Source organism: Corythoichthys intestinalis, chromosome 16 (assembly GCF_030265065.1).
Source record: "Corythoichthys intestinalis isolate RoL2023-P3 chromosome 16, ASM3026506v1, whole genome shotgun sequence".
Taxonomy (NCBI): domain Eukaryota; kingdom Metazoa; phylum Chordata; class Actinopteri; order Syngnathiformes; family Syngnathidae; genus Corythoichthys; species Corythoichthys intestinalis.
This window is the reverse complement of record NC_080410.1, coordinates 27,116,941-27,245,446: the sequence shown is the minus strand read 5'-3', so window position 1 is coordinate 27,245,446 and position 128,506 is coordinate 27,116,941. Positions and strand designations below refer to the sequence as shown.

At 39.8% G+C, this 128,506-nt stretch overlaps 1 protein-coding gene and 2 long non-coding RNA genes across 3 annotated transcripts; 1 reads left to right on the top strand and 2 right to left on the bottom strand.

Moving 5' to 3' along the window:
* The first annotated feature begins 38,193 nt into the window (after window positions 1-38,193).
* On the top strand, window positions 38,194-88,654 carry mybpc2a (myosin binding protein Ca). The gene is made up of 26 exons (XM_057817471.1): window positions 38,194-38,427; window positions 42,702-42,850; window positions 42,912-43,029; window positions 43,171-43,219; window positions 59,494-59,550; window positions 59,611-59,783; window positions 59,848-59,980; window positions 63,983-64,107; window positions 70,129-70,234; window positions 70,303-70,472; window positions 72,949-73,114; window positions 74,781-74,887; window positions 74,958-74,987; window positions 75,964-76,103; window positions 76,178-76,337; window positions 76,470-76,574; window positions 76,660-76,848; window positions 76,921-77,055; window positions 79,857-80,024; window positions 80,099-80,187; window positions 80,580-80,775; window positions 81,075-81,214; window positions 85,369-85,528; window positions 85,591-85,727; window positions 85,789-85,975; window positions 88,526-88,654. Exons 2-26 carry the CDS (start codon window positions 42,746-42,748, stop codon window positions 88,558-88,560), a joined length of 3,180 nt encoding a protein of 1,059 aa, XP_057673454.1. The 5' UTR covers window positions 38,194-38,427; window positions 42,702-42,745; the 3' UTR covers window positions 88,561-88,654.
* Window positions 43,529-53,678, bottom strand: LOC130904609 (uncharacterized). Its single transcript, XR_009060874.1, has 3 exons — window positions 53,062-53,678; window positions 50,808-50,916; window positions 43,529-50,486 (listed from the first exon to the last, which is right to left on the bottom strand). It is a non-coding gene; the product is annotated as an uncharacterized LOC130904609 (long non-coding RNA).
* Window positions 88,655-95,585: 6,931 nt separating the features above from the next.
* Window positions 95,586-100,120, bottom strand: LOC130904611 (uncharacterized). The gene is made up of 2 exons (XR_009060876.1): window positions 96,300-100,120; window positions 95,586-96,221 (listed from the first exon to the last, which is right to left on the bottom strand). It is a non-coding gene; the product is annotated as an uncharacterized LOC130904611 (long non-coding RNA).
* Window positions 100,121-128,506: the final 28,386 nt, after the last annotated feature.

Sequence of the window (128,506 nt, the reverse complement as noted above, 5' to 3'; positions counted from 1 at the left end):
TATATATATATATATATATATATATATATATATATATATATATATATATATATATATATATATATATATATATATATATATATATATATATATATATATAATATATTTTTTTTTAACAAAAGTTCGAAACATGTAACTATTCCACCGTGTCGCCTTCATAATATGAATTATTGTTAAACAAGAATAACGTAAAAAAAAAAAAAAAAACTGCGTCTTTATTAAATGCTTCATTGAGTGAGTCCACTCAAATCCACTCACTCTTTGGCTAGGTTGAAACCGCAGGTATTAATGCAAGAATCCGATTTTTTCGTGTTTTTTGACTCGAGTGAGGCATTAACTTGATGGTCTGAACGTGGCAAGTTGCAGAGAAAATCCGATCTCTGTTACTTTTCGGGCCACATTTTTCCAGAATGTGGCGGCGGTCTGAACTGTCAAGTGTCCCGAATCGGAATTCATGCAGTAATTACATCGGCAAAGAGCGACAGCAACAGGCAGGACGGCAGCGATGTACTGCAGCTGTGCATTAGTGTTATTTAGCACCGACCTTGAACTCTGCTTTTACGCAGTAGTCGGGCTTGATCACAGTAATAAAAAAATAAATAAAATGAAGAAAAGGATAAGCCTGATAATGCTCGGATATCTTTCTGTGAGCCAAATGAGCAATATTTCACTATTGCTTACATGGCCGAGTCGGGGCAAACTGACGCACACAGGCTTTTTTCTGTGTGCGTCATGCACGCCCAGTGCAAGCATGTGTTCTATCAATCCATATAAACATTGAATATAAGACTAAACGGGGATTATTAATGTCTGTTATTTGTGTCCTCTTTATGGAAATCAAAACATGATCACCTTAGAATGACATGGAGTCAGCATGTATAGTTTGTTTTGATGCTCCTGCGCATGCTTGTCAGTTTGCTCGGCGCATCTCGGACTGCGAATTAGTGCGCATGCGTAATACTTGAACGGGCTCAATGGACAAAGGCAGTCTGGACGGGCATGCCAAAAAACAGATATGACCAAATAATCGGAATTGCGCATTAAGACCTGTGGTATGAACCTGGCCTTTCACACTCACGCTGCTGAGAACAACTTCTGACTTACACAGTGAGTTGCTACAGCACACTTATGCAAGTTTAACGGTGATTGACACATTTGTGCCTTTGATTGTAGCGCTACCAAGCTTCTTTTACAATATCAAAGCTAGAAACCTGTCAATCATCGTTAACTTTAAGTACCAAACGCAAGCTGGACAGTTTGGCTGCAATGCTTGGCAGGAGGAAGCGTGAGAGGCTGTAGCGCTGTACGAGCATGAAGAAGAAAAACATATTTTTTTAAATTAAAAATCTGATCCTTTTCACCCTATTCTAATCCTTTGAAAAATGGTGCAATCGGCCCGGTTTCTCATCTCGTGATCGGATCGGCACATCACTTCTTGGTAACCATACGCGGAGAGCAAGAGGAGGCCGTGGGGTGGGCGAAAATGTCATTGTATGTAATTGATTTTCCTATATATGCATTTAAAATTAAGACTTTGCCGGTAAAATGTTGTCTATAAAAGTTGTAAAGCAGTAAAACATACATAATGCGTCAAAATTATTTTTCGAACAGATCATGTGACTAGCACCTTAGAGACGGTCATTTGCTTTGCTTAGCCAAAACCACCTGAAGACAGAAGATGCAAGATGGATATACGTAATGCAGTGGTCTCCAACCCGGTCCTCAAATGCCTGCTGTGGGTGCAGGATTTCATTCCAACCAGACAAATGACAACACTTTTTCACCAATCTGGTGTTTTACAAGTGCAATCAGTTGATTGCAGTCAGGTGCTGCTTGTTTTAGCAGAAACTTCATTTTTTCAACTACGTATCTGTGCTGGATCAGCAGGAACAAAAACCACGAACCACAACGGGCCTTTGAGAACCGGGTTGGAGACCGCTGACGTAATATTTTCGAACCTAAGCTTTCAGAAGCGACAACGACTACTGAGCGAGAACCAAGGATTGAAGATGTGGACCATGAAATGCCGGAGAGCATCGCCAAAATGGTGAGCGGAGTTTCAGTTTGCCCCACTAAAGATGTTAATTGTACAACAGAGCCACCACCGGGCGTACCATATTCAATGGGCGATGATCTTGGCCAAAAGGATACACTGCTGTCCAAAAGTATTGGCACCCCTGCAATTCTGTCTGATAATGCTCAATTTCTCCCACAAAATGATTGCGATTACAAATGCTTTGGTAGTGGTAATCTTCATTTACTTTGCTTGCAATGAAAAAACACAAAACAGAATGAAAAAAACATTAAATCATTATAATTTTACACAGAAAAAAGTGTTGGCACCCTCAGCCTGATACTTGGTAGCACAACCTTTAGACAAAATAACTGCGAAGAACAGCTTCCGGTATCCATCATTGAGTTTCTTGCAATGCTCTGCTGGAATTTTAGACCATTCTTCTTTAGCCACCTGCTCCAGGTCTCTGAGATTTGAAGAATGCCTTCTCGAAACTGCCATTTTCAGATCTCTCCACAGGTGTTCTATGGGATTCAAGTCTGTACTCATTGCTGGCCACTTTAGAAGTCTCCAGTGCTTCCTCTCAAACCATTTTCTAGTGCTTCTTGAAGTGTGTTTTGGGTCATTGTCCTGCTGGAAGACCCTTGACCTCTGAGGGAGACACAGCTTTCTCACACTGGACCCTCCATTATGCTGCAAAATTTGTTGGTAGTCTTCAGACTTCATAATGCCATGCACACGGTCAAGCAGTCCAGTGCCAGAGGCAGCAAAGCAACCCCAAAACATTCGGGAACCGCCGTCATGTTTGACTGTGGGGACCGTTTTCTTTTCTTTGAAGGCCTCGTTTTTATCCCTGTAAACTCTATGTTGATGCCTTTTCCCAAAAAGCTCTACTTTTGTGTCATCTGACCAGAGAACATTCTTCAAAAACGTTTTTGGCTTTCTCAGGAAAGTTTTGGCAAACTCCAGCCTGGCTTTTTTATGTCTCTGTGTCAAAAGTGGGGTCTTCCTGGTTTTCCTACCATAGAGTCCCTTTTCATTCAGACACTGGTAGTACGGGTTGACACTGTTGTATCCTCGGACTGCAGGACAGCTTGAACTTGTTTGATTGTTAGTCGAGGTTCTTTACCCACCATCCGCACAATCTTTTGTTGAAATCTCTCGTCAATTTTTCTTTTCCGTTTACATCTAGGGAAGTTAGCCACAGTGCCATGGGCTTTACAATTATTGATGACACTGCGCACTGTAGACACAGGAACATTCAGGTCTTTAGAGATGGACTTGTAGCCTTGAGATTGCCCATGCTTCCTCACAATTTTGCTTCTCAAGTCCTCAGACAGTTCTTTTGTCTTTTCGCCATGCCCAATGTGGTACACACAAGGACACAGGACAGAGGTTGAGTTAACATTAATCCATTTTAACTGGCTGCAAGTGTTGATTTTGTTACTGTCGCCACCTGTTTTGTGTCACTGGTAAGTAACAGGTGCCGGTAATTACACAAATTAGAGAAGCATCACATGACTTTTCAAAGGATGCCAATACTTTTGCCCAGCCCATTTTTGGAGTTCAGTGTAAAATGATAATGATTAATTTTTTTCCATTCCCTTTTGTATTTTTTCATTGCAAGCAAAATAAATGAACATATTACAACCAAAGCCTTTGTATTTACCATCATTTTCTGGGAGAAATTGAGCAGTTTCTGACAGAATTGCAGGGGTGTCAATACTTTTGGCCAGCAGTGTAGCTGTCCTAAGCAGCCTGATTCGGAATTCCCCTAAAAAATGATGGGAAACAAAAAAAGAAACTCATTTTCAACATATGATTATAAATATTCCTGTCTGGAATATTCAGTCAAAAAGGATGCGGCGTCTACTTCTCCTCAAGGTAAGACAGAAAAACTTGTGCGCTCACACACACCTCCACACAGCTGGGATGCCTGTATGTACAAGCATGGGCTAAACTACTATCCGAGCATATATCTTGTAAATTAATGTTATTGCTGACACTGGGTTTCGGGGTCATCAACATGTTTTACTCCCCCTACCACAAAAGTCAAACCTATGTTGGCAAATCCAATTCTGGAGGACATTTTTTTATTATGGCAACACCCACCAAAAAGTCTCAAAAAGCCATGCCTGAAAACCTACAGGAAGTCCGCCATCAGTTGGTCAATTCTGCCTTCAGGCCTTGGTGTAGTTATTTTTTTGTTCGTGGAGCTTCTATTTACATCAGCTTTAAAAATATACTCAGTCGCATCTGCATGGGGGTTACGGGGAGTGTACGGCGCACCTCCTAAAGAACCGTTAAGGTCCTTGACCTTTGCGTAACCCTCCTTGCTGACAGCTCGGATAAATGCCATTGTCTGTGGAAGGCCGCATTCTCCTTTTCCACATATTCCTCTTTATTTTGGAGCACAGCTTAGAAGGCACGCGAGCGGTCGGGGCCTCCGTCACCCAGTTGATTGATTAGCGCGGTGGTGGTTAACAGCTCCTCGGGGGCGGGCGGCGTCTCCCGGCGGCCCTGATCTCCTGCTCTCAAAGCCGCTGCCAAGGTTTCAGGTGACGAGCGCTCTGTCACTCCCAGAAGATGAGATGACTGGCAGTCTTTGCGGGAGGAGGAGGAAGTGATAAAAAGGGATGGAGCGGGAAGCGCGGGCAGATCCCCGACACGACGAAGACGCTTTGGAAGTGACTGTGACAGACATGCCTGAGCTCCAGGAGCCTGGTAAGATGTTGCACCAAAGCTGCCGGCATGTCGACACAAAGGAGCAGCAGCTAACAGCTAACGTAGCCCGTCAATCACACGCCGGCACTCCACTCACTATTGGCCCGCCAGGGGTCCGCGCGGTAAAGAGGATTCAAGTGTTAGATTCTATTCTATGCTTTAATACACCTTCAGAGCTTAGTGGAAGTGACTTAGGCGGCTTTGAAAAGTCAACGTTTTATGCATTTACATGATGATCAGTCTCGCTTGTGCTTGAGTTGGAGTCCAAAGCGCAAATGTGTGAATGGATTCATTAATTTGTTTGAAAAATCTTGTATGTTAATTTACAACTGATATTTGATGCTTTGTGTTCCGTTTGATTGTCCAACAGTTTTATTTTGTGTGAGTTGTTAAATTATGTTTTTTTGTAATGAGACTAGTTTTTCATCTTTTCAAAAATTTTTTTTGATAAACAAGGTTTATTCACAGGATATGCAGTATGGAAAACGAATGCATGAAGTTGTATTCACATAGACTTAATGACAACAAAGATACATGCTGTAGAGCAGGCGTCTCCATCTTTTTTGCACCACGTACTGGTGTGATTTGTGTCTTTTTTTCACGGACTGTTGTTCTGTCAAATTTTGCACCCATATAAAATTTTGCTCCCAAAGCTTTTGTTTTGTACATGTCCGTTCATGATCAAACTTATGTTAATATTCCTTTCTTGAAAGAAAGTTTGTAGTGTTTACTTTGCAATCGCTGCATTCGCAGCCATTTTTAACATTACGCGCATGCAAAATTTGTCAGAACACCGGCAATGTGCGGCAGAAAAATACAGCAAATATAAAATAGCATTTGTTTTCAGCCCCATCGTGTTAAGTGCAGGGAAAATATAACTCACCCGCTGAATCAGTGGGAAGCCTGAGCTTGTTTTGTTGAGACGAAATGGTCAAATCTAGGTGTGATGGGAGAGTGAGAGAAGCCAGCTTCACAAAGATACGATGTTGGAAATTGTAGCACGGTTTTCAGTGCTCTCCTAGCGATGTCAGGATATTCCAGTATGACTTAAATTCAGAATCTCTGTAGAGTTGTTGTCTCAAATGTATACGTTTAAGGTCTCCGTCATTTGCGATCTCTACAAGCAGATCCTCCTGTTGCACAGACATGCTCGAATCACTCAGTTTATTCACAAACGGGTCATGAATCCACTCCTTCGCAGTTTGTGGGTCTTTAGTGATTGGGAAGTAGCGTAGATTTTGTTTTCTTCGAGGTTGTAGGCTCATCTTCTGGCTCGTCAGGTGCCCCTTTCCCGTAAAAAAAATCTGTCCAAAGACGTCTTTTTCTACTGTTGGGGCTAATTATTTCCGGGAACAGATGTGATGCGCCGCCCTACGTCATATGTTATTATCGAGGACAATCGCACATAGATATACAAAACAAGATGTACTGCTAGTAGTCCAATCAATGGATTTCTATGACGACATTCCATCCTGTAGTATTATATGTAGAATAGACAGGGATATTGCTGTATTAATGGGCACAGGCCAAAGTTAATTCGGCCAGAATGCAGTCGTTAATAAGTTATTATTTCTGTGCGGCGACTGGTACCGGTCCGCGGCCCGGCGGTTGGGGACCCCTGCTGTAGAGAATGGATAATACTGTTGTGATTTTGTTAACTTGTTCCATTGAATTTTTATTTAACATTTTCTGATTTGAATATTTCTATCAGATTAAAAAATCTGTTTTGCATTATTGTTTTATAATCTAAATTTGTATGTTCTAATTTTTATATTCTTTCCCTAGATTTTTGTTTATCATTTTAGTATACGTATATATTTTTTAAAATCAAATTGGTTCCATTTCCCACTATTGCCTTTTCTATTTGTTTATCTTTTACGTAATATTGCTTAAATTTTTTTTTACTTCCAATTATTATTAGAATTTCAGTTTGTCCACTGTTTTGGATTATTTGCTATTTCTTTCATCACTATTTTTTACTTCCATTATAGTGCTATTGTATTTTTTTCCGGTAAATCTTTTTCTCTACTATTTTAGTGCTTTTCCTCCCTCTAATAATATACATTTGGTTCCAATATAACCTTGTGCTTTTACAAATTCTTTACAATTTCTACTAATCTCTGGTTTGGTCCCGCTAGTGTAGCAAATCTTTTGCCTTATCCCGATTCCCAAAGGCAAATCCCCTGCGTGTTGTCTTGTCGTAAATGAAATCTTTTGCGTTTGTGCCTCATTGCGGTCATAAACCGTGAGGTGTCACTTTCAAGAATAACCTCCCTTGTCGTGACATCACGCCGCGGGTTCTGTAACGTATGTTTGTGCTGTCATGGTGACTAAAATATGCGCTGTCGCCGCCTTTTGTCAACGGCGGCATAAATCAGAGCTGGAAACCCGATAGCGCAAGGAAAGAGGATGGATGGATGGGGAGGCCTCTGCCAAGGCAGGTGCAACCAAGTGTTCTTTCTCCCCTATCAAAGTTCCTCACACTGTCTGAGCTTTGAATCCATCCCCGGCTTTAGACGGACCATGTGACTCCCTCAGTGGTCCGGTGGCGGGTGCCGGAGCGGAGGGGAGATCTGGAAGGGGGCACACAGTCTAATAAACAGCCACCAGAATAGTTGAGGGAGGTGTGATTGAGACGCCTGGTGGCTGCGCTCATTGAATGGTGTCACCTCTCCGATCTGGCACGGATCGTCATCCTGCCTGGCGACAGGTGAGAGGTGCGAAAGGCCTCTCGGATGGAGTCACTGGCCCAGATCGGGGGTTCGTTGGTGCCTGGGGGGGTTCGGGGCGAAGGCTTATCAGTGCTGTGATCCTCCTGGGGCAAATATGTCAGTTTACAGTTTGAGCAACCGCCCCCCAAAATTCTAGGCAACATGAATTTTATTAGACATGTACGTCCTGGGTACACCTGCAAGAAAGTCTCAAGCGCACAAGACATCCAAACTCTGCTATTTTTGTTTGAATTGCCCATTTCTGCTTAGCAGCGCTGTCAAGTATTTCATTAAAATTCAGCTCTCAGAAACAGTTTTGTTTAGGAGCAACGAGATTTGGTAAGCATGTCCATCAGTCGTAGAAGAAAAAAGTCTTGTTAAGCCATTCCTAAAAAAGACGCAGGAAGTTGCTTTTGTTTTATATTAATTCTGCTTGATAGTACTTCCAAAGGTACAGCCCAGGAAGCCAGTTTTACTTATTTGGTAGACATGTCCAATGTTCCCCCTAATTTTCCATGTTTCTGAGCAGACACAAAAGCTGCCTGAGCACACTGTGGACAACAGTGAGAAACATCAGATGTGTACTCTGTGGCCACACACCGGTATTACGCCTGTTCAAAACCTTGGATCATAGCAAGTTACATGACTTATTAAAGAATGAAATTACAGCAGCAATTCTCATTAGTTTACTTTTAATATAATTGATTTGACCCACTTAAAGTGCCTGTGACACGAAAAAGCATGTTTATCTCATAATACACGCGGTATTTTATGCACCTGAATGAAATGGACCGCTTGGATCAGGGGTCGCGTTAACCGGATATTTTCCGTCGTTGACCGTTTTTTTAAAACGGTGACGGAAAAAACTGAAGTCCGCCCGTCATTTTGACAGGTTGCAATTCACACCCCAGACCACAGGGTGGCGAGTTAGCATATTAATTAGCTATTGTCTCTCTTAATGCATGACGTCGTTGGCTATTCTGTCAGAATATTGTAGCGTCACCGGGGTCTGGCGGCGGCACCGTGATTGACACATCAACGCGAGGTTCTTATTGGTGCACCCGGTGTGCCAGCGCGTGATCCAATTGGTGGACTAGATTGCCGCCTGTGTATAGACAAGTTTTCGAGGTACCGGTTTACTTCCTTATGTCTTCCTTCCCCTTCCGTTTCCGCCTGTTTACCATTGAAGTCAATGGCGGTGGAATCGAAGTTGGAAGGTCTTTATACAAGATCCCGGGAATGTTATTTTGATGTAGGCGGGTGGAGAACCAAGCCAAGGCCTCCATGCTTCGTACCATGTCGATTTCCAAACCATGGGTGCTCGTACTCGTCATACAGGAGGGACGGAAAGAGATGTACAAAACTGATAGCTCCTGCAATCATGCCCCCGCTGTTATGGAAGGTAATTATGAAGTTTAATTGTTTTTACAACAACTAGCTTCTGCTACTGCTGCTATCCGCCTGTTGCTAATCGTGTTTGAATGCACCGCATAAATCAAGTGTTACAAGTTTTTATTCGTTTGTTTACAGCTGGGAAACGCTGTTATAAAAGGGAAGACAACTTGACTTGTACGTTGATGGACATATATCGAACATATATCGTTTGCGTTCCACAATGATGATGACAGCTCGACTCCCGGGAGAGGCCGAGAGAGGCAGGAATTGTGACAGACTGTGGTTCGCCGAGATCGCCGTGATCCAACTACGAACTTGTGAACGGCAGCGTCTTTAAATATATGCTATTGGAGCTGGAATTACCGAGGACGGGAAAAAAGCACATCTAAATGCCGCCGAGGGCCTCCGTGATGTCGCTATTTGTTCACGAGGCTCCGGAGCTCTGCGGTCTGATATCACATTCTCGTATGCTATTTTTGCAATACTTTTATAAATGTGATTTATTGACCTGTTTTGGAGTGCACCAATCGTTTTAAAAAAAACACGAAATGGAATCATGTCTAAATGTTTTATTGCGATCAATGCCTGCAATAAAAAAAAAAAGAATGACATACTATCTGTGTTAACATCATATGTACATAACCTTGTAGCATTTCCTTGTAACAAAACAATCCATGTCAGCCCTTCTGCAGTCGGCAAATGTAATATAACTTGTAATTTCACCACATTTTGGTCACTAATGGCCGTAGTATCAATCCATTCCTCACGTTAACACAGGCTGACCGTTGTTAATAATTTTGTCCACGAATGATCAACGAAGTGACACGAACTGCTATCCAATCTCATCTACGTGTCATCTCGGTCGTGCTGAATCAATTTTTGAAGATTCCATGGGTTGCTCTGGCTTGATTTCGTAGTTTTATCGTCGTCAATACACTGCTAATACACTGCTACTCAACCGGACCGGAAGTGCGAAGCAGACATTTTCCTAGATGGCGGCGCCCATATTTCGCTCAGGAAACTTGGCACCAAACGATCACCACAGACTATGTAGTAGTCATTTTATATCTGGTAAGATGCATTTAATATATATTTAGAAGATTTTGGGCTGACAACCACAATTAAGATCATTGTGTGACGTTGGTGATTGGGGTCTATATGGTTGCCTCTTTTTCTTTGGGAGTGGAGTTGTTTTGTTGGTGTTGTTGGCGGTAAGCAGAGTAAAAAGAGGGAGAAAAATACAACTTCAGTGTCTAATTTTTCGCCGCCAAGCAAGCGTTACAAAATTAAAAATGAATGAAAACTAAATACTATTGAATATGTCATCATTATCATTTTAAAAATTTCAGTGACTGGTAAAAATAGATTATGACCGGATTTTTATGACCCTGTCAGTCAAAATGACAGACAACGAAAATGTCTAGCGCAACCTCTGGCTTGGATGTGTGTGGAAGCGATTGCTATATTTATTTAGTTTTTTTAATCCCGCGCCATAAAAAAATGAGTGACTTCCGGCAATAGTCTTGAGTTGAGAAAGAGGGTGCTGTGACGTGTATGGAGGAAGGAGGCCTCTTTACTATACAGCCGTACTGTTGTATGAGAAGGACTAAGGATTCAGCTGATTTTGCGGAATAATACGTTTATTTTTTGCATTACGCCAGCCAAACGGCTGCAGAAAAATTTTGCTGTAGAGGGAGAGGTGTGTGCGCCTTTTCGAGGTTTCAAAAGGTTCCCATTCACCGGTGGATATTGGCCAAAACAAGCCCTACTACTGTGGGACCATTGGACTTACCAGGAAGTAAGTAAACATCGTGATTTGTATTATGTCAAATACTGGGATCATTTTAATTTGTAGGTGGCTTGCATTTTGTGGTTGACACGCCCCTTGCCCCCTTGGCCGACGACCGGCGGCTTGTCGCACATCCCCCCGCCGGCCTATACTCGGCTTTTTCCCCTCTTCACGTGCCCGGCGTTCTGTCAAATTTTCCGACCGATCAGAAATTGCAACTTTGAGTTAAAAATAGCCGCAAATACAGCGATTACAAAGTAAACACTACAAACTTTCTGTAAATAAAGGACTACTTACGTTTGATCATGGATGGGCACGTAAAAAGTTCTCCTCATACACATTAGCTGCACATGTTAGCTGCACAACAACTGTAGCCGCTCGCCTATGACTCGCTCTAGGTGTTTACGACTTCGCCGTGTAGGTGAGGTGGGGAACACACCACTAATTGTGCTACTTAAAGTCTGCCCTGCATCAGAGTTAGCATAACATTAATTTGTGTGAATTTATCGAACTCAAGGAGGTAGCTGCATTGAGAGAAATATCCTCCTGTATGTTTTTTACTGTTAACGTTTATCAACCTGGAAGAAATGTAGTGAACCAAGGATTACCCCTTTATAGATGGATTATAGAATTGATGATTAAAAAGTTTGTATTTCTTATGTATATTAATATAATTTGTGTTCAGATATTGCAATTTAAATTTGCTAATAAAATCCAGACATTTATCCTGGAAGTTTTCAAAATGTTTCTTTAGTAGTTTTTTAAAACAAAGGTTTGACTCGAACGGTGCATCACCTGAACCAATACACAGGAAAGTTAGTAGCAGTCAATACAGATTTATTTTGCCTTGATCATTTATTCATTTTCATTCATTTTCCATGCCACTTTCCCTCACAAGGGTCGCAGAGGTGCTGGAGCCAATAGCCTATCAATTAATTAGGTTCATATTGGTGAGAAATGTAGCCATGACCCTCGTTCACCCAGTCTGTTTGGTCTTATAAATGTCCCGTCCCCAGCAAAAAAAAAGTGTATATGCAAGTTATGCCGTTATATCGTCCCTACCAATGTTGAGACCAAACAACCGCCTTGGCGCTGACAGTGACACTATAATACATTACTTGTGCGCTGAGTATGAGCAAGCAGTGTGCGATTGCGCACGCACGCTGCTTAGAGGGAACATCGGACATGTTCATTATGAGGAGACGCAGAAAAATGTCTCAAAAAGTCATGTCTGAAATGTTAAAGAAATTCTGTCACGTTCGCTTGAAGCGCCTGTTCTTTACGACATTTTCGTCTGAATTTTTGCCAAATTTGAATGATGTAAACAAGACCGTTAGTGCTAAATTGGAAAAAGAGCAATTGTTTTTATGTGGACCAAGTCTCGTAGCAATGAATTTTGTTTTTAGTCGGTGTCTGAAATAATATATTCGCTTTGCAGTTTGTGTCGAAATGAAGCTGTTACAGTTTAACATGGTTTTGAATTACTACGACAATAATAAGCTTGTTTTCAAATGAGGGATGTTAGCACAGTAGGCTAATTAACGTCTATTTTTAGCCGCTGCTCGCGGAGCTGTGAATCCGGTGAGATTTAAGGCGGCCTCTGCTTTTAAGTGGCTAAAATTCCAAACAGATCGCACTTTGGAAGCGTCTCCTGAAGCGTGCCCCAAGAGGCTGAGCATTGTCGCACCATGGCGTGACCCAGATGCTGGTTTATACCTAGTCCGATAGGCAAATGGGAAGATTCGCATTGAAAAAAAAAATCTATTTTTAAATACGTGGATGGACGGTATCACTGGCAGTCATGGCACTTGGGCAGTGGCCATATTGGACCAGGGTAGTCGGGGGGAGTGCCATTATTACCAGGACGCTTGACACATGAGTTAGCTTGACATTCTCGCCGTCCGTGTGAATGGTCGCCCAAAAGATCATCGCCTTCTATAAGAGGGACTCCCAGTTACGAAAGGGGACACCTGTCCCATCAGCAGTAATTGTTGATACGCTTGGGACTAACGCGAGACTTTTAAGACTCCGGAACATGATGAGGTTTTTGTGACCTACTTAACAGATTTTGTCTGCCGAGGCCGAGCAGTGAATTTATTTTTCTTATATGGTTTTTTAATCATCTCATTAATTTCGAGCAACTTTATAAGAGGAGAAAAGAAAAAAGGAAGTCATCCTAATCAATGTAGACATGTTTTATCTGTGAACTCTGAAATATGACAATTGGAAGGGAATTTGAAAGTTGAATTCATTAATCATCAAACTTGAGGCCAAACCCACAGTGGCTGCTTCAAAGCAAAGTAGCAGACTTTGTGCGTCCTTTTGGGCATGGCCTTTTCAGACTTTTTTTTCTAGTAATTGACATGGCTACCGTATTTCATGTTTCATGTAAAACTGGCCGCAGGGGGCTGAATTTTTAAAAATCTGGTGTTTTACTGCAATATTTTTCTGGAAATTAAAAATGACAGAGTTCTATCCGGGCATGACTTATAAACTAATGTCTTACGACTAGTTCGTCAATTACATGTCCAAGTTGTTTGTCTTGGCCCAAATGTGCTTCCTGTCACGCTAACAGGCGCTAACGGTCTTGGGCTTACTCTCATGCTGACATTCCGTGCAGGTCAGGCATCCAGAACATTTCAAACACCAAGGACGAGATGCTCTGCCACAACCACAGAAGTTACGACTTGTTTAGAAATGACTTGGACCGTCTTTCGGAAGAATTTACAGAAGACTGATTGGGAATGTGGTTAGAAGGCTTTCGGGATAAAAAGATTGACGTAGATTACGTTTTATGGCTTGCCTATAAAATGAAAATTGGAATTCCGCAATAAATGATTGTTGGGGATACAACATACGGCTTGGGATTTTCTCCGTTCCCTGAGGTGAAGTTTTGGGAATGATCCCTACTCTCCAGCCATCAGTTGACTTGTTGGGTCTTGTCATTTTTTAAATCCGCATTTATCCTGTCATCCATCAAGTGCCTGGTTGTATACCATGACATAGATGACAGCCCAGGAATTAGGTAACGCTACACCGGAATGACAGGAAACGGACCTCGGCCAATAGGGAAGTGTCCGTCTGCCGGGCCAAACAATGACCTCGCACATATAGAAGCGCATAAGATGTTTAGTGGAGATATGATATGTCCCTTTTCCACACCATGGTAAAGGGAGTACTATTTGTAGTACCAGCTTCAGGGCTTGTTAGAACATATGGAGCCAAATTCTTACCATTTTTAGTCATCAAAGTTTGCCGCCGAGCTCTCCCCATACACATTGATGGAAGCTTCTTGTCCATCTGCCTGGGATATATTCTTCAAGTGGGTTGAAATTAGTATCCGTGTTGTCTGTATCCCGATACCTGTGTGGCGATCCGACACGTATAGAGATACTTCAGCAATGGCAACATATTACCTTTTAAAATTTATAAAAACACAGAGGCATGTACAGTGATATGAAAAAGTATTTGAACCTTTTGGAATTTCTCATATTTCTGCATAAAATCACCAAATTTGATCTGATCTTTGTCAAAATCACACAGATGTGTCTGCTTTAACTAAAACCGCCCAAACATTTATAGGTTTTCATATTTTAATGAGGCTGGCATGTAAACAATGACAGAAGGGGGAAAATTAAGTAAGTGAACCCTCTGCCTAAGGAGATTTAAAGAGCAATTGAAACCAATTTTTACCCAAAAATTTAAGTCACATGTTCGCCCAATCACTGATGAGTGGTTTAAAGCTGCCCTGCCCACTATAAAACACACATGGTAAGAATTGTCTTGATGAGAAGCATTGTCTGATGTGCATCATGGCTCGGTTCAAAACAGCTGCCTGAAAACCTGTGATCAAGGATTGTCGATTTGTATAGAGCAGGGTTCACCAAATCCGGATGTCTCTCTCTCTCATCTCATCTCTCTCCCCTAACACACCTGAATCAAATGATTATGTCATCAGCAACCTCCCCAGAAGCCTGATAATGATCCTGTTTAGTTTGATTCAGTTGTGTTGGAGGAGGGTGACATGGAAAACACGACAGGAAAAGTGGCACCGAGGTCCGGATTTAGTGAACTCTGGTATAAAGTTTAGAAAAGATACAAAACCATCCCTTAATGTCTGGATGTTCATCAGTCCACAGTCAGAGAAGTTGTCTACAAAAGGAGAGAGTTTGGCACTGTTGCTTCCCTCTCGAGTGGCCGTCCACCAAAGATGACGCCAAGAGTTCAGCGCAGAATACTCAGAGCGGTAGAAAAATAACCATAGAGTGTCTGCTAAAGACTTACAGAAATCACTGGCACAGTTCAATATCTCTGTGCACACATCAACAATGGCCAACAATGGTGTTCGTGGGAGGACTCCACAGAGGAAGCCACTGCTGTCTGAAAAAACATTGTTGCTCGTTTATTGTTCGCAAAAAGGCATTTGGACACTCCACAAAAGTTTTGGCAAAATATTTTGTCGACTGATGAAACCAAAGTTGAATTGTTTGGGAGTAACACACAACGTCATGTGTAAAGGAAAAAAGGAACAGCTCACCAACATGAACGCCACATCCCCATTGTGAAGCATGGTGGAGGGAGCATCGTGATTTGGGGCTGTTTGTTTCCTCAGGGCCTGGACAAATTGCAATCATTAATGGAAGAATGAATTCAAAAGTTTATCAGGATGTTTTGCAGGAAAACCTGAGGCTGAGGTCTGTCATACAGTTGACGCTAAGAAGAGGATGGATGCTGCAACAAGACAATGATCCAAAACACAGAAGTACATCAACTTCAGAATGGTTTCAGAAGAACAAAAAACACGTTCTGGAATGGCCAAGTCAAAGTCCAGACTTGAACCCCATCGAGATGCTGTGGCATGACCTAAAGAGCGATTCATGCCAGACATCCCAGGAATCTGACTGTTGAGAAGGATGGGCCAAGATTAGTCCGGATCGATGTGCCAGACTGATCTCCAGCTACAGGAAGCGTCTGGTTGAAGTTATTGCTGCCAAAGGGAGGTGGGCCCGTCTCATCAGACCATAGGACATGGTTCCAGTAATCCATGTGCTTTGTTGACATGTCTTCAGCAAACTGTTTGTGGCCTTTCAAATTTTGCAGCATAATGTAGGGCCCAGTGTGAGAAAGCTGGGTCTCCCTCAGAGGTCATGGGTCTTCCAGCAGGACAATGACCCAAAATACACTTCAAAAAGCACTAGAAAATGGTTTGAGAGAAGGCACTGGAGACTTCTAAAGTGGCCATCAATGAGTCCAGAAACTGAATCCCATAGAACACCTGGCAGTTTGGAGAAAATTAATGAAGATATTACTACCAAAGCATTTGTTACCGTAATCATTTTCTGGGAGACATTTAGCATTATCTGACAGAATTGCAGGGGTGCCAGCACTTTTGGCCAGCAGCGTAGGACAGCAAGCTTGAGTCTGATTGGCATAATGGAGTCGTGATCATTGTTGCGACGTCTCATTGGTGAAACTGATCGAGCCACGGTTGGCGTCTCTGGCAAGAAAAAAGTAAAAATCTAATGTAACCCTAAAGTAGTGGAGTAAGAGTAGCGTTAGTAAAAAGTATGGCTTTGTAAAACTACTAAGTAAATGTAACGCAGTACATGTAACGCGCTACTACACACCCCTGCTCATGATAGACATGCCATTCCAAATTTTAGAATTCCAAGTTTCTGGGTGAAACTGACTTTGCGGGCTTAATTTTTCACACACTCTGGGGTCTGCTGGGACATCACAATATTAACTTCAAAGCAATGCTTCTTGTGTCTTTTTGGGCATGATTTCTTGAGACTTTAGTGGGTCTACCCTGGGTAGACATACCTACCAAATTTCATGTTGCTGAGTCAAATTGCCTTTGGGGGGGTGCATTTTTTCCAAATATCCTGGTGCCTGCTGGAACCCCATAACAGCTGCTTCAATGCAAAAGATAGCAAACTTCCTATGTCTTTTTGGGCATGTCTTAATGAGTCTTTTTGGTGGAGCTTCGCATGATTGATGTGCCTACCAAATTTCATGTTGCTTAGTCAAACTCTCTTTCGGGGCCAATTTTTTCAACTGACCCCTAAACTTCCAGTGCAGAGCTTGTGACTTAATCCCTTTGTCAGCACAGTGTAGTTCTGCTAGGAGTGAGTAAACCTCACCGGAGCTACATGTTAGATGATCTCTCATACGTCTGCACTGTAAACACACAACAGTACTCGCAAAAGGCCAACACGCTGCATTAAGAGTGCTGGCGGCGTGTACTCGATACCGTCAAATGGCCTGGCTCTTGTCCACGCCGCAGACGGCTTCTGGTTAGCGCAGACTTGACGGCTCAGGTGACATCATATACACATACAAACTGGAAACAGGTGGCTACAGTTACATGACATACTGTACATGCATGATGGATGTTGGATTTGGACCCGAAGTGAAATGTCAGGAGAGATTGGGGGAAGATTCTGGTGAGGTGGCTTCTCCAGATGCTTACTGTCCAACTTGTTGTTCAATACAAGGTATACCTACACAATGAGCGCTAAAAGTGTCGTATGAGTCAATGTTGCGCATCAGTCATTTAGTGGACACTTATTCAAAAGGCGTGAAATTGTCAGCGTGGTTTGTGTGTTGAACCCAACGCGTCCTAATCCTATTAATCTTCCGTCTCATTGGACGCCCTTAGCGACCGGATTACTTTTTGATGTTTTTATCCCAGCAAATGTCTTTGATTCCATTTTGTTTTTGAAGGCCGATTATTACAGAAGAAGCCGCTTCACGGTTTGAGTGTCTTGTTGTAGTTAAGGCAAAAGTTGAAAGACGTGGTTTTAATTCATGTCTGTTTTAAAATTGCAGCCAGTGATGGCAATCAAGCGACAACAGCGGCACCTGCTGGTGAGTGATATTACGAAATATAGAATCATTATTTCAATCCATGTATACAAAAGTGGTCAAAAGTTCTGAGACACTCTCATGCTACTCCATGTTGAAGTGTCTTAGTAGTTTTGACCCGTATATATGTTGTACCCACAGAATATGTGCTGTGGTAGTTAGTAAATTTATATTAAACACACCTATTTATCATAAGCGGAGTTTAAGGGGGGGGCTTAAAGTAACATTGCATGTAATTGACTTTCCCATATATATAAAAGTTGTAAAGCAATAAAACAACAAAAATGAATGAAATGAACAAAAACAAAACAAACAACAAACAAACAAAAAAACGATATTTTTATAATGGGTCAAAATGATTTTTCGAACAGATCATGTGACGAGCACCTCAGACGGTCATTTGCTTTGCATATTATTTTAAAAAAAAAAAAAAAAATAGGGGAGGGCAATTTTATTTTCCTAATGATTTTTTTTTTGTTTGAATTTTTTTTTTTTTTGATTGAAGCAACTTTTTGGGGGATTGAATGATTTAGACAGATGTCACACAAAAAGGATTGCTGAAATCAAACAAATGAAAAATTAAGTGTTCAAATGCAAATATTTGAGTCTCAAATATTTTTTCGCGTTCAAAAACTTTTTTTTCTATGATCGAAATTTTTCTTTTTTTGATTGAAGTGATTTTTCTTTTGAAAATATATATTTTTTGTTTGAAGCAACTTATTTTTTGATTGAATAATAAAAACACAAATGTCCTAGCCAAAATGTGGCCCAAACGCAAAACATTACTTCAATCAAAAAAGTTGCTTCAACCAAAAAAAATTGACCTCAATAAAAAAAAAAAAAAAAGAAGAAGAAAGAAGAAAAATAGCTTTCAAATGCATTTTTTCGCGTTTCAAATTAATTTTGCATTCAAGCACTTTTTTTTTTTATTGAAGTGACTTTTTTTTAAATTGAAAATATATATTTTGATTGAACAAACGTTTTTTTTTTTTTGATTGAAGCAACTTTTCTTTTTGGATCGAATAATGGAGACATAAATCTACTTCCGTATGGCTCCGCCCAGGGGATACAATTTTTGACTGGGGTAACTACATTGGCACGACACCAGTGGGCGTACCATATTCAATGGATGACGATCTTGGCGAAAAGTATAGCTGTCTTAAGCAGCCTGATTTCCCCGAATTCCCTTCAAGAATGATGGGAAACAAAAAAACACTAATTAAGTTAATTTTATTGCGGACACTGTGTGTTGTGGTCATCAACATGTTGTGCCCCCCCACCCCCACCCCCGCCCCAAAAGTCAAACTCCGCCTATGCTATTAATAGCATCACTTCTACCCCTCAAGTCAAAATGGATTGGATCTATCCAGGGGTGAAAGTGGGCCGGATTGGTCTGGAACGCCGTTCCGGTATAAGATTCGGGGCCGGAACGGGGCGGAACAGTGCTTTGATCCCAAAAATATGACAGCAACTGTCAAAACCCTATGTTAAAAAAAACTGCCAAGCTGCCACACACGCATCTCCAAGAAGAAAACAATCTACTAAAGTCATTTCCTCACATCTAAACGCAAAACCTCAATTTTAACTACTTAAGAACATTGGATGTACATAAAAATTGAAGCTAATGTAAAGATTTACTTTTTATTTATTAAATAATAATGATATAAGTAACAAACATTCACAAAAATAAGTACAAATGACATATTATGCTGAGTGAAATTGAATATATTTTGAAGATCACGCAAACAAGGACTTTTTTTAGTGATAAGGAAATAAATAAGTAGCCTAACATACAATGCTATGAAAAAGTATCTGTACCTTTTGGAATTTCCCACATTTCTGCATAAAATCCCCATCAAATGTGATCTGATCTTTGTCAAAATCACACCGATTTAAAAGCAGTGTCTGCCTTAGTTAAAACCACCGAAACAGTTATAGGTTTTCATATTTTAATGAGGATAGCATGCAAACAATGACAGAAGGGGGAAAAATAAGTAAGTGTACTCTCTGCCTAAGGAGACTTAAAGGGCAATTGAAACCACTTTTTACCAAACAATTTAAGTCAGGTGTGGGCCCAATCACTGATGAGTAGTTTAAAGCTTCCCTGCCCACTATAAAAAACACTCCGGGTAAGAATTGTCTTGATGAGAAGCATTGTCTGATGTGCATCATGGCTTGGTCAAAAGTTCTGTCTGACGACCTGCGATCAAGGATTGTTGGTTTGTATAAACCTGGAAAGGATACAAAAGAAAAGTCTGGATGTTCATCAACAGTCAGAGAAGTTGTCAACAAATGGAGAGAGTTTGGGACTGTTGCTTCTCTCCCAAGGAGTGCCCGTCCACCAAAGATGACGCAAGGAGTTCAGCGCAGAATACTCAGAGAGGTAAAAAAAAAAAAAACTTAAAGTGTAAGCTAAAGACTTACAGAAATCACTGACACAGTCTAATATCTCCGTGCACACATATGTGTAAAACTGTGGCCAAGAATGGTGTTCATGGGAGGACTCCACGGAGGAAGCCACTGCTGTCTAAAAAAAACATTGTTGCTCTTTTAAGCATTTGGACACACCACAAAAGTTTTGGCAAAATATTTTGTGGACTGATGAAACCAAAGTTGAATTGTTTGGGAGTAACACACAATGTCATGTGTGGAGGAAAAATGGAACAGCTCACCAACATCAACACCTCATCCCCACCGTGAAGCATGGAGGAGAGACCATCATGATTTGGTGGTGTTTTGCTGCCTCAGTGCCTGGACAACTTGCAATCATTAATGGAAGAATGAATTCATAGGTTTATCACGATGTTTTGCAGGAAAACCTGAAGCTGTCTGTCAGACAGTTGAAGCTAAAAAGAGGATGGATGCTGCAACAAGACAATGATCCAAAACTAAGAAGTAAATCAACTTCAGAATGGTTTCAGAAGAACAAAATACACGTTCTGGAGAGGCCAAGTCAAAATCGGGACTTGAACGCCATTGAGATGCTGTGGCATCACCTAAAGACAGTCATTCATGCCAGACAGCTCAGGAATCTGACTGAACTACAGCAGTTTAATAGAGAAGAATGGGCCAAGAGTAGTCCTGATCGATGTATCAGATGATCTGCAGCTACAGGAAGCGTCTGGTTGAAGTTATTGCTGCCAAAGGGGGGGGGGCACAAAATATTAAATGTGATGGTTCACTTACTTATTTTTTCCCCTTCTGTCCTTTTTTGCATACTATCCTCATTAAAATATGAAAACCTCTAAATGTTAGGGTGGTCTTAGTTAAAGCAGACAAGTTTTTTTTATCTGTGTGATTTTGACAAAGATCAGATCACATTTGATGGTGATTTTATGTAGAAATGTTAGAAATTCCAAAAGGTGCAGATACTTTTTCATACCACTGTATGTTAGGCTACTTATTTATTTCCTTATAATTAAAAAAAGTAAATGTTTGATTTCACTGTTCATAATATAGGTCATTTGTAGTTATTTTTGTGAATGTATGTTACATATATCTTTATTATTATAAAAAATGAAAAGTAAATCTTTTAGGGCTGTCAAAATTATCGCGTTAACGCGCGGTAATTAATTTTTAAAATTAATCACGTTAAAATATTTGACGCAGTTAACGCACATGTCCCGCTCAGACAGTATTCTGCCTTTTGGTTTTACAGCAAGGCTTTTTGTGCTGTCTAACAGCGAACTCATGTGGTCGGTTTGCGACATGGTTTATTGTTTTCTTGCCAGTTCAATATGGCTGTACGACGTCTCGGGCTGACGCCTACGTTGTAATGTTGTGCTTATATGATCCTTGGACAAGATTTGTCCGTAAGTATGGTTGTTGTAAAGAATGTACATATTGTGTTAGTAAGTGAAATGTTATATTTTTTGTATGAGACGCGTTTTGTTTATGTTTAGTGAACCTGTATAGCGTGCTAAGCTAACGTTGTTGCTAATGCAATGCTTGTGTACTTTTTTTTTGTAGTTTTACGACGGTCTAAAGAGGACAATGGTTTGAGGCCATTTTATTAATAAATCAGATGAAAAAGGAAGAAGTCTGATTATTAAGGCGTCGTTCACTAGCTGTCTAGCTTTGGAAAAAGTAGACGCTTCGGAGTGAGGACAGCATAGACAGATTTAAATGACAGTAGAGTGAAATGCCCACTACAGTCCTTATGTACCGTATGTTGAATGTATATATCATCACTCTTGTGTCTTATCTTTCCCTTCCAGCAATTTATTTTACAGAATATATATATAATTTACAGAAAAATATGGCATATTTTATAGATGGTTTGAATTGCGATTAATTGCGATTAATTACGATTAATTAATTTTTAAGCTGTAATTAACTCGATTAAAATTTTTAATCGTTTGACAGCCCTAAAATCTTTACAATAGCTTCAATTTTAATGGACCTCAATTTTCTTAAGTAACAAAATTGAGGTTTTTCATTTACATAGGAGGAAATGAGGGAAAATAAAAATTAGGAGATGGAGGTTGGGGTTACTGCTGTTTTTGTTAATTTTTATTTTGCAAATCATTGAAAAAATACAATTTGTAAGGTTTTTTGTTTGTATGAGTTATAGGAATAACTGTACCAAAATAAGTTTTATCTGCATTTCATTGGTTTTATGAGGTTTGACACCCCCCACCCCCCAAAAAAAAGAAGAAAAGAATGAATAAAAATATCTGGCTCCGTGGCATCCTTCATGTCAGGGAGTTCCAGCAAGAAATTCTAGCCAGTGGATCTATTGCCGCCAACGCTATGACAAAAAATATGTTTATTCATTCAAATCTGAATTGTGCTTTTCTGTGTTTTCTATTTCAGACGCCAAAGGTGGGAAAAAAATTGAACCTGATGTACATGCATGTGCTTGTGTGATTATCGAATGCTGAGGGTGAGATGCAAACACACGCGTCGACACTATCATATAAATATGAATCAACACATATCCACTTAAACATGGACAAGCAGGAATAGGCACAAAAACACATTCAGATATACACATTATCACACACCCACGCACAAAAACCCGACAAAATTACGCAGGAGCAATCATACCCTTCCAGTATCGTTTCTTCCAGCCCTTTTAGTAGTCTTTTGGACAAAATTACTTATTAGTCTTAGTCATATTTTAGTCATTTTAAAGCGTGTTATCGTTTCTCCATTACGTCAACAACTATTCAAAAGTTTGAGTCAGTAAAAATTCAAAGATTTTAGTTTAGTTTTAGTAAAAAAACGTGTACAGTGAGGAAAATAAGTATTTGAACACCCTACGATTTTGCAAGTACTCCCTCTTAGAAATGATGAGCGGGTTTGAAATTTTCATGGTACAGTAGGTGCTTGTACACTGTGAGAGGCAATCTAAAGATAAAAAAAATCCAGAAATCACAGTGTATGATTTTTGTTTTAACAATTTATTTGTATTATACTGCTGCAAATAAGTATTTGAACACCTTTCTATTTGCTAGAATTGTGAGCCTCAAAGACCTGTTAGTCGCCTTTAAAAAGTCCAACGAATAAGTGGAGTAGAGGTGGACTTTTTGAGTCTGAATTTTTGACCTGTTAGTGGCGGTTAGCTGCATATAAGCACCTGTCCACTCCATACAATCAGGAAGACTCCAATTCCTAACATGATCAAGACCAAAGAGCTGTCCAAAGACACCAGAGACAGAATTGTAGACCTCTACAGGATGGCACAGGGTTACGGGGCAATTGATCCACCGTTATAAGAACACCGTTACTCGTTACAGGAGTGCTGTCAGCATTGCTGCAGAGATTAAAGAGGCGGGGGGTCAGCCTGTTAGTGCTCTGACCATACGCCGCACTCTACATCAAATTGGTGTTCATGGCTGTCACCCCAGGAGGAAGCCTCTTCTGAAGACGGTACACAAGAAAGCCCGCAAACAGTTTGCTGAAGACATGTCAACAAAGCACATGGATTACTGGAACCATGTCCTATGGTCTGATGAGACGGGCGGGCTTTCTTGTGTGCCCTCTTCAGAAGAGGCTTCCTCCTGGGGTGACAGCCATGCACACCAATTTGATGTACAGTATGGCGTATGGTCTGAGCACTAACAGGCTGACCCCCCACCTCCTCAATCTCTGCAGCAATGCTGACAGCTCTCCTGTAACGAGTCACATGACATTTTGGAGGGAAAATGACAAGCAGTACTCAATTTGGACATTTAGGGATGTACGTAGTTTCTAAGGGGTGTACTCACTTTTGTTGCCAGGCGTATAGACATTAATGGCTATAATTTGAGTTATTTTGAGGGGAATTTAAATTACCTCTATTATATAAGCTGCACACAGACTACTTTTCATTGTGTCAAAGTTTCATTTTGTCCTTGTACCATGACAAGATATACATACACACATATATATGTATATACTGTGTGTGTACATATATATATATATATATTAGGGCTGTCAAAATTATCGCGTTAACGGGCGGTAATTAATTTTTAAAAATTAATCATGTTAAAATATTTGACGCAATTAACGCACATGCCCCACTCAAACAGATTAAAATGACAGCACAGTGTTATGTCCACTTGTTACTTGTGTTTTTTGTTGTTTTTTGGTGGCGCTTGGGTGCGACTGATTTCATGGGTTTCAGCACCATGAGCATTGTGTAATTATTGACATCAACAATGGCGAGCTACTAGTTTATTTTATGATTGAAAATTTTATAAATTTTATTGAAACGAAAACATTAAGAGGGGTTTTAATGTAAAATTTCTAAAACTTGTACTAACATTTATCTTTTAAGAACTACAAGTCTTTCTATCCATCGATCGCTTTAACGGAATGTTAATGTTAATGCCATCTTGTTGATTTATTGTTATAATAAACAAATACAGTACTTAGTAACAGTATGTTGAATGTATATATCCGGCTTGTGTCTTATCTTTCCATTCCAACAATAATTTATAGAAAAATATGGCATATTTTATAGATGGTTTGAATTGCGATTAATTACAATTAATTACATTTTAAGCTGTGATTAACTCGATTAAAAACTTTAATCGTTTGACAGCTATATACAGTATATGTGTATTAGGGCTGTCAACTTTATCGCATTAACGGGCAGTAATTAATTTTTCTGATTAATCACGTTAAAATATTTAACGCATTTAACGCATGCGCGGAACGACCCACTCATGCATTGCCGCAAACAGCCTACAATGGTGCCGTTTTATGTATATTGAGAGCTAAGAGGCAGAGACAAGCGAGTGGAGTGGACAAAGGCATTCATTGGGGCCCCGCTATTTATTGGCAAAAACTTTGGCATCTCTTCCACAACAATTATATCTATTGTGGCGAGCGACGTGGGGAAGATGACAGGAGATGATCTTTTTCTTAACAACCTGTATTGGAAAACAACACAGAGAAAATATACCATTTGCAGCCACCACTGACAGTCATGATTGCCCAACATCCCATCATGCATTTGGGCGGAACAGTTAAGTCACTACAGTATCAATTACTGAAAGCACAACAAAAGTAATATTCGTATCTCTCAAAAAAAATAATGTTCACAAAAAGAAAAGCGCTCAATGCAAAGAGAACTGGCATTCCCAATCAAAAAAAAGCTATGCAAAATAATACTCAGACTTTGGTCAAACTCTATTCAAACATTTCGTTTAGCTCAACAAATACACCAGATGGCAATATTTTGTCACAATATACAAACTCACATTTATCTTTTAAGAATTACAAGTCTCATCTTTTAAGACAAGTCTTTCTATCCGTGGATCCCTTTCACAGAAAGAATGTTAATAATGGTAATGCCATCTTGTGGATTTATTGTTATAATAAACAAATACAGTACTTATGTACAGGAATGTATATATTCGTCTTGTCTTATCTTTCCATTCCAACAATAATTTACAGAAAAATATGGCATATTTTAGAGATGGTTTGAATTGTGATGAATTGTGATTAATTACTTTTTAAGCTGTGATTAACACGGTTAAAAATTAATCGTTTGACAGCCCTAATATATATATATATATATATATATATATATATATATATATATGTATATATATATATATATATGTATATATATATATACAGTATATATAATTAGGGCTGTCAAAATTATCGCGTTAACGGGCGTTAATTAATCTTTTAAATTAATCACGTTAAAATATTTGACGCAATTAACCCACAAATACCCTGTTCAAAGAGATTACAATGACAGCACAGTGAAACGTGTACTTGTGTTTTTTGGAGTTTTGGTTCCCTCTGCTGGCGCTTGGGTGCGACTGATTTTATAGGTTTCAGCAACCATGATGAGCATTGTGTAAGTAATTATTGACATCAACAATGGCATACCATACATGGCGGGCTACTAGTTTATTTTTTGATTGAAAATTTTACAAATTTTATTAAAACGAAAACATGAAGAGGGGTTTTAATATAAAATTTCTATAACTTGTACTAAGTTATCTTTTAAGAACTACAAGTCTTTCTATCCATGGATCGCTTGAACAGAATGTTAATAATGGTAATGCCATCTTGTTGATTTATTGTAATAATAAAGAAATACAGTACTTATGTACCGTATGTTGAATGGATATATCCATCTTTTGTCTTATCTTTCCATTCCAACAATAATTTACAGAAAAATATGGCATATTTTATAGATGGTTTGAATTGCGATTAATTGCGATTAATTACGATTAGTTAATTTTTAAGCTGTAATTAACTCGATTAAAATTTTTTAATCGTTTGGCACCCCTAATATATATATATATATATATATATATATATATATATATATATATATATATATATATATATATTATCGTATATACATCGTACATACATACGCATATACACAGCAAATCAAATGATACGCACACATTGTGAGTGTTTGAAGAAGCAAATGTGGATGTGCGTGTTGATCTAAGTCCCCATTCTTCCTTGTCATTTCACCTGATTATGCACTAATTCATGTGGATTGACAGCACACACACGCACATGCACGCTCTCATCCTCTATTAGATTTTGCCTGCCGAACACCAGCGCGTCTTAATCCGACAAGGTGAGCACACAAAAGGTGTTTGTGACTCTCGGGGGCCTCGTTAGCGATTAGCTGCTTCCTGATTCGCAAGGGAGGCAAACATCTTTTAGGATCCTTCCTTCCTTCTTCCTTCAGCATCACACCAAGACACACACATATACGCACGCGACTACCGTCAGATGCCAGGAATAAATCATCTTGGTGGTGAAGAGGTGACAAGGGGAATTAAAAAAAAAAAAAAATCCAGAAATAAGTACAAAATTCCCCTCCAGATCTTTTTAAGTTTAGTACAAAAGTGATCAAAGGCCTGAACTGCAAACTTGCACAAAGGTAGCTGAAGGACACATGAAACATTCATCTGCATGGCCCGCGCCATTAGAAAAACACACACACGCCATTCAGTAAATGCATCCACACCTTAAATGTGCTTATTTTGTGTTGTGCGCAGCTCATTTAGTATGATTTTTTTCCCGCTGAATATGTGCTCCAAATGACAATTGTTTGAGGTTTTTCTGTGTTTAAAGTCAAACTTGAAAGTCACCTGGGATAAAATGGAGTGCCACTGTGTGTTTGTGTGCGTATTATGTGTGTGTTTTTGCTATATACTGCACTAAAAGCTTCTGAGTTTATGTTAACTCACTCATTCACCGTCAGTGACGGCGCTAGACGTCCAAGTCACATGGACTGGGAATGATCGCTGCCAAACTTTCCCGTTCAAATGAATTGGACATCTATCACCGTCAGTGGCTTGGAAACATGATCAGTCCTTATGTTAAAAAAATTCTAGGACTTTATTGTACTTTGTCGATTTTACTGTTAAATTCCTATTCAATTTTGAAGAAAATTCAACAAAAATTTAAGACCGTTTCCTTAAACTTGTTTTCTAGTTTGAGAATGTTGTCGTTTTTTGTTTTTTTATTGTCAAAAAAAAAGTAAAATAAAATAAAATAATACAAAAAAAAATATGAATCGCTGTATAATCGTGTTTTTCTTATTAAATTATGAGAGTTAAACATTTAAAAAAAATACACCCACCCCAAAAAATCGCTTTCCATAAAGTCTTTTTTTTTTAACAATAATAGAATTAATGTGAAAATGAAAAATTCTCGTAAGATTACAACATAATTTTATGAATGCAAAATCGGAGTTTGTCACAACCTTTCTAAAAATCCATGTTTTTATTGTTACCCCTATATTATCTCATTCACCATTGATGACAACAGATGTCCAGTCCATCCCCCACGGATTGGACGCCTGTCGTCGTCAATGGCAATCAAACGCACTCACTCACTTCCACTACCGTGCTTTATTTTTGCATCCCTCCATCAGCAGATGCCCAGCCGACCTCAGGTAAGCTTGCTCACTAACACCTCGTCTCCCTCTGGTGTTGCGCGCTGTTGCTTTTTTGTGTTTTGTCCCCAAATGTGTTCCTCCCGCTGCCGCTTTCCTGCCTCCACGCTTCACTGGCATCCGTCTTTCCTCTCACTCAGCAAACTCTGAGCCAAGCGACGGTAAGATGGCGTGCGCCAATGAAAGAACCTCCATCCTTAAACGCTCCACGCTTGCTGTTTGCCTGCTTGTTTGTTGCATAGTTTGCGTCAGTAAACAAGAGCGTCTGTCGCTGTATATGTGTGAGTTTAAATTTTGGAAGGATTCAATAGACTCTGCAAATGGTTTTAGAGTGTACATTTAACTGGGTTTTAGTTTTAGTAGGCCTGAGCGATAAATCAAGTTTATGACTAATTTGAGTTATTCCTCGCGGATGATTTAGAAAAAAATAATTTGTAGTTTTCCCTTTCTTGTACCGTTAATGTTTTTGTACTTAAAAAGTAGTGGGGAGAAAAATGGATAAATTTTTGGATAAAAAGTTATTTTAATTTCATCTCAGCTAACCCTAAATATGAATTTAAATTCTGGGGAAATAAATCTGCTGTTTGAAGTTTTGAGGATTAGTTTTGTACTGAGTACACGAATATTTGTTTTGATTTTTTTGTTTTGTTTTTTTGACAGACTTAGATGATCAGCACAGTTTTTTTTTTTGTTTCTGTTCATTTTAGGGCATTTACAGGTCACTTCCTGTTTGAGTTTGAGTCACTGCCTCTTAATATGGGGAGATTCCTCGATCACTTCCTGTTCTGTAACTCAAAATCAACAGGAGGTTACCCAGAAATGCCCCAAAATCAACAGGATGCGACTGAAAATTAACAGCAAATGTCCTGGGAAGTGGGAGTTCACTTCCACAGTTCAAACAAATTAGAAAGTTGACGGGTGACAAACTCAATTCACCGCAGAAGGACGAAAAGAGCTTTTTCTGTTTATTACTTGTTTTGTAAAATATTGTGGAATTACTTCCTGACCCATATATCGATAATTGTTATCTTGTGAGGTCATAGTTATTGTGACCCTTGCATTGCATATCGTATCATGAGGTACCCAGAGGTTCCCACCCCTAACCAACATGGGAGGGGAACACGCAGGTAACTGAGCTAAACATCTGGGGTTACGTATCAGTTGCTAGCGAGCTCTTTTGAATGTTTCAGTTTCTAGTTCAATTTAATCAGACCTAGAATTATGGCCCAACCATAGACTTCTCAATGTTTTGACGGGGCGCGGGGCCGATAAATAGGGGGCCTGCATTGTTGGTGAGGCCGTAAAAAATGATCGAGTGGAATCACAGACAAAGAAAATTCTTGTGAATAAATGCTTAAATCCTCCAATTCTTTATAGATATAGACATAAAAGTCTCGATTCTTGGTTAAAAGCACAAAAAAAACCGTGCAGTTAGCATTTATTTTACGTAAATATGTTGAAATACAATGCTAGTCTGTTAGTAAATGTAGCTAGCAGCCGCCTTATGTAAACAGAGGTTTTTCCGGTGAAAATTTACGTGAATAAATGCTTAAGTTCCCGAATTCTTTATTATATGGACGTAAAACAGTCTGGATTCTTGGTTAAAAGCAAAAAAAAAAAAAAAGTGCAGTTAGCATTTATTTTACGTAAATATGTCGAAGTACAATGCTAGTCTGTTCATGAATGTAGCTAGCGGCCGCCTTATGTAAACAGAGGTTTTCTAGTGAAAATTCTTTTGAATAAATGCTTAAATCCCCGAATTTCTTATAGATATGGACGTAAAACAGTCTCGATTCTTGGTTAAAAGCAAAAAAAAAAAAAGTGCAGTTAGCATTCAATGTATTGACGGGGCGCGGGGCTGATAAATAGGGGGCCTGCATTGTTGGCGAGGCCGTAAAAAATGACCGAGTGGAATCACAGACAAAGAGCTTTTTTCGTTGAAAATTCTTGTGAATAAATGCTTAAATCCTCGAATTCTTTATAGATATGGACATAAAACAGTCTCGATTCTTGGTCAAAAGCAGAAAGAAAAAAAAACGTCCCGTTAGCATTTATTTTAGGCAAGGCAAGGCAAGGCAAATTTATTTATATAGCACAATTCAACACAAGGCAATTCAAAGTGCTTTACATCACATGAAGACCATAAAAATCACATTTAAATCAACACAACGTAAAAACCAAGACAAATGATCGCATTTAATCACAGAATAAAAATAAATAAATAAAAATAAAACAAAAATAAAAATAAAGCAAAAACTACTACTACTAATAATCATTGAAACCAGCAATGGAGATAAGCACAAGAGGAATAGAAGGCAGGTAGGTTGAAATATATAGACAGTTATGGATATGCAGTGCCAAACAAAAGCGTTTTTAGCCCTGATTTAAAGGAGCTAACAGTTTGAGCATACTTCAGACGTTCGGGTAACTTGTTCCAGAGGTGAGGAGCATAATAACTAAATGCTGCCTCACCCTGCTTGGTTCTTGTTCTTGGAACATGCAGAAGACCCGTTCCAGATGACCTTAGGGGTCTAGATGTCTCATAGGAATCTAACAAGTCAAGCATGTATTTTGGTCCAAGGCCATTAAGTGTTTTGTAGACGAGCAGTAGTATTTTATAGTCTATCCTTTGACTCACTGGAAGCCAGTGTAGCGATTTCAAAAGCGGTGTAATGTGGTCCAGCTTCCTTGTATTTGTGAGGACTCTGGCTGCAGCATTCTGTACTAGCTGCAGCTTCCTGACTGATTTTTTATCAAGACCTGTAAATATACCGTTGCAGTAGTCCAATCTGCTGAAAATGAATGCATGCATAAGTTTTTCCATGTCTTGTTGAGTCAGAAGCCCCTTAATTCTGGTTATATTTTTTAGGTGGTAATAAGCGGATTTAGTGACGGACTTTAGATGGCTATCAAATTTTAGGTCTGAGTCAATAATTACGCCAAGGTTTCTGACTTGATTTGTAGCTGTAAGTGACATTGTGCTAAGTTGGCTGCTTATCTTTGACCTTTCCTTTTTTGGCCCAAAAATGATCACCTCTGTCTTCTCCACATTTAACTGGAGAAAATTCTGGCACATCCATTCATTGATTTGACGAATGCATTTACTCAGGGAGACTAAGGGACTATAATCATGTGGGGACACAGAAATGTATAGTTGTGTGTCATCTGCATAGGCGTGATAGGAGATGTCATACTGTTCCATTATCTGAGCTAACGGAAGCATATAGATGTTAAATAAGAGTGGTCCAAGAATTGACCCTTGAGGGACTCCACACGTGAATTTGGTTCGTTCTGACTGATAGTTTCCAATTGACACAAAGAAATCTCTATCATGTAAATAGGTGAACCACTGAAGAATAGTGTCAGTAAGCCCTACCCACTGTTCCAATCTGCTGAGTAGTATGTTGTGATTAACCGTGTCAAATGCGGCGCTGAGATCCAATAGTAGCAGAACAGATGATTTGCCTGCATCGGTATTCCGACGAATATCATTTAGGACTTTGATAAGCACGGTCTCGGTGCTGTGTTGTGATCGAAATCCAGACTGAAATGAGTTAAAAAGATTGTTTTGCATCATAAAAGTCTGGATCTGTTCAAACACAACCCTTTCGATAATTTTCCCCAGGAATGTCAGATTTGATATTGGCCTGTAATTACTAATGGTTGAGGCATCCAGATTAGGTTTTTTTAGGAGAGGTTTTATTACTGCAGTTTTTAAAGTCTGAGGAAACTCTCCTGTTTGGAGGGAAGTATTTATAATCTGAAGTATGTCTGGGGCTATGCAATGAAAAACAGTTTTGAAAAAGTTTGAAGGAAGGATGTCAAGGCAGCATGTTGTGGGCTTTAATTTCGACACAATTTCTGTTAAAGTGGCATTGTCCAGGAGGCTAAACTGTCTAAGATTGACGTGGGGGACATTTTGGGAGGCGTTTAGTGTAACATTTGTTAATCCGGAGTTGCACACAGTCTGTCTAATCTTTAGTACTTTGTTTGTAAAGAATGCTGCGAAATTATTACAGGACACCTCAGATGCCAATTCCTGAGGTATTGATGCTTGTGGGTTTGTCAGTTTGTCAACAACAGAAAATAGTGTGCGAGTATTGTTGGTGTTTCTACTAATGATCTCTGAAAAATATGATTGTCTAGCATTTTTCAGTTCCTGGTTGTATTTGCGAAGACTCTCTTTGTAGATATCATAAAAAACTAGGAGTTTGTTTTTTCGCCATCTGCGTTCTGCTCGTCTACAAACTTGCTTTTGTTTTATAGCTAGTATGGCATTTCTCCAGGGTGACCTCTTCTTTCTTGACAAAGTTTTCAAAGTTATTTTACGTAAATATGTTGAAATACAATGCTAGTCTGTTAGTAAATGTAGCTAGCAGCCGCCTTATGTAAACAGAGGTTTTCCGGTGAAAATTTATGTGAATAAATGCTTAAATCCCGGAATTCTTTATAGATATGGACGAAAAACAGTCAGGATTCTTGGTTAAAAGCAACAACAAAAAAACGTGCAGTTAGCATTTATTTTACATAAATATGTCCAAGTACAATGCTAGTCTGTTAGTAAATGTAGCTAGCGGCCGCCTTATGTAAACAGAGGTTTTTCAGTGAAAATTCTTGTGAATAAATGCTTAAATCCCCGAATTCTTTATCGATATGGATGTAAAACAGTCTCGATTCTTGGTTAAAAACAAACAAACAAAAAAAATAACCAGGCAGTTTGCATTTACTTTACGTAAACGTGTCGAAGAATGATGCTAGTGTAACTGGTGTGTCAGCGCCACCCCGCTTTCCGCTCCCATCTCGGACCAGGCCGAGACATGAACCCGCACGCCTCAACACTTCCACATGGCAGGTAGTGCCTACCTGCTAACCACTGCACCAATAAAGCTCGAGCTAATGGCACAGCCGTCAGCGTCTCTACATGCTACATGAAGGAATCGGCAGGGAGGTTTCCACGCTCCACAACGGACCTGTGTGTACCCGTTACACTAGTCCGTAGTGGTTAATTTCTCCAATTTTTTTCCCCAGCATTTCAAAATACATGCATGGTACGAAAAATATAATAATTACCTTAAATCCTCCAACAAATCACTCCTGAGACAATTTTTCCTGTTTGTATGCGTTACAGCTTTCGTACTTTTTCAACAGAAATCCGGCGTTAGATCGCTGTGTGCGTGCGTTTGAGAAAAGCTCCTCTTGATGTGGGCAGCCTCCTACTTGAATGCGAGGCGCAGTCCATAACCGATCTGACCCGTCAATACCATTATGAAGTCTATGGCCCAACATACTTTATCATCCGATTTAAATCAATACAGTTGATCAAGTTGACAATATTAATGGAAATAGTCGTAACTCAAGAATAAGAAGTTACTTAAGAAAAATGAAGAATTTTCTCTAAGAATCCAGGAATTTCTGCTTAAAATTTTTCATTAGTATGACTAATAGGAAGTTTTATTATTATTATTATTTTTTTTTTAATGTAGCTTTAGATCCAGATCCTATGTTTCTACACAGGATGATTTGGGAAATAATTTAAAGTGTGTATTATTGAAACAATAACTCAATAATCCCGAATTTGTGTTGTTCAACTTCTGACCAACGAGCACACGTGTATACCGTAAATTCAAAATAACTGACATATTTTTTCTTTCCCACCAACACACTTTACAATCCAGAGTTGCCCCCAGATGGTAAGATTCGTCTTTTTGCTGAAGGAACGAAATGGACGTGGTTGCGTTCATTTATTATTGGAGTGTTCCCTCACCCTGGTCCCTTGGTATTTGTGCTCAAAGGACCCTTGGAGTTCAACCAAATGCATGTGGCACAATCTAGAGGTAGAAGTTATTTTCATAGGACTAATTGTTGGGAGTCAAGGTACAAAGCAAATTAAAACCTTTGAGGGGTATCACTGACAAAACATTGTACCCGTGAATGTACAATGATGATATATGCTCAAAGTGTGTTGTACACAAATGTAAAATGTGGGGTGCTTTCACACTTGTCAATTTCAGTGGAGTTTATTTAAAGGGATAGATAACACCTAGTATAAATGACCTTCACTTGATGGTTGCAGTATGCAAATCGGGAATTTCCTAGAACTCTGATCGTGGAGAAAATAATGTTTAAACACAAAAAATGACAGCGCTTAGAAGCGCAGCCATTTTCTGACGTCAGTTGGAGCCATGTACAAAAAAACACTGCTGAACTTCAACACAGGTGCATATGATAACTGGTATTGATGACGTCACGCAGGGCAGGCAATCTGATACTTGAATTTGATTGGCTCAAATACTACCGGTATTGAGAAAATTTCTGCCTACACTAAAGGGACTGTTATGCTTCTGCGTCTGGGCTACACCGTCAACGGCGCACCCTGTTTTGACCCAACGCCGTAGCCTGACGTGCACCTCCCAATCCTGACTACGCGTTGCTGTACGTGAACGTCAAGGACTGTGATTGGTTCACACCGGGGCCGGATGTATGGGGGGGCCGGGGTGGGCACGGCCCACCCAGACGTGAGTCATGCCCACCCAATCAAAATGTCGGGAATATCTATTGTACCGTCGCACTGGATATAGCGAACGCACTGAGAGTTGGTCTCACCTACTTTTTTATTGCAGGATTATCGGTTACTGTTGGCCGCAGCCACACCGAACAAGCAATCACCAAAACAAGCTGTTTTTCCAACCTCGTTTGTTATCCGCGCGCTTCCTCTCTCTCCTCCAGACACATTCTGGCAGTCGGACATCTGGGCATTAGTGACGTCACCAGCCACAACAAATCGTCGCCATATTGAAATGGGGGCAAAACACGAATCACAAGCAGTTGCTCTGTCGTGCATTGTAGTACAAACGCGTTGAACTTTTGTCTTATTTGCGGTCTTTTTTTTCCATGACGAATGACTAAAAGTTGCCGTGTAGCGGATTGTAACACAAAGAAGAGTTAAGGAGCCGCATTTGAAGTTCTTCGTTCTTCCTCGTGAGAAGAAAAGGACAAGCAAATGGCTGAAAGCAATCAATCGAGGAACAGTAAAAGAAGACTGTTCCGTGGACCATTCTCGCCAGTGGGAACCTAAATCCAGGCACAGTTATGTTTGCAGCCGATATTTTATTACTGGTGAGTAAACTTTAATCGTTTTTTTGCCCCTATTAGCTGCTAGGATAGGTTATTACCGTAACCGACAACTCGCAAAGCTTTATTTTTTCTATTGCCGTGAACTGCTCTGATCGGTCAATCGGTATATTATTGGCCTGGCTGGAATTGGTTATTTTGCTGTGACGTGTTCACGGCTAAATAACGCTTGGAGGCGAATTACCGGTTACGGCAAAAATAATCACTCCGTATATACTACCAGTTTTCTTAGTTCCACACATTACATATTCCACGTAATTGATAAAGGTCAACTTACTGGGTGACTTTATGAGATAGTTGTAGATGTTTCCGAACTCCACTGCAGGCAATTCCTTTGGATTGTTTATCCAGCTATCAGCTGCGACTTTGTATGGGCAGATTTGCAGGCCAATACACCCTAATTTTAAGTTGTATCGCCTCCTCGCGTCTGTTGGCAGTGACTCGTGATAATAATAAGTCATGTTTAAGACATTTTTATGAAAAAAAGACGCAAAAACGCAGCTGAAATATATGAATTTCAGACAACGTTTGGCTACGGATGTTTACCTGTGCGTGCCCCAATCTCAAAATGGCGACACGTTGCTATGCGAGATTATGTCATCGTGACATCACGTCGACTGCGAGAATAAGTGCATAGATAATTGAAAATAAATAAATAAATAAATAAATAAAAATTACAATTAAAAAAATAAACCCCCCCAAAATTAATGCAGCCACAACGGGACACAAGCCAGTGTCCTACTTGCGCCGCCCCCTAGCCCGGAGAAATGCAGAGGGTAAAAAAAAGCCTGCATTGGGGGTGCCCCCTCAAGATTTCTTAGTGCCCACTCTGGTGGGTAAACCTAGATCCGGGCCTGGTTCACACAAAACATCATTTCCGTGATTGCTATGCTGTGTGTTTGCTGGTGTGATATTAAAGGTTGAAGTCGGCGAAGATCATCAAATCTGCCGGGTGACATCTGAAAATATGCAAAGTGCATCTTCGTCCATGCCGCTCAGTAGGTCATGGGTGGCATGGGTATCCGCTGAAAGGTAGCCAGACTCAATAGCTGGAACAGCGGTGAGTCTGGTGTACCAGGCAAGAATGACACAAGCGCAGCATGTGAGCTAAAAGCTAAATTATCATATTAAGCAATGCATTGAACTAAGCATTAGAAGCCGATTCTTGTGCTCGCGATAGCCGAATTCTATCTCTACTATCGGTTCATTGAATATTTAATGGCTGATTACTGTCGAATGGTAATTTTACTATCGATACAGCTGTATCTCTCACCTGTAAAACAGGATATCCGGTCGTATCGGTTTATCATTCTCAAGCTTAGTTACTACCCACCTCTGGTGGTCAGACAGCCCAACTCCGCAAAAGTTTTCTGCGTCCCCTGCATTTCAACATTTGGAGTACAGTGGTACCACTACATACGAATTTAATTCGTTCCAGGATCTGGTTTGTAAGTCGAAATGGTCTTATGTCAAGCGGGATTTTCTCATAAGAATACATTATTATGCAATTAATTTGTTAACAGCCCAAAAATAAACGGTAAATCCTTAACAAATACTGCTGGTATAATTACAAATAGCAATTACACATAGCAAAACTAATAAATTATAAATACAAATCGGATAAATGATAATTATTATAATGTAACGAATTGGGCTCTTATTTGACGGATGTGCTTTGCGTGCTGTTAACGCACTGTTACTGATGACAGAGTGAGAGTGAAGCGGAAGAGTTTTTACCTTCTGTTTTCGTGTTGTTGCTGGCGTTGGCTACGGCGGTCAGGAGCCGCGTTGTGTTGCGATTATTGATGCACCCCCCTCCTTTTTTTTTTTTTTTTTTTTTTAATGTTTTGTACATTAGTTTCAAAATTGTTCAAAAATCCTCTCAGGCTAAACCAAACTACTATTTCAGTATCAAGTTAACATATAACAGTAAACAAAGATACAAAAATAACAGTAAATAAAATACTCCAGTCCCCATTCTGTATCAGCAGCTTTAAACTACATACAATTAATTTATTGTTGTGAATCAACCGTTACAGTTGTTAAAGTTGCTCCCCTTATTCCATAATTTCCCCTCTGTCTACTTTTGACATGTCAAAGTTTTAAAACTGTTTCACCATTTAAAGATAGATTCAAGACCAAATTTTGCCGATTTAGGAGTATTTTAGATAAAAAGTTAATTAGATTCGCTACAACAGAGCCTTCTAGAGAAGTTTACTGCTTTAAGATGGCGGCTGTTTACTAATGCCGGCAAGTCCGTCATTTCGCATCTCTGTTCAATAATACATGTTCTAACACCGCCGTCGTCTGTCATTTTGCATCTAATTCTACATATATATGATATCTACTGTAGCCGTTTGTAGCAACTAGCAACTGGGCGTTTTTTTGTGGCGGATGTCGGCTGCAGTCAGGTATGATTGTTTTTTTTATCTAGCGGCATGAGTTGAACATGATATTTACTCTCGGTACATTTCTCATTGCGTCCCAAAGACCGCGCTGACTGTGTTTTACTTTACCTGGTATAATTCAATAATCAGAATTTGAAAGTTTGTGAACCGTTCTCGAATCTTCCACGGCCGAATCGCGAATAATCTAAGAATCGGAAATTTCGCACGCCTCTTGTAAGCGCCACCTTTTTCCTTTTTTCTCCACCTATACTAACCTTCTTGGGACCCATGTTAGTTTCTCTTACAAGAAAATCCACCGTGCGTCCATCTTGCAGGAAAATAATGAACTTGCAACGCTGTCATCAATCGTCATGTTTCGAGCATGTCGAGAAAAATGAGTGAAATTTCATGTCGGATGTCGAACGAATCATATGTCGATGCGATCGTATGTCGAGGTATCACTGTAAAAGCAGTTCTTTTTTTATTTTGATGAGCTCCAGCTCGTGAAACAGCAAGAAAAACGTGCTGTGTGAAGCCCCGCGAAACCACACAAAGATAAGGATACACCCCCCTAGTGGCTAGGCAGCGCACTACAGCGCAATGCGTCACTTCTAAGCAGAGCTTCAAATGGTCATCGACAGCGTAGGGTCGATGCCATAGGTATGCCGTCGACCTGACGCAGAAGCATAAACTGTGCACTAGGCAGGCCACTTCTCCACCATTACATATCCAAGAAATGAAATTCAGTTTTTTTTTTTTTTTTTTTTTTAATAAAACAAGATTTTTTTTCCACTGGGATGAACATGATAAAGCTGTTGTCTGTCCTCCAAAACGGTTGGTGTGGCAGCACCCCAAGAGTTCTTCCTATAGACACAGTGGTGCCGTGAGTATACTGTAAGTCAGTTGTCATTTGTATTGACAGTGACATTTGCTGTGTGTCACCCTGGCAGAGGTCGCCCCGGGTGAGGAGCCTCAGTTGTCCGAGCTGACCGGCCTGTTCGCGCTCAAGCCGGAGAGTGCCACCGCCATCAAAGGTCACTAGAAAAAAAAACAACAACACTCTGGCCAACGCTCACTGCCATTGACAGTGATAGAAGTCGAATCCATTTGGACCCCAAGTCAAAACATATCAGATGTCTCATACTTTAGATACTATGGTTTTTTTTTTTTTCAATAGAAAAATCTATTAAGGAACATCATTTATTGAAATATTTACGTTAGGGACACCTGCTACTGTTTTTACTTTTAGCCCGCAAATCTCTCCTCCTTTTATTACAATTGATACATTGAGATTTTTGAAGGATTAAATTGCATTTTAAAACAACACCATGTTTAAAAAAAAAAAAAAAATCTTTATTGAAATACATAATAATACGATTAATTTGTAACTGCCTCCCCCCCCAAAAACAACAAAATTAATTTTTAAGCTTAACTCTGGCTGAACTGAAGAATTTGAGTTATGGACGCTTAAAATAATTAGCATGACTAATAAGTTTTATTTTGTATAGTGTACAAAACAAGGGCATATGTTTGCATAGGGACAGCATGGACATAACACTAGCAACTTTTCAAGATGCTCATATTGTCCTCACCAACTTTCAAGCAACCTTGTTTGCATTATATTATGAGTCCATTTATATAGGTAATTTAGATTGATCTTCCCATATGTTGTAAGGATAGACACGCACACTCACACAACCTCGACAGATTCATGTTGACAACATGCCAACTCCTCTATCCCCTCAAATAGGAGGGATATTACAAGTTTTTTTTTTCTTTTTTTTCCGGCCAGCAGCAGCCACTGTAAGTAATGTAAAAAGACGTCAATGTTGTGGAGGTGGGGAAAACCCCACAAATTTCGCTACTGAAAGTTAGATCTGCATCAGAGTTAGCATCACATTAAACTGTGTGAACTTGCTAAGCGGCAAAACTACTGCGGTCAGCCCAGCCACAAAGAACAATGAAGTCAAGCTAGCCGCCCCTCATTTGTATCATTGTTTGCATTATGTGCATTACGGTAATGCAACGCGGTGGCTTCAGAGTGCAAGTCCCTTTATTAATATGAAACAAACGTGGAGCTATCCAAGAACGGCTCTACTGACATGAACATGAACTGACGTGATGGACGTTAACCGACATTAAAAAAGAAATCTGTGAAATGATAATTTCATGAGAGTACTTTGGTTCGAGTTTTGGGGAAAGGGAATGGCTACTTTTCTTGCACACACCATATAACTGTTTGCATTACTCTAACACACTTAATATAATCAATCAGGGAATAGTATCGTTTCTCATATTAACTGTAGAACTGTTTGTATTACTCTAGCACACCTAATATAAAATAAATAGCACTTATACAATAGTTTAATGAAAAGAAGCAGAATAGAGGGCATAAATGATACACAACGCCATCTTATCACAGAAGCTCAACGTGCGTCATGAGCAAGATTGACGCACCAACTCCCGCAATCAGTTTTCCCGGGCACTCCAGGACAAAGAGCGGGGGGTTCTGTCCTAAAACAAGTAGCATTGGAGAACACCCGATATCCAACTGATAACACATCTGACAAGACTCCAAGAGCCCCTTTGACGCTGATGGGGCAGAATCCACATCTTCGTTGCCTCCCAAATCCTCCTGTACAATCAACAAAAGACAATAATCCCACACACACCCTTCTTCTTTCTTCCCTTCACACCCACCTCCCTGCTGACAGTCCGCCCCCGCGAGAGCTTTCAAAAGACTGAACATTTAGATAACAACTGTCGCTTCTCGGGAACATTTCTATGTAGCCGTTGTTTTGCCGACCATGGATCCAGCATTGTCTCTCTGTCGTCTGTTTTTGCCTTGTTTTTGACCATTGTTGATGAATAAATTGTCAACCTGTTTTCGGTGAGCCTTCTTTAAACCGTTCAAAATGAAGTCAGTACAAAGGGTTAACACCGGTGTGAACGCGCGAGATATTGGCCCCTCCCGGCCGACTTGCGGGAGCGGTGCCAGCTGAACACCATTTGGTTCGGCTGTCACTATTTCCGCGGCTTGGCCGGGGGGCCGAATTCCTTCAAAATGAAGAGACATAAAAAAAGAAATCTGTGAAATGATAATTTCATGAGAGTACTTTCGTCCGAGTCTTGGGGTAATCTAGTATGCCTCAGATAGAGTGATCCTGGATATCTCAGTTTTTTTTTTTTTTTAATTATTATTATTATTTTTTTAATATTACAATACTTTAGTTTGAGTCTAAGGGTGCTCCAGTGTCCCCCAGAAGTGAACACATTTTTGGATAGCTCCCTGTTTTTTCCCCTCCTTTTTTAAATAAAGCAACTTGCACTTCAATATGTTTCTTTAGTAGCTATTGAAAAAAAAGGTTTGAAGTGAACCTTGTGTCACCTGAACCAATACACATGAAAGTTAGTATAATTCAATTCAATTCAATTTTATTTGTATAGCCCTATATCACAACAAGGTCGTCTCAAAGGGCTTTGCAGAGGCAATATGATACACAGTCAGAAACAGTAGATGAATTAAATACAGTTCTAGTCCAAGTCCTGGGCATCCCTCATCCTTAGACCCTCCATGTCGGCAAGGAAAAACTCCTAAAACCTTTTGGAAAAAATGAGAAACCTTGGGGAGAACCACAGTCAGGAGAAATCCAATCCCAGGACGGATAGACAAGATGCACCAGGACTGCTAATGGGAATTAGCAAACGGAGTTACAGTTTATAGAGATGCAATAGAGTGAGGGAACAAGAGGAGGTCCATCCAGCCAGATGAGACGGGGGTGGGGTGGCAACGAGGACGTCCATCCAGCCAGGGGTCCGGATAGTCAGGAGGCTGCGGCTGAAAAATAGGGGGAAAGGGGACACCGGGTAACTAGTGATGAAGAGACTAGTCAACTAGATATTAAAATTAGAAAAGAGAAATAAAGTAAGACAAGTGGTAGGTAGGAGTGAGAAAAAGGAGATAGGACTCAGTGGCTGTACTTCCCCCAGCATTATAGCTTCTAGTGCAGCTTAGACTGAACTGTGAGTCTAGTCCGATTTTAACTAGCCTAACCATAAGCTTTGTTAAATAGGAACGTTTTCAGTCTAATCTTAAATGTACAGACTGTGTCGGCTTCTTTAATACTAGCTGGAAGCTGATTCCATAAATGGTAAATGGTGTTGGTAAATGGTGTTATACTTATATAGCACTTTTCCACCTTTCAAGGCACTCAAAGCACTATCTCGCCATTCACCTACTGGTGACGCAGCACCAGGAGCAACGTGGGGTTCAGTATCTTGCCCAAGGATACTTAGGCGAGTTCATCAGGGCGAAGAATCGAACCCACAACCTCTGGGTTGGGGGACAACTACTCTACCACTGAGCCACGCCACCCCCATTCCATAAGACTGCAGCTTGGTAGCTAAATGCTCTAGCGCCTACTGTACTTTTAGAAACCCTGGGAACTACCAATAGACCTGCATTCTGAGAAATATTGGGGCGGTATAGAACCAGAGCATCGGTGAGATAAGATGGCCCCAAACCATTAATGGTCTTAAATGTAATTCTAAACTCGACTGGAAGCCAGTGAAGGGCCTGGAGCACAGGGGTGATGTGCTCTCTTCTATTATTTCCTGTTAAAAGTCTTGCTGCTGCGTTCTGGACTAGTTGAAGACCTTTTAGAGAACTTTTAGGACAAGCTGCAAGTAGGGAGTTACAGTAATCCAATCTAGATGTGACGAACGCATGAATTAATTTTTCTGCATCGTTTTTAGACAAAATATTTCTAATCTTGGCTATGTTGCGCTGGTGAAAAAGGCTATTCTGTAGATTTATTTAATAAGAGCTTTAAATGCTAAGACTGGGTCAAATAGAAGTCCTAGGTTTGTAACTAGGAGTTTTTTAACTGGTGCTAGAGGCCACACTTTCATTGTCCAGAGTGACTGTCTGAGCAGTTAAAGAGTCTCTCACACTTTTTGGGCCTATTATAAGGACTTCTGTCTTTTCAGGGTTAAGTAGAAGATAATTAGTGCTCTTCCAGGTATTTATATCTCGGACGCAGGTGCTTAGTTTATCCACTTGCCTGATCAAGTAAATAGAGATTTATTTTTGCAATGATCATTTAGGTTCATATTCGTGACAAATGTAGCTCTGAACCCTTTCAATAATCTTTTTGATCTTATTAATGTCCCGTCCCCAGCAAAAAATATACATGTAGTTCATGCTGTTATATCATCCCTACCAATGCTGAGACCAAACCTACGCCCGTGATATAACATGTTCTACACAAGAAAGTCGTGTTTGATTGATTGGTGTCTTTGTGATCAGGCCAGGATGTGACATTCTTGGCTAAAGTGGACTCGTCCACACTGATGAGGAAGCCCACCATGAAGTGGCTGAAGGGCAAATGGCTTGACCTGGGCAGCAAAGCCGGAAAACACCTGCAGTTTAAGGAAACCTACGACAGGAACACCAAGGTATTCTCCTCAGTTGAATCATTGATGGCGAGCGGAAACATTTCGCTGGTTTGTTTTGCAGATCTACACTTACGAGATGCGCATCGTAAAAGTGGTGGACGGCGACGCGGGAGGCTACCGCTGCGAGGTGACCTCCAAGGACAAATGCGACAGCTGCACCTTCGATGTGGCCGTGCAGGGTGCGTCGCGGCCTGTTTTCCGTGGAGCCGTGAAATTGGCTCTGTCATACAATAAGCAAGCACGCATTTTATTCCGTCATCTCTTATTGGTGTGAAGATGACGGAATCGCAGCTTCCACTCTTTTTTTGTTTTGCTTTCAGCTGTGGAAGAGCAGCAACAGGACAACATTTTGGAGGCCTTCAAGAGATCGTGAGTGACTGTTTGCCTAGTTTGTGTTTAAATACTTAAATGTATAATTGTTTGGGTTTAGGAGGTCAAGCAACTGTATTCTTGTGATTCAGATGATCAGGCCACTTTTTATGATTAATTTAATGCAGATATAGACTTCACTATCAGTTGACAGTATCGATCCATAATAAAATCCTGATTAATTATGTTTTTTTATACAAGTATAACAAACTTAAAATTGCAATAAAATACTCAAATTTCACGCTAGATGCACAAAAATCACCAAATGCAGCGATAATCGCCTATATTTTTAGGATCAATAGCAATATTTAACAAATCATATGTTTTTGCTCAAAATAGCAAGTTAATTTTTTTTAAAATTAGCACAAGTTTTCAACAGCTAATAAATCACTCAATTTTTCCATCAGACACTTAATACTTGAGGAAAGCATGCAGAGTTGCCGTAATTTTACTCAACAAAAGCAAAATTGGAATTTTTCTATATATAATAAGAAATTATTTAAGTTGAATTCCGCTATTGTGTAGAGATACAAAATTCAACGTGGGGGCAAAGTGCTATTTAAGTAGAAAATTATTGCAAATAAATGCTTAGATCGCGGAATTTCTATAGATATGAACATTAAACAGTCCAGATTCTTGGTTAAAAGTAAAAAACGGGCAGTTATCGTTCATTTTGCGTAGATATTTCAAGCCAAAATTACCTTATTGTTTTATCCAACATGGCGGCCGTCACGAAACAAAACGTTTTTTAAGTTGAAAATTCTTGCAAATAAATGCTTAAATTGCGGAATTTATATAGATATGAACGTTATACGGTCTAGATTCTTGGTTAAAATAAAAAAACGGGCAGTTATCGTTCATTTTGTTTAAATATTTCAAGCCAAAATTACGGTGTTTAATCCAACATGGCGGCCGTCACGAAACAAAATTTTTTTAAAGTTGAAAAATCTTGCAAATAAATGCTTAAACCGCGGAATCTATATAGATATGAACGTTATACAGTCTAGATTCTTGGTTAAAAGTAAAAAACGGGCAGTTATCGTTCATTTTGTGTAAATATTTCAAGCCAAAATTACGGTATTGTTTAATCCAACATGGCGGCCATCATGAAACAAAATTTTTTAAGTTGAAAATTCTTGCAAATAAATGCTTAAATTGCGGAATTTATATAGATATGAACGTTATACAGTCTAGATTCTTGGTTAAAAGCAAAAAACGGGCAGTTATCGTTCATTTTGTTTAAATATTTCAAGCCAAAATTATGGCGTTTAATCCAACATGGCGGCCGTCACGAAACAAAATTTTTTTAAAGTTGAAAAATCTTGCAAATAAATGCTTAAACCGCGGAATCTATATAGATATGAACGTTATACAGTCTAGATTCTTGGTTAAAAGTAAAAAACGGGCAGTTATCGTTCATTTTGTGTAAATATTTCAAGCCAAAATTACGGTATTGTTTAATCCAACATGGCGGCCATCATGAAACAAAATTTTTTAAGTTGAAAATTCTTGCAAATAAATGCTTAAATTGCGGAATTTATATAGATATGAACGTTATACAGTCTAGATTCTTGGTTAAAAGCAAAAAACGGGCAGTTATCGTTCATTTTGTGTAAATATTTCAAGCCAAAATTACGGTATTGTTTAATCCAACATGGCGGCCATCATGAAACAAAATTTTTTAAGTTGAAAATTCTTGCAAATAAATGCTTAAATTGCGGAATTTATATAGATATGAACGTTATACAGTCTAGATTCTTGGTTAAAAGCAAAAAACGGGCAGTTATCGTTCATTTTGTTTAAATATTTCAAGCCAAAATTATGGTGTTTAATCCAACATGGCGGCCGTCACGAAACAAAATTTTTTTAAAGTTGAAAAATCTTGCAAATAAATGCTTAAACCGCGGAATCTATATAGATATGAACGTTATACAGTCTAGATTCTTGGTTAAAAGTAAAAAACGGGCAGTTATCGTTCATTTTGTGTAAATATTTCAAGCCAAAATTACGGTATTGTTTAATCCAACATGGCGGCCATCATGAAACAAAATTTTTTAAAGTTGAAAATTCTTGCAAATAAATGCTTAAACTGCGGAATTTATATAGATATGAACGTAAAACAGTCTAGATTCTTGGTTAAAAGCAAAAAACAGGCAGTTATCATTCATTTTATGTAAATATTTCAAGCTAAAGTTAGGCTAATTTTTTCCATTAATTTCATCGTATTCACAACGTTTTAAAGTCCATGTATGGTGCTATTTAATATAATAATTACCTTGAATCTTCGACCAAATCACACTTGAGACATTCCTGCCTGCTTGTATGCAATAACACCTTCGTCCTATTTCCACCTAAATCCGGCATTAGAACGCAGCATGTGTTTGAGTTTATCACAGTGAATAGTGAAAGCCTCCTCAACGCTCTATGGGTTGGTCCCCTACGGGAGGGCGTGGCGCAAAGTCTATGGGAGTTGTCTTGTCAACTAATGGTGGAGTCTATGATGCAGAATGTAAGAATTTCCAAAATTCCAAATTTTTATTTTAATTTACCAATTTATGCAAAAATATCCAAAATCCTAAATGGTTTCCATACTTCGTCCTCCCACTGTACCCGCCGCAACACATACCATTTACACTATGGGTGTCCAAGCAACAGCCCGCAGGACAACTACGGCCCGCTGCCCAGTTCTTACTGACTGACAAAAAATTATGTAAATATCATATATGCTGTTTTGGCCCGAATATAAGACGGTGATTTTTGCGTTGAAATAAGACTGAAAAAGTGGGGGTCGTCTTATAGTCGCAGTCTAGACGTAATACCCATTCACGACACAAGATGTCGCCAGATATCATTGAAGCGATGTTCTGTCATGACAGATCTCAGCTACTCTCAGGTTTAACCAGTTTGCATTATTTTATTGCAATGCTTTTCCTTATTCAGATTTGTTTCAAGACTACAGTTACAGTTAGACTTCACTTTGATGGTTAATGCAGTTATTGCAATTTTGTTGTTTTATCGGTTTATTTACATTTCAAAAACCAGAAGCCATTCATTTACGAATGTGATTGCACTTTAGTTTACATATTTAAATGTTCAGATATTAAGATTTGAATGAGGCAAAATAACATGCTTTTTCTCTCAAATATATTGTTATAATCATTTGTTTCAGATGTACTGTAATTATTTTCTGTATAAAAATGAATTTGGTGTTTAAAAAGTCTTTTTTTAAACTTGAGTCTTGAAAAAGAGGGGGTCGTCTTATAATCAGGGCCGTCTTATATTCGGGCTAATACGGTAATATATCGCCCGCACAACAAGCTTAAATTCAGCCTACATTCTCTTGCACTTCTCATCTTTAACACTAGATGGAGCTAATCACTTAAACAGTTATTCTCCATTAGATCTGGTCAAAGCCTGACAAAATATTGAAATCAATGTAGGAAGCAAAACCCTCCTTCACACCTACCCATTAAAAAACACAAATATATTTGGTTGGATTACAGAAGACAAATAAATATTTGCGTCAATTCAATCGTTCAATGAAATGTTAGTGCACAGTCTGGCGAAGCTTGAAATCTCATTGTGCTCTGTACAATGGCAATAAAGGCATTCTATTCTATTCTATTCTATTTCTGATGACCAACAGAAAAGAAATACACAAAAGAACGAAAGATAATGAATGATTGAATCTTGCATCTCAAGGCTCCACTGTATATACAGTACAGTACTTGCACTGCCTTGTAGCTTTGAGCCGCCAGCTCTCCGATAAATCAGCGTCCACCTTCAGTGCGTATCAGTAATCTGCGCATGAGGGCATCATTTCCCGTCCTCGTTAGCGCGCCTCGTTGAAGACGAGCGGCGCAGCATGCGAAGCGACGGAGCGATATTGAGCTGCGGACGCCTCAGCAGAGACATCATTTGCACGGGGATCGTATCACAAGAGGAAGAGGAGGAGTAAATGGAAAGCCCAGTCAGATTTATTAGCTTGCAAGGTTAAACATGAACGATGTTTACGACTAACATTGGAGTCCGTGACGGTGTGTATACTCATAAGCCTAGAGTGAAATACTGTATTATAATGTATAAATGACAAAATTGAGTAAAATGTAATTGAATAAAGTGCACTAACAAAGTCATGATGTCAAAACAGAATTCAATAATCATCCCACGTGATGGTCATGAGGCGTAAAACTCGCCATAGAATGGGTTATGATGCCAAAAATAAGCAAAATCTAGGCTTACCTGAAAATTCCGTTTTCAGTCTTCCTTCATAGTCAGATTCAAAGTGTCAGTGATATTCCACTCCATCTTGTGGTTTTACAGTGTAATTGCATCCATAATGAATGTGTGGTGGAAAAAAAGTAATGAAACTGGACAAAAATATATGGGGTGGAACAAAACCGTCAACCAATTCAAAATGTGAAATGGATTACGCTGTTAGTAGGTGGATTGGACGTCTATTGCCGTCAGTGGCATTTCAACATGACCATTCACTGCCAGCACCAGACGTCCAATAACGCAGCTAATAGAGTAAGTTGAGGAAACACTTAAAATTTCTTGACACGCTTAGCTTGGTCAACAGCCTGATGCGCCCTCCCGGCAACGAGGTTATCTGAGGCAGTACAGTAAGGCCCCGCTGATGCTTTCACGCTCAACCGATCACCGAACCGCCGCGTCCCGTCGACGAGGTTATTATCGCTCCCCGGGGTGGCTTTGCCCCCCTTCAGGGATTATGGCACCACTGCGCAAGTTATCCGTGAACAGAGCGCTCATCCGAGGAGGCGCGAGAGAGGCTCGGAATTTAGATCGGCGACAAGTTTAAATGCATAAAAAAATGTGGAACAGGCGCATTTCTGGCTACGTGAGTGGGGCAAACGGTGAGCAAAAAATGGACAATGCTGTTGCTAAAAAGAAGACTAGATATCCGCAAGGAAAAATGTGCATCCACAAAAAAGAAATACGAGAACTGACTGAAATTGTATTGTGTGAACTGAAGGGAATATTATCTTTTATCGTATTTACCGTTCAACTGTTTGTATTACTCTAACACACTTAATATAATCAATCAGGGAATAGTATCTTTTCTAGTTTTTACTGCTTGACTCCAACGTACTCAATACAAAATAAATAGTATTTATATCATAGAGCTGGGCGGTAAACCGAAAATTTACCGTCACCGAAATTCTTCACGATGACCGACGTAATTTTGACCATGTCGGTAAATTCGGTAAATTAATAAAACAAGAAAATAGTCTTTTCATCCCGCTTTGACTGTTGTTCGCCTATGTTCATTCCTCTTTAAGAAAGCAGTGAATGTACTCACGTAGGGAGTCGCGTGATCATCAGGAAGCCAATCAAACAGAAGCCCGGTAAGCTAACGCTAGCAGCTAATGCTACAAGCAAAACGTGATGGAGTGTGGCTTAAGGGAGGTTCGCCAAACTTTCACCCGACATTTAATAGACTCTTGGTGGCATCCAGACGGGCTTTCACCCGCTGTACTCCCTTGTTCTCACGATTTCCGGAGATGGTGCTTTCATTGCTTTCTACTGGTAGCCAGGCCACAGGCTAACGCTAGCGCCTAACGTTAGCGCCTAACGCTAGCGGCCGCTACCGGCTAACGCTAGCGCCTAACGCTAGCGGCCGCTAGCGGCTAACGCTACAAATGAACGTGATGGAGTCGGATAGCGGCTCTAACCTTGTCGATACGGCTGAACTTAATGAGTGGATTGGGCACGGACTGCATCTAGCAATTACTATGTCGCGTTATTTTGTATCTGACTGTGTGTGATTTCTCTGATAGCTTTTGTGATGGTAAAGCATTCAGAATTAAGCACAATCCAACGGTGAAACTTATAATATGACTGAGAAATGGCCCCAGCTATTTTTCTGTATGTGCTTAATTCTGTGTCATTATTGCTATCATAAAATCTTAAGTGTTTCATTTGCAGAAGATCAATATAGCTTTACTGTGTGTCTGTCTGTCTGTTTGGAGGTTCATGTATGCCTGCATTTATTAAAAAATGCACTGGGGGGGGGGGGGCTGAAACCATAAAGTAAACACTTGTATTGAATAATTATGTCACAGCAGCCATTAACAATAAATTGTCTTTTTGAAGTGTACTGTTCAAGCTGCAAGTCATTTGTGTTACAATGACATGTTTGCACAGGCATATTGATTTTGACTATGTAGATTGTTCAAGCCATACACGCTGTTATAAATGCTCATACTTGAATTCTTATTGTTTACAATACATTTTTATAAACCTAATGTCTAGACTGCATGTACAATTGTTAAATATATCAAATTGAATGCTGGTAACTAAATCAACAAGAAACTTAATCTGTATTTCATGCATTGATTCAGATTTTCAAATTATACAACAGTCCGCTTGGGCGGCTTTATCGTCATTTATCGTTATCGAGGTAAATCTCCTCCATTTATCGTGATACGTGTTTAAGGCCATATCGCCCACCCCTATTATATCATAGTTTGAGGAAAACAAACAGAATATATTTGACATAGGGCATAAGAGATACACGACGTCTTCTAACCACGTAAGCCCAACGTGAGTCATGCAGCTGACTGAGCAAGATTGACGCTGACTACCAAGTGATAGGCAAGACATGTACAAGCCCACGTCTGCAACACCAAATCCCGCAATCAGCTCTTCAGGATAGTCCAAAACAAATGGCGGGACGTCCTTTACTACCACAACACCCGATAAGAAAAACAACTCTAAGCTTGATAGCTCGGCGCCTCTCAGACGTTGAGAGGCGCGCCGAACCTCTCACCTCAGTTGTCTCATTAACCATGACCCAGCAACGGTGACACACAAACTTGACCGGCCAAATTTGCAACAGAAGAAAACCCAAACACACCCCTCTTGCTGCCCACGGCACGCCCCATGAGAGCCTTCAAAAACACTGAATGTTTAACTAATCGTGGTCATTTTTTCTCGGGAACCTTTTGTTGACTTGTGATATGGTGACCCTGGAACGAGTCCACCTCCTCGCCTGGGTCTGTTGCTGTTTCGCCTTGCCGTTTGATCGCTGCCAACCTGAATAAATTGTCAACTTGTGTTTCGAAGCCTTTTTACAGCTTTCAAAATGGAGGCAGTACAAGGGGTTAAGTCTAAGGTGAGCACGCGGTGTTTGGCCTTTTGGCCGGGTTGTTGGTTTCGCAGGCCGGGTCGTTGGAGCTGCGTCAGCGCAGGTCCGGCGGTTCGGCTGGCAGGATTCTGGCAATCTGGATAAAAGGTCAGATTCCTTCGGAACAAACGTAAAACATCATAATTTAAGATACTTATCCCTTTGGTTTCATATTTTATCACTAGAAGCAATATTTAATTGTCAAAGTCACAAAATTCCAATGGACTGTATACGTTTTTTACCGCTGCAACCTACGGAATACGAAGGTTATGTAGTCTGTTCCGTATGTTTTGTCTAATGCCTTTTTCACACATACCTGAACGCCAATTAATTTAAATGGGTAGCCCTTATGTGTGAAAGCTATTTCCCGGATCGACTGACATAGAGATGACATGGACATTTACCGCGTCGCGACCTAGTATAATGTCCGGGACTTACCAGTGACGTGGCATATGTGAAAGTAGCAGTTGAATTCCTGGGTCACAGCGCGAAGGCTGATGATGTAAATATCATGGCTAGCCGATGGTCATTTCCCTTTTTTTCCGCACTAGGACAAAAAGTGGTACACAAACATCGCAATTATCAACATGGCAAACTGGAAATAGCTCAATTAAACTGGAAACATTACAATATTAAATAGCTACTGGTTCGTAGAGCCAAGAAAGAGACAGTTGACCAATGCCAACCAAAAATGACGTCATGTCCTGGTTATAAAATTGCACCAGCCGCCCTCCCAGCACAGAGAGCGCTGAGTCGCCAACACGGGACAAGTCTGAAAGTGTTCAACCCGTGTAATTTCTGGGACATCTTCCCATGTCTGAAAGCCATGACACACGTAAATCCTGCATCACCTTACACAGGAATTTACCAGGATATACAGTTAGTCCGAAAGGGGCTTCTTTGTTGGCATGTTTGTGTTTAAGATAACGCGAGAACCAATAAAGAAATTATTATCAAACCTGCAGGATATGTTTGTAATAACAAACGAAAGAGATGATTGAATTTTGGGGTAATAAGGTCACAGTTCAAAGGTCACAGAGGTCAGAAAACAAATTTCAAGATTACGTGCAAACAGATTAGCCTATTTAACTCAAATTTGCAGGATATGTGAGATGATGAGAAAAGGTAATGGTCGCAGAGAATATAGCGCTTTGAATTTGTCTGCTTAGGCAGAAGTTTGCTCTCTGAGTGCTCCTCTAGTTTGTTCTTTTAATTTTTATTTTTGAATATTGACCCTGACAAACAACCCATTTTACTCACTGATTCATTTTCCACACTTTACCCTCATGAGGGTCGCAGGGGTGCTGGAGCTAATCTAAGCAGAATACGGGTAGGGGGCCAGGGTACTCTCCAAACTGGTTGCAAACGAATAGCAGGGCACAACGAGACATACAACTGTAACGGGTACACAGAAAGTGTATCCGTTGTAGCACGTGGAAACCTCCCCGCCGATTCCTTCATGTAAGGACGCTAGCGGCTGCGCCGTTGGCTCGAGCTTTATTGGCGCAGTGGTTACCGAGCTTGCCTGCCGACTAGAATTCGTCGCGGCGCGCGGGTTCGCGTCCCAGCCTAGTCAGAGGTGGGAGCGGAACGCGGGGCGGCACAGAACAGACTCGGGTTACAAATGGGGGCTCGTCCGGGATCGGCAGCGAAGGTTTCGGGGGGAGAGTGTAACGGGTACACAGAAAGTGTATCCGTTGTAGCACGTGGAAACCTCCCCGCCGATTCCTTCATGTAAGGTCGCTAACGGCTGCGCCGTTGGCTCGAGCTTTATTGGCGCAGTGGTTACCGAGCTTGCCTGCCGACTAGAATCGTCGCGGCGCGCGGGTTCGCGTCCCAGCCTAGTCAGAGGTGGGAGCGGACCGCGGGGCGGCACAGAACAGACTCGGGTTACAAATGGGGGCTCGTCCGGGATCGGCAGCGAAGGTTTCGGGGGGAGAGTGTAACGGGTACACAGAAAGTGTATCCGTTGTAGCACGTGGAAACCTCCCCGCCGATTCCTTCATGTAAGGTCGCTAACGGCTGCGCCGTTGGCTCGAGCTTTATTGGCGCAGTGGTTACCGAGCTTGCCTGCCGACTAGAATCGTCGCGGCGCGCGGGTTCGCGTCCCAGCCTAGTCAGAGGTGGGAGCGGACCGCGGGGCGGCACAGAACAGACTCGGGTTACAAATGGGGGCTCGTCCGGGATCGGCAGCGAAGGTTTCGGGGGGAGAGTGTAACGGGTACACAGAAAGTGTATCCGTTGTAGCACGTGGAAACCTCCCCGCCGTTTTATGTAGCGCCTCTCTAGTGTGACAAACTATTATGAGAGGTGGCTAACCTGAGTTCTTTCCTTTTTAGCAAAATCACAATTCAACTATCTTTCTTACTATCTGTTATATAGGCATTCACTGTGAATTTTTGAAAATAAATATTTTCTATTAAATTATCAGTGTTCGATTTATTTTCCCTAGTTTCTCACTATTGCAGTTTAAAATTCCAAGTCAACCCTCACAAAACTCTTACCAAATGGCTTAATAAACACACCAGTTATGTATGAACTATATACATTTAATGAAAAAAAATAGGCAGATTAAATAAAATTTGTTCTCCAAAATATAAGTTTTAACACAAATTGTCCACACACACAAGCTAAGCTATGGGCCCAGATTAATAAGTCTAAAGCCGGCAAAAATTAACTAAATGTGTCTTACGTGGCTGGCCAGATTCGCTGCTTGCGTGCGTAGTAGCCTTAAACAAAATGGCTCCTTCACCCGAAGGCCAAAAAAAAACTGAGGGTACCTTAATGAATGTTGTTTCCTCCAAACACTCAGAAAGGCAAATGTTCGTTGAACAGGCGATGCTCCACTCTCTCACGATGCCCGTAGAATCCCTCTCCGTCGGCGGGTCGGCGTCGTCCTCCTCGTCGGCTTCGGCGTCGAGTGTCCCTTCTCCCAGTTGGTTCGTCCACAAACGCTTCGCTCACTTGTTTAGCAGGTCGCTAGACGTTTAGCCAAGTGTTGGGGTTCACCACGAGTCTCTTTGTTAGTGACGGGCGTCGCTAGCTTCTCGGTTAGCGACGCGCGGCCGTTAGCCTCTGTGTTAGCGACGAGCGACTGTTAGCCTCTTTTTTAGCGACCAGCTCCACTCGTCCCGCTTGAGTAGACCACTCAAAGCATCCAACAATGATGGTTGACGTCCTCAAAGTCCTCTTTTTGAGCACTTTCGCCAAAAGTCAATCAAAAAAGTCCACAATTGTCTCAGCTCTGACACTCTGCCGTTACCGGACGTCTTTCCACTCAGCCTTCTAGAACGTTCTTCTCCCTCTCTCTTCTCTCCTCGCTCTCTCAAACCCCGGAAGTCCTTACTCCCAAACGGTCATGCAATCAACATTTTTTAAATCTAAATATACATCTCTTTTTACATATAATTGTGCAAAACATCTCAAAACTGTTTAAATGAAAAAATATATTTACAAACATGAAATAATTTTACAGAATATATTTTTTGCTCATAATATATAGTAAACACATAACTTGGTGGTTAATGGATGTAAACCTTATGAACTTTTATTTCTCCAACTATTAATATAACATTTGTTTGAAAATACTGATGTATTTTTAACTATGTTACACCCTCCGGCGGGGAGGTTTCCACGTGCTACAACGGATACACTTTCTGTGTACCCGTTACACTCTCCCCCCGAAACCTTCGCTGCCGATCCCGGACGAGCCCCCACTTGTAACCCGAGTCTGTTCTGTGCCGCCCCGCGTTCCGCTCCCACCTCTGACTAGGCTGGGACGCGAACCCGCGCGCCGCGACGATTCTAGTCGGCAGGCAAGTTCGGTAACCACTGCGCCAATAAAGCTCGAGCCAACGGCGCAGCCGTTAGCGACCTTACATGAAGGAATCGGCGGGGAGGTTTCCACGTGCTACAACGGATACACTTTCTGTGTACCCGTTACACTCTCCCCCCGAAACCTTCGCTGCCGATCCCGGACGAGCCCCCATTTGTAACCCGAGTCTGTTCTGTGCCGCCCCGCGGTCCGCTCCCACCTCTGACTAGGCTGGGACGCGAACCCGCGCGCCGCGACGATTCTAGTCGGCAGGCAAGCTCGGTAACCACTGCGCCAATAAAGCTCGAGCCAACGGCGCAGCCGTTAGCGACCTTACATGAAGGAATCGGCGGGGAGGTTTCCACGTGCTACAACGGATACACTTTCTGTGTACCCGTTACACTCTCCCCCCGAAACCTTCGCTGCCGATCCCGGACGAGCCCCCATTTGTAACCCGAGTCTGTTCTGTGCCGCCCCGCGGTCCGCTCCCACCTCTGACTAGGCTGGGACGCGAACCCGCGCGCCGCGACGAATTCTAGTCGGCAGGCAAGTTCGGTAACCACTGCGCCAATAAAGCTCGAGCCAACGGCGCAGCCGCTAGCGTCCTTACATGAAGGAATCGGCGGGGAGGTTTCCACGTGCTACAACGGATACACTTTCTGTGTACCCGTTACACTCTCCCCCCGAAACCTTCGCTGCCGATCCCGGACGAGCCCCCATTTGTAACCCGAGTCTGTTCTGTGCCGCCCCGCGGTCCGCTCCCACCTCTGACTAGGCTGGGACGCGAACCCGCGCGCCGCGACGATTCTAGTCGGCAGGCAAGCTCGGTAACCACTGCGCCAATAAAGCTCGAGCCAACGGCGCAGCCGTTAGCGACCTTACATGAAGGAATCGGCGGGGAGGTTTCCACGTGCTACAACGGATACACTTTCTGTGTACCCGTTACACTCTCCCCCCGAAACCTTCGCTGCCGATCCCGGACGAGCCCCCATTTGTAACCCGAGTCTGTTCTGCGCCGCCCCGCGTTCCGCTCCCACCTCTGACTAGGCTGGGACGCGAACCCGCGCGCCGCGACGAATTCTAGTCGGCAGGCAAGCTCGGTAACCACTGCGCCAATAAAGCTCGAGCCAACGGCGCAGCCGCTAGCGTCCTTACATGAAGGAATCGGCGGGGAGGTTTCCACGTGCTACAACGGATACACTTTCTGTGTACCCGTTACACAACCATTCACACTCAAATTCATACCAGAATAATTTGTTGAGTTCAATCAAGCTCACATGCATATTTTCCAAACTCCATCATCCAAACTCCACACAGGAAGGCTGCAAGCTCGTCTCGAACCTTTGATCTTAGAACTATGAGGCGTCGTGGTAACCATAGGTGGAGTTTTTGGGCAGGGGGGGCACAACATGTTGATGACCCCAAAATGCAGTGTCAGCAATAAAATTAACTTACAATAATATTTATAATAATAAGTTGGCAATGAGCGGTTTTTGTTTCATATCATTTTTGAGGGGAATTGAGGGGGCTGCTGAGGCAATATTTTTCGCCAAGATCGTCATTCATTGAATATGGTACGCCCTCTGGTGTCGTGCCAATGTAGTTACCCCAGTCAAAAATTGTATCCCCTGGGTGGAGCCATATGGAGGTAGATTTGTGTCTTTATTATTCAATCAAAAAAAAGTTGCTTCAATAACAAAAAAAAAGTTGCTTCAACCCCCAAAAAAAAAAAAAAAAAAAAAATGTGTTTGAATGCAAAAATAAATTTGAAACGCAAAAAAAAAAAAAAAAAAAAAAATGCATGTGAAAGCTATTTTTCTTTGATTGATTTTTTTTTTTTTTTGATTGGAGTCAAGTTTTTTTTTTTTTTTTTTTTTGATTGCAGCAACTTTTTTGATATAAGTAATGTAGGTATGTGTTTGGGCCAAATTTTGGCTAGGATGTTTTTGTCTTCATTATTCAATCAAAAAAAAAATTGCTTCAAAAAATATATTTTCAAAAAGAAAAATCACTTCACAAAATCACAATAAAAAAAAAAAAAGGAAAAATTTCAATCATAGAAAAGGTTTTGAATGCGAAAAATTATTTGAGATTGAAAAATTTGCATTTGAACACTTAATTTTTCATTGAAAAAGTTTTCTTTGATTGAAGCAATCCTTTTTGTGTTTGGGCCATATTATAGATATGACATATGCGTCTAAATCATTCAATCGCAAAAAAGTTGCATCAATCCCCCAAAAAATATATACTGTATATTTTCAATTAAAAGAAAAAAATCATTTTACAAATTGCCCTCTCCTATTTTTTGGGGGGAAAATTATATGTAAAGCAAATGACCGTCTAAGGTGCTAGTCACATGATCTGTTCAATAAATAATTTTGACCCATTATATATAGGAAAGTCAATTTCATGCAATTACACTTTTCGGCTACCAGGGGTGGCCTGGCCCCCCTGCCCCCCCCCCCCTTAAAATCCGCGTATGGTGCTAACCAATCGTCTTCCTTGCTGCCTTTACCCAATTTATGGAAAAACTAATACTAACATTAATAATGATTTTTTTTTAAAAAAAGGAACAAAACTTCAACTAATTAAAATAGGTAAGTCCACTCAAAAAACGAATTAAAACTAACTGAACTAAACTAAATACATGCTATAATGAAAAAACTAAAACTGTTATGACCTTGATCAAGACACAGTTTTGTAGAAAATGATAATGCAATAATGCAAGGTGGGCAAGTGGTGATATACACCATTACAATTCCTAAAGATGCACCGATACCGATACTAGTATCGGCAGGGGGCGCCGATCCGGCCCGAAATGGTGGTATCGGTATCGGCGAGTACCAACAAAGACGGCGCCGATACCATTTACCAGTCCATTATTATAACATTTGACCACAGTCTTTTTCTCCTCCTGGCGCTCACTACACTCTGTCTCTGTGTTGTGTGATGACACGTGAACACCAAGCAGCTATCGCTATTGGCCTGCTCCAGACCAATGAGAGCGGGCCAATAGCCACTCCTGACCAATCAAAAGGGGGCTTTTTCATATGGACGAAAAACAAACCAGGAAATATGGCGGCGCCGCGGCGGTCGGGAAATATTTCCAAATAGAAATCCCGTCGATTAAAATCAATGGCTGCATGCAAGATTTGCGGCCTGAAAGTTTGGAGATGTGGAGTTAAATCGGCCAGTTTCAATACCTCGAACTTGATAAAACATTTGAAGACGAAACGTGAACGAACACAACGAGTTTGAGCCTGTAAGAGCAGGACTGCTATCCAGAGGAAGACGGCCGCTGGACCGGAGCAACAATCTCTGGTCAGTTCACTTCGTCTACTTTACTTTTATTGTCTTTTACTGAAAGAAATGCCGCAGTAATTTGGGAAGTGTTTCCAAAGTATTGTTGCCACCTTTCAGAAATAGAAATAAGGGACTCCCACCTCCCGAAAAAAAGGAGAGACGGGATGCTGTGGTCAATTATTATTACTTATAATTGTTAGGTTGAACCTCGAAGCAGACAACAAGCGGGGGATACATAAAAGGGTTTAATGATTGCAAACAAAAAATAACACGCGATCGCGGGACAGTAGAAATAACAAACGGAGTCCGTGACAGCAGGTCGACGGACAAACTAAGACGATAGGCAGCGGTTACAAACGAGAGCAGCACACTAACAGAAAAACCCAATGCAGGGGCATAACAAGCAAATGTAGCGAGATTATTGTGCCAGATGTCAAACAGCGATCAGCAAGGCAAATATCTCGGCAGCCTTCTCCGAGATCACCCGTGCTTAAATGCTGCGTTGACGAGCCTGCATTGGATTCAAGTGCCACGCCCCCACGCCCAGCAACAAAACACAATCTAACCAGCAGCAGAATGTGACAATAATTTCATGAAAGTTGCACTGTTTGGACTTTGAGAGGTTTAAAAAAGTTTATTCAGTTCATTCAGAGTTTATTATTATGAATTTATTTTTACTTTCTTACTGTTGGGCTAGTATTATACATGTTTTATTAATTCCACAAATTTAGCACTATTTTGGCCTTTGAGAGCGGAAGGTTTATTCAACTATTGTCTACTAGGGTTTAGTGTACTTTTTCCTATTTTGCAAAGGTGAGCAACAGCCTGACAAAGCCTTGATAGCAATGATTTCACATCCAATTATGTAGCTCTTTGGGAAAAAAAATAAATAAAGAAAAAAAAAAAAAAAAAAATATATATATATATATATATAATCGGGGTGGTATCGGTTTGGTATCGGTATCGGCCGATACTGCACAGCCAGGTATCGGTATTGGGGCCAAAAAATGGTATCGGTGCAACACTAACAATTACTTGAGTAACTTTGAACTTCTAAGAGTAGTTTTACCAAGCCATATTTTTTTGCTTTTACTTGAGTAGATTTGTGAAGAAAAAACACTACTTTGGGCTGCACAAGAGTCGTTGCATTGTTCCTCTTTATTCTACGTATTAGATTTATAATTTTTTTTTTTTTTTTTTACCAGCGATGCCAAGAGTAGCTCCATCAATTTCACCAATGAGACGTCGCAACAATAATCACATGACTCCATTACACCAATCTGACGCAAGCTTGCAGTTCCATGATCACGCCAGCCTATTCAATCACGTGGCGTCTTTAAAGCACCGGAAAAAATGAAGTATTTGACATAGAGCGCTGCCCTTAACATGAATCGAAAGCGTGGATTTAAACCTCTCTCCCAGTTTTTATTTGGAAACGATTGACCACGGAAAATCTGAGATTTGATCCTTATAATTTTATAATGGTGACTATGAAGGAGGTATTTACTATTCAAACTAGGAACTTTTCTCCACTAGAGGGCACTCATGCTTCTGGACAAATAATGCTTCATTTTTGTCTTTTTTTTTCTTTTCTCCCTCTCTCTCGCCAGAATTCAAATATATACATATATTTTTTTATTTCTGTAATGGGTTCTTGTATAGTATCATTATAGCAACAGTTCATATAGATACGTTTATGCTGAGAGAAAAAAAATACCATTGTTTAAAAAAAAAAAGAAAAAAAAACAAAAGTTACTCACAATTGAATACTTGAGTATTCTTTTCACTAGATACTTTTTTACTTGTACTTGAGTACAGTTTTTTGGATGACTACTTTTACTTGAGTAAATTATTTTGAAGTAACGCTACTCTTACTGGAGTACATTTTTTGGATACACTACCCACCTCTGGTGGTGATGAGGAAAGGAAAACAGAAAACGGAAAGCCACCTCACAAATGTAAATTCAATTAATTTGCCAGTTCCTAATGGATGTTTTTTCCCTACAGCGGTGATGCAGGAGAGGATGCAGGCGACCTGGACTTCAGTGCCCTTCTGAAAAAAAGGTAGAGTACATGCAGAACATTCCATTCCTCTTTTTCCCACCGCTGACTGGTCGTCATCAGGCAGAAGAAGCAGCAGGCGGCCCCCCAGGAGGAGGTGGACGTGTGGGACATCCTGAAGGCGGCCAAACCATGCGACTACGAGAAGATCGCCTTTGAGTACGGCATCACTGACCTGCGCGGCATGCTCAAGAGGCTGAAGAAGATGAAAACGGTGGAGCCTAAGAAGAGCGATGGTGGGTCGATGGGCGGTTCTGTCCGTGGTCGACTCCCCAACCTGACCGGCGTGTCTGCCCGCAGCCTTCCTGAAGAAGCTTGAGCCCGCTTACTCTGTTGACAAGGGCCGCCGAATCCAGCTGAGTGTAGAGCTGGCCGACCCCAATGCCCCCATCAAATGGCTAAAAAATGGACAGGAGATCAAACCCTCTGCCAAGTGAGCCCGTCGCCTGACATTATATGAAATTAGTCAAAAACTTTCATTAGTCAAAATATTTATTCATTCCTTCATTTTCTGTACTGCTTATCCTCACGAGAATTGTGGGGGTGCTAGAGCCCATCATAGCCACCTATGGACAGGAGGTGAAATAATGAGATATTCAAATAAGTTGAAAAAATGACATACAGTAAATAATAATCATTTTCAAGAAACACTAGGTAACTTTTCAGCCTTTATAAAATATATGATATACAGTAGGGCAAATAAGTATTTCGTCAACCACTAATTGTGCAAGTTCTTCCACTTGAAAATATTAGAGAGGCCTGTAATTGTCAGTTGGGTAAACCTCAACCATGAGAGACAGAATGTGGAGAAAAAAAAACAGAAAATCACATTATTTGATTTTTAAAGAATTTATTTGCAAATCATGGTGGAAAATAAGTATTTGGTCAATAACAAATGTTCATCTCAATACTTTGTTATGTACACTTTGTTGGCAATAACGGAGGCCAAACGTTTTCTGTAACTCTTCACAAGCTTTTCACACACTGTTGCTGGTATTTTGGCCCATTCCTCCATGCAGATATCCTCTAGAGCAGTGATGTTTTGGGGCTGTCGTTGGGCAACTCGGACTTTCAACTCCCTCCACAGATTTTCTATGTGGTTGAGATCTGGAGACTGGCTAGGCCACTCCAGGACCTTGAAATACTTCTTACGAAGCCACTCCTTTGTTGCTCTGGCTGTGTGTTTGGGATCATTGTCATGCTGAAAGACCCAGCCACGTCTCATCTTCAATGCCCTTGCTGATGGAAGGAGATTTTCACTCAAAATCTCTCAATACATGGCCCTATTCATTCTTTCCTTTACGCAGATCAGTCGTCCTGGTCCCTTTGCTGAAAAACAGCCCCAAAGCATGATGTTTCCACCCCCATGCTCCACAGTGGGTATGGTGCTCTTCGGATGCAATTCAGTATTCTCTTTCCTCCAAACACGAGAACCTGTGTTTATACCAAAAAGTTTTATTTTGGTTTCATCTGACCATAACACATTCTCGCAGTCCTCTTCTTCCAAATGCTCTCTGGCAAACCGCAGACGGGCCTGGACGTGTACTTTCTTCAGCAGGGGGACATGTCTGCCAGTGCAGGATTTGAGTCCCTGGTGGCGCATTGTTTTACTGATAGTAGCCTTTGTTACAGTAGTCCCAGCTCTCTGTAGATCATTCACTAGGTCCCCCCGTGTGGTTCTGGGATTTTTGCTCACCGCTCTTGTTATCATTTTGACGCCACGGGTGAGATTTTGCATGGAGCCCCAGATCAAGGGAGATTATCAGTGGTCTTGTATGTCTTCCATTTTATAAAAATTGCTCCCACAGTTGATTTCCTTACACCAAGCATTTTACCTTTTGCAGATTCAGTCTTCCCAGCCTGGTGCAGGTGTACAATTTTGTCTCTAGTGTCCTTCGACAGCTCTTTGGTCTTGGCCATAGTGGAGTTTGGAGTGTGACTGACTGAGATTGTGGACAGGTGTCTTTTTTACCAATAATGAGTTAAAACAGGGGCCATTAATAGAGGTAACGAGTGGAGCCTCGTTTGACCTCGTTAGAAGACGTTAGACCTCTTTGACAGCCAGAAATCTTGCTTGTTTGTAGGTGACCAAATACTTATTTTCCACTCTAATTTGGAAATAAATTCTTTAAAAATCAAACATTGTGATTTTCTGTTTTCCCCCCCCACATTCTTTCTCCCATGGTTGAAGTTTACCCATGTTGACAATTACAGGCCTCTCTAATCTTTTCAAGTAGGAGAACTTGCACAATTGGTGGTTGACTAAATACTTATTTGCCCCACTGTATAATGACAATAGTATATGTCGACTGACATCTAGTTGAATGACACCTCTTTTATATCTTGAAAGGGTCTGTATCGCTTTCACAGCACTATTTAACTTTGAAGAGGGTGGCAGGAACCCTACCACACAAAAAAACTAAAAATGTGCTGACTGCTTTACGGCATATGTCACTCCCCCCTTCCCTCCCCCTTTATAAAGACGGAAGTCGATGCGAACGCTTTCAGATGGATTCTGCAAAGATGGCAGAGCAACAAAAGAAACAAAAAGTCAAGTAGGGAAAAAAGGGAGGCTACCAGGATACTCAATAATAAACATTGGCCTGGCTTTCACTCATTGGCGTGACGCCAATCCCACTTTTCAACCGACTCGTCAACCATGACGAGTTTGGGTGGGTGTGCGCATTCGAAGCTCTGCATCAAAGGAACGCGTTGCTCTGTAATTCACCGCCATGCCAGGCGATGAATTACAGAGGGATGTGGCTTTTTCTTTGTACGGTTTTGGGACACTCTTGCCGAATTCCTTTAGTTTTCCTCCGGTCATTGACAGCAATAGCAACAGAGATGGAACTTGTGTATTTGCAACTGCAGCGAATCAATATTGAACAACAAATGTTGTCAATACAAATGTTGAAGCTTGGTGACACAGAAGACGTTTGCGAATGTATGAAAATGCACTGTTGTTGTGCTCAACCGGAAACAACGTTCTGAGTGTGCCAATCACAGTCATTCGACATTCACGACGTGGCACGTAGTCAGGTGCACGTCAGGCTACGGCGTAGGGTCGTAAATGGGGTGTGCGTTAACTTGCCTGGCACAGCCTGACTGTTCTCCCTGTATTTTTTAAACACTGTATTTTTTAACGGTCTGGGACCCAGCTCCTTATTGGCCTCTCGAGCCCGAAAGAAAGTAACCGTGCAATCAGATTAGTTTATTTGCGTGACGTGTTCTTAACGAGCAGCGTCACACTTGCGCGTGGGAAGTCGTCTCCACAAAAACACACATGGCGAACGGGAGAGCCGAGAATATGTTCCAATCCAGAGTAAATTCAGTTTTAAATGACCAAAAACACATCCAGTCGCTAAAACCAACAGTCTGTCTCGCTCTAGCCATGTTGAATAAACTTCTCCGTTCTTCGCTCTCTTCTTATGTTTATTTCCTCACGCTAGAGTTTCTTGTCGCTTTACTAATGTCATGTCCGCCCTTCGCTGATTGGTCCACTGCGCTGTCTTTTTGCTGTGGCTTGCTCAGCCTGGATATTTGATCCGCGGAACGGTCGCCAGACTCTATCGCTGGAACAGCGGTAAGTCTGGCAGGCAATGCATTAACGGGTCTGCCGTTACCGCTACGCTAAAGTATAAATCAGCCACATGGTTGCTAACCGTCATATGCTATTGTTTAGGATTCATTACCTTATTGCAATTCATCCTTCACACAGCCACTGGAAACAGAAATATTGTTTAACCCATCTGCAGGCGACAGGGAGATCATGATTTTATGACACTGTGCGGGTGTGCGCTGGTCCTCATGGGAAACGCAGTCTTCCTCAAGGCAAAACACTCCCTAAAATTGACCAAAACTGAAAAGATACGAAGTGTTGCTTTAAAAATAGATTCACGAAACTGAAATACTATCATTTGATCTTATATTTCAAAAAAATAAGTCAGTTTTAAAAAATGTTCCCACAGCAAAAAAATATTATCTTCAAGAATATCTATAGATTTGTATATTTTTCCACTTTATGATAAACTCTTTGTGACACCATCTTATTCTAGTAGCGTTCTAAAACTAAACTTTATTTGAAAAAAAATCAGTGTATGAATACATCCATACGCTATAGATGTTTTATTCATACAGTAGATTTGTTATTTATACATTTCTCTCAAACATGTAAATGAGATAAGAAAATCTGTCTCTTCGCCAAAATGTGAAAATATTCAAAACAGAATATGCATACTGACACACACTTGACAGGAAGTTCAATTAGAATATTCGTAATGACATATCCGCATAATCTACTTCCCATGAGTGTATTTTTTGACCTCCCTCATTGTTCCAAACATTAGCCGTCAGGTCACCATGGCAACGTAGTGAGCACTAGCGTATTCCCGGTGACGTGTGGGTCTGGGTGACGGCTGTCCCGTTTGTCTGGCAGGTACGTGTTTGAGAGCGTGGGCAACCGGCGAACGCTCACCATCAACAAATGCAACCTGTCGGATGACGCAGCCTACGAGTGCGTGGTGGGCGAAGACAAGAGCTTCACCGAGGTCTTCGTCAAAGGTAGCTGACTCACCTAGTTGCCTCAACTCATCATACGCTTCATTCATTCGCCCAAAAGGGAAATTCGCGCTTAACAATCAAAACAGTGCAAGCTAAAGAAGGCTGCAGGATTGCCACTAGTGTGAAAAAGATTAAACGCATTTTTGAAAAGGATGTTTAAAAAAAATACATATACTATATGGCAGAAAACACAGACAAAACTGAAAAAGCAGTTTCTGCTTTTGCACTCCTCTTTTAAAGAAACTGCTGTATTTTAAGCCAAAACAACTGTTGTGTTTGATAGACTAATATGTCTATATGCTGCCATAGCAGATTCATGGCACATTAAGCCCCCAAACTATTTTTAATTTGTCCATTTTACCCTGGAAACCCCTGTTTACAGACGTCACGCAACCACTTTTGTTTCAACCCAACCATAAAACGAAGATAATTAAGTATATTTATTATTCAAAATGTCTGTCATTTTTTGCATAGAATCATTAATTGATGTCTAATATTTTGTTTTAAAAAAAAAACGACAAAAAAAAAAAATTTCACTCGCATATCTTAAACTTTTAAACAAATGACGTCCCAATGAAAAAATGGCGTCTGTAAAAAGATATCTACCTTATAACTATCGCTTGATTGTATTTTTTTTTTTTGTAACTGTCGCATATTCTCCGATATGTTAGATGATAAATAATCGATCCAAACAAAGAAAAATTGAAAAAAAAAAAAAAAAAAAAACGTTTAAAAGGGTAAATATATGAAAAAGAAAATCTTGACTACTCCTTGATGTCTGCAATTTCTGCATGGCAACCCTTGTTATATTATCATATTTCACCCATAAAAACCCCCAAAAATCCACCTGTGGCCATTCACAGCTGTGTCTTGACACTCAGTGATACATGCTACATGGAGTTTTTGGATCAAAACAAAGTAAGTACGCGATAATATCTCGTTAAAGTCATGGCGTCTGCAATTCTGCTCTCGCGTGCTCTCACCTCCAGATAGGGTTTAAAAAACATTTAAAAAGAAAAAAAAAAAAAAAAAAAAACCCTCCTGTTCAAAATGTTTCTTCCTCCAGAAAATTGAGATTTTAAGCTTTGCAATGACGTATCACACACGCATATCGGACAATTTTGAAATTTGGCCAAATTGTTCTCAGAGCGGAACTTCAAGTCACCTGAGTGTTTTCCGCCATATATGCTGTTTAAAATGCCAACTGTTGTGTTTGGTGGAAAAATTATTCTTTCTAAAAAAGTCATAATAAAATCACTAGAGTTAGACCAATTGTCGGCTTGGCTGGGCTGGGCCGATTATAGGCGCTGACATTTGGAAATTTGACGTACTATTTTGGTATCGGTCTTTTTTTTTAATCTGACCGGCCGATATGAAAGAAATCAATTTAAAACTGAGTTTTTCAGCTCAGATGCAGCTGTGCCTCTCTCTCCTGCCAGTTGTGTCCCGCACTAGTATTCACCCCATCCTCTGATTAGTAAAATGGTAATGGTAAATGGAGTTTCACATCTACTGTGATTTTCCACCTTTTTAAGGCCATCAAAGTGCTTCACACTACAGTAGTATAAAAAAAGTATCTGAACCTTTTGGAATTTCTCACATTTCTGCATAAAATTACCAGCAAATGTGATCTGATCTTTGTCAAAATCACACAGATCAAAAAATAGTGTCTGATTAACTAAAACCACCCAAACTTTTATAGGTTTTCATATTTTAATGAGGACAGTATGCAAACAATGACTGAACGAGTTAATGTATTTTTTTAACTCACACTTTAAAAATAGTCAAAAGTTAAAAAAAAAAAAGAAAAAAAAAAAAGGCTTTTTTGTTTGCTTCATCTGAGTATTTATTCCGAACAGATTAAATCAGGGGAAGCGCTAACCCTCTCTAGGGCATTTTGCGACTAAAATTAGAGCCATTGCAAGTATTTTTTCCATCTACTCGCACATGCACGACCAGTAAGATTGCGGGGGGTGGTAGGTTCTTGTTGCTGACAAACTCCTTCACGGGCTGGTTTGCCAATGAAGGATACAACAGAAGAAAAAGAAAGTGGCGATGTGTGAAGCGGTCTCTACTCGGCCATGGTCGGCCCCCTCACAACTCGATGCCGAGCAAACTGGGGTATATAAAAAACGCATAGGGGGAAGCCAAACCACGAAAGGGATCCGCGTGGTACCCAAAGCCAGTAACGTTAAAATTAACTTGACATTATTATATATACAGTGGTACCTCGACATACAATCGCTTCGAGACACAATCTTTTCGAAATCCGACGTAAAATTTGACTTGCCATTTGTTTCTACATCCGACGACATGCTCAAATACGATGCTTTATAACGCCGCAGTTTGTTTTCCCGCAAGACGGACGCACGACGGATTTTCTTGTGAGAGAAATCAACATGGGTTCCAAGAATGTTAGTACAAGAGGTGGAAAAAAAGGAAAAAGGTGGTGCTTACCTTTGAAATGAAGATGGAAATTCCGTTTGCCAGTTTTTATAAGTTAAGGTGACAATTATTATTGTGGTAACATAGCCAAAGAAATCGTCAGAAATTTGTCAGGGTTTTAATCATTTATGTCAGAATTTGTGCAACACAACACGCCTATTGTCCACCGCAGCTTAAGAGAACATGAAAAGTGAAAGTAAAAACTAAAGCAACTCTCTCACTATGGCACGTCAGCCATGTTCAGGTACACCACGTAAAACACAACCGCCACATTAGAATCCTATTCGTTACATTATTACAGGTATTATTATTATTATTACTATTCAGATTTTTATAATTTCATTTGTTTTGCTCTGTGTAGTTGCTATTTTGCAATAGTACCAGCAGTATTAATTATTGATTTAGTGTAGGTTTTCAGGCTGTGGAACAAATTAGGGCTGCAGCTATCGAATATTTTAGTAGTCGATTAATCGATAAACTAGTTAGTTCGAACAATCGGATAAGGAACATGAAAAATTGAAATACCTGAGCTGAGCCTCAAACGGTATATATATATATTTTTTTTAGGAGGATCTATGTATGACAAAAGAACAATTGGCTAACTTACATAGGAAAAAGTCTCCTAGCTTAAATGCTATAAAATGCTAAAGTTTTTTTTTTTTTTTTTGCAATGCTCTTAACAAATGATACAGACACATATACCCACAAAAAAAGACCAAATATACCTATAAACTAAATTATGAATGCATTAAAAACATTAGTTCAAACAAAAACTTAGCTTACGTTGGTCTTAACAGGGAGCAGTTGTGAAAAGAGGCAGTCCAGAGGGCAGTGTATCCACTCTAATAACAAATAAATAAATGCAAACACTTTCAAAATAAACCATTACATCGCAACTTTAATTAAACGAATACTCGAAGCAAAAAAATTTTATTTGAATATTTTTTTTCTAATCAAATACTCAAGTTAAACGATTAATCGTTGCAGCACTAGGACGAATTAATGCAATTATAATTTCTTCTTATGGAAAAAAGCTGTTCAACGTACGACCATTTCGACTTACAAACGAGGTCCTGGAACGAATTAATTTCGTAAGTAGAGGTACCACTGTAGTATGAAATGAACAAATAAAGGGGTCAAAATAATTACAAGGATTTTTCTATCTATTATGTAAAGGGGTGAAAGTGGGCCAGAACGGTCAGGAACGCAGTTCCAGTATAAGATTCAGGACCAGAACGCAGTACCGGTATAAGATTCGGGGCCGGTACACGGTGTTTTGATTCCGAAAATATGACAGCAACTGTCAAAACGCTATGTATAAAAAAAAAAATGCTAAGCTGCCACACATGCATTTCATCTCCAAGAAGAAAACAATCTACTAACATCACATTTACATACACAAGTGTTAACAACAAGCATAATAAAGTGCTTGTGTAGCGTAATCCGTTTCCACCAATATTTATTATTTATTTTATTCCACGGACGGCATGGAGGTTTCCCCAGCTGCTGCAGTTATCTGAGTCTGACGATGATGAGTCACGTCAATGTACGAATGCATGCAGCAAAGCAAAACGCCTGGACTCATTTATCCATTCAGTTGGTTGACATACTGACATGTGATCAGCAGAAATGGTTAGCTCTGATTGGTTCAAATGTGCATGTATTCTGTAACAGCAAAAAAAAAAAAAAAAAAAAAGGTTGTTGAATTGATCTGACAAAAAAAGGGCAATGCAAGATAAAAATAAAAATAAAGGAGCTTTAAGAGCAACGAAACAGTTGAGGAGGCTTATTTATCATATTTAGTAGGGTTGTTCCGATCATGTTTTTTTGCTCCCGATCCGATCCTGATCGTTTTAGTTTGAGTATCTGCCGATCCCGATATTTCCCGATCCGATTGCTTTTTTTTTCTGTGCTCCCGATTCAATTCCAATCATTCCCGATAATTTTTCCCAATCATATACATTTTGGCAATGTATTAAGAAAAAAATGAATAAAACTCGGACAAATATACAGTGGGGAGAACAAGTATTTGATACACTGCCAATCATTGGCAGTGTATCAAATACTTGCCAATCATTGGCAGTGTATCAAATACTTGTTCTCTCCAGTGTATACATTCAACATACAGTACATAAGTACTGTATTTGTTTATTATGACAATAAATCCTCAAGATGGCATTTTACATTATTAACATTCTTTCTGTGAGAGGGATCCACAGACAGAAAGACTTGTGACTTTGTATATTGTGACTAAATATTGCCATCTAGTGTATTTGTTGAGCTTTCAGTAAATGATACTGTAGCCATTTAACTTCTGCACAAATGCATGATGGGAAGTGCAACCATGACTGTGCGTCGTGGTACCAATTGATATATTTTCTCTGCGTTGGGAGAGAAGATTTTACGCTGCCTTTTAACTCTATATACTGAATGGGTAAAACAGCGCCATTATAGATTGAACGCGACAATGCGTGAGTGGGTCGTGCAGCGCATGCGTTAATTGCGTTAAATATTGTAACGTGATAAATGTTAAAAATAATAATTCTCGCCGTAAACGCGATAAATTTGATAACCCTACCTTAAGCTTAAACTAAAGACTCTGGAAGAGTGTAACACATTATGTCTGTAACGTTAAATATAATTAGGAAACGATTTAATTAAAAAATATATACATATTTAAAAAAGGCATGTCCGATATTTTTTTGCCGATTCCGATACTTTGAAAATGACGTGATCGGCGATCGGGACATCTCTAATACTTAGTTTTATTTGCTCTGATGGGGAGGTTCAGAACATCTTAGCTGTCAATGTGCACTTTGGACTTATATTTGTTCATTTATGTTAGGCTACTTATTCATTTCCTTATGATTTAAAAAAGTCAATGTTTGCGCGATCTTCATAATATATTTCATTTCACTCTGCATAATATAAGTCATTTGTACTTATTTTTCTGAATTTTTGTTAATTACATCTTTATGTTTAAAAAAACAAAAAGTAAAGTTTTACATTATATTCAAATTGAATATACATCCAATGTTCTTAAGTAGTTAAAATTGAGATCTGGCATTTAGTATGTGAGGAAATGAGGGAAAATAAAAATTAAAAGATGGAGGTTGGGGTTATTGCTGTTTTTGTTAACTTTTAGTTTGCAAATCATTAAAAAAATACAATTTTGAATGAAAATCAGTTTTTGTATGTGTTATAGAAATAACTGTGCTAAAACAGCTTTCTTTGCATTTCAGTAGTTTAAGAGGTTTGACCCAAAAAAAAAATGAAAGAAAAAAAATAAAGGAAATAAAATTTCTGGCTCCGTGGCAAGAAATTCTAGCCACTTTCACCCCTTGTTTTGTCTGAAAGCATATTTCTGTTGATTTTGTTTGGATGCGTCATCGTTTGTAGGCGTCCTTCAAGGCCGCTTTAAGTACTGAACAACTCAAGTGTGCTTTTCTAAATGTGGATAAAGTAGGATTCCCTATTTTGATTCTTCAATTCATCTTCGGCCACTAATTGAAGTACTTTCCTTTACAACTTCTTCTAAAACTGCTACACAGTTTTCTTTATTCTTCTGTCGCTTAGAGCCTCCAGTGACCATCACCAAGCTTCTAGATGACGTCCACACGGTGGTAGGTGAGAAAGTGGAATTCGAAGTGGAGGTCTCGGAGGAAGGCGCGCATGTCAAATGGTCAGTGAGATCGATCCTCCTTTCCATACGTGACAACCATCTTGAATTGAGTCAATGATTATCTTCAGGATGAAAGACGGCGTGGAGCTGACCAAAGAGAGCGCAGCTTCAAAGTACAGATTCAAGAAGGATGGCAAAAAGCACATTTTGATCATCAACGATGCAACCAAGGAGGACATCGGCACATACTTTGCCTTGACCAATGGCGGAGAGTCGAAAGCTGAACTGGAGGTGGAAGGTACCCCCACTTTCCTGTAAATTTATTAATCTAGCAGACAGCGTCACACGCTACATCCCGTTAAACGAACATCAAATCGCCCATGAAACCAAAGTGAAAGCCGACAGCAGCCGAGTCGCAATCTAATTGACTGTCAACGTCGGCGGAAAGTTATCGGACAGGTGATTCAATTAGGTTTCGTGTTGATGTTTTCCATCAAGACAAGCGTGGAAGCTCATCAATTAGTTACCGCTGTAATTAATACTTCTCAATTTATTACGGAGTCGTTCTATCGTGGTGATGTTTGTCAGGGGAGTTTGCTCTACATGTCCAAACCTGATGCTAGGGTCACGTCTTCGTCTTCCCTGAAATTCTGCTAAGTGGGTCATTCCAGAATTGGAAAACATTTTGGTTCAAAGATTCCTTCACATTTCTGACTTTGTGCTCCATAGGGGATACATTATCAAATGGCTTAGATTGAGCTTTGCAAGGTAAAGGTCCAGATTGTAAAATTCCTTTTTTTTCCAGCGGCGTTTCTTCGGTGACCCGCACAGCCCAAACAGTTTGACCAACCATCACCGTTGAAATATCAAAGTGACCGGAATTCTCGCGTGACACAGGGACATTTTCGAAAGAGCCCCCAAAATTTTCTGTTCGCCCGTAAATGTGGGTTTTATTAAAAAAAAAAAAAAAAGCTTCAAAATATATCTACACTGCGGGCCAAAAGTATTGGCACCCCTGCAATTCTGTCGGATAATGCTCAATTTCTCCCTGAAAATGATTGCAATTACAAGTGCTTTGGTAGTAATATATTCATTTATTTTTCTTGCAATGAAAAAACAAAAGAGACTGTGAAAAAAAAATCAAGTCATTATCATTTTACTCAAAACTCCAAAAATGGACTGGATAAAAGTATTGGCACCCTTTGAAAAATCATGTAATGCTTCTCTAATTTGTGTAATTAACGTCACCTGTTACTTACCTGTAACACACAACAGGTGGTGGCAATAACTAAATCACACTTGCAGCCAGTTAATATGGATTAAAGTTGACTCAACCCCTGTCCTGTGGCCTTGTGTGTACCACATTGATCATGGTGAAAAGAAAGAAGACCAAAGAACTGTCTGAGGACTTGAGAAGCAAAATTGTGAGGCAATCTCAAGGCTACAAGTTCATCTTCAAAGACCTGAATGTTCCTGTGTCTACCGTGCGCAGTGTCATCAATAAGTGTAAAGCCCATGGCACTGTGGCTAACCGCCCTAGATATGAACAGAAAGGAAAAACTGATGAGAGATTTTAACGAAAGATTGTGCGGATGGTGGATAAAGAACCTCTACTAACATTCACACAAATTGAAGCTGTCCTGCAGTGCGAGGGTACAACAGTGTCAACCCGTACTATCCATCGGCGTCTGAATGAAAAGGGACTCTATGTTAGGATACCCAGGAAGACCCCACTTCTGACCAAGAGACATAAAAAAGCCAGGCTGGAGTTTGCCAAAACTTACCTGAGAAAGCCAAAAACGTTTTGGAAGAATGTTTTCTGGTCAGATGAGACAAAAGTAGAGCTTCTTGGGAAAATGCATCAACATAGAGTTTACAGGGAAAAAAAAATAATAGTTGAAGATATTACTACCAAAGAATTTGTAATTGTAATCATTTTGTGGAAGAAATTGAGCATTATCTGACAGACATGCAGGGGTGCCAATACTTTTGGCCAGCCATTGGGCCAGCAGTGTCGTTCTACAATTTCTGACCAAATGTCATAATTTACACATCAATAATTTCAGGACTATATGGGGCTATTTGCAAAAATGTACGGTTCCCCCAAAACTCGCCTAAGACTTTCCCATTCATTTCTAATGGGATGCTATTGACAGCCATGTATGTCCAAATTTCCTATTCATTTTCAATGGCAGAAAACCTGCGTGGTTGTGATTTTTGACCAAAAACATACAATTACAACCCACTGACATTCAACTGGCGCCCAATTAGGTCGTTGCCATTGACAGCCATGCAACAAGACGTGTCCCCTAAAATGTCCCCAAATCAACAGGAAGTGACATGATTTCAAATGGATGTGTCCCCGAAATGTCCCCACATAAACAGGAAACGACCTGATAGATCTGTATCTACCACAGCAAAGCCCCATCTTAATTTCTCCAGAAAATGCCGTTTCTAGTTAAGGTTAGTTTACAGAGCAATGGTAGCATTTTTCATACATAACTTTTGGGGTGTTTGAAATAAACATAAAAACAGGATTGCAGATGACAGGGTTGCAAATGTTTAGTAATTTTATTTTTTTCTGTGGAGTAAAAGGTAGCTATTTAGCTAGCTGTCGCTGTTGGCCAAGAGGACAAACTTACATAGCAATGTAAATAAGTAAAGACAAAATTTCGAAATCTCTGGAAGGTACCCTAACCCAAGCTATAGTGGGAAAAAAATGCTGAAAATGGCTAAGATAACAGTTAATCAGCCCATCTGATTCTGGTGCACAGATAAGGAGCTGGAGGTCTTGCAGAGCATCGCTGACCTAACAGTAAAGGCCAGTGAGGAAGCAGTGTTCAAGTGTGAGGTTTCCGACGAGAAGGTGACCGGAAAGTGGTTTAAAGATGGCGTGGAGGTGCAGCCCAGCGACCGCATCAAGATGACCCACATTGGAAGGTATAGAACGGTACCACCTCAAAGAATACTTTGCACTTCGAGTACCAACATCATGGTGAACATTAACTCATTGGGTGCCACTGATGGCACTAGACGTCCAATTCATATTGACTGGGAGAGGTTGGCAGCGATCCCAGTCAAAATGGCCTGAAAATCTAGTGAAGTCAGTGGCATTGAAACATGAGCATTCATTGCCAATCATCTCAGTTCAATGAATTGGACTTCTATCGCCGTCATTGGTAGAAGTAGACCAAAATGTTCAGAAAAAATGCAGACGTTTTAGTTATTTTTATAAGTTTGAATATGAATACTGCACTTAGATTTTTGAAAAGAATAGCAATGTAATGTTAAATGGTGTTATGCCTAGAAGTTGTTCGTAAATATTTGAAAAGAATCTGTGGGAAAGACAACATCTCCCTGAGTCCTGTCTGAGAAGATGTCAGGAAATAAAGCACAACCAGTATTCTATTCTAAAGACAGTCACAAGGAAACAGAAATCTCACATCTGAATTAGAAGTCACTCGACTTTCACTTTTTTAACGTACACGGGGACGATCTCCAACTCTCTTCTTCTCGTGCACGCCTTTTATTTCCCAAATCACATGATAATACATGATAACAGAATATGCAAAAAGTGAGTACATGGCGTGCAGTGATGGGTTAGTTCAGAATAGCAACAGTTTGGGAACTGCCTTATTTGGTGTTGTTTCTCAAAACTGGATGCTTACTGTGAAACGATACCTATGAAAACGAGAGTGAAACTTAAGTATCAACTCTGGTGATTTTCCACATAAAAATATTGTGACTTACAACCTTGAGAACCTGGCCTTGGCTGGCACCAAAAGGGAGGGAAAATTTGATAGGACAGTCAACGACCTCTTTGTATTATGTTCAAAGAAATACAACATATGAACCTGGATGGATAGTTTAACAAATGAATATAGTATCACACCAGTAATGTGTTTTATAAGCATGAATAAAATATTTTCTTTCAAAGAAGAACAGATTACACCACATATGCTACCACCAAAACTGTTTAATGGCAAATTTTTCTTCATCTTCATGGTCTGAAAAGAGAAACTTTTAAGATTTAAAGAATCCTTTGTATGGCCTTAGGTAGCGGAGGTGCACACACATTGGAAGGAATTAGTAGCGTTAGTCACACTGCAAGATCTGGGATTAGCCCCAGAAGGTAAATGAGTCGCACTAATCACACCCGGAGGTATTGAAGTCTCTGATAGGTATCACAGTCACTCTGGAAGCTACACTGGAGATACACTGAAAGGGTTTTGAGTCACACTGGAAGGTATCAAGAGTCACCCCATGAATATAGTCAGTTTTTCCACTTCATCGCCTTACTCCAAACATCATACAATCAATACCAAATGATTCTCTTGGTGTTTGACCCATTTTTCAGAACGGCAGCAATCTGCAAAAGTGTTGCCATTTAACAAACACACACACACATAGACCGAGAGTCAACGGCTTCTCTGGGTAATCCCTCCATCAGAGACACTCCAAGGCGACAGCGGTCACGCAAGGTGAAAACCATTTGGGATGGTTTTATTGCTGGGGAAAAGAAGCAGAAGAAGTGTCTCCTCGTTGTCGCTTAATTGCCGCTCAAGCAGTGATGGCGGTCTCCATGGTAACCGTGCCATGTCTCCAGGACACACAAGCTGACCATCAACGACGTGAAGCCCTCCGACGTGGGAGATTATACATTCGTGCCCGATGGCTACGCGCTCTCCTTGTCGGCGAAGCTCAACTTCATGGGTAAGCCAGTGAATTACAATTTCAAAATGTTAGGGAAATGTGCACTGACTCATATGTTCTTTTCTTGCAGAAATCAAGATTGACTATGTTCCTAGACAAGGTGAGTTCCTAATACTTGTTACACTATTAATCATAGTAATTACTAAGTAATTTCAGAGCTGTAAGCAACATTCCTTTGTAGTTACTAGATGTTTAGATGTATGTAGATGTCTTAGTATGCTATTGTTATCAATGATAATTACTCAATTATTCTATTCAATTCTATGAAACAGGTCTTCAATAGTAATAATATCTGCAATGTTTAATGCGAGTAAGTCAAGAAGTACTGGATTATTCTAGCAGAATTCAGTCATGGATTGTGGATTATCAAGTGCTAATTACTGAACAATCACAGTCATATACATTAGGTGATATAATATGTACAGCGATGGTTCTTAACCTGGGTTCGAACGAACCCCAGGGGTTCGGTGAGTATGTTTAAGGGGTTTGGCTTCAGTCATCTATCTGTAAAGATCAAAACATTAAAGGGAATATGTGTGATATTAGAGTTAGTTTAAAATACTTATTGACTTCATGCATGCTCTACCAGTTTCCTGACATTTAAATTGAGAGCTGTTTCCTCCGCCGAGTCTCTGCTTGTCGAAAACAGTTTTCTGACCCACTTAGGACTTGCTACTAACTCTTTTTATGTTTCTGGTGCTGATCTGATTGGCTAAATGCTCGTAGCTTTTTCTTCGTGCGCGTACAAGGATAAGTACCGTGCAGAAACTGCAGTTATGCTTGAAGCCGGAGGTGTCAGTCGTGAGTAAAAAATTGACAAATCCCTTTAAACATAAAATTTTGACCTGTTTGAAAACAGGCTGCCAAAATGAGATCTGAAATCTGAAGGGGAATTTGCTTACAGTAGATATTAGCTTGTTAGCTTAGCTACATCGGTTTTGAATTTTGGAAGAAAAAAAAAATCTTCATTATCTAATTCTGAAGTGTTCAGTAGATGCATGTATGAAACCTGTAGGGTTTGGTACCTTTCACAAGGTTAAGAACCACTGATTTAAAGGATACTTGTCATATGACAGACCCTCCCAAGATCCACCTGGATACGAGCGGCACAGGAAGCAAGAACACCATCACAGTGGTGGCCGGGAACAAACTTCGCTTCGATGTTGAGATTTCGGGCGATCCCCCTCCAGTGGTGTGTTGGATGAAGGGCGACAAGGTCAGTGAAAAAACAGCGAGAAACACGTGGTTATCAAGGTCCAATGACAAGTTGTTTTACGGACTGCATCGTAGACTGTGAGCGAGGCGGAAGGGAGGGTCCGCGTGGAGACCAGGAAGACCCTAAGCAGCTTCGTCATTCAGGGGGCAGAGAAGGAGGATGAAGGCTTTTACTCGCTTACTGTCACCAACCCTGCCGGCGAAGACAAAGCTGAGCTGTTCGTCAAAGTCGTGGGTTAGTTGGGCATGATGCGTTTGTTATGTTGATGCACTTGGTTAGTGAAGTTCAGTGAAAATGTTATTCCATGTTTCAGTTGTTTTTTCTTCTGTCTCATGTTCCTACTCTATCTGTTCCTCGGCCCACCAGATGTACCCGACCCACCTGAAAATGTCAAGTGTACATCGGTGGGTGAGAACACCGCCACCATCATATGGGATCCTCCCGCGTTTGATGGCGGCGTGCCTGTTAAAGGTAACCCACCTCCTCAACCCTACCAGAACTGTCTTTCAATTTTTTTTTTAATGTCGCACAACGTAGTGACATCTTTGCTTTCCAGGTTACCTGATGGAAAGAAAGAAAATCGGCTCATCCAGATGGACCAAACTCAACTTTGATGTGTACGAGTCCACCACATACGAGGCCAAGAAGATGATTGAGGGCGTCCTTTACGAGATGAGAGTGTTTGCCGTCAACGGGATCGGCATCTCACAGCCCAGTTTCAACTCCAAGCCTTTCATGCCCATCGGTGCCGACACCCTCGATTGCTCACTTATTTATGTCAAATGACTTGTATTCAAATGACTTTTGTCCATGCCAGCCCCCACTAGTGAACCCACTCGACTCTCAGTGGAGGACGTGACCGACACCACCTGTGCTCTCCGGTGGCTTCCTCCGGAGAAAGTGGGACCTGGCGGCATTGATGGCTACATCATCGAGTACTGCAAAGAAGGAAGTAAGTTTGAAGGAAGTTGTCGTATTTGACTCTAAAAGGCATTCATGGGAAAAACGGTTCCAAAAACGATAATATTTGCGGGTGGCTGGTCAGATGCGAGGCAGCCGCTTCTCCATTTGACTCTTAACGAGGCCGTAATCCTCAACACGAAGCTTTATTGGGGAGAATATAAAATGAAAACTGTGGTCGTAAATTAAAAAGATTTACTTCAATCATAATTCATGGTTAGTGCTAATTAGATTCTAAGCAGAATACCTGAACGAGACGGTATTCGGCAAGAAAAGGTTGAGGATTCAAATTCATGCCAGTTCGGGTGGAGGGGGATTAGGATTATGTTGGGATTAGTGTTTTGGTTAGGGGGTTAAATTATGGGTTTGGGCTAGGTTAGTAATGGTGTCATTTTAGTAAGAATGAATGAATGCAGGGTTTCACCTAGTACATATAAAAGATTTTGGCGCACCGCCACACCAAAATAAAAGCAGCCACGCCATGCAAATGAGAGGTTTTTTTTTTGTTGTGTTTAAAAAAAATTTTTTTTTAAGGCCGTTTCAAACTAGCGGCAGCCTAGTGTGAAGGGTTCAGCTGCAACCTGTCCATTGATTATTGGAACGTCCGTGACTATGGACAAAGAAACATTCACAAATACGTATCAGACAACACAAAATACGCTAACGGAAACAGTTACAATGATCAGTAAAAACATCAAACAAAAGAGATTGAAAATCACCAAGATGAATGATTGACTGTAGTCTAGATTGCAATTCATTCGTGTATAACGTGAAAAGGAGTGGTCCAAGGATGGACCCCTGTGGCACCCCATTTGTAATAGTAATAATAGTAAGTGGACTTGTAGTATGTAGTACGTACATATTAGGGCCAAATAAAAGAAAAAAGAAGGATTACGAGGTGTAAGTTGTACTATTTCTACGACAAAAAAAGTCGTATTATTACATAGGGTAATGTAGCTGTAATCAGCTGCGTATTTTACATGCAGTGGGGCAAAAAAGTATTTAGTCAACGACTAATTAATTGTGCAAGTTCTCCCACTTGAAAATATTATAGAGCCCTGTAAATGTCAACACGGGTAAACCTCAACCATGAGAGACAGAATGTGGAAAAAAAAACAGAAAATGACATTGTTTGATTTTTAAAGAATTTATTTGCAAATCATGGTGGAAAATAAGTATTTGGTTAATACCAAAAGTTCATCTTAATACTTTGTTATGTACCCTTTGTTGGCAATAACGGAGGCCAAACATTTTCTTTAACTCTTCACAATATTTTCACACACTGTTGCTGGTATTTTGGCCCATTCCTCCATGCAGATCTCCTCTAGAGCAGTGATGTTTTGGGGGTGTCGTTGGGCAACACAGACTTTCAACTCCCTCCACAGATTTTCCCTGGGGTTGAGATCTGGAGACTGGCTAGGCCACTCCAGGACCTTGAAATGCTTCATACGAAGCCACTCCTTTGTTGCCCTGGCTGTGTGTTTGGGATCATTGTCATGCTGAAAGACCCAGCCATGTCTCATCTTCAATGCCCTTGCTGTTGGAAGATTTTCCCTCAAAATCTCTCGATACATGGCCCCATTAATTTTTTCCTTTACACAGATCAGTCGTCCTGGTCCCTTTGCAGACAAACAGCCCCAAAGCAGGATGTTTCCACCTCCATGCTTCACAGTGGGCATGGTGTTCTTCGGGTGCAATTCAGTATTCTTTCTCCTCCAAACACGAGAACCTGTGTTTCTACCAAAAAGTTGTTTTTTTGGTTTCATCTGATCATAACATATTCTCCCAGTCCTCTTCTGGATTATCCAAATGCTCTCTAGCGAACTGCAGAAGGGCCTGGACGTGTACTGGCTTCAGCAGGGGGACACGTCTGGCAGTGCAGGATTTGAGTCCCTGGCGGCGCATTGTGTTACTGTGGTCCCAGCTCTCTGTAGGTCATTCATTAGTTTCTGGGATTTTTGCTCACCTTTCTTGTTATCATTTTGACGCCACGGGGTGAGATCTTGCATGGAGCCCCAGATCGAGGGAGCTTATCAGTGGTCTTGTATGTCTTCCATTTTCTAATAGTTGCTCACACAGTTGATTTCTTTACACCAAGTGTTTTACCTATTGCAGATTCAGTCTTCCCAGCCTGGTGCAGGTCTACAATTTTGTCTCTGGTTTCCATCGACAGCTCTTTGGTCTTGGCCATAGTCGAGTTTGGAGTGTGACTGACTGACATTGTGGACAGGTGTCTTTTATACCGATAATGAGTTAGAACAGGTGCCATTATTAAAGGTAACGAGTGGAGCCTCGTTAGACCTCGTTAGAAGAAGTTAGACCTCTTTGACAGCCAGAAATCTTGCTTGTTTGTAGGTGACCAAATACTTATTTTCCACTCTAATTTGGAAATAAATTCTTTAAAAATCAAACAATGTGATTTTCTGTTGTTTTTTCCCCCACATTCTGTCTCTCATGGTTGAGGTTTACCCATGTTGACAATTACAGGCCTCGCTAATCTTTTCAAGTAGGAGAACTTGGACAATTGGTGGTTGACGAAATACTTATTTGCCCCACTGTACATGTACCGTAGCTGAGAGCTATGACATTAGCCTGGCTAATGAAATATTTCAAATAGATCTTTGTTATGGTTCTTCTTGGGGGATGAAATTTTTTTTTTTTTTTAAATCTCATATAAGACGCAGTTTCGCTTCGGCATGACATGGTAAGGTTGTCCGACACTGATGCAGGCCACCACTATTGCTTCCAAAAATTCTTGGGCAAACCCTGTGAATGAGTTTGAAATCTCTCCAGGTGACGAGTGGGTACAGGCCAACAAGGATCCAGTGGAGAAAAACCAATACCGTGTGAAAGATCTACCGGTGGGAGAGAAGATGCTATTCAGGGTGGTAGCCCTCAACATCGCCGGACGCAGCCCCCCCGCTACACTTTCCCAGGCTGTCACTATTAGAGAAATCATGGGTCAGTCTAACAATGATGTCTTATGTTGAGTGAAGGTGAAAATAATTAACGTTAACACGTGTGTTGTTATACAGAGCATCCAAAGATCCGCTTGCCGCGCCAGCTAAGAACCAAACTGGTTAAGGTTGTCGGAGAGAAGGTCAATTTAGTCATCCCCTTCCAGGTATGCCTTAAATCAGTTTATCTATCAAACCTCTTTTGTTGACTTCCAGAAAACGTTGTTAACTCTGATTTAAAAACAGCCTGAAGTTTCCAAAAATACCCCTAAAAAAAATAAATAAATAAAATATAAATCAGCGTGTTGGTACAAAGTAGGTCAAGTGACGGTGAAGTAACGACTGGCAGATTTAGAAGTGCTGACTTGCCCATTTTAATATTTGATTCCCTGTTTTTTTTGTTTTTTTTTCAAATGCATTTAGGAGTTTTGCGGAAGGGATGGGGGGGGGCTTTTGGCTTTTGGGCTTGGAAAGTAATGACATGGCAATCAGAAAAAAAGTAGATTGAAAAGGAAAAACCATAAACTGAGAAATTTTCCTTGTTTGTTGCCCTGTCAAGGGTAAACCTCGCCCGGTGGTCACGTGGTACAAAGACGGCGTCCCCCTGGAGGATCGCAGTGTAGGTACCCGCACCAGCGAGGTGGACTCTATCTTCTTCATCCGCTCAACCGAAAGGCTCCACTCGGGCACGTACACTCTGGCCGTGCAGATCGAGAACGTGGAGGATCGCGCCGACATCTGCATCCAGGTCGTGGGTGAGTCGCCGTGCATGAGAACATGAGCGCAAATCTCCACAACGTGTGATCGCAACTCTTCATTCCCCAACTTGCTCAAGTCATCAAAGCGTCTCTTTAATCCTGAACGCCAGCTCATTCCTCATCTCTTCACAGGTCAGCGGGATTACGCCATAGGATTATTTGTATGTAGACTGGGATTAGGTTCATACTTGACGCTTGAGAAGGTTGAGTTAATGAGAAGATGAGCCCCAAGTCGGTCCTCTGCGCTCCAATCATCTTCCCAAACGAACGCTGCTGTCGTGTGTTTCTTGATGTAGAAAAGCCGGGCCCACCCGTGGAGGTGCGCGTCACTGACGTTTGGGGCTTCAACGCCTCGCTGGAGTGGAAGCCGCCAAAAGACGATGGCAACGCGGAGATCATCGGCTACACTATCCAGAAAGCTGACATGAAGACAAAGGTATGCCGCAGCGGCCTACCGCTGCCTGAAAAAGGAGCTATGAAATATTACAGCAATAGAAAAAAATAATGGCAGAAGAGCCGTAAAAATGAAATCAGATCCTACCTACAGTAGTACTCAGAATTGCTTCTTTCCAGCCCCCCAAATTCTCAAAACCGAATTTTAATGTCACAACCAGAAAAAGCAGCAAATTGCTGTAAACAGTCTGCTAGCGTGCGAGCTCAGGTTTTCTATTCTGTTGTGGCCATGTGACCGTTTTGTCATTTGTCCAGTATATATTACATGCACTATAACAGCAATAGAAAACTAGGCACGTGCATTCCCTTTTGCATGGGAAGTAGGTATGCGTATGCTGAGGGTGCTGTAGCACTCCATGGTGTTGGGGAGAAAAAGGTGTTTAGGTAGATTTTTTGTTGTTAAAAATAAATCAATAAATAAAACATGTTGAGAAACAATAGCATATTTATCTTTTAAGAATTAAATACATGGTCAGCACCTGCAAAGGTGGGTAGTAACACATTACATGTATTGTCAGTTACATTTACTTGATTAAAGTTTTGGGAAAAATGTACTTCTAAGAGTAGTTTTACCAAGCAATACTTTTTAATTTTACTTGAGTAGATTTGTGAAGAAGAAACGCAACTCTTACTTCGCTACCAAGGACGTAGGTTTGGTCTTAATAATGGTAGGGACAATACAACAGCATAAGCTGCATGTACACTTTTTGCTGGGGACAGGACATTAACAAGACCAAACAGATTGGGTGAACGGCGGTCAGGGCTATATTTCTAACCAATAAGAACCTAATTAAGTGATAGGCTAAATGATTAATGCAAAATAAATCTGTATTGACTTGTACTAACTTTCAATCTGCAATTTTTACTGTATAATGTCTTAATCTGATCATTTTTCTTAAATCTAGTCAAATAACTTTTTTCATTTTGAGTTTTAAAGGCTATTAAACAGATAAATCCATCAGATTCTACCACTACTTTTAGTATATATTACCATTTGTTCTTAATAGACGCATACATCTAAAAGTCGGCCATTTTTCACCTAAATCAAGAAAAAAATGGCGGTCAAGTCATCAGCCAATCAAATGTGCGTTTGAGGAAAAATAACAGCTTCCTACCCAAGTTTTACAGTTTAGCAAGTTCACACAGTTTAATGTTATGCTAACTCTAATGCAGGTCGGACTTTCAGTAGCAAAATTAGTTGTGTGTTTCCCATCTACACAACATTGGCATCTTTTTAAATTACTTACAGTGGCTGCTGCTGCTGGTCGAAAAAAAAACTTCTAATATCCCTCCTCTTCGAAGGAGGCAGCATGTTGTCGACATGTATTTCTGTCGGGGCTGTGCGAGTGTAAGCGTATGTGTGTGTCAGGGGTGGGTCAAGTCATCAGCCAATAGAACATGCAATGGGGGGGGGGTGAACTGGCACATTCAGCAAGTGAAAAAGAGGTAAATATAAGTCTGAACATAATGAAAATAATTCATTTGATAACGGTAGGGTCAATTCGTTACAACATATGGGAAGACAATCTAAATGACCTATATAACTGAACACATTATATAATGCAAATAAGGTTGCCTAAAAGTTGCTGGGGACAATTTAAACATTCTGTAAAGTTGGTAGTGTTTTGTCTCTACCATCCCTATGCCAACCTATGCCCTTGTCCGCTACTATGGGCTGCACAAGAGTCATTACATTTTTCCTCTTCATTCTACATATTATATTTATTATTTTTTTACTAGCGATGCTATTGCGAAAAATAGCGCTGCTAATTTCACCAATGAGACGTCGCAACAATAATCACATGACTCTATTACAGCAATCAGACGCAAGCTTACCGTTCCATGATCTCGCAAGCCTGTTCAATCACGTGTCTTTAAAGCACCATAACAAATGAAATATTTGACATATAGCGCTGACCTCAACATGAACCGAAATCGCGGATTTAAAACTCTCTCACAGTTTTTATTTGGCATTGACTGACCACGGAAAACCGGAGATAAGATCCTTTAAATCTCATAATAGTAAATATGAAGGAACTACAGTATTCACTACTCAAACTACGAACTATTTTCTCCACTAGAGGGCAGGGCACTCATGCTCTTTGGACGAATAATGCTTCATTACTGTTTTTTTCCCTCTTTTTAAAAATTTTTAAAAAATGTATTTATTTATTTTATTTCTTTGGCTTAATGTTGTTATGTAATGGGTTATTGTACAGTATCATTATAACAACAGTTAATACGGATAATTGTTTAAAAAAGAAGTCAAACAAATATAAGCTGTTACTCAAAATGTTACTCAATACTTGAGTATTAATTTCACTTGAAACGTTTTTACATGTACTTGAGTACATTTTTTGGGTGACTAAGTAACATATTTATGTCACACTGCTGTTGCCATAGTGTGCACTTCCTGTGGGTGTGGTATTACAGTATAAAAGGAATCTCTGTGATGTGTCGGTGGCAGGAAGTACATAAGAACTACTTTTACTCTTTTTCATTCATTCATTATTGAGTAATATTATTTGGAAGTAGCGCTACTCTTACTCAAGTAAAATCTTAGGCTACTCTACCCACCTCTGACCACCTGACACCTTGCTTGGTACCAGGTCACACTGGATAAAGCGCTATTGGAACGGAAAAGTTAATTGTTGACATGTCGCAAAAAAGAATGTTTTTCTTTACAAAAACAGCTAAATTTTCCCAAAATTCAATTCGAGGTAAAAAAAAAAACTATGAGTATGATAGTTTATAATATTGTTCAAGGAGGAATGTTAAGTGTAGATTCAGACTGCGGATAACTTCAAATAGCTTGCATTGTAGCCATATTATTGTTGCAGAGCGCTGTTGGATATTCTTGTGCAATTTATCCAAGGCTTGTGAAAAGTGGGTGTAAAACGAGGCTTATTGGGCCTTTTTGTTTTTCAAATGTGTTTGTGTGTCATTGTGCTGTCTAGCTGCGGGGATTTGCATTATAATACACGGGTGCTTTTATTTCCAGTACAAAAACTTCAACACACACTGTAGGTGAAATAGAACAATGTCTTTGCAGTAGCCTATTAGTTGTACGTAAACTATCCAGCACGTGTGTAAGCCTTGTATGGAAAACAAGCGCGAGCATGACAAATTTGGACAAGAACAGCTGTTTTTGGATGGGAAAACCAAAATAACATCCTCAGCACCCCCTGCTGAGAGTAACTTCCAGTGCCCCTATGCATTCCTTCTGGTTGTGATGTCACAACAAGAACCAGGTTTTCCTTTCTTCTGCCACTGTGGGGCCATTCTGTCATTAGTCGAGTATTACACATACTAGCGCAGCACTAGTGAGCGAGGCATGATAGGCATGTTTTTCTTGTTGTGTCGCCTACTTTTTTTAAAATAAAAAAGTGGATGTTCTCTGATTTGATTTGGGTGGAATACAGCGTATCACAAAAGTGAGTACACCCCTCGCATTTCTGCAGATATTTAACTATATCGTTTCATGGGACACCACTGACAAAATGACACTTTGACACAATGAAAGTAGTCTGTGTGCAGCTTGTATAATAGAGTTAATTTATTTTCCCCTCAAAATAACTCAAAATATAGCCATTAATATCCAAATCCCTGGCAACAAAAGTGAGTACACCCGTTAGTAAATACGTACATCCCTAAATGCCCCTCCAAAATGTCATGTGACTCGTTACAGGACTGCTGTCAGCATTGCTGCAGAGATTGGAGAGGTGCACACAGACTACTTTTCATTGTGTCAAAGAGTCATTTTGTCGGTGTTGTCCCATGAAAAGATATAGTTAAATATCTGCAGAAATGCGAGGGGTGTACTCACTTTTGTGATACACTGTAACTATTGTAGGGCAAGTACTCATAAAGACCTGGTGTCCACATATATGGACATCACATTTTGTGTCACAATAGGCCACAAAATTAACATTTTGTATACAAATGTAGCCTACATGCCCCAAAAGTATGTGGACGCCAGGTCTCAATTCTAATTATACATACAATATAAATAAGTTATTAAACACTATTGCATTTTTAAAAGTATTAATCTTACCCGTAGCTTTGAATCCAAAATGATTTGTGAGTGTGTACAAGAAGACAACCATCACTTGCCTCACCCGTCTATAATCGCGCCAGGATTGGTTCACCGTGTATGAGCACAACCGGCGGCCTAACTGCACCGTGTCCGACCTGGTCATGGGCAATGAGTACTCCTTCCGAGTCTTCAGCGAGAACGTCTGCGGTTTGAGTGAAGATCCTGGCGTCAGCAGCAACACTGCAGTCATCTGCAAAACGGGTAAGCCAATGTGTTAGCTAGAATGGCAAACTGTTTACCCTATAGCTTGACTGGTCCTCCAGGTTTGGAGTACAACCCTCCACCCTTTAAAGAGAAGGACCAGAGCGCTTCCCCCAAGTTCACAGCGCCCCTGGTGGACCGGAGTGTAGTGGCGGGCTACACCACCGCCATCAGCTGTGCTGTCCGCGGCCATCCAAAGGTATTAGCCGCACGCGTTGGCGCCTTTCCGTCATGACGCCCGAATTTTGTTGTGGCTGTAGCCGAAAATCATTTGGATGAAGAACAAGATGATCATCGGAGAGGACCCCAAGTTCTTGATGCAGAACAACCAGGGCGTGCTGACGCTGAACATCCGCAAACCCAGCCCGTACGACGGCGGGCGCTACTCCTGCAAGGCCGTCAACGCGCTCGGAGAAGACGAGGTGGAGTGTAAGCTGGAGGTCCGAGGTAAGCCCCCTCATTCATTTTCCTCCAATGATGAAGAGTTTTTATTTTAGGGGGTGATTTATTCAATTTATTGATTCATTGAATTTATTCATAAACTCATAAACCTTAATTGTTATATTATTTTCTATTAGTTCCCATTATTAATTATTATTGTATTCTTATTCCTATTATGGTAGAGGTTTTTGTAAGAACATATAAAAACATAAATTACATGTTAATAATTTTTTTAAAAAATCATTAAAAAATCAAATTAAAATGAATAAAAGCAGAAATGAACTATTATTTTTTATTTCTTAGAATGAAAATAAGTGCATAAAGGGTTAAAACTTCGATTTTCTTATGAATGTTGAAATGAATTCTTTTGAAATGGTTTGAATTTTACCTGAAAATTGATTAGTATTTATATTATTTTCCATGCTGTTGATTATAATTATTTTCTATTATTTGAACGGTTTCTTTTTTAAATGTTGCTTCGTAGATTGTTGTATTTCATATTTATAATCATTTGTATTTTAAAAACTAAATCTAACTATTGTTGTCGTCAGTAAAACCAAATAGTTTTCAGTTTAAAATGAATTCTCCTTTGTTTTCATGCTTACTGTATGGCGTCATAAGACTGCCATAAGACCGTCATAATTATGACACGACACTATCATGGGCATTGATAAATGCTTATGACAGATGTCATTAAGTGTCATCCGGCAAATTATGTCACGAATTCCATTTTATGTCCAGTTTGGATCTTTTACATCCATTCAAACGTTAGATAACTTGCTGTCGTAAGCATTCATTAATGCTCATGGCAGTGTCATGTCATAATTATGATGGTCTTATCACAGTCTTATGGCGCCACTGTCAAATAAAATGTTACCAAATACCATAACTAGCAATTAATGAAACAAATGGAACAGTAACTGAGGAAATGATTAGCACAGAAAATGAATTTTGATTGTTATTCACATCTGTAGCGCTGCAATGCATGCTCGGAGGCATGTTTGGGAGAACAGTGTTGACAGCTGGTGGCAGCAGAGGTTGACTGCAGCTGCTTGAAGCAATAAAGCTTTGCAGCCAATTGGTTCAAAGCTTCATGATAGTTAGTTTGGTCTTATGATGTCGCTGTCAAATAAAGTGTACATACAGTTAATATCTTTTGGTGTAAATATCCCATAATGCAATGAGGAAAGCTGCGGCTTATTGTCCAGTGCGGCTTATCTATGAAGAAATGCCGTTTTTGTGTCACATTTGCTGGGTGGCGGCCTATACTCAGGTGCGCCTTATAGGTAATTACCATAATTTGAACTTGAAGACTTTGGTATTTATAAAGTTCCATTGTAACTTGTATCTACAGTATTTATATATGGCGGAAAACACTCGGGTGACTTGAAGTTCCGCTCTGAGACCCCCAATTTGGCCAACTTTCTAAATGGTCCGATATGCATGTGTGATACATCATTGTAAAACATAAAATCCCAATTTTTTGGGGCATGAAAATTTTTGAACAGGAGGGCATTTAAAAAAGAAAAAAATAAATTTAAACAGCAAAACCCTATCTGAAGGCGAGAGCAGAATTACAGACGCCATGACTTTAACGAGATATTATCGCATACTTACCTTGTTTCGATCCAAAAACTCCATGTAGCATGTATCACTGAGTGTCAAGACACAGCTGTGAATGGCCTCAGCTGGATTTTTGGGGGATTTTATGGGTGAAACTTGGTAATAAAACAAGGGTCGCGATGCAGAAATCGCAGACATCCCGGAGTGGTTGAGAGTTTCTTTTTCATATATTTACCCTTTTAAAAGTTTTTTTTCCAATGTTTCTTTGTTTGGTTCCATTATTTATCATCTAACATATCGGAGAAAATGTGACAGTAACAAAAAAAAAAAAAAATACAATGAAGCGATAGTTATGAGGTAGATATCCATGACTTTTTACAGACACCATTTTTTTCATTGTGACGTAATTTTTTTAAAAGTTTAAAATGTGAAATTGAATAATTTTTAAAGTCGTTTTTTTTTAAACGAAATATTAGACATCAATTAATGATTCTAAACTAAAAATGACAGACATTTTGAATATTAAATCTAATTAATAACCTTCGTTTTATTTATTGAAACAAAAGCGGTTGCGCGACGTCTGTAAACGGGGGTTTCCAGGGTAAGACGGACAAATTAAAATAGTTCGGGGGCTTCATGCGCCATGAATCACAACAGTTGTTTTGACTTAAAATACGGCACTTAATTTTAAAGAGGAGTGCAGGAGCAGAAACTGCTTTTTCAGTGTTGTCTGTGTTTCCGCCACATTTAAGAAAAAAAAATCCACTGAATTATAAATATGTATTTTTATTAAACCTTTTTTGAATTTGTCTCAGTGACAATCGTTTTATCTGCACTGCGGACTATATTGCGCTCTTACTTGTTATCATTGCATCACTTTTCCTGCTCGTCCTCGACAATATCTTTCTACGTCTCATTAACTTATGAAATCAAACATCCCTTTCCTCAGTGTGGTGTGACATCGTCATCGTGTTTGTCATTTTTCTCTTGCAGTGTTCAAGGACAAAGTGGAAGAGGTGAAGAAATGAGGACAGACCTGACAGATGACCTGCCCACTAAATCATTTTTAAGAGCCGTCAAGTGTTAGTTTTGCCTTTTTCTTCAAGTATAAAATCCTTCAAGTACGTCTGCTGCCTCAGTCTGTTTGTCACTTGATATAGTAACAACGCATAGTACAAAAAACTTATTTAGCCTGTTCAGTTCGATAGACATCCTATCGCCGTCAATGGCATCTGAAGAGTTAATGTCAAAGAGAAGTGCTAATTCAACACACAGTGTTGAGCCAATGGTGCAAACAGTGGGTATCGGGGTCTCATTAGCGCAGAACACGAGAGGCTGATTAAGGCACCCCGACAACAGCGGCCTAATTAGCCAGCGCTCGTTCTCATTTTCTCTCTCGCCCGATCTTTTTCCCACGTCACCACTGAGCAAAGCAATTAGCGCTAACTTGCGCGGCCGCAAAACAAACACGACGCAGCCGTGAGAGAGGACGCCGCCGACACCTTCATCTAAGATGGCAACCGCTGTGGTAAAAAAGTCAATATATGATAATGTATTACTAAAATGTGATTATGAACACTTGACAGGTACTGTTAAAAACGAAAATTTGAAATGCTAAAATCAGATTTATTTATTTATTTTTAAAAAGATTTTATCAAGTAATAAAGGACTATACAACTTTTAACTAACTTTTCCAATATATATATATATTTTTTTATTATTTAAAGTGGCTATGACACCAAAATGCATGTTTATTTCATATTTCACGTGGTATTTTATGCTCCTGAATGAAATGACCACTTGGATGTGTGTGGAAGCGATCGTTTTATTTATTAAATTTTTGAATCCCGCGCCATGAAAATGAGTAACTTCTGGCTCCAATCTCGGGTTGAGGATGAAAGCGAATGTGACATACCCGGGTCAGCGTCTCACAATACAGCATTGCTTTATAGCATGCAGATAGACTGTGGATTCAGCTGATTTTGCAGATTAATTCGTTTTTTTATCGCATCATGCCAGCCAAATGTGCTGCAGGGATTTGTTGCTACACCAGGGGAGACGTGTGAGCCTTCTTGGGTTTCAAAAAGTTCCCGTTCACCCTTGGAGAATGGCCAATACAAGTCCGACAACTGTGGGACCATTGGACTTACGAGGAAGTGAGTAAACATCGTATTTTGTATTATGTCAAATACTGGGATGATGGCACAGGTTTTAATACCGAGGTGGTTTGCATATTGTGGCTGACAATGCTACTTGTCCATCGAAAATGCCACTCGGCCGACGACCGGCGGCTTGTCGCAACCCCCTTCGGTCCTTCTCGTGCCCGGCAGGGGAGCGCTATACTCGCCTTATGCCCTCTTCGTGTGCTCGGTGTTGTGTCAAATTTTCCACCCCATCAGAAATTGCAACTTTGTGTTAAAAATGGCTGCGAATACAGCGAATGCAAAATAAACACTACAAACTTTCTTGAAAGAAAGGACTATTTACTTACGTTTGATCATGAACTTATATGTAGAAAAGTTTTCCTCAGACACATACTGCCATGTTAACTGCATATTAACTGCACGCCACTCTCTCACTATTTACATGTTCGCCGTGTAGTTAAACACTAATTTACGCCATATTTGTGTTGACCATGTGGCAGCTACTCGCTCCTCGACATCGGCCAGTTTGTCCGGCGGTCATTCTCCAGCTGCTTCCCCTTCAAACGAGCTTTCCTGCCCGCAGCAGGGGAATGACAAGCTTTAACTTGCTCACCGCCGGGTGGGTTGCTGATCAGCGAAGACAATCGAAAACCCCGCCGCCGTGTGAGATGATCCGGGGTAACTGTGTGCTTTTTCACTTCGACAGGCGAGAATAAGAAACATCACTCGGTTCGGGTTAGCATGTTGGCTAGCTGTCACTCCTCCTGGTTTGTTTACACTCTCCGAAGCCGGGGAAGGGAAATGACAAAAGCCGGACTAACTGCGGTGGCATAAAGGTGCACGTCGACAGTTTTGACCAGTATGGAGTAATTTTGCCATGTCGTACTGAATAAAAGCATTTTTAATATTTCATATTCCATTTAACACAGGACTGTTATTTGTCATGACCATACCAATTATTTAGCAATTGGGGAAAAATACTTCGATAAAAAGAATATCCTTTAAAGATATTGGAGTAGAGAGATTGAAACTGTGACATTTTACGGCTCTCTTTGTCGCATTTTCCTCGTTCTGAATAATTCCCCCTCAATAGGCTGAATTCTAAATCAGATGAAACCATGACCCTGCCGATGTCATCCTCTTGTTGGGGACGCTAGAGTGCTATAATGACAGGCAGGGGCCAAACGGCAGATTAAAAGACTAATTTCTCGTCATCTGTGCTTTACCAAATTGTTGTATGTAGTCGAATCGTCTCAAAATATGATTCTAATTCACATAATAATGCTATTTAGGACTTTTAATCCTGTCATACGCACTTTAAGAAATGAAAATTAAACAGAGGATATTTAAAATAATGTATTTCATTAGCATGTGTAGTTAAAAAAAGAATAAAATTAAAGTAGGAACTGCAATTTCTGGAAAAATTACAAAGGGGCTTGGCTGTGGTAGATACAGATTGGATATTACGGGGACACTTCCTGTTTATATATAAGGTCACTTCCTCTTGATATTTTGACGTATTGTACATGGCCGTCAATGGCATGGAGATGCATGTCTGGCACTGACATACTTGAGCGCTTGTTGAATGTCTGTGGGCTGTATGAGAAGTGTATAGCCAAAAAATCAAAACCTCATGTTTTTCTGTCTTTGAAAATGAATGGGAAATTTGGACGTACATTGCTGTCAATGGCATTGACACGTACGTCTGTCAGTGGCATCAACTTACTTGTGTGCCTGTTGAATGTCAATGGGCTGTAATGGTAAGTGTACGGTCAAAAGTGAAAACCATACATGTTTTTCTGCCATTGAAAATGAATGGGAAATTTGGATGTACATGGCTGTCAATGGCACTGACTTACATGGGCCCCAGTTGAATTTCAATAGACTGTAATGGTAAGGGGCTAAAAATCACAACCACCTGTGTTTTCCTGCGATTGAAAAAGAAGGGAAAATGGTTGCCATTAGAAATGAATGGAACGACGTACATTGCAGTCAATGGCATCCCCATTAGAAATGAATGGTTTTTGGTGAATTCTGAGGGAACTGTAAATTTTGGGAAGATTCTGTACATACAACTTATGCCCCTTACTGTCCTGGATTTTTTATGTGTAAATTATGCGATTTAGTCAAAAACATATAGGACTAGATGCATTTTGGAAAAAAAAAAAAAAAAACATTTACAGGTGAACAGAAAATTTTGGGGGGGTCATTCAAAAAAATTCCCTGCGTTGCGCAAAAATTCCGGTCATTTTGATATTGAAGAGGTGACGGTCGGTCAAACGGTTGGGGCTACGAGTGCGCCGAAGAAACACCATTTTTAAAATAAAAAAAAACAACAACAACAAAAAAAGGAATTTTGCCTTGCAAAGCCCCATAAAGAAATTACATTTTTTCCCTCTATTTTTTGTAATGTAAGCGACAAAAACTGTGAAGAAAAAACATTAATTTCAATAATTCTTATTTACTTTATTTGAGTAATTAAAAAAATTAGTTATCAGGTATTTGATTGATATTATTTGAATTCATCCAATAATAAAGGACTATATAAATTAAAAAAAAAACCTTTTATAACAATATTATACCATACTATACTATAATACACTTTTTTTTGTTTAAATGAAAACAAAAGGAGGATGTTTTTTTTTTTTTCAATTTATGTGTATAATTGAAAATGTTTTAAAAAATCATGAGAAAAATATTTTAGTTATATAATTTTTAAAAATAGGTATTTCTAAAGAAAATCCTTTAAAAAAAACTGATCAGTACAAATTAATTTCAAAATGTTTTAAGAGAACTATCAATTTTAGTTATTCGCAACTTTTTGATAATTTGTAAATAAAGCATCCTCTTAGATCTCTCATTTGTCCCTTGAAACTGTTGATTCATACTTCACGAAGACGTTCAAATGACAAATATTAAAATGTTGTCGAATGGTCGCACGGTAGACCTGCAGTGCAGTACTGCAATGTTTTTCCCGTTTACCTGAAAACCAGCGGGGGGCGTCGTCTTCCTGGGATGATTGACACATCAAAGCGCACACAAACACACACACACAACACACACACACACACCGTGTGGTGCTTCAGGAGAAAAAAGAAGAACAGCGTGTCACCACCTGAGCTTCACACACACACTCTCACTGATGCCCGGTTGCTAAGCGACCGCATCTCTATGCACACACAAATTGACATCAGTCGAGAGTGACTGCAACTTTCAACACACAAACACACACGACAATCTATGAACTCTCACATATGCGGTCACTTTCCACAGTGTCAAGTGAGATTGGAACCAAGTGCTGAATTGGGAGTTTTTCCAAAGGAAATGTATCAGTCTTCCATGAAAAAAGGTTGCAATGCTATGTTATTAAAGGAGGCTTTTTCTAACAAGTCCAAGAAAAAATTCACGTTTTTTCGAGGGTATCGTCAAATTTAAGTGACTTTCACATCATTTTAGGGATTTAAAAAAATGCTTAAAGAATAGGAAAAAAATCTAGGAAAAATGGAAGAAAGATAGAGTGGACTTTTTATGATGGGATTTGATTTAGCCATTTCAAAGAAAACTATCACCTGGACAGTGAAGCTGAAGTTCAAGCTTACAAGGAAAAAAAGGTGATGAAACTAGGAGAAAAGTTGCTTTTAAACATTTTTCTGCACAATGGCCCCTTATTTGTTGCATGAAAATAAGCATACATCCAGTGGTGAAGTATTCAACTTGTAAAGAGTACAAATATCTAAGACAAAATTTACTCAAATAAAAGTATATAATATTTAATATAGAATTTACTTGACAAGTAAAAAGTAAAAGTATTTTCTCCCGATGCAAAAATGTAATATATGTATATATATTAGGGCTGTCAAACGATTAAAATTTTAAATCGAGTTAATTACAGCTTAAAAATTAATTAATCACAATTAATCGCAATTCAAACCATCTATAAAATTTGCCATATTTTTCTGTAAATTATTGTTGGAATGGAAAGATAAGACACAAGATGGAGATATATACATTCAACATACGGTACATAAGGACTGTATTTGTTTATTATAACAAGATGGCATTAACATTATTAACATTCTGTTAAAGCGATCCATGGATAGAAAGACATGTAGTTCTTAAAAGATAAATGTTCGTACAAGTTATAGAAATTTTATATTAAAACCCCTCTTAATGTTTTCGTTTTAATAAAATTTGTAAAATTTTCAATCAAAAAATAAACTAGAAGCCCGCCATTATTGATGTCAATAATTACTTACACAATGCTCATGGGTGATCAAGCCTATAAAATCAGTCGCACCCAAGCGCCAGCAGAGGGCGGCAAATCTCCCTAAAACACAATTAACAAGTGGGCATTTCACTGTACTGTCATTTAAATCTGTCTGAGCGGGGCATGTGCGTTAATTGCTACAAATATTTTAACGTGATTAATTTAAAAATTAATTACCGCCCGTTAAGGCGATAATTTTGACAGCCCTAATATATATTTATATAATACAGTGGAACATCTATATACGAAGTTAATTAGTTCAAGGACCTTGTTTGTAAGTCGAAATGGTCATATGTTGCGCAGGATTTTCCCATAAGAATACATTATAATCCCATCAATTCGTTCCACAGACCGAAAACCTACACTAAATCCTTAATAAATGCTGCTGGTACTATTGCAAATAGAAGTTACACAGAGCAAAACAAACTATGAATAAAAATCATAATAATAATAATCATAATAATAATAATAATAATAATAATGATAATACCTGTAATAATGTTGCAAATCGTGCTCTAATGTGGTAGATGTGTTTTGCGTGGTGTACCTCATCAACGCACCGCGTGGCTGACTTGACAGTGAGAGAGGACATCTTACATTCACTTTTGTCTAGCTGCGGCGGACAGTAGGAATGTTGTGTTGCACAAGTCATAGATTTCATAATGATATTGACGGGTCAGATTCCACCTTCACTGCGCCACGCTTTCAAGTAGGGGGCCATCCCACAATCCGCTTCAGTTATTAGCAGTCGGTCGCAGCGACACATGCAGCCATCCATTGCCGAATTTATGTTGAAAAAGTATGAAAGTTGTACCGCATACAAACAGGAAGGATTGTCTCAGGAGTGATTTTTTCGAGGATTCAATGTAATTATTATATTTATTTTTTTCACAAGAATTTTCAACGTAAAAAGCTCTGTTGTAAGGCTGCCGCCACATTGTCTAATAGACTAGCATAGTTCTTCAACATGTTTACGTAAAATAAATGCTAACTGCACGTTTTTGTTTGTTTTTTGCTTTTAACCAAGAATCGAGACTGTCTTACGTCCATATCGTCGGATTTAACCCTTTAAAGCCTGCAACATGAAGCAATTGTCTGAGAATCCCAAAATTTAAAAAATAAGGTCCTAATGGTACTTTTTTCAAATTTGCAAAAAAAATGAAAAATCTAAATGAATATGTGTAATAAGCGCTCTAATTGTTAATATATATAACCCTAGCTAAATCCAGTTGTTTTTTTCTCATGGAACCTGCAGATGCAAGTGTTGACTTGCATCCATCATTTATTTATTTATTTATTTTAATAAATTTCAAAATTCTAAATTAGAGTCTCAAAATAATGAAATTCTAAGTGTAGCAAATGTGATACATTAGGCTATAAGGGGTTAAGTATTTATTCACAATAATTTTCACCGGAAAAGCTCTGTTTACATATGGCGGCTGGATCCCGAGATCCAACTACGAGCTTTTTAACTGCAGCAACTTTAAGATTGGAGCTGGAATTACTGAGAACAGGCAGCAGAGGGTCTCCGTAATGTCGGGTGAAAGTTTGGCGAGGATCCCTCCCTCTGATATCACATTCTAGTGTAGTATGCTCCACCTTCGTTAATATGCACCAATCGTTTTAAATAAAAGAAATGGAATCATGTTGTCCAAATGTTTTATTGTGATCAATATCTGCAATAAAAAAGAATGACATACTATTTTTGTTTATATGTACATATCTTGTAGTATTCCCTTATAACAACAAAATCAGTGTCATCCCTTCTGCGTTTGGTAAATGTCCAGTAATATTATTTGTCATTTCACCTCATTTTGGTCACTCAAGTGGACGACGAGCGCCTTGAAAGGTGGAAAAGCGCTATATAAGTATAACACCATTTACCATTTACCATCTACACCTCACGTCAGCACAGGCTGACAGGTTGTTAAAAAATTGTCCACGAATGATCAACGAAGTGATGAGAACAAACGCACAAGACAGAAAGTCCTGGAGCTTTATCTACGTCATGCTGAATCCATTTTTGGAGATTCCGTGGGGTCCTCTGGTTTAATTTTGCAGTTTTAACTTTGTCAACACGCTGCGTACTTCAACCACAATTCATGTTGTTCCTTCTAAATCGGAAGTTCGGGCAGAAATTTTCCAAGATGGCGCTGCCCATGTTTCGCTCAGGAAACTTGTCTATTGCATAATACGAACGCAACCTGTGTCCAAATGATCTGGTGGGCATTTGGCGAGTGAACAGGTAAGTAGTCAAGGAAGGCGAGCAATGCAGGATCTGTAAAAAAAAAAGACAAGGTGAGCTGAATAGAAGCAATACAAATCTTGGGTCAACGTGAATGCTAGCGTCACAAACCCGTGGAGTAGAGTTGTTGATCCAGTGACGAAGTCAGGCCGGGGACTGACTTAAGTAGGCTGTTCATGATGATCGACTGCACCTGGTCTCAGGCTCACCCATCTGTCCAATACTGCAATTAAGACACATACAAGCAGGAGGAAGAACACCCAGGGAGCAGGGGCCTTAACAATTGCCCTTGTTTTCTTTCTTGAAAAGTATCTTTTATTGAAATTGCTCTACCTGCTGTTCTACTTGTTGCTACTGTTGTTTTATTGTTTTAATACATTATGTCAACATACTGAAGAGACTAAAGATTAGCAGTTAGCTATATAGCCACATGTATAAGTCCATTCATATGTATTTGCCTTGTTTTGAATGAATGCATCAAAACTTTTATAGGGATTTTTTTTTTTTTTTTTTTAGGGTTTATTTGAAATAATATTAAAATCGGGATTTGTTTGAAAGAAATATCACATTCATAAAGTTTCTTTGGCTAAAATACAAGACTCAAAACAAAAATTGAGTTAAAAAAAATAACATTGTTGTACATTGGAGTACCTGGTGTAGAACTTTATATTTCTGATTATTCACAATAATCATATGTGGTAGCCGCCAATTTGCTTTTCTTCCAATATTCACACAGGCCCTCTTACCAGTGTATGTAATCTGATCAGGGGCTGGGGGTTGCACATTCCAAGCAATGCTTCAGGGGAAGTTAACCCTCCCCAAAGGGGGTAGGAAGAGTAAGGAAGTGTAAAGCCTGAGTTATACTCCCGCGTTGCGGTGACGGCACAGCGACTACGGCGTCATTCGACATTCGATAGTTCTGCGGTGAGGGAACGCGTTGCTCTGTAATTCACCGCCAAGTCACTAGAGGGATGTGGCGTTATGTTTGTACGGTTTTGGGGCATGCTTGTTGATTTATGCTAGTCGGAGAAAAAATAAACAATGCAAGATGGAACTCTTGAAAGTAAATATTCTGCTCATCAACACTGAATAAATATTGAACATACAAATGTTGAGGGGCAGGCGACGCAGAAGACTGTTTCGAGGCGGTCTGGCCGACTTTTGATGCCACACAGAGAGTTTTAGACTCGGGTGGAGAGAGCTAGCTGTGGCGGCTAGCTTCAAACTGGCGTCAAACACTGCGTTCAAGGTCCGCAAAGCCCTCCAGCCCGATTTGTTTGCCGTGTCCTACAACCAGCCAGTGGGAAGCCATAGCAGATTTCTGGCGTCTATGGAACTTCCCAAACTGCGTTGGGAGCCTTGATTTTAACGTTATCATAAATAGCACCGAGGCACTCTCAATCAGTGATGATGTATCGTGTGTCAACTGTGTTATTGAAAATTAAAGATCAAAACAACTCTTTTGACACCAAATCTGTGCTTTATTCTTCATATACTTGAAGTGTGACACGTAAATAAGTCACAGACTCACAGCAAACATATGTACACAATAAATGATGAAGTGCACCAACCAAAAATATGACATAAAGTGATAAAAAGTCGACAGTTTTTGGCCGACTGGGTCACCGCTTCGTGTGGCCACTCGATTCCGAACACACGTCTCGGTGGTTCTTCCATTTTTTTTTTTTCAATCGCCGACCTTGCCATTTGGCAATCACAATAATGTCTTGACGAGACTTGCTCTTCGATGATACTCCCGTCGGCTTGGTCCATTTTTGCGTGTAGAAAATAATGTTTAATTCTATTCTACAATGGCGGTGATTTGGCGCTAAACCGGAAACAACAGTCTGAGCGGACCAATCACAGTCCGTTTTCGCCACGTCATACACGTCTACGGGACGCGAAGGTTAGAAAATTCGAGAGGCGCGCGTCAGGCTACGGCGTAGGGTCGTAACTCGGTTCTTCCTTGACGGCGTAGGTCTGACGCGGAAGTATAACTCGGCCTTTAGAGCTGAGAGGCAGGACACACTCTCCGTGTCCCGGTACCGGACTGTAATGTCTTTTCTGTTTGTATGTCTTTAAGTGTAAATTCATTGTTCTTTTTTACTCCTGAATTATATGTCATCATCTCCTGTTCGTTATAAGAATAAAACATCCTGTAACAAGAAATAATCAACTCTTTTCTTTCAAATGTGCTTCACTGGTTACATAGTTCCAGGTTGCATTTTTTTCTTTTCAGATTTTCTGCAGAGGAAGAAAAAACTTTTTTTTGACCAAAAAAATTATTCACGTAAAATTAGTTTATCATTGAAGAGAAATATATTGTCGAATAATCATATATGATTATACGTATTCATTTATTGCTGTTTTGATAGTCATCAGGCTTGTTCCCAAAGTGCCTGTTCTCCTCTCTGTAAATATTTAAACCTTCTTCCTCAAAGGTATGATAAGAGGGCCATAGGAGTGTATTGTTTACAGTTAGTATTTTTCCACCACGTATGGGTCAATTCCAGAGGCTGGGATGAACTTGCTCCTTTGCATAGGGAGAATATGAATAATACTGTATAAAGAAACCTTTTTTCTCTTATTCCATCAATTTATTTTGTTATGAATTGTGTGTTGTCATCATGTGTTCATTGATGAGAATTTAAAAACCTGTAAATAGAGAAGGTCGACTCTATTTTTGCCTTGACTTTTTTCTCTACATCATGAATAATGTCAATATTTTCAAGAGTAAAGTTTTGCAAAGCCAAAGAATCATTTTTGCTTGGTTTCCCGCATAATAATTTGAATGTTTTTGGCGTGTGACCACTTGACGACCACGACTACCAAGATGATGATGTCACGTTCGGCCAACAAGGGACGTGATGGAGAAAAAGAGAGAGCAAAAGAGGCCTGAAGTAAAGTACGGCACTTGTGTGAGAGCCTTTGGCTTGATTGAAACGGTTGCCATGGTTTCAGGATGTTTCCATGGAAATGCTGCCTGCCAATAAAATGAATGTGAGCGAGAGAGTTAGAGAGCGGCGGGTCTTTGCGGCAGGTTGGCAGGAAGGTGAGATACGGAGAACCGGGGATAAACAAATGAGCTTGTCGCCATGGTAACGCAGCAGGTAAATCCATAGGAACCCGCAGCTGATTAACCTGGCAAATGGCTTCACGGAAGATTTTTATTCCTTTCTGGCACTTAACGACAAATACAGTTACATCCTTCCTTCCTTCGTGTCTGAAGGACGGAAGTATTTCTGCATTTTTTTGCGTCGCCACGGCAACGCTGCAGCAAGCCGTGGCCGCATGATGGAGGGAGGAAGTCTGTGCCCGTGTGAACAATACTAATGCCGCTTCACTCATCAAAAAAAAAAAGGGAAAAAAATGGGCGCCATTAACCCCCAACCTTCCCGCATTTATTCCTCATCAACGTTGGCTTCCCGCACTCTCTGCAGGGAACATTATGTTGGAAGACAAAAAAAAAAAAAAAAGACTTTCATCCTAAGAAACAAAATGTATACAGTAATGCAACATAATTTCCCTTATAAACTTGGTAGATTGCCTTTTTTAAATGAGAAAATTCAGCCTCATTTTCTGTAAAAAACAAAACAAAAAAAAATATACAAAACAAAACATGACAAACTTTTTCTTATGAGACACTGTCTCAATTTATTTTAATATTTTATTACTTTAGACTAATAAGATTTCAATGTTTTTCCCTGTCATACTCTCAGGGGTGTCTTTCCTTGCTCTGTCTTGCCCTGACCTTTCCTGTTCTCCCTCTAAAATATCGATTAGCAGGTACAGTGGTATGAAAAAGTATCCGAACCGGTTGGAATTTCTCACATTTCTGCATAAACTCACTATCAAATGTGATCTGATCTTTGTCAAAATCACACAGAAAAAAAAAACTGTGTCTGCTTTAACTAAAACCACCCAAACATTTATAAGTTTCCTTAGCCTTAAAGAGCAATTGAAACCAATTTTTACCAAACAATTTAAAGTCAGGTGTGTGCTCAATCACTGTTTAAAGCTGTCCTACCCACTATAAAACACACACCTGGGAAGAATTGGCTTGATGAGAAGCATTGTCTGATGTGCATCATGGCTCGGTCAAAAGAGCTGTCTGAAGACCTGCGATCAAGGATTGTTGATTTGTATAAAGCTGGGAAAGGATACAAAACCATCTCTTAAACTCTGAATGTTCATCAACTGACAGTCAGAGAGGTTGTCCACAGGTGGAGAGAGTTTGGAACTGTTGCTTCTCTCCCAAAGAGTGGCCGTCCCACAAAGATGACGCCAAGAGTTTAGCGCAGGATACTCAGAACGGTAAAAAATAACCCTAGAGTGTCTGCTAAACACTTACAGAAATCACTTGCACAGTCCATTTTCTCTGTGCACACATCAACTATATGTAAAACTATGCCCAAGAATGGTGTTCATGGGAGGACTCCACGGAGGAAGCCACTGCTGTCTAAAAAAACATCTTTGCTCATTTAATGTTCGCAAAAAGGCACTTGTGCATTCCACAGAAAGTTTGGCAAAATATTTTGTGGACTGATGAAAATAAAGTTGAATTGTTTAGGAGTAACACACAACGTCTTGTGTGGAGAAAAAATGGAACAGCTCACCAACATTAAACACCTCATCCCCACCGTGAAGCATGGTGGAGGGAGCATCATCATTTGGGTCTGTTTTGCCACCTCTGGGCCTGGACAACTTGCGATCATCAGTGAAAGAATGAATTCAAATTGATGGTTCACAAACTTATTTTTTCCCCCTTCTGTCATTGTCACTGTCATACTATCCTAAAATATGAAAACCTATAAATGTTTGGGTGGTTTTAGTTAAAGCAGACACTGTTTTTTCATCTGTGTGGTTTTGACAAAGATCAGATCACATTTGATGGTGGTTTATAAAGAAATATGAGAAATTCCAAAATGTTCAGATACTTTTTCATACCAATGTATGTATATCACTTCATCACAGAGTGTCCCCTCAGTAAATGAAGTTCTGATTTTGTAATGTGATATGTCCAATGTGTTTATAATAAAAAAAAATAAAAAAAAAAGGTAGCTTTTATAAATACAGTATATATATATATATATATATATATACTAGGGCTGTCAAAATTATCACGTTAACTCGCGGTAATTAATTTTTTAAATTAATCACGTTAAAATATTTGACGCAATTAACGCACATGTCCCGCTCAGAAAGTATTCTGCCTTTTGGTAAGTTTTACAGCAAGGCTTTTTATGCTGTCCAACAGCGAACTCTTGTGGTCGCTTTGCGACATGGTTTATTGTTTTCTTACCCGTTCATTATGGCTGCATGACGTCTCGGGCTGATAATGTTGTGCTTATATGATCCTTGGACAAGATTTGTCCGTAAGTATGGTTATGTTAGTAAGCGAAATGTTATATTTTTTGTATGAGACGCTTTTTGTTGATGTTTAGTGAACCTGTATAGCGTGCTAAGCTAACGTTGTTGCTAATGCAATGCTTGTGTACTTTTATTTTGTAGTTTTACGACGGTCTAAAGAGGACAATGGTTTGAGGCCATTTTATTAATAAATCAGATGAAAAAGGAAGAAGAATTATTAAGGCGTCGTTCACTAGCTGTCTAGCTTTGGAAAAAGTAGACGCTTCGGAGTGAGGACAGCATAGACAGATTTAAATGACAGTAGAGTGAAATGCCCACTACAGTCCTTATGTACCGTATGTTGAATGTATATATCCATCTTGTGTCTTATCTTTCCATTCCAACAATTTATTTTACAGAATATATATGTAATTTACAGAAAAATATGGCATATTTTATAGACGGTTTGAATTGCGATTAATTGCGATTAATTATGATTAATTAATTTTTAAGCTGTAATTAACTCGATTAAAATTTTTAATCGTTTGACAGCCCTAATATATACATACAGTACATACATACATATGTACTACTGTTATACTATATGACCTCTTTGCCTTGTCATACGTGACAATGCCATACATATCTTAAATGTTATCCTTTATAGACTAATAATTTAACATCAGCATTCAGAGTCAGCCCTCCCAGTTTGTATGAATTGGACACCTAATGTTGTCTAACAAAAAGTGACATTGTTTTTCCCCGTTTAAATCAATTGGAATTTTTATTAAACTGTAGGCCTTTTAGGGACAATGACCACTCCAGTGGACAACAATTTTTATTATTATTTATTGATTGATTGATTGATTGATTTAGCAACAAACATCAAAACTCACCATAAATCATGAGCTAATTTGATTATGTTAGCCTTCAGTGCGAATCTTTGATTAGAGATGTGCAGGTGTCCCAAATGAAGGCAACCGTGCGTGTGTGTGAGTGTGTGTGTGTTGCATTTTGTAGGCGTGCATGTCACATAAGCTCATCCTCTGTCTTTCTCCTCCCCCATCGCTCGTCCATCCGTCCGTCCGAGTGGCATCATGTCGTCGGCCCGCTGTCTAATCGATAACTCATCTCTCAATGTCCACCCCCACCGACATGAACCCCCCCGCAGGAAGGCAAACGTCCTTCCAGCGGACACGCAAAGAGCAGGAGGAAGGAGGATTGACCAACCACATTAAAAAAAAGACCCAGAAGAAGATGATTGGATGCCACCTCCAAGGTTAAAACAAGAATGCACGAATGGGGGTGTGGTCGGGGCACCGTGACGCTCGCCCTTGACAGCCGTCAAAGTCTCCTGACGCTGACCTTGACCTCCAGAGACCGCTCAGAGGAGGAGGAGAGCAAGTGTGGTCGCAACGTGAGAAATCACTTAGACTCCAACCATGCGCGAGAATTGACATTTTCATCACCCCTGGCGGCCGATCACGCGTGTCCAAGTTAAACGCTGCAAAGGGACCAACTAAAACTGTTGACACATCATCAATGTAGCTGCCATTGACGGCGATAGACGAATGCTCATTCATGGTCCAAATCGATTGGACGTCTATTGCCGTCGATGGGGGCGGATGACAAAAAACAGCCACGTGAAAACTGACAAGCCAGCTCATTGGCTGCCACTGACGGGGACAGTCGAATTGCTCTAAAAAGGAACATTACATTGACCACTCAACACTCAAACTAAGAAATCACATAGACTTCACCATCAGTTGACTAGACAGCTTCTACAGACTTTGCGCCATGCCTTCCCGTAAGATGCCAGGCCAGGCAGAGTGTCGTGCAGCTTTCACTGCTACAAACTCAAACACACGTTGCATTCAAATGCCGGATTTAGGTGGAAAAGGACGAAGGTTGTCCTGCATACAAGCAGGCAGGAGTGTCTCAAGAGTGATTTGGTCGAGGCTTCAAGATAATTGAAAGATGAAATAGTACCATGCATGCACTTTGAAATGTTTTAAAAAAAAACGAATGGGGAAAAATTAGCGTAACTTTAGCTTGAAATATTTACGTAAAATGAATGATAACTGCCCGTTTTTTTTTTTTTTGCTTTTAACTAGAAATGTCCCGATCACGTCATTTTCAAAGTATTGGAATCGACAAAAAAATATTGGCCATGCCTTTAAAAAAAATTTTTTTTTTTAATTAATTAAATTGTTTTCTAATTGTATTTAACGTTACAAACATAATATGTTACACTCATCTAGAGTCTTTAGTTTAGGCTTAAGGTAGGGTTATCAAATTTATCCCGAAAATGGCGGTAATTAATTTTTTAAAAAATGTCTCACATTAAAATATTCAACGCAATTAATGCATGCGCTGCACAACCCACCCACGTATTGTCGCGCTCAGTCTGTAATGGCGCCGTTTTACATATATAGAGAAGTAAAAGGCAGTGTAAAATGAGTAGAGTGAATTTTGGCAGCCTTTGGAGCCATTTTTTAATTGGCTAAAGCCTTACAATCCCTCTCCCTATGATTAGAAATATCATGGGAAGCAATGTGGGGAAGCAAGGTAGCAAATAATCTATTTCTTAACACCTTATATTATCTCCCAACGCAGAGAAGATATATCAATTGGTAGCACTATGCACAGTCATGGTTCCACTTCCCATCATGCATTTGGGCATGGCTACAGTATCATTTACTGAAAGCTCAACAAATACACTAGATGGCAATATTTAGTCACAATATACAAAGTCACAAGTCTTTCTATCCGTTGATCCCTCTCACAGAAAGAACATTAATAATGTAAATGCCATCTTGAGGATTTATTGTCATAATAAACAAATACAGTACTTATGTAGTGTATATTGAATGTATATATTCGTCCGAGTTTTATTCATTTTTTTCTTAATGCATTGCCAAAATGTATATGATCCGGAAAAATAATCGGGAATGATTGGAATTGAATCGGGAGCAAAAAAAAGCAATCGGATCAGGAAATATCGAGATCGGCAGATACTCAAACTAAAACGATCGGATCGGGAGCAAAAAAACATGATCGGAACAACCCTACTTTTAACAGAGAATCTAGACCAGAGGTCCTCATCTGCCGGGCCGCGGACCGGTACCGGTCCGTGGCGCATTTGCTACCGGGCCGCAAAGAAAAATAATTTAATAACGACTGCATTCTGGCCGAATTAACCCTGTGCCCCTGCTTAACACACCAATATCTCTGTCTACTCTAGATATAATACAACGGGATGGATTACAATGTTGTCATAGAAGTACATTGATTGGACTGCTAGCAGTACATCTTGTTTGTGTATATAATATATCTATGTGCGCTTGTCCTCGATAATAGTGTATTACTAGGCCGCGGCGCAGCACATTTGGTCCCGGAAATAATTAGCCCCCACACGAGCGAAGATAATAGGAAAACAGACGTCTTTGGAAATATTTTTACAGCGAAAAGGATATTTGTACGGCGAAAAGAGCACCTGACGAGCCTACAACCTCGAAGACCCACGAACTGCGAAGGAGTGGATTCGTGACCCGTTTGTGAATAAACAGATCGCAAATGACGGCGACCTTATTAAAAGTACATTTGAGACAACAACTCTACCGAGGTTCTGGATTAAAGTTATTCTGGAATATCCTGACATCGCGACAAGAGCATTGAAAACCTTGCTACTATTTCCAACATCGTATCTTTGTGAAGCAGGCTTCTTAATTAATGTTTAACGACAAGGCGAAGTCGTTAATGGTGAGCGCGGTGTGCAGCTGTTGTGTGAAGCTTACATGGCAGGATGAATCTGAGGAGAACTTTTCTACAAGTCCTTCCATGATCAAACGTAAGTTAATATTCCTCTTTCAAGAAAGTTTGTAGTGTTTACTTTGGAATCACTGCATTTGCGCATTTTGCGGCTATGGTTAACGTTACGCGCATGCGCAGAACCGCATCGTTGCAATTTTTGATGGGTTGTAAAATTTGTCAGAACACCGGTCCGTGAAAAAAAAGACCCAAATAACACCGGTCCGTGGTGCAAAAAAGGTTGGGGACCCCTGATCTAGACTGTTATACGTTCATATCTACATTCTGGAAATTACTTATTTATTTACAAGAATTTTCACAAGTTAAAAATCTCTTTGTTTTGTAATGGCCGCCATGCTGTATCCATACACAATAGCGCAAATTTAGCTTGAAATATTTACATAAAATGAATGATAACTGCCCGTTTGTTTTTTGTTTGTTTTTTTGCTTTCAAACAAGAATCTAGACTGTTTTATGTTCATATTTGTAGAAAATCAGGGATGTACGCATTTATTTACGAGAACTTTTAACTTAAAAAGCTCTTTGTTTTGTCATGGCTGCCATGTTGTATCCATAAACAATAGCGTAACTTTACATTAAAATGATCAGGTAATTTTCAGCCAACTGCCTGTTTTTTGGCAAAAAAAAAAATTGGTAATTTAGACATTTCTGCGTCCATACAAAAAAAAATCGCATCTTAATTGTTTGATTTTATGTACATTTCAATCTAAAAACGACAAGCACCAGATAGCCTGCAAGACGTGCTGAGGCAATAGTAACATCGGAATTAAACCTAAATAAGTAGTGATTGTATATGGAAAAATGCAATTTTTGCTTTTGTTGAGTAAAATTAAGATGATTCTGCATTCTTACCTCAAGTATTAAGTTTCTGATGTGAAAATTGAGTGATTTATTAGCTGTTGAAAACTTGCACTAGATTTAAAAAAAAAAAAAAAAAAAAAGTTGGTATTTAGGGCAAAAACGTATATGTTATGTTAGATATTGCTATTGGTCCAGAAAACATAGGTGATTATCCCTTCATTTGGTGATTTTTGTGCATCTAGCGTAAAATTTGAGAATTTTATAGCCATTTTAAGTTTTGTTATACTTATATAAAAAATAATTAATCAGGATTTTATTAGGGAACGACTTTGACTTTTTAGGGTTTCGCTGCTCACGGAGACTCATATAAGCCTAAGGAGGCGCCTGTTGTTGTTTAAGGTCACTATCGGCTTTGGTTTTGGAAATATTTGAATTTTAAGTTTTTTTGAAAATAGGCCCCCTACAGATCGGCCTTGAGCCCGGTGTCCCATCAACTGATAAGTGAAGTCTTTGGAAAAAATATCAACAGGAAGACAGGATGAGGACAGTTTCACATTACATGCTGGGGAAGGGGGCAAAATGAAATACAGTGTACCACAAAAGTGAGTATACCCCTCGCATTTCTGCAGATATTAAAGTATATTTTTTCATGGGACAACACTGACAAAATGACACTTTGACACAATGAAAAGTAGTCTGTGCGCAGCTTATATAATAGAGTCCATTTATTTCCCCCTCAAAATAACTATAAATATAAGGTTAACCCTTTAACACCTAAGCCTATTTTGGCCGAATTTGCATGCATTTGATGTTGCCTTTATATTTCAAAGAAAAAATTGTTTACAATGGCCAAATTGGCTCCCTTTTTTCAGGACACCTTGAACTTCATGTCTTAACTGTTGTTTTCTTCACTGACCAATTATAATCCACATTTTGGACCCAAAAAGACAAAAAAATCCCAAAATCTTTTTTCAAAATTTGTAATCTTGATGTCCCATTGACAACCAAACATGCTCGACCAACCGTTTTGAAGCTTGATAATATTTATTCAACTTGTTAGGATAAATATTCAATAGAAAAAAATAAGATTGAATAGTTTTATGTTTGACAATTCAACACAAACAGCAGGTATGGTCATAGGCGTTTTTGGCCTTTACACATACTATGGTCAAAACAGTCTATATAGTGTGCAAAATAGTGAGAATTTTTTTTTTATATATATCATCTAACACAAAAAGGGTTAGGAAGATATCTCTTTGTGAAGTTAGGTGTTGTACCCATCACTTTATCAAAAGTATATACGTACATGCAATCAAGCTTCTCGCACACACATCTACATAAAAATTGAAAAGATTATAGTGAAGAAAAAATATATATAACATTGAAAAAAAGTATTTTAAAATATATTGACAAGTAGTTCATTCAAAAATTCCAGGCATGCGACCCAATATTTTTTTTTTTTTTTGCGCACTCAATAAAGCTTCTTCACTGAACAGGTCACGGAGCTGCGTCACACACAACGTCACACAGCCTACTCTTTCGCCGTTTGCGCTCTACTGTCACTTCTACTCGCCGAGACGCCGATTCATCAGAGGAAAACAACGACAAATACGACTCATCTTCTTCCTTGAGTTAATGAAATAATGCATTAGCTTGTGCTAAATGTAGTTTTAGATTCATTCTGCACGTTTCAAAGTCGCTCGCTCAAACCAACCGGTGTTGTGCATTTTTCGGCACGACACCGGCCGCTGCTCGCTTCGCATGCCTCCCTTTCAATAGTTGGCGCCTCGCTCGGAAATTTATTTAAAATGATCACATTCGGTTTGTCCTTCCTGACATCACAACGACTCTTGGGATAAGTAGTCTTTTGTGCTGCTTTCGCTTTTGAAAAAGGACAAGAAATGATGGAAATATGGAGATGGATACATGGTACATGCAGCGTTTTAATGCATATTTATGAGTGCAATAAAACTATAAAACTCAAATGACATTATCTCCCGTTTTTCTTGGCCGATTGACTTCAAATAAAAACTGGTGTGGACATCAACTTCCGCACTTTTAAACGAGACCAACCAGCAGCACGTGGGTGATGTAATTACAGTGTGACGAAGCTTCAAAGATGATATGCGTAAACGCGTCATTGCCGACACGTTCGGTGTTAAAGGGTTAAATATATAAATATTTAAATAAATAAGTCATGAAATAAAAGTTTTGATTTTTGACCTCTGACTTTTTGATCACCTTTTCCCATTCATGTTACAAACATATCCCGCAAATTTTAATAGTAATCCATTTATTCGTTCTTCAGTTATCGTGAACATGAACATACAGAACAAACAAACCAAATCCATACGCTCCACCTTCCCTGGGTTTCACCGACTGACAGAGGCAAAAATTGGGATGAATACGTAAGTAAAATAAATGGGAACACTTTATTTGAACTGTCATAAGACTGTCATAATTATGACATGGCACTGTCATGAAGATTAATGAATCCTTATGGCAGATATCATTAAGTGTCCTAACCCTAACATAGTTCCAAAACTCTAATCCAAACCCAAAGACATTTGAAAAAAATCTATAATGCATCATAAGTGACTTAATTTACCAAATGATACTCAATGACATCTGTCATAAGTTCTCATTCATATTCATGAGAGGTGCCATGTCATCAATATGACAGCCGTATTATACTGATTTCAAATAAAGTGTAGCCAAATAAATACATGAAAATTGAAATAAATAAAGATCGGAATGAATATTGAAATAATAAAATTTTAATGACACACTGAGAGCTGCTATGTCGAATTTGTCACTTTTTCACTCGTGACTGCCACCACCTTAAGCACAAATGCAGCCCGTGTTAAAGCGGAAGTTCAGGATTTTTGACATCAGGCTTAATATTCGAGTTAGCAAGGGTTTAAGTAGTCGGTGGAGTTGATTTTAAAAAATTCCGTGTTGTTTGTTAGTTATTTGTTAGTTTCAGGGCTCCAGAGTGGCTAAGCTAGCACGAGTCAATTGGACCATTTTAGCACACCAATAAAAACAACAACATATGTACATATGTAAATCATCGATGACCCATGCAATCAATAATGTTGGCTATGTTTTCAGGATAAAGTTATTAAAACTTACCATTGCAAGTCAATAATTGCAGTATGAACAGCAACATTTGTAATCCAGAAGCTCTGCAGAGGAGCAGGGTGGAGAGATATCACGTTTTTTTTTCACCGCTGATTTTTTATGTTGTAGCCATCAGCAAGTAACAAGGTTATATTGTTCCTCGTTCTTCATAGGGAATTTGTGAAAACTTTCCTTTGCCCATTTCTCCTGTCTGTCCACAGCCTCTAAATGCACATTTGCTGGATGTCAAGTAACTCAGAAGGCTGATGCTGCATTCGAAGAAGATGGGAAGTCAGACTTTCCAACCTCCGATCTGGAAAAATATCATTGGAACGCCTCCACTATTTGATCGCTTACTAGAAGGCAGGTTTGCTGGAGGTCAAAATGTCTTTTGATAGCCAAAATCAAAAACAACTCGTAGCGATTAGCCATCTTTGCTGTTTAAAATTTTCTTGGAACACTTTGAGGTCGCAACTGGTACCCTCCAAGTGGGATAAGTCCGACATCCCACCTTTCTCGAATGCAGCGTGAGCACGAGTGGCCGAAGCACTCCTCTCTATTTTAGTCGTATTACGCATCTAAAAAAAATTGTCTTGCAGAATTAAATAAATTACGGCAGTTTAGTGTGACAATGTTTTGGCCGCATGGGTGTTTTGGAACAATGATCTGTGTATTTGAATTTATTTGACTATGTTGGATCTGTTCATAGATCTGTATAGTTTTTTATTGGCATGCTAGGAAGGTATGGAGGTAGATTTGTGTCATTATTATTCAATCAAAAAAAAAGTTGCTCCAATCAAATAAAAAGTTGCTTCAATCAAAATATATATTTTCAATCGAAGAAAACGTCACTTCAATAAAAAAAAAAATGTGTGTGATTGCAAAAATAAATTTGAAACTCAAAAAAATATATTTGAAAACTATTTTTCTTCGATTGAATTAAAAAAAATTTTTTTAATTTAAGTCAAGCTTTTTTTTTTGATTGAAACACCATTTTTGATTGAAGTCATGTAATTTTGCGTTTGGACCACATTTTGGCTAGGACATTTGTGTCTTTATTATTCAATCAAAAATTAAGTTGCTTCAAACAAAAAAAATATATTTTCAAAAGAAAAATCACTTCAATCAAAAAAATTTTGAAAATTCAATCGTAGAAAAAAAGGTTTGAATGTGAAAAAAAATTGAGACTCAGAAATTGAACACTTTATTTTTCATTCAAACTGTTTTCTTTGATTGAAGCAATCCTTTTTGTGTTTGAGCCATATTAGGGGTAGGACGTTTGTGTCAAAATCATTCAATCGCAATAAAAGTTGCTTTAATCAAAAAACTATTTTTAATCAAAGAAAAAAATCATTTGCAAAAATATATATTTTTTGAAAATTTATTTTTTTTATTTGAAATATATATATTTTTTGAAGTGTCAGTTTTTTTGAAAAGCAAAAGTTTTAAACTTTTTTTTTTCAAAGTGGAAAAAGTTTTGAACACACTTTTTTTTTTTGAAGTGGGAAAAGTTTCGAAGGAACTTTTTTTCGATTGAATCATTTTGACAGAAAGATTCAACTTCAACGCTAGTTCCGGTGTGTTTGAGTGGCAGCTGATTACGCCAATGGCATAAAAGTATGAAGCAAGAATAATGGCCACCAGCCATCGGAGTCTCCTGGAGTCCAAGCCAAATATAGGGCACCGGTACGGGGGTGTGACATCAAAAATGGTGTTTCAATCAAAAAAAAAAAAACGACTTAAATCAAAAAAAAAAAAAAAAATTCAATCAAAGAAAAATAGTTTTCAAATATATTTTTTTGAGTTTCAAATTTATTTTTGCATTCAAACACATTTTTTTTTTGATTGAAGTGACGTTTTCTTCGATTGAAAATATATTTTTTGATTGAAGCAACTTTTTATTTGATTGAAGCAACTTTTTTTGGATTGAATAATAAAGACACAAATCTACCTCCGTAGGAAGGTGCCATTGCCTCGCGCTAGCTTAGCCACTCCGGAGCCCTGAAACTAACAAATAACTTGCAAACTGCACGGAATTTGTTAAAATCAAATCCACCAACTAATTCAACCCCAGCTAATTCGAAGATTAAGCCTAATGTCAAAAATTCTGAACTACCACTTTTAGCTTTTGCATGGCACGCATGCCTGCATGAGCACGGACATAAAAGCAACATAAGTTTGACCCATTAAATCATCACTAGAAATGTAAAAACAGCAAACATGATTGTTTCATGTTAGTAGCAAGTCTTAAGTGGGTAAGAAACGTGTTTTTGCCAAGCGGAGACTACGCAGGGGCTTGGTGAACTTGGTGCGAAGACGTGCACAGGCGTGTGTTTGCCCAGAGTGTTCGACCCAAGCACTCTCTATTAAAGGGTATAAAAAGGGCTTTTTATGTAGTCTCAGTTAAAATATCAGGGCTCTGTGTACTCATCAAGGCATTGGTGGAGCATGCATGGAGTAGAAAAGTATTTAAAATTAACACAAGATATTTATTTAAATGTGATTTTTAATCTGGTCCTCCTTAGCCATTGTGATGATAGAATGATCGTCTCTCGCCGTCAGTGCCACTGAAATAAGATAATTCAAATCCAGTCATCTCATTTAAACAGCATTTCATGTCGATCGCTCTCAATAGCAATTTATGAGTTAAATTGTATTGACTGCCACCTACAGGACTGGAGCGGAACAGTAAAAACGAAGTGTACTGCGTGTGTGAGTTAACAGAGGATTGCCATGCTGCAGGTGGGCGGAATATGGCACAAGAGATAGAAGATGAAGGAGGGGGCGAGCAAGCATGAGAACTTGTGTGACTCAGAAAGAGAGAGAAGAGAGGAGGGGGAGGCGGCGAGAAATTGTCCCTCAAACCCTCGCCCCCCTCTTAGTGGGGGCACGGAGAAGAGTCATTGGTCCTGGGGCGCTTGGTGACATATAAGCGAGGCGGCGGCCTTCCTTCACACGCACACGCAAGCATGCACATCTCACACGTACACACACATCTCACTCGTATGCAGATCAAAATCACATACATTACACACATATCACACAAATGCAGATCTCACATTCACAGACAACTCTCTCTCATACTCCATCTCAATAACTCATATGCAGCTAAAAAAAAACACATACATGAATATGATTTTACATAGACACAAACAGGAAGGGCCGGTTGTTATGTATCACATATACATATACAAGCACATGCCTCACAGATGACAGGAAGGCTTTCTCTGTGCTGTCGTTGATTGATAACATCGACATAGTGGTTGCTCATCTCAGTTCTTTAATAAAATAAAAATAAAAAATTCTAGATGAATAGTAGGAAAAAGAGCCCCAACATTTTTTCCCAAACTTTTTTTCGCTTAATTCTAATATATTTTTAAACGCTTTTTGAGGGATGAATACTATGGGTGTCAACTTTTGAACTTTGATATACACTGCTGGCCAAAAGTATTGGCACCCCTGCAGTTTTGTCAGATAATGCTCAATTTCTCCCAGTAAATGATTGCAATTACAAATGCTTGGGTAGTAATATCTTGATTTATTTTGCTTGCGATGAAAAAACACAAAAGAGAATGGGAAAAAAAAAATCATTATCATTTTACATAAAAAGTATCGGCACCCTTTGAAAAATCATGTGATGCTTCTCCAATTTGTGTAATTAACAGCACCTGTTACTTACCTGTGGCACATAACAGGTGGTGGCAATAACTAAATCACACTTGCAGCCAGTTAAAATGGATTAAAGTTGATTCAACCTCTGTCCTGTGTCCTTGTGTGTACCATATTGAGCATGGAGAAAAGAAAGAGGAGCAAAGAACTGTCTGAGAACTTGAGAAGCAAAATTGTGAGGAAGCATGGGCAATCTCAAGGCTACAGATCATTCTCCAAAGACCTGAACGTTGCTGTGTCTACCGTGTGCAGTGTCATCAATCAGTGTAAAGCTCATGGCACTGTGGCTAACCTTCCTAGATGTGGACGGAAGAGAAAAACTGACAAGAGATTTAAATGAAAGATTGTGTGGATAAAGAACCTCGACGAACATCTAAACAAGTTCAAGCTGTCCTGCAGTCCGAGGGTACAACAGCGTCAACCCGTACAATCCGTCGGCGTCTGAATGAAAGGGACTCCATAGTAGGATACCCAGGAAGACCCCACTTGTGACCCAGAGACATAAAAAAGCCAGGCTGTTTTCCAAAACTTACCTGAGAAAGCCAAAACGTTTTGAAAGAATGTTCTCTGGTCAGATGACACAAAAGTAGAGTTTTTTGGGAAAAGGCATCAACATAGAGTTTCCAGGTAAAAAAACATGAGGCCAGCAAAGAAAAGAACACGGTCCCCACAGTCAAACATGGCGGAGGTTCCCTGATGTTTTGGGGTTGCTTTGCTGCCTGTGGCACTGGACTGCTTGACCGTGTACATGGCGTTATGAAGTCTGAAGACTACCTCCAAAATTTGTAGCATAATGTAGGGCATAATGTAGGGCCCGGTGTGAGAAAGCTGGGTCTGCTTCAGACATCATGGGTCTTCCAGCAGGACAATGAACCAAAACACACTTCAAAAAGCACTAGAAAATGGTTTGAGAGAAAGTACTGGAGACTTATCAAGTGGCCAGCAATGAGTCCAGACCTGAATCCCACAGAACACCCGTGGAGAGATCTGAAAATGGCAGTTTGGAGAAGGCACCCTTCAAATCTCAGAGACCTGGAGCAGTTGGCCAAAGGAGAAGGCACCCTTCAAATCTCAGAGACCTGGAGCAGTTGGCCAAAGAAGAATGGCAGAGCATTGTAAGAAACTCATTGATGTATACCGGAAGCGGTTGTTCACAGTTATTTTGTGTAAAGGTTGTACTACCAAGTATTAGGCTGAGGGTGCCAATACTCTTGTCCGGCCCATTTTTTGGAGTTTTGTCTAAAATGTAGGGCTGTCAAACGATTAAAATTTTTGATCGAGTTAATTACAGCTTAAAATCAATTAATCGTAATTATTCGCAATTCAAACCATCTATAAAATATGGCATATTTTTCTGTAAATTATTGTTGAAATGGAAAGATAAGACACAAGACGGATATATATATATATATATATATGTATATATATTCAACATACAGTACATAAGTACTGTATTTGTTTATTATAACAAAAAATCAACAGGATGGCATTAAAATTATTAAAATTCTGTTAAAGCGATCCATGGATAGAAAGACTTTTAGTTCTTAAAAGATGAATGTTAGTACAAGTTATAGAAATTTCATATTAAAACCCTTCTTAATGTTTTCGTTTTAATAAAATTAGTAAAATTTCAAATAAGAAAATAAACTAGTAGCTCGCCATTGTAGATGTCAATAATTACACAATGCTCATGTGGTGCTGAAACCCATAAAATCAGTTGCACCCAAGCGCCAGCAGAGGGCGACAAAACACACACTCACAAAAAAAAAAAAACACAAGCAACAAGTGGACATTACATCTGTTTGAGCCGGGCATGTGCGTTAATTGCGTCAAATATTTTAACGTGATTAATTAAAAAAAATCATTACCGCCCGTTAAAGTTTAAAAAAAAAATGTCTATTCGTTTGTGTTTTTTCATTGCAAGCAAAATAAATGAAGATGTTACTACCAAAGCAGTTGTAATTGCAATCATTTTCTGGGAGAAATTGAATTGAATTGCAGGGGTGCCTATACTTTTGGCCAGCACTGTAGTACCACTTGACACCTAAATAAATAAAGATAAATGTTGAAGTAAATCTTAAAATATTAATTGAAATAAGACACATTAAATTTTTTGTTTGTGTATTTATTTAATGTTGGCACTCCTGGTCCTACATTGGCATTTAATGATCATGTGTTAGTGGCAACTAATCAGAAAAACTGTTCAATTTAAGAGCAACTGTTTCATCTATCGCAGTGAAGCGCAGCCAATGAGTTAATCACCAATTTTCTGAAGATACGATTTATTACCTTGGTCTTTCCAAGGGAAAGAACAAGGTAATGTTATTGTACAACTTTATTATTATTATTCAATAATTCTCCGCGTTTTTTTGAGCCAACGCACAGCCCAAACCGTAGCACCGATCGGCACCGTTGAAGTATCGGCACGACCGGATTTTTCGCGTGACGATGGGAATTTTTCAAACCGCCACGAAAAATTTTCCGTTCGCCCGTAAACGGCAATTTTCCGAAAAATAAAAAAAGTTTCAAAATGTATCTAGTCCTACAATTTTTGACCAAATCACATAATTTGGGCATCAAAAATTCCGGGACGGTGAGGGGCATAAAAGTTGTATACAGAATTTAGCAAAAATTTACGGTTCCCCGGAAATTTGCCAAAAACTTTCCTATTCATTTTGAATGGAAAAAAAACGCGCGCTTCACAGCCCGAACCGTTAGACCGATCGGCACCGTTCAAGTATCGGCACGACCGGAATTTTCGCGTGACACAGGAAACTTTACAAATGGCCCCGAAAATTTTTACGTTCGTCCGTAAACGGCAATTTTCCGTGAAAAAAAAAAAAGTTTCAAAATGTATCTAGTCCTACAATTTTTGACCAAATCACATAATTTGGGCATCAAAAATTCCGGGACGGTGAGGGGCATAAAAGTTGTATACAGAATTTGGAAAAAAATTACGCTTCCTCGGAAATTTGCCAAAAACTATCCCATTCATTTCGAATGGGAAAAGTCCCATTCACTTCCAATGGGATTTCCAAAGGAATTTACATTGCATTGATGCCATTGACGGCCATGCATGTCGAATCTACTGATGCCAATGTACTTGGATTCAATTGACTATATGGATGTCGATGCCATTGACGGCCATGGACGTCCAAAATTTTTCCCATTCATTTTCAATGGGGAAAAAACAAAATGACCCCAAATCAACAGAAAATGACCAGATATCAATAGGACGTGTCCCCCAAACTTCCCCAATTCCATTGACGCTTATGAAGAGTGCCGCCATTGACTTACATGGACGTCCAAAATTTTTCCCATTCATTTTCAATGGGGAAAAAACTAAATTTCTCCAAATCAACAGAAAATGACCAGATATCAATAGGACGTATATCCCAAACGTCCCCAATTCCATTGACGCTTATGGGGGGTGCTGCCATTGACGTCCATGGACGTCCAAAATTTTACCCATTCATTTTCAATGGGAATTTTTTTTTCTTCCCCCAAATCAACAGAAAATGACTAGATATCAATAGGACGTGTCCCCCAAATGTCCCCGATTGCATTGCTGCTTATGGAGGGTGATGCCATTGAAATCCAGGGACGTCCAAACTTCCCATTCATTTCCAATGGCATTTCTTCATGTTTGTTCATTCTATTGATGCCAATGTACTTGGATTCCATTGACGCTTATGTAAGTTGATACCATTGACGTCCATGGACGTCCAAAATTTTTCCCATTCATTTTCAATGGGAATTTTTTTTTTTTCCCCAAATCAACAGAAAATGACTAGATATCAATAGGACGTTTCCCCCAAATGTGCCCGATTGCATTGCTGCTTATGGAGGGTGATGCCATTGACGTCCACGGACGTCCAAACTTCCCATTAATTTCCAATGGCATTTCTTCATGTTTGTTCATTCTATTGATGCCAATGTACTTGGATTCCATTGACGCTTATGTAAGTTGATACCATTGACGTCCATGGACGTCCAAAATTTTTCCCATTCATTTTCAATGGGAATTTTTTTTTTTCCCCAAATCAACAGAAAATGACTAGATATCAATAGGACATGTCCCCCAAATGTCCCCGATTGCATTGCCGCTTATGGAGGGTGATGCCATTGACGTCCATGGACGTCCAAACTTCCCATTAATTTTCAATGGCATTTCTTCATGTTTGTTCATTCTATTGATGCCAATGTACTTGGATTCCATTGACGCTTATGTAAGTTGATACCATTGACGTCCATGGACGTCCAAAATTTTTCCCATTCATTTTCAATGGGAATTTTTTTTTTCCCACAAATCAACAGAAAATGACTAGATATCAATAGGACGTGTCCCCCAAATGTCTCCGATTGCATGAACAATTATGAAGGGTGCCGCCATTGACGTCCATGGACGTCCAATTCTCCTGTTCATTTCTAATGGCTTTTTGTTTTGTGCCAATGACTGGCATTATCATCCATTCTATTGATAGACCTGAGTGGGGCTAAGATCTGTATCTCCACAGAGGAAAGACCAAGGTGTGTAATTTCTCCCGAAATTGCAGTTTCTAGTTAATACATATTTCCCTATTTTTACCTCGGCCTATAATTTTCTTTTAACGGATCCACGGATAGAAAGACTTATTAGTTCTTAAAAAATAAACGTTATTATGATTAAAAATAATTTGATATTGAAACCCCTCTTGATGTTTTTGTTTTTATACACCTTGTATAATTAGTTTAACTAATAGGTCACCATTGTTGTTGACGTTGCAGGCCGGTGAGGTCACATGGTTACGCTGCCGGGCTTCCTGACTCTAGTGACATAAACATGTCATCTGTTCAACCCTTTCAATTTGAACCCGATAGGAACATTATTGAGCATGTCAGCACTGTTGATATTTCACAAAACGAGCAGAAAAAGCAAAATGAACTGGAAAGACGGAATGAGATGAGGTGAGAGCAGGAAAAAAATGGTGTTCTGCCAAAATGTGCTACAACGGCGAAACGTCTACAAGAGTCGAATTTGACACCCGAAGTACTGCCGTGCGCTTTCAACTTGTTTCGTTTAGATGCATACAGACAGAACCTACTAAAGATGCCTTGAGAAAATACTTAAACGCACTGTATTTTTTGGACTATAAGTCGCACCTGAGTATAAGTTGCACCAGCCCAAAAATGCGCAATGAAGAAGAAAAAAAAACATATACCTGAAAGTCGCACCGGAATATAAGTCGCATTTTTGAGGGAGATTTACTTGATAAAATCTAACACATGGAAAAGATATGTCACCTTGAAAGGCAATTTAAAATAAAAATACATTAGAGAACAACATGCTGAATAAGTGTATAGTATGATAATATTACATGATGCATGAACAACGAAATGCGAGCGTGGCCGGTATGTTAACTTAACATAGCTATTAAAAGTTATTCAGATAACTATAGCATAAAGAACATGCTAACAAGTTTACCGAACCATCAGTGTGACTCCAAAACACCAAAATAACATGTGAAATGATATAATAATTTGTTAATAATTTCACACATAAGTCACTCCAGAGTATACAGTGGGGCAAATAAGTATTTAATCAACCACTAATTATGTAAGTTCTCCCACTTGAAGTTAATAGAGAGGCCTGTAATTGTCAACATGGCTAAACCTCAACCATGAGAGACAGAATGGGGGGGGGGGGGGGGGGGGGGGGGGACAGAAAATCACATTGTATGATTTTTAAAGAATTTATTTGCAAATCATGGTGGAAAATAAGTACTCAATACCAAAATTTCATCTCAATACTTTGTCATGTACCCTTTATTGGCAATGTCGGAGGCCAAACGTTTTCTGTAACTTTTCACACACTGTTGCTGGTATTTTGGCCCATTCCTCCATGCAGATCTCCTCTAAAACCGTGATGTTTTGGGGCTTTCGTTGGGCAACACGGACTTTCCACTCCCTCCACAGATTTTCTATGGGGTTGAGATCTGGAGATTGGCTCGGCCACTCCAGGACCTTCTTACGAAGCCACTCCTTTGTTGCCCTGGCTGTGTGTTTGGGATCATTGTCATGCTGAAAGACCCAGCCACGTCTCATCTTCAATGGCCTTGCTGATGGAAGGAGATTTTCACTCAAAATCTCTTGATACATGGCCCCATTCATTCTTTCCTTTACACCAGGGGTCCCCAAACTATGGCCTACAGGCTGGTTACGGCCCGCCTCCACCTTTGGTCCGGCCCCCTAGAACTTTATTTTTTATTTTTATTTTTTTCAATAGTATTATTTATTTCCTGGCTTTTTTTCTGTAAAGAGACCCCAGAGAGGGTTGTTTGGTTATTATCTATCTAATTACTAGTGTTATTATTATATTATATTATATTATATTATATTATATTATATTATATTATATTATATTATATTATATTATATTATATTATATTATAATTTTTAAAATTTTATTTACTTTTGTTCCGCGAAAAGGGTTCTTTGATTGTGGCTTTCTGAAAAACAATAAATTTTTTCATTTTGGCACTCCTGCAGTCGTCACAATTTTTCTGTTACAAACTGACCCGGCCCCTCATCAGAGAAGGGAAAAGTTATGTGGCCCTCACAGGAAAAAGTTTGGGGACCCCTGCTTTACACAGATCAGTCGTCCTGGTCCCTTTGCAGAAAAACAGTCCCAAACCATGATGTTTCCACCCCCATGCTTCACAGGGGTTATGGTGTTCTTCGAATGCTATTCAGTATTCTTTCTCCTCCAAACACGAGAACCTGTGTTTCTACCAAAAAGTTCTATTTTGGTTTCATCTGACCATAACACATTCTCCCAGTCCTCTTTTGGATCATCCAAATGCTCTCTAGCGAACCGCAGACGGGCCTGGACGTGTACTGGCTTCAGCAGGAGGATACGTCTGGCAGTGCAGGATTTGAGTCCCTGGTGGCGCATTGTGTTATTGCTAGTAGCCTTTGTTACTGTGGTCCCAGCTCTCTGTAGGCCATTCACTAGGTCCCCCCTTGTGGTTCTGGGATTTTTGCTCACTGTTCTTGTTATCATTTTGACGCCGCGGGGTGAGATCTTGCATGGAGCCCCAGATCGAGGGAGATTATCAGTGGTCTTGTATGTCTTCCATTTTCTAATAATTGCTCCCACAGTTGATTTCTTTACACCAAGTGTTTTACCTATTGCAGATTCAGTCTTCCCAACCTGGTGCAGATCTACAATTTTGTCTCTGGTTTCCTTCGACAGCTCTTTGGTCTTGGTCATAGTGGAGTTTGGAGTGTGACTGACTGAGGTTGTGAACAGGTGTCTTTTACACCGATAAATTAAAAAATTAAAACAGGTGCCATTAATACAGGTAATGAGCGGAGCCTCGTTAGACCTTGTTAGACGAAGTTAGACCTCTTTTACAGCCAGAAATCTTGCTTGTTTGTAGGTGACCAAATACTTATTTTCCACTCTAATTTGGAAATAAATTCTTTAAAAATCAAACAATGTGAGTTTCTGTTTTGTTTTTTCCACATTCTGTCTCTCATGGTTGGGGTTTACCCATGTAGACAATTAGAGGCCTCTCTAATCTTTTCAAGTAGTAGAACTTGCACAATTGGTGGTTGACTGAACACTTTTTTGCCCCACTGTAAATTGCACCCCCAGCCAAACTATGAAAAAAAACTGCGACTTATATTCCAAAAAAAATAATAGTAATATCAAGTAAGGGTGGTTTAAATATGCTACGTGACTAATGTGGTCAACAGATCACCAATCTGCTTTAAAGCTACCACAAAAAACACACAATGCATAAATGTATGAGAGGGAAACGCATTCAAAAATTATTTTGAGGCACTGAAAAGGTAATAAAAGACTTAATAAAAACACAAATAGTACAAAAAGTACTCGCCGCTTTTAACCGGTGAACGCATGTGTTGGATGTCTCGCCATGTAGGAAGGTATTGCACAACAACGGTAGCGTTCGTCTCGTGACAGTGAAAAATCACGTCATCACCCCGAGCGTCCACAGCGCGCATAAAACATGGCGCCCTCCATCGGTCAAAACATATTAAATATTAAAGATTTTTAAATCAATGGAAATTTTCATGCGTTTCTAATAACATATTTTAGTAAAAGAGAACAATTGTGGCTTATTAGAGCCTACAAGCCGAGGTTCAAAACAACACCTTTCAATAGGTTTATTTATTTATTTTTTAAAGCCATCTTTTGCACCAAGCAAAATGCTGCGCCAGGCTGAACCTCAGAGGCGTAGACAAAAAGAAAAATCAATACTGGCTGTCAAAGCTGATTCCACATTGATGACGCTTTACAACTGTTTCCTGCTTCCTTGGACGAAAAAAAGAAGAAAGTGGCGAGCCGGGAACAAGCGGCGGGATTTAAAAGCTCCTTTTGGCCTCTTGTAGAGCGCATGACCCTGACCTCAGCGGACGACTCCATTATCACAACAGCGGCTTACATCAACCGAGCGGGCGTACGGCGCTCTAGCACATGGCAATTTACACTTCAAAGCGGAAAAAGGCGGCGCCGGCGTTCCCGCTCGGCCTCATCCCGATGGGAAGCTGAGCCGAGGTGGCCGTGAAGAGCAAAAAGTGGCTTTTCGCAAGCGGCTGGCTCAGCACATCCTTTACTAGTCACGGATCCTTCAACACACAAAAGTGCCGCTTTCCACTTTCAAGCGTGACATCCCAAAGCGGTGGTGGCGGCGTGGGCGGCGCCCGTTTCCAAGGAAAACCTTTCATCGGCCACGTCGCCCGTTCGTACAACCCCGAAAGCTACATTGTGTGACCGATTCTTGATAACTTTATAAATAGAACCCAAGCAGTGGCTCTGTGAACGTTGGGGGAAAAATTAGCCATAGACCCCAGTTTCACCGATGAACATGAAATCGGATGGAAGTGTGTATTATGACACGGTGCACAACAAAGTCTCAAGGACCAATGCTGGACATTGAACAGAAAGTCAGGAATTTTGGTTTGAAGCGCTCAGTCTCGGGGACACTGCCTTTTTTGTGTCAAATTAGGGGGGGGGTGAAGTATTGGTTTAAATTGGCCATTTTTAGGCTAATTTTAATCTTGAAAATCCCCACGTGTATCCATACAACATGCACAAAAATGTCTCAAGGGCTCAGACCCAAGGTTGCTCTAAAAATCTATTTTTACATTGAGAACCTCCTAACTTTGGCATATTACCACTCAGTGGAAGAGTAGTTGTCCCCCAACCCAGAGGTGGTGGGTTCGATTCTCTGCCCTGATGAACTCGCCTAAGTATCCTTGAGCAAGATACTGAACCCCAGTGTTGGGCACGTTACTTTAAAAAAGTAATTAGTTACATTACTCACTACTTCTTCCATAAAGTAACTGAGTTAGAAACTGAATTACTCTTTAGTAAAAGTAACTAGTTACCAGGGAAAGTAACTATTTTCGTTACTTTAAAAAGAATTTGTTGTATGTCAAAGAATTTCAAATTTTCTGAGCAGTATTCGAGTCAGTGGAATAGAGAAGAACAGACAGGTAGTTAACTTGTTAGGTGCTTCAGAGGATTTGAATAAACCACAGATGTCGAGAAAAGCTTTGCCCAGGGACCTAAATTACACATTGCATGCAGGTTCTTTCCTTTAATTTCGACAAACTTGAAATAGTGTCTATATCTCCACCTCTTAAAGGACAATTTTTCTTCTGATTGCTCTGCCATCCCGACCCTATGCATCTGTTTTGCGTGTGTGTGTTTTTGCCGCACGCGCTGTTCCGGTTTGCTTGTGAAATCACCGGCTCTGATTAGCTTACCACGACAAATGACTCTAACCCTCAGCCAATCACAATCACTTCCATCGCATCTCTCGAGGGGCTAAATTCAGGTAGGCTCGTTTCCCGACAATTCACGTCACCTTCAAACCGTCTGCCGTCCTCAAGATGGAAGCAGAATTATTGCTGGCTGACAGTGGGAGATGGGAACGAGGCTAGCATCAGGTGTAGCAAACACAGAAACGTTAACAAACTTTGGAAAGCATTGTCTAATTGAATGAGCAGGGACAAACAGCTTGGAGTCAGAGGTACGTGCGCTATTCTCGAACCTGAACGCACCCTAAGTCTTGGATGACAAATCAACAGAGCAGAGAGTCGACTCGACACGGCTGGTAGTTTCTTCAATTTATTCAGAGTAAGTAACGCACCGCTTTTGACCGTCAGTAATGGTAACGGCGTTGTAACGGCGGAAAAAGTAATTAGTTAGATTACCCCGTTGCTGAAAAAATAACGCCGTTACGTAACAGCGTTATTTATAACGGCGTTACTCCCAACACTGCTGAACCCACATTGCTCCTGGTTCTGTGTCACCAGTAGGTAGATGGCAATGTAGTGTAAAGCGCTTTGAGCACCTTGAAAGGTGGAAAAGCGCTATACAAGTATAACACCATAACAAACATATCCTGGTAAATTCCCGTGTAAGGTAACGTGAGATATACTCGCGTCATTGCTTTTACGCATGTAGAGATATCCCGGGAATGACGCGGGTTGGACAGTTTCGCAGACATGTCCCGTGTTGCCCACTGATGCTCTCTGTGCAGGGAGGGCTGCCTGCGCGATTTTATAACCCGGACATTATGTCATTTTTGGTCGGCATCGCTTTCGCAATGTTGGTCAAATCGTGTTTTGTTACAGAAGCGGTTGTGGGAGCATTCCCGACGTTGCACCTGCAGCCAATTCAAGCTCATCAAGACTTTATTTAAGCCCAGGCGATCCAAGAGAAGGGTGCCGAGATATTAACTTGCAGGTCGCCATTCAGCACCTTGTACTCTCGAATCTCGTGCATTTGTGCATTGGTTGTGCTGGCTCTGCCTACCGCTTCGGTTAGTGGCCCGAATATAAGACGGTGTTTTTTGCATTGAAATAAGACTGAAAAAGAGGGGGTCGTCTTATATTCGCGGTCTAGACATTATACCCATTTACAACGCTAGATGGTGCCAGATATCATTGAAGCGATGTTCTGTCATGACAGATCTCAGCTACTCTCCCCATTCACGACGCTAGATGGCGCCAGATATCATTGAAGCGATGTTCTGTCATGACAGATCTCAGCTCCTCTCAAGTTTAACCAGTTTGCATTATTTTATTTCATTGTTTTTCCTTATTCAGATTTGTTTCAAGACTACAGTTACAGATAGATTTCACTTTGATGGTTAATGCAGTTATTGCAATTTTGTTGTTTAATCACAATAGATTGGTTTATTCACATTTCAAAAACCAGAAGCCATTCATTTACGAATGTGATTGCACTTTAGTTTACATACTTAAATGTTCAGATATTAAGATTTGAATGAAGCAAAATAACATGCTTTTTCTCTCAAATATATTGTTATAATCATTTGTTTCAGATGTACTGTAATTATTTTCTGTATAAAAATTAATTTGGTGTTCAAAAAGTCTTTTTTCAAACTTGAGTCTTGAAAAAGAGCGGGTCGTCTTATAATCAGGGCCGTCTTATATTCGGGCCAATACGGTAATATTGATCCCTGTTGACCTACTGTCACAGACCCGTTTTGTTATTCCCTCTTTCCCTTGGACGCGTCCCTCCCTTGTTTTCTGCTTTGAGGTATAACCGTGTTTCTGTAGTTGCGGATCCTAACATCAGCAACAAAATAAACCACACATTACCAAAGATGGACGACGAACTCTCTTCCTCGGCTCAACGATCCAGTAGCAATTTAATTTCGTTATGTATTAAGTTTAATTTAGCTATTTCCAGCTTGCTATGTTGATAATTGTGGTGCTTGTTTATCTCTTTTTGTCTTACTGCGAAGAAACAGGAAGTGACGATTGGCCCGCCATGATTTTTACGTCATCAGTTTATCGTGCTGTGACCCGGGAATTTAACGCTTGCTTTAACATACGCATCGTCCCGGGAAAGTCCCGGACATTATACTACCTGTTAAATGTCTGCGTAATTTCAGTGTCAGTTTAAATCCTGGGCTTTAAACGGTGTTCAATTCTATGTGAAAGGGTACAAACTTTCTACTGTTTTGAATATACTGTTGTTTCCTAAATTAACTCATTCCAATCAGTTTTGACTGGGAGGGCTGACAGCGATCGTACGATGAATTGGACGTCTATTGTCGTCAATGCCACTGTAATATAATCATTCAATGCCAGCCATCCCAGTTATAATGGATTTGATATGTTTTGCTGTCAATTAGTTAAACAAATGGGTGGACACCGTAATCATACCAGGAGGCACAAAAACTCAAACTAAATTCAATGTATTCTGCCTAGCAACAATTGAGCGCCAACAAGATGACCGGCACGGACATTTGGTTGCCGCGGGCTCGCCGTAACCAAGGCGATGGACAGCTTAGCCTCGTGCTAAGGTGTCGGCCATCTGAAATAGAGGACACCTTGGCAGGAGGTGTGAGGTCAGAGCTTTGTGGGGACCTCTGCTGACAACGCCCACGCTATGTCCACCCCCGCTTGGCCATTCATAAATTACGCATGTGTGTAATGACAAAGTGTCAGTGTGCATCAGCACAGTGTCATTAGACAAAAAAAAGATCTGGTAGCATCAAATGAAATGAGGATGATGATGACAGAGGAGCTAGTTGACACAGTGACACACAAAAATATGTCGCTAGACTGGAATATTTATATATTTTGAAGTGGATGCTTTACAGTGTACACGTGTACATTATAAATATACGTATGTGTGTATTTTATTATTATTATTTTAAAACATAAACCATTTATCTTTCCTTCTATTTTGTAAAATAATCACATAACGATCAGAAAGTGCTGATGCACACATTCTTTTTGGAGGGTTTTTTTGGATTTTAAATTTTTGAATTAAGAGGCAGCAGCATAAGTCAAAATGACTTATAAGGCAGCAAAGAGTTACAGTTTCAACACATTTAAATTGGCATTCAAATGAGATAAAACAGTGTTTGTTTATAAAATATTTTTCTGAACAACTAAAACATTCTAAATAAAAAATATTTAAATCCAACATTTATTTTCTACAAGGTACAAAGTATCGCTATTTCATTTATCCGATTCAATCGAATTCACCTGAATTTTGCAACGCGCGTCAAAGTTTACATTAACATTGATGGGAGTCATGTAGATCAGTGTTTTTCAACCTTTTCTGAGTCACGGCACGTTTTTACATTTGGAAAATAACTCACGGCCCACCACAAACCAAAAATGTTCCGTGTGAAACTTGAGCCTGTTTAAATGAACACAAAGCCAATATCCTGGCAGGAATCTTCGTCAACAGCTCTCAGTCTCTCCCTGTTTTTATGTTCTATAGCAGTTAGGCTTGAAAACCTCAGAATTATCAGACAGGGGAACTTTAGTAATCTCTTTAACCGCATCAGGACCAAGCATCTCGCTGGCAACGGCTTTGCAGGCAGGTAGTATTGTTTCTGCCACAGCGTGGGACTTTTGGATTTAGCAACAAGTTCAGCGACAAGGTAGCTTTGAGGGCTTTCTAATTTACCTTTGTAGCTTTTTCCAAAAATCTGATAAAACAAACTAGTCCATCAACTTGTTTTGAAGCGACGGCAACAGCTCGTGTCGCGTTCAAGAACTGCTCGGATTTCTTGCCATCAGCCTTGCTGTCCTCGACAGTGTGTTGGAATAAAACAAGGGGAGGATTGACAGTTGTCACATATGGATAAAATGGAAAGGATACATTCGTGTATATCGGCACTTGATGAGTCTAATCAAATGATGTACAGTAGACGTGCTGGGGTCCACATTGTCGCAGACAGCAAAGTGGCTGATGCACACAACCTCAGTGTTCTACCTATTCCTTGTGTTAGACGTATGAATTTTTTGTTTGTTTTTTAATAACATATACTCAGACATTTCGACAACCTGTACTAAAAAAAAAAATTCTAAAAAATAAATTCATTTTTTTTGTTAGTGGGAAAATGAAATATCTATTTGATATTTCTGAAGTGGTTATAATTAGTCAAATATGTATTTATTAAAAAAAAAAAAAAAAAAAAAAAAACACAAACATAGCTGATACAGAAACATAATTGAATAAATATGCTACCTGAGTGGAAGTAGCATTGCAAAATAGTCATGACTTTATTTACTGACTACTCCTTTTTACTACAGGCTTGTGACACTTGCTCAATAGTCATAATGTGACCTAAAACATGTGCACCTTGAATGTTTAGTATGGTATTTAGAAGGTGGCCAACATCGTGTGTTTGAATAATAGATGAATTGACACAACAGGTGACGTTGGCGGTGCCGCTTTGATGCTTTTTGGCCAGCCCTACTGGCACATGCTGCCATTTCACAACGCCAGACGGCCACGCCACATACAGTATGTGCAACATCGCCTGAGTACACTCGCTCAACCTTGTGATTAAAACAAGTGTAGACGAGCCAAGCCATCGCATACCACTTTCTGTAAGGTGACTTATTCGTAGTGACCAGTGATAAGTCACTCGTTTAAAAAAGACAGAAGTCATTATAATAGGCCCTAAAAGTGTGAGAGACTCTCTAACTTCCCAGATAGTCACTCTGGACAATGTGAGTGTAGCCTCCAGCACCACAGTTAAAAACCTAGGAGTTCTAGTTGACCCAGATCTATCATTTAAAGCTCATATTAAACAAACCTGCAGAACAGTCTTTTTTCACCTGCGCAACATAGCCAAAATTAGAAACAATCTGTCTAAACGTGATGCAGAAAAATTCATTCACGCGTTCGTTACATCTAGATTGGATTACTGTAACTCCTTACTCGCAGCTTGTCCTAAAAGTTCCCTAAAAGGTCTTCAGCTAGTCCAGAACGGAGCAGCAAGACTTTTAACAGGAACTAATAGAAGAGAGCACATCACCCCTGTGCTCCAAGCCCTTCACTGGCTTCCAGTCGAGTTTAGAATTAAATTTAAAATCTTCCATCTTACATTTAAGACCATTAATGGTTTGGAGCCATCTTATCTCACAGATGCTCTGGTTCCATACCGCCCCAAGAGAACACTTCGTTCTCAGAATGCAGGTCTACTGGTAGTTCCCAGGGTCTTTAAAAGTACACTAGGAGCGAGAGCCTTTAGCTACCAAGCTCCTGTCTTATGGAATCAGCTTCCAGCTAATATTAAAGAGGCCGACACAGTCTTTCTACATTCAAGATTACACTAAAAACGTTCCTCTTTGACAAAGCTTATGGTCAGGCTAGTTGAAAACAGACTAAACTCACAGTTCAGGCTAAAGCTGCCCTAGGAGCTATAATGCTGAGGGAAGTACAGCCACTGAGTCCTATCCCCTGTTGTTCTAATTCTAATATCGAGTTAACTAGTCTTTTCACCACTAGTCACCCGGTGTCCCCTTTCCCGACCTGACTATCCTGATCCCTGACTGGATGGACGTCCTCGTTGCCCCCCACCCCCCCGTCTCATCTGGCTAGATGGACCTCCTCATGTTCCTTGACTCCACTGCATCTCTACAAACTGGAACTCCTTCTGCTACTACCCATCATCAGTCCTGGTGCATCTATAGCCTGTCTGTCCTGGGAGTGGATCTCTCCTGATTGTGGTTCTCCCCAAGGTGTC

Bases quoted from the DNA above. Each gene is read 5' to 3' on its own strand.
- mybpc2a (XM_057817471.1), top strand. From the start codon at position 42,746: ATGAGGAAGCCCACCATGAAGTGGCTGAAGGGCAAATGGCTTGACCTG. The intron at 80,025-80,098 runs GTCAGTCTAACA...GTTGTTATACAG, and splicing joins CACTATTAGAGAAATCATGG to AGCATCCAAAGATCCGCTTG. The intron at 80,188-80,579 runs GTATGCCTTAAA...TGCCCTGTCAAG, and splicing joins ATTTAGTCATCCCCTTCCAG to GGTAAACCTCGCCCGGTGGT.